We start from the raw sequence: 144179 nt of genomic DNA on the forward strand, positions 1-144179 counted from the left end.
GGCCGCGCTCAGTTGGTAACCTTCGTCCCTGTTCACAAGATTCTTGTGGACCCGTATTTCTATCGATTCTTTAATGACGCTGTCCCAATAGCTCCCGGCTCGGCACAGGACCCTGGTGTTCTCGAAATCAAAAGTGTGGTTTTCTTTGATGCTATGTTCAGCTATAGCAGATTTCTCTATCTGTCCAAGTCGGACATGCCTGGTGTGTTCCTCGCACCTTTTCGAGATGCAGCACTGCGTTTGTCCAATGTACTGTACATCACATTCGCAGGCAATGCTGTATATACCAGGTGTGTTGAGTTTGAGTGGGTCTTTAGCTGAGCCCAGCAGCTCTTTCGTCTTTGGCGGTGGTCGGAAGACGGTATTTATGTTTGATTTTCTCAGTAGCCTCCCGATTTTGGCTGATATGGGCCCCAAATATGGAAGAAAGGCGAGTCTCTTGTTAACTTCTTCCTCTTCCTGAAATTTGTCAGCCTGTCTCCTCCTGAAGGCCCTACCAATCTGTGTTCCACTGTACCCGTTTTTCCAAAATACCTCTCTTAGGTGGTGTAATTTGTCTGAGAGGCTTTCTTTGTCACAAATGACGCGCACCATACAGTATGTACCAAGGTACTGACTGGCGTTGCACCGGATGGTGGCAGCTGATTGCATGGAGGTACAGGTCTGTGTGCGTCTTCTTTCTATATACTGAATGGCCCAGCGTGCCATCCGCTTTCTTCCTGATCAGTATATCCAGGAATGGAATACAGCCATTCTCTTCTACTTCCATCGTGTAGGTGATATTCTCATGTACGCCGTTTAGGTGGTCCATAAACTCCTCCAGTGCCTGCCTGCCATGCTGCCAAATCACGAAAGTGTCATCCACATAGCGGAAGAAGTGCCTGGGTTTACAGTGTGCAGTTTGTAGTGCCACCTCCTCAAAGCGATCCATATAAAGATTCGTGGTCCCTGGAGCAAAGGGAGATCCCATGGCCACTCCATCCACTTGTTCATAATGCTCTCCATTGCACTTGAAGTAGGTGGTCGTAAGTGCATATTCAAAGAGCTTCACTGTTTCAGGCTCGAAGTGCTGATTAAGGAGTGCCAAGGTGTTGTGTAGAGGTACTTTCTTGAACAAGGAGGTGATGTCGAAGCTCACGAGTAGGTCATCTCTCTGTATTCGGATGTCCTTCAGTATTCTTACGAAATCTGCAGAGTTTTTCACGCGATGACTGCAGTGTCCCACCAGTGGTTTTAATAGTGTCGCCAGGTATTTGGCCAGAATGTGCGAGTTGATAGCGTCCAGAATTGGCCGTAGAGGCACCCCATCTTTGTGAATCTTGGGCAATCCATACAGGTGCGGTGTCGTTGGCGCTCTGGGATACAGCCGTTTCTGCACTGCCTCTGGTAGATCTGAGTCCTTCAGTAACGCCACGGTTTTCCTGGTCATCGTTGATGTAGGGTCCTTGTTGAGTTTCCTGTAGGCTGGGTCTTGCAACAGAGAGCAGATTTTCTGTAGGTAGTCGACTGTGCGAATCAGCACCGTCACATTTCCCTTGTCTGCTGGGGGGACCATGATATCAGCATCATCCCTCAGTGTGCGGATAGCCTCTCGCTCCGGCGCAGTAATGTTGGCTTTCGGGAGTCGTGACTTGTCGATGATCCTGCAGGTCTCCCTTCGGATCTGCTCATCTTCCTCCTTGGGTAGGCCCTGGATTGCTTCCTCTACACTGCTGATGATATCCCATTTCGGTATGGTCCTTGGTACAGAGGCAAAGTTCAACCCTTTCGTGAGGACAGAAGTTATGGCTGCATCTAGCACCTTATCTGTCAAATTTACAATAGCTCTAGTGCTATTAGTCACCTTCTGGGTCGACTGAGCTCCAGAGAGTCTGTCGAATTTGTCGATCTGTTTTTCGGCAACATGCCGTTTCTGCACCTCACTGTCGGTGTGAGAGCTGCAGTCAACCCACTCCCAAGTGTGTGCCGGTAATGCTTCTGCCATTCTCAGGTGACATGCGATCAGGATGTGTGCATTCTTGTCCAGTTCTTGCCATGTGTAGTGAATGCATTCCCTGACAATGACCATTCCTGCTCGCCGTAAAATACGTTCGGTTTTCTTCATTTTCACAGGATGTCTTAATTCCGCAAATCGTGGCAAAATGTTCTTGTCTCGGCAACGTTGGAGGAAAGCCAATGAGCTGAGCAATTTGGCTTTCCTATTGCGTTCTTTCTGCAGCAGCTTTAAGCTGCAGAGCATCTCCTCCCCGTAGAGGTGTCGTAAATGTGAATGTATGCTTTCCCAGCGTATACAGCTGGCGAAGAGCTCTCGGATTGGTAGGGCCTTCAAGGGGAGACAGGCTGACAAATTTCAGGAAGAGGAACACGAGGAAGTTAACAAGAGACTCGTCTTTCTTCCATATTTGGGGCCCATATCAGCCAAAATCGGAAGGCTACTGAGAAAATCAAACATAAATACCATCTTCCGACCACCGCCGAAGATGAAAGAGCTGCTGGGCTCAGCTAAAGACCCACTCAAACTCAACACACCTGATATATAGAGCATTGCCTGTGAATGTGGTGTACAGTACATTAGACAAACGCAGTGCTGCATCTCGAAAAGGTGCGAGGAACACACCAGGCATATCCAACTTGGACAGATAGAGAAATCTGCTGTAGCTGAACATAGCATCAAAGAAAACCACACCTTTGATTTCGAGAAGACCAGGGTGCTGTGCAGAGCCGGGAGCTATTGGGACAGCGTCATTAAAGAATCAATAGAAATACGGGTCCATGAGAATCCTGAGAACAGGGACGAAGGTTATCAACTGAGCGCGACCTGGAATCCAGCATTAGCCGCAATATGCCAGGAACGCACCAAGAACCGTCCAGCTCACGAGATGCGACCGGAATGCTCTGACGGAGACACGAATGGCGCACCCGCTTCCCCCTCCACCCCGTCCGCCAGCTCCTCTGGATCCAGCCGACCGCGGCCAGGTGGCGGGGGGCACGCCGCAGGTATAAAGGGACCGGCATCTGCAAAGCCTTGGCACTTCACCAGAAGATGACGAGTATGTCACTCGTCGAAACGTCGCAGTTTGAGGACACCACCACCCGGCTGGAAGCCCGAGAACTCTTCGCCAGCTGTCTGTCTTATAATGTAATTCAGCAATGGCTGGGCATTTGTCTCAGTCACGACTTCTTCAAATGTAACAGCTTGAGCACCTATATAAGCATTCAACTAGATCACCTTGAAACTTTGTATTTGAGTTAGTAGTATACAATCTTCACTTTAATTCTGCCTTTAAAACAATCTTATTGTGTACCAACCTAGCATTTATCGCAGATATGGCTTTAAACATTTCCTCCATTTTCCTGGTTCTTACTGGCATATGATTAAAGTGATATTCACTTTAAAACCAGTGTTCTCCAACTAATTACTGTCATGACAGTGGAGATAACTTCCTTAAAAAAAGAAGATATTCTGAGCACAAAATTAATTTACATTTTAACTTCTCCACAAGAATAAATTCGACTTCAACACTGCACATGAAAGTTCACTGCTTGGTTCACACCATCGTGATGGTGATGGGAAACCAGATCACAGTCCTTGATCAATTGTGCTGCTATTGGTAGTTGGACAGTTAACATTATTCTGCTAGTTGTTGCATCATAGTTATGGACCAGATGAAACAGCAGTAGCCCTTTGTGGTCTTGGCCACCAATCTTCCAAGTCATAGACATTAATAATTATTGTGTGTCACAATTGTTGTTGATTAATTTTGGTAGTGTTCAAAGACAAACTATTTCTTCTCAAATTACTTTACCTGTAGTGCTTATAATTACTTGTGGACTTTGTCATAATATTTGGCTGTTGACTCAGTGGTCAACAATAACAGCAATAATTTCCAGTAAACCTTTAAGGAAAAAATAACAAATCTTTAATAGTTCTATTTCCGGCTTATAATTTTTTTATTTGTCAAGTTCATTCAGTTCCAAGCAGTAATTGTTCTGGGTCCTTTTATTAGGGTATCAGATTGTGACATTTCTCAATTTTGCAGGATAATTTGTTCATGATCTGTAGTTACTGTCATATTCATGACAGTGGATAATATGACAGTGGATACTAAAAAGCTCTGCATTAGAAGCTGGAAGTATAGAACTCAGCATAACAAGCAATGGCATAAGTAAATATGACATTTCTCCAATTCATGTGATGTATATTCTTGCAATATTACACATTTCCCTTTGTGACAGACACTACTTTCTCAAAGAGCATTATAATAATAAGTTGACTCTCAGTCTCAACATAAACATCAAGTTGAGAGATTGAAATACAACCACAGAATAAACAGTTTTTGACAGATCTCTCTGTACATCTTTCATTCACTGTGCCACCTTTAGTAGTGTCAGGGTGTGCTCTTTACTTGGCAGCACACTCTGCTTCTACAAGCTGGGATGTTGAAACATGGAACAAATGCAATGTGCACCAGGTACCACAACTTGTGATAACAGTGCAGTCGCTATTCCACATTGAAGATACAATGACAAAAACTTCCAAACAATTTTTGATTCCAAACTATTTGAATAAGAAATGGTTCCAACTATCGCAATCATCATTCGTCAGCTAGATAGATGCTGGGTAACATATCAATCGACCGGAGTGATATGTTACACCACACTGGAAAGTGTGTCCCACTGAGACATAAGGCTGGAGGTTATTTGGAGATTAAAGGGGAAAACCTTCAGGCACTGTTGATGATTATATGTAAATTTTAGGTGGAAGGGGAAGGAAGAGAAGGGAAGGGAAGGGAAGGGACTAGTGACGTCAGCTACATCGGGACAGAATCAGCGGCAACAAGTAAAAATGTGTGCCGGACCAGTATTCGAACCCAGGATCTCCTACTTACTAGGCAAGGGCGATTATCTAATACACAACCCGGACACAGTATTTATTGCAACTACGCGGATTATCTTGGTACGCCTCTCAGCCGACACATACTTCCACATAGCACTACTTATCCGCAGTCCCTGTCCCTTTCCTTCGTGCTTGCTACTCTGAGATTCCCGCAGGAGGTCAGACATATTTGTGCATCTACATTAAAGAGGGTGGATTCATTGCCCATTGAGGCAAATCAGTTATATGAATAAGTGGTGTCTCTTCTTTCAGACATGTCCGAAAAAATAGACATATAACTGTTGAAAATGTTTCAGAGATTTCATGACTTGAGGAAAATTGAACTTTAGTGTAGAAACTGAGGCAACATAGTTCATTTTATAAAGTAATGTTTTAAACTTGGAACTGTACATTTGTATATGGTATTGACAACCAACATATCCATGAATGTGACTGTTAAATAATACTGTAGAAGTATCTCAATGGATAAACTAAGAACTTAAATAATTTACTTTCTGAAAATAATTATTAAAGATAATTATTACTCTGGAGAGAAGAATATTTGTGTCCAATATTGTAAACTAATAGGCTGTAGGACAGAGCATTGTGAAGTGACATGAGCCTAACTATGGCAGATACCTAAAAAATGTAGAGCAGGAAATGTTTACTGTGTAAGGGAAACTCTTAAGATATCTACAGATAAAAGAAAAAGCACTTTCAATATTGGTTAGTGTAAATGTAGTTGTAGATATAGTTAAATTCATTGCACCTGAGGAGATAAATTGCTTTCTGCCAAAATAACCTAAAATCTGACTGAAAAGTAGCCTAATGGTATGGCATATGAACAAGAAGTTGCCTTGTGTGTCTCTTCTACAAAGACTATTTTAGTCAAATGTAAACTTCATAATACAACCACTGATTTGAATGTTTTTACATTTTTTGGGTAACATTATATTCTATATGGATTGAAAGAAGACAAAACAGAACCTAAGGAAAAGAGTAATCAGTTTTGTTGCTTGAGATTACTTCTTCTAAATAGTTTCAGCTCTGTGCACCTATTTATTTTACAGTATACAAAGTTTGGTAATTAAAATTAATTATTCTGGCAGCAGCATGAAAAAGAAAGGAAGATTAGCGATTAACACTCTTTCAATCATGTTGTTAGAGATGGAGCCCTAGGATACAGAAGATAATTAGCCATGTCCCTCTCAAACAAACCATCCCAGCATTTGCATCATCAATCTAGGCACACCACAAACAATGTAAATCTGTATGGTAGGACGTTGATTTGAACCATGCTCCTCCCAAATGCAAATCCAGTGTTTCAACCACTAAGCCACCTTTCTCGGTGGCAGGAAAGGGGGAACAACTATCCGTCATCATCATTACCAGTAAATCTGCATACTAAGAAGTATCTCAAAAAACAATATGGTATGAAAAAAATCTATGGGAAACCACAGAAAACCAACACTTGGATTAATGGATGGGGATTTTAACAACCTGAATGAAAGTCTAGCAAAATAACTGTGGTACCACTTCAAAGGATGTGAATGACAAAGTGTGTTATTTCATATGCACATATCACAAAGCAGTTCTTGGAAATAATACGCTCAGAAGAAACTATAGAAAAACTGTACTAACCAGTTTTCAAGAAATTACTTTAGGGCAGGAAAATGATAAACATTACTGGCTCCAAATTATTGTTACACCACAGTTAGCCATTGAAGGTATCCTCCAGGTTGTGGAGAAGACACAGGGCTCAGGAAATTCCCCAGGCAGTAGAACAAAAAAAATTCTTATTTTTAGAGTTAATCTTAAATACTGAAAGGCTTCTAAAGATAATAAAGAAGGGACTAATATTATAGGGGAAAATATCTTTCATGTGGATTTGATGGAAATGTGGGGGCACTTGACCAGACCATTAGATCAAAATGGAATGTAGAGAGTATAGAAAGAGCTTGGAGACAGCACCTCAGTTGATGAAACAATATCACCAGCCAGATGGTTAGATTCGCATTCCTGGAGGGTATAATGCTCACCACATCTCTGGCATTCAATAAGTCGCATATGCTTCATGGTTGATGTCAATGTTGGGAACTTCAGGGAGGTCAATCTTTGTTGGCTGGGTATTGGTTTGGTGAACACAAAGTTGCTGAACTGGGAACTTGGTTTTTAATTGTCCTGGGACCAAAAACTGTGCACAAAGCAAAGTGGCATTGGTTTCTAATTGTTGTGAGGCTAGTGCAAGATATGCTCCTTATGCTGTCCTAAAAGAAATGATTCCGTCAACCCACACCACAGAGTCACCTTTGCAGAATGAAGTGGTACTGGTTGATGTGCATGTGGATGTGGATTTTCCCTTGCCCATATTCTGCAGTTCCGTGTATTGATGTGTTCTTGGAGATGGAAATAGGCTTCATCTGTCCACAGAATGTTCCAAGGCCATTCATTGTCCATTTCCATGTGAGCAAGAAATCCAGAGTGAACATATGTCTTGCTGCTGGTCAGCAGGAAGCAACCCCTGAACATGGGTTATTACGTATGGGTAACAATGCAGGCTGTTTCGTAGGATTTTTATGCACCATGCTCATAAGCAAGTCCAGCTCTTGGGCAATTCTCCATGCACTGCTTGTTCGTACGCCACTACTTGACCCTTCCTGCAATGCTGCAGCCACATCTGCAGTAGATGTCGGATCAACTGCTTTTCTCCTCTTCCACATTGCATTTCAAAAGAACCTATATTTTTGAGTTTTGTAATCATTGTCTCCATAAGTTTAGCAGACATCAGACCAAAGCCTTTTTTCAAACCATTGAGTGTCTGGAACTTGTGCATGGCTACTACTGCACAGTCACTGTTCTTGTAAGAGAGCCCTCCCTACCAGCAGAGCATGATCCTTCATGGAGAGAGTCCTGTTGGGAATCTCGGATGCACACTGAGAAGCAGCAGTGCGCTGCGCATCTGTTGGTGTACATATTCTTATGCTTACAGCACCATCAATTTGGTCAAATTTTCGTTAATTTTTGTTTTTGTTCCATTATGTTTCACCCTGCACCAACAATATGCTTTTCAAATCTGATGTCATTCTACGCAGTGGTTCTCGTTCCCCAGTGTTTTGAAACTGGAACCTCAATTATGGCCAACCTGTGTATATACTTAATTCTCCTTTGCAAAAGTATTATCAAAAGACTAATAATTGATGATACAGGCTGTCATTTAATTCCGAACTCTGTAGCCAGGACATGCAATGCAGCTTTTCAGCATACATGTTTGGGACATGCCCCACATCATGGATGCACAATAACCAGGTCTTTAGCACCCATACTAAAATATTTCAGGTGCTTATTGTTATAAAATTAACAATAAATAAAGTTAAAAGAGTTCATCCTCTGTTGTCACCCAGGTACGTGTGCTAGAGGTACCTCTACTGTTACTCTGCGTGTCCCAGAAATCAGTTTGTTGTGGGATGTCTCCTCCCTCTTCTTCATTAGACTAAGTAATGGTTCCTAGGCCTTACTTAGGATGTAATCTCTATCACAGCTGATCAACAGTCCTGTGATGGTACATACTTTGACAGTATGCACCACAATGATTTGCAAATTCTACAGCTACCTGCAGCGTCCGAAGAGCATAAGTCTGGAGCTAACATCTGGGCTGCCATTAATGCCTGGAGAATGGTTTTGGTGTGACAGCGTTATTCTCTTCGTGCGTAGAAGTGAATGACTGAACACTGCTGGTGAATAAAGAGATCACAAAAGGCAGCTCGGCAAGCACCGAGAAGCTGCTGACATCATCGGCTGCGCTGTCAGCCACCAAGTAGTTTTCTCTTGCGGTCAGTTTAGTATGCTGGCTCATGTGCAGGCAAGCAGCCACTGACAGTCATGTGTGGGGGGGGTGCTGCTGTTTTGAGCTCAAAGGGTAGTGGGTGTTATGAATAGCTGCTGTTGTACAGAATACTAAGCATATGTTGTTTACATACAGCACACCTCCCTTGATAGTATTTGACCAAATTTGTTATTTATTGTGGGGCTGCTGTATTCATATTTGTACTGTATACCTTGTCACCGCGCCCTCCAGTTGTGCTTGCTTCCATGTGCTGTTTATTCAGGACATGGGGCAGTAACCTTTAGTGGAGTCAAGTGCCAATTGGTGGTGGTATGAGCTTTGGGTGTTATTGTGACACTAGAGCTTGACTAGCTTTTCTGCTTAAGAGTTAATTTTTGACTGATTCTAGTTAATTAGACTTTCACTTGAGAATTTTGGTATGCACATTAAGTGCCATTCAATTAATAATTGAAGCTTGACCAGCATTTGGCTCAGTGGGCTAAACCTTGTCTTGATTTATGAGTACTGTAAATGATGAGCCTGTGCCTTGTGTAATCTCATAAGTGACCGTTGACTTTTTTTGTGAATAGCGTCACTGCTACATTTTAGATTACAAGGGTGGTTACACCCATACTGTGGAACAATTGTGAGTATAATTGGAACTGGAATCACACCCTCTTTAAGTGGGAATGTCTATTAGTGATATAAAGATAATTTTAAAATGTGTACATGTCTCTCAACCCAGCACCACTGTTTCCCAATGACCAGTTCCACTACATGTTCCCTTACTCAAATCTTGATAGATTCTTTAATGACACAGCCCAGAAGTTAGATGTCTATGTCAGAATGTCTGTATGGTCATAATTCAGTCTGTATAATTCTGAGAGGCAAGGTTCTGCGACTATTGACTTGTTAGGCTGCTGCAATGTGGTGTGCCATTGGTGTTCTCGGCAACGATCTTTGACAGTATGCACCACCTGACCTATATATATCTTGACACATTGGCAGGGTATATGACAGACCTCAAGTTTCCATAATCTGAGATCATCTTTGACAGTATTAAGCTGGTGGACAGAAGACTGTCTTCACTCGGTGATTCCACAGAATTTGTTCTATATTCGTAGACAATGCACCACAAAAGGGAATAAATGCCATCACCACATCCTCCTTTTGTTTCTGCCTGTTGGACAGTGGGTGTAGGACATTTGGTTCACCAAATTTGCCACTCTGTGTAGTCCTCCTTCCAGAACACTGTCCCAGATGTTGAATTTCTTGGTCGAGACTTTCACTGCTAGTGATGGTGTGAGCTGTATGTACCAATGTTTTGAGCACCTCATTCCTCTGCATCAGGTGGTGACACCTCTTTGCAGACAGGTAATGGTCGGTGTGTGTCTTCTTCCAACACATACTGTGGCCCAATATGCTGTCTGCTCTTCTTTTTACAAGGACATCCAGAAGCGGGAGCACTCTATGCACTTCAGCTTCCACAATAAAACTGATGTTCTGTTTGAGGAAGTCATTCAGCTTGTCTCCTCAATGAGGCCATATAACAAAGGTGACAGTAACATACCGAAAAAAGTGGATTTCCTTTGGGCTGATTCCAGGGCTCCCTCTTCAGAATATTCCATGCTCATGTAGGCAACAACTGGCAAAAGCCGACTCCCCATGACTATCCCTTCTGTCTCTTCAATAGTAGCCACCATTGAAAGGATAGTACGTCAATTTTTACATCAAGACATGCCTAAAATGTAACAAGTCCCTAAAACAGACATGTGCACGCATGTCCACCCACGCACCCACACTACAACAAGGTTTACAATTAGCTCTAAGACTTGCATGGAGGAATTCCTTGGAAAGATCCAAAATAGCACAACAGATAAATGTGGTGCCTGATCACTGGATAGAAAAAAAAGATAAAAGGATGAGCTATACACTCTGTCACAGATGAAAACCTTAGACTGGAGTCAATACATACACAATACTTTAGAAGTTTTACTGCACTTGCCTTATCATGAGCTAAAAATAAAGGACATGACACTGTATGAATTTGTCTGCTCTGCATCTTGTCCAAATATGAAATGTACTCAGTTAAAATGTGGCGCACAGCGATTTGCATACTGCAGGAATGAGATGGGAAGATCTGCCTGTGGGGATAAGGGCAGTGTCCTGTTCAGTGGCAGGTCAGGTAAATCATTTCATTTTAGTGGCTGGTATGAGACTTGCCACAGCCAAACGGTTGGCTTATTGTCCCTCAGAGTCAGTCAGTCAGTCCTCCTCCCTAAGTTGCATGTGTGTCTGACTCAGGAGTGAGGTAGGCTATTGGCAAAGGAACATTGTGCCACAGTGTTTCCTGCAGGTCTCATTGGGTGCTTCACCTACTTTCTCTTCAGAGTCCCATGTGCCTGGATACACAGCAGAAAAATACAAGTTGAATACAGCAGACATTACAAATTTAAAAATGTATTCACGCATGAGGATATTGCCGTACAAATATTTGACCACCACAAATGAGAGATATCAATAATAGCGACCCAGTACTGAAAAATTATTAAGAACGCTTCAAGCAAACAAGGCACCAGACACTGATGGATTTGTTACATTTTACATTGAATGCACTGCAGAATTACTTCCTTTCCTAGCTTATATATGTCAGGATTCTCTTGTGCAGCAAACAGTCCCACAAGACTGGAAAGGGAACAGCATATTACAAAATGGGTAAAAGATTGGAGAGAGAGAGAGAGAGAGAGAGAGAGAGAGAGAGAGAGAGAGAGAGAGAATTTCAGACCAATATTATTTATGTAAAGCTGTTGTTTTATCTTTGAGCATATTCTAAGTTCAAACACTGGTGTTTTTGGAGGAAAACAGGTTTCTCTCAATCAGCACAGATTCAGAAAAAAATGCTTGAGTGCAAAACAGCTTGCTTTATTCATACACAACATCTTGCAAACAGTAGATGCAGGTGAACTGGTAGATTTCATCTTCCTAGATTTATGATAAATGTTCGATACTGTACCACATTTTCAACTACTAACCAAGATAAGATCATATGAAGTATCTCTGCAAATATGTTATTGACTTGATGAACATTTGGCTAATAGATCCAGTACGTTATTCTGCATGGCCAGTGTACCTTAGAAATGGGGGGAAAAACATTATTTTGCCCCAAAAAAGTATGAAAGGACCTATAATGTTCGTAATATACATAAATGATTTACCGTATAGGATTGGCAGCACTATAAGATTGTTTGTTGTTGATTCTGTTCTCTAGAGGAAAGTACTGCCATTGGACAATTGTAAGAAAATGGGGAAATACTTGTACACAGGTCCCAGTTGTAATGAATGGCAGTTCTCTGGGAATGTAGATAATTTTAAGATAACCTCTATAATGAAGAGAAAGAATCCAACAGTGTCCAATCACAATATTAATGGCGAACATTTCCAGCATGTCACATTGTATAAGCATTTATGAATAACGCTATGAAGTGGGATTGTTATTTAAAATCATTATTAGGTAAGACGAGTGGAAGACATAGATTTGTTAGAAGGGTTCTGTGAAAATGCAGTATGCCTGTAAAGGAGATCATAAAAAATTTTTCAGTGCAATCAATTTCAGAGTATTTTTCTAGTTTTTGGAGTCCTTATCATGTAGGCATGACAACAGACATCTAATTAATACAGATAAGTGCTGCTAGGATTGTAAAACATCAGTATAGTCCATATGTAAGTTTAACAGAAATGCCTGGGGAAGTTTAATGGGAATCCTTGGAAGACAGACAATGTAGCTCTCACAACACTCTGTTGATTAATGGAAAATCTCATATAAAGATATGAAACAAATACTAACAAAGAGATAGAGGGGCTGGCCAGTACTTACCTCAGCTCAGTACAGCCGATAGACAACACAAAACAGAACAGAAAATTTACATTCCTAGCTTTTGAAACTTCGTTCCTTCATCAGGGAGGAGAGAGGGGAAAGGTTGCTTCATAACATGGGTTGTGAGTAACTAAATCCACTTTCCCTTCTTCCCTTTCTTCCCCTCTCTCCTCCCTGATGATGGAACGAAGTTCCGAAAGCTAGGAATGTAAATTTTATGTTCTGTTTTGTGTTATCTATCGGCTGTACTGAGCTGAGGTAAGTACTGGACAACACTCTGCTGGGCAAATTTAGGCAACCTGTATTCAAAAAAGACTGTACAGCCATTACACTGCCACCATTGTATACCTCGCATAGGGATACTGATTTTAAGACAGAGAGATTAGGGCACATGCAACAAAGATAGGTTATGGTTCAACATGGAGATGGAATAGGAAAGAAAAAGGATAAAATTGGTATGATGTATACTCACAAAGGAGATGGAATAGGAAAGAAAAGGATAAAATTGGTATGATGTATACTCACAGTCTCACATTGTATAATGGGTTGTGGAGTATTCATGTCAAAGTAGAAGTGTTTTCTGTACCTTCTGCTTGGTATGTCTGTAGGACACTAATAAAACTGCAGCAGATAAACTTTTTGCTTTCAAGACCTCATCTGCTCATTATCTTCAGGATCATTTGCAATTATACATTAAATACTATGTATTCATTGGGGAAGGCAAATCCTGATGACACAGTCAAATTAAAGATGGTATGCACACCTTCTCAAAATTTATCAAAGCTGAAATAATTCTGGACCTCTTTAGGACTCAGGGTAAAGATCCAATGCAAACTTTAAAATCAGTCACACGCATATCTAAAAGGCAGGCCTTCGCACATATCTCAGAAAGTCTCATTGCTTGCAATCAATGAACACACACACACACACACACACACACACACACACACACCAAAAGATTTACATGACCCCAGTTCCCAGAACTCCTGAAGACTGACGTTGACTGTGGATATGGTATCACAGACACAGTCCCTTTGACTGTTCAGAGACATCACTAAACCTGCGCAAAGATGTAAACAACCATACATGAGCAGTGCCTATTAGACGGAGGGGTCTGACAGCCGATCAGTTCCAGTCATTCCACCAGGAATGAGGTACAACAGCTCATGTCGTCTGTAGTTCAACCACGCCTAGGCACTCAGTACCGCAGTTTGATCGCATCCACATTGTTACTTTGTGCCAGGAAGGGCTCTCAACAAGGGAAGTGTCCAGGCATCTCGGAGTGAACCAAAGCAATGTTGTTCAGATGACATGCCTCGCTCAGGCCACCCTAGGACTACTACTGCAGTGGATGACTACTACCTATGGATTATGGCTCGGAGGAACCCTGACAGCAATGCCACCATGTTGAATAATGCTTTTCGTGCAGCCACAGGACGCCATGTTATGACTCAAAGTGTGCACAATAGGCTGCATGATGCGCAACTTCACTCTCAATGTCCATGGCGAGGTCCACCTTTGCAACCACAACACCATGTAGTGTGGTACAGATGGGCCCAACAACATGCCAAATCGACCGCTCAGGATTGGCATCACTTTCTCTTCACCAATGAGTGTCGCACACGCCTTCAACCAGACAATTGTCGGAGGTGTGTTTGGAGGCAACCCACTCAGGCTGAATACCTTAGACACACTGTCCAGTGAGTGCAGCAAGGTGGAGGTTCCCTGCTTTTTTAGGGTGGCATTATGTGGGGCCGACGTATGCTGCTGGTGGTCATGGAAGGTGCCGTAACAGTTGTACGATACGTTACTGCCATCCTCCGACCGATACTGCAATCATATCGGCAGCATGTTGGAGAGGCATTTGTCTTCATGGACGACAATTTGCGCTCCCATCGTGCACATCTTGTGAATGACTTCCTTCAGGATAACGACATTGCTCGACTAGAGTGGCTAGCATATTCTCCAGATATGAACCCTATCAAACAAGCCTGGGATAGATTGAAAAGGGCTATTTATGGACGACGTGACCGACCAACCTCTCTGGGGGATCTACGTTGAATTGCCATTGAGGAGTGGGACAATCTGGACCAACAGTGCCTTGATGATCTTGTGGGTAGTATGCCGTTACAATTATAGGCATGCATCAATGCAAGAGGATGTGTTACTGAGCATTAGAGGTACCAGTGTGTACAGCAATCTGGACTACCACCTCTGAAGGTCTTGCTTTGTGGTGGTACAACATCCAATGTGTGGTTTTCATGAGCAATAAAAAAGGGCAGAAATGATGTTTATGTTCATTTCTATTCCAATTTTCTGTACATGTTCTGAACCAAGGTGATGCAAAACTTTTTTTGGTGTGTGTAGTACACAGGTGTCTGTGGTGTGGATATTATTTTACAGGCTTGCCGCACCACAAGGATTCCCCACCTGATATTAAGTGGCAGCTCACCATCTTCAACGCATAAGCCTGGTACAGGGCTGGTTCTAAAGGCTCCGGCGGCTAGCCTAAATTCCTTGAGGTGGACTGTGTCCCATATTTTTAAATAGGAGTCTTTCAGACCTGTAAACCATGCACCCATAATCCAGCTGAGATTGCACAAATCTCTGTAAAACTGGAGAGGACACACTTGGTCTGCACCCCGCGAACTACACCCAACATAAAAACTAAACTAAACTCCGCCTGAACAGGCCATGAATGCCCAACAATATCGACTGGCCACTGTGTCATCCTCAGCCCACAGATATCACTGAAGCTGATATGGAGGGGCATGTGGTCAGCACACCGCTCTCCAGGCTGTAGTTCAGTTTACGAGACTGGAGTCGCTACTTCTCCATCAAGTAGCTCCTCAGTTTGCCTCACAAGGGCTGCGTGCACCCTGCTTGACAACAGTGTTCAGCAGACTGCCTGGTCACACATCCAAGTGCTAGCCAAATCTGGCAGCACTAAACTTTGGTGATCTGATGGATATTTAATGTTTTCAGAGACTGTTTTCATGTCCATAAGGCATAGCAACCAGGTGACCTTAAAATCAAATACGAGGCTCAGTAACCCCTCCCCCCCCCCTCCACACACACACACACACACACACACACACACACACACACACACACACACACACACACAGAGAGAGAGAGAGAGAGAGAGAGAGATCTGTCAGTTGAAAAACTAAAACCTTTTTTCCTCCAACCATTCTTCCTGCCTTCTAATTGTCAGTTGCAGGTGATGAGTAGTTGCTGCAATGGAGAAGGAACAAGAGAAACTTTGGACGGGACTTTTTATTGTCACTGTTACAGTGTTAATAGCATGGCCACAATCACGGTTGAAACACTGCCTTGAAGGACACCATCCTCCTGTTCAGATTTGTCAGAGGACAGCTGACTCAATATTTCCAATAATGTGGGGTGATGAAGGAGACATAAAGAAGGGAAAATAACCTTGAGAGCCTCATTCATGGAGTGATCTGAGGATATTATGCCTACAAATAGTGTCAAATTCCTTCTCTCTGTCAAATATACCTATTGTATGAAAGCGTGTTGCATAGTTGCTTCTGGAAATCATATTACAAAAGTGGAGTGATACTTTAATTTGGCAAAAGTTGTAGAACTTTAATTTCAAATTTTCTGTTGTTTGAGTGAAGTCTAGAGTAATACTTTATTCAAAGCTACAGCTGAAAACATACCAGATTGTTTTTCGTCTGCATCTATGTAGTATTTTTATACAGTTCTATTGCTCCCATTAGATTTTGTCACAAAAGTTACCTGTTTCTGTGTAAAGATATAACACATATTAGCTTATTTCAACCACACAATAGTTTTATTATTAACAAACTGCATAGTAATAAGGTTCTGAATCTTGAAAGGCCTTGCAGCTTTAAAATGTAAATGAACGGTGGGATCATGGTTTTGAATCATCACTACATCAGCATTTCATCTATTGAATGGCTTCCACACAATATTGTTAATACGAAAACATGTTACAGAATCAGAGTAATTTCACCAAGACCTTCTCATGATTTGTTTCTGCTCTTTTACTTAAAAATCTGCCACATTCATTCTTACTGGGCTACAATTCACACACAGTCCATTTAACTGCAGTTTGCCCTACCAAATGACACATTAGACTGGCCTAAACACTTAAATACATTTAATGCATTATGCCCCCATTCATTTACACATTTTCCCATGTTCAGACACTGGCTTCACATTGGAACACAGCCTGTACAATTTTATTTCCTTTTGCTGAGTCTAGTTTACTGCCTTTCAAAGCTGACCTTTTCAACAACAAATTGTTCAGTTTGATGAGGGTTATTAGTGCATTGTCACTCATATGGGAATGACAAAGTGGATCAAAAAGCACAATGTCACACTAACCACACACTGAGGTTCTTGTGCTACACAATAACAAAGATTTGATGCCTGTGTTACATCTATGTATAAATGTGTGAACTATTATATCCCCAAAAGTTGGTAGAACCCCTAAATAAAATGGGGGGGGGGGGGGGGGCGTTCATGTACAAGACACCATTCAGTAGCATAAAAACTGAGTATGGTGTTATCTTTAACGCATGCATGCATTTACTGACAATCACAATCGTCTTATCCCTAACTAAGTTGTGTTGTGTGTATTTAACGCCAATATTTCACAAAGCTTAAAATTAGTCTCACTGACAAATACATAAAATTTTTATGTCATAGGTGTCACATGTTTTCCACTTACTTTTCACTTCCTGATCTAAATTTGCCACCCTGATGCACAGGACAGTTTTGTAGCATAGAAAGATTGCTATTCTAAGCTCCATAAGCACTACCATCCTGCCCAATGTTTACCAAGTTGTATAAGAAAGCAAAGCATGTTGACTGTTGCAGAACCTGGTAATAAATGTAAAGATATATCCAAAGTACTAGAATCTGTCTTTGTAACATCAGATCAACATTAATAGGATATCTGCCGTGTCACTATTTAACTCTATATGCTGGAATCAAGTACACCATGAATCTGATTTCTGTATTTTAACATTCTATTGAAGGTATCCTACATTTCACATTGATACAATTTTAAAAGTGAAGACACTGCAAGCTCATCTATTACCATAACCTTTTTTCAGAACACACAAAACCATTTGATAAGAACATTATGGAGGAAATATGCATCCTCTTATGTAGTAAAATATATTAATTCAAGAAAAGGAATATTTTGTTACATTTAATTAAGTAAATCTGTTACCACAATTATTCTTATAGAAAGAAAACTTTCACTTGGGAGAGTGTGCACACTGAAGTGCACTTCACTCTGAGGCTAAAGTCAAGTGCACAACCAGAACTATTGACCAAATATTTGCCTTTCACCAGCATATCTCCAACAATTGAGAATGTCTCAAAGACTGATGCAAAGCCTCAATCTGACACTATCTCATACTTTCCAAACTACACACAGTGTCTTCGGCACATCTTGCTGGCTGACCAGTCATTGGAGGAAGGGTTACCAGACAATGGCACAGCCTTAATGCTAGTTCCAGAATGAAGCTTGCACTATGTAGCAAGGTGCACATTGAAATAAACCTTGTTGGCCTTAAAATTGTGGGCTGGACTAAGAATCAAATGCAGATATTCATCTGTGATGACAACGTTGCACCTTCATAGTTTGCTAAAGTTTTAATCTGTCACACAACTCTGGTAACAAACTGGTTTGATGTGCCTTCTGAAATTTTCCCGGCGTATATCTTCTTCTAATAACTTCTGGGTATGCAGCCGGATCCCATCGACATTCTGCCACAATATTGCGCGAGATTCGGCATAAATACCGCGATTGCACAGTAGTTGTGTACTCACCTGATGATGGCCAGACGTCTCTGGGCCGAAATATTGTGGCAGAATGTCGATGGGATCCAGCTGCATACCAGGAAATTATTAGAAGAACAAACTGGTTGTTAGCAGCAGCAAAGTAGGGCGAATAGTACTTGATTTTTTTCTTTTAGTACATTTCTTCTTGGAAAGCTAATGAAGAAATAAAGAAAAGACTACTGAGACCAGGTGATGAAATGGGGACATAACTGAAGAATATGTACAAAAGTATTAATAACACAATATTTAAGTGATTTCAACTTTTTTAATTGTCATGCATGAATATACAAAACATTAATGGAAAACTGAACAGATGCATCATGATTGAAGCGTTAAATCTACATTAAACATGTAGCAACTTATTGACAAACAGTCACAATTACAGTTGTTTACCATCTTACAAATAAAACATTGTTTTAGTGACCTTATTACAACTCTCTTTCATTGATGTTTAGCACTACTATCTCTGCACAATAAAACTATCAAGAACTGAAGTTTCACTATCACATGAAGAAGAAGGAGGAGGAGGAGGAGGAGGAGGAGGAGGAGGAGGAGGAAAATGAAAATATGCTACATAACATTAACAAACAAGACTACCTACATTGTTCGGCACTGAGATTCATTGTGAAGCATACATATACCAAGGAATAAACAAATATGATTATAATTTACTTTCAAACATTTTGTGTATACAAACTATTTTCATTCCTGATACAAGAACCACATCCTCAGTCCGATGTATGTAGCTGTAATACAAATTGCAAAAGAATGTTAGCATGCTTCAAGATCCCAGTACAGTACTGAGTGTCAATAATAAATGTACACAGTAGTATCCTTAAATCATTAAAATTTCAATGTAGGGAAGAATAACATTACAGAATACACCACGGAGCCATGATTTGAGAGAGAATTCACCAGTTTACAAAATTATAATGTAGCCAACCTGGATGTCTACCTGAATACAGAAGTATATCTAAAAACAAAGATGCTGTAACTTACCAAACAAAAGCGTTGGTATGTTGATAGAGACAATAACAAATACAAACACACACACACACACACACACACAAATTTCAAGCTTTCGCAACCTGCAACATGTGTGAAAGCACCCACGTGATTTACCAACTGACCTGCCTACACTGTGAAGCTTTCTATGTGGGAATGACCAGCAACAAACTGTCCATTCGCATGACCGGACACAGGCAGACCAGACAGTGTTTGTTGGTAATGAGGATCACCCTGTGGCTAAACATGCCTTGGTGCATGGCCAGCACATCTTGGCACAGTGTTACACCGTCCGGGTTATCTGGATACTTCCCACTGACAACAACCTATCAGAACTCCAGAGATGGGAACTTGCCCTTCAATATATCCTCTCTTCCCGTTACCAGGCCTCAATCTCCGCTAATTTCAAGTTGCCGCCGCTCATACCTCACCTGTCATTCAACAACATCTTTGCCTCTGTACTTCCGCCTCAACCGACAACTCTGCCCAAACTCTTTGCCTTTACATATGTCTGCTTGTGTCTGCATATGTGCGGATGGATATGTGTATGTGTGCGAGTGTATACCTGTCCCTTTTTCCCCCTAAGGTAGGTCTTTCCACTCCCGGGATTGGAATGACTCCTTACCCTCTCCCTTAAAACCCACATCCTTTCGTCTTTCTCTCTCCTTGCCTCTTTCCTGATGAAGCAACCGTGGGTTGTGAAAGCTTGAAATTTGTGTGTTTGTTATTGTCTCTATCAACATACCAACGCTTTCGTTTGGTAAGTTACAGCATCTTTGTTTTTAGATATATTTTTCCCACATGGAATGTTTCCCTCTGTTATATGAATACAGAAGTACTTTTATGAAATTGATTCTAATAGTTATTTCCCCCATAATCTGCAATTTGGAAATTTGTGGTAAGGTCTTCGGTCCCTAAGCTTACACACTTACACGAAGTTTCTCTATAACAGGATTCCAAGCAGAGTTTAGCTGATAACCGCTATCACGATTTATGAGAGTCTAGTTGTCAGACAATCTTATTTCCACAGATTCATTGACAATCGAGCTCCAAAAGTTTGATGTATGGACCAAAATTTTTGTGTCGTCATAATTCATGGAGTGGTCTGTGGAAATACAATGTTTGGCAATTGCAGACTTGGTGGGTTGGAGAAGGCGAGTATGGTGTTGGTGTTCCACAATGCGCTCATGCACAGTTTGTGTTGTTTGCCCTATGTATGATTTGCCGCATTCATACGGAATCTTGTAAACACCTGATTTACGCAGGCCAAGGTCGTCTTTAAAGGATCCCACCAGTGATGAAATTTTGAAAGGAGGCCGAAAGATGATTCTCACTTAATACTTTCTCAATATTCTGCCTATCTGTGAAGAAATATTCCCAATAAATGGTAGATAAGCAGTCGACCTGAAGGCTTCTTCCTCTTCCTTGTTCCGTCATTTTTTTTGTAGGTCTGCCTAGTTGAAAAGCCATTCTTCAGAAATACTTTTTTCAGGTGTTCCAGTTGTGCTTGAAGACTGTCGGCATCAGAGATGGTATGGGCACGGTGGACTAAGGTTTTGAGAACGCCCATTGTTTGTGCTGGATGGTGGCAACTAGTAGCTTGCAGATACAGGTCTGTATGAGTGGGCTTTCTGTACACCGAGTGACCAAGTGTGCCATCACTCTTACGTCACACCAAGATGTCTAAAAATGGCAAGCAACCGTAATTCTCCATCTCCATGGTAAACGTTATGTTTTCATGTATGGAGTTCATGTGATGTAAAAATTCTTGGAGACAGTCCAAACCATGAGGCCACACTACAAAAGTGTCGTCAACGCATTGCCAAAATACTGTCGGTTTAAAAGTGGTGGAGTGAGTGCTCTCTCCTCAAAATCTTCCATAAAAAGATTGGCCACCAAGGGAGACAGAGGACTCCCCATGGTGACACCGTCAGACTGTTAAATATAAAATATGTAGAGGAGAGAGAGTGCTCAAACAACGCTGTAATGTCTGCACCAAACGGATTTCCAATGAGGTGTAGTGAGTCAACAAGAGGCACCTTTGTGAAAAGAGAAACCTCATCAAGACTGACCAATAAGTTGTTACTTTGCAGCTGTAGTGACTGAAGTCAGCTAATAAAATCACTAAAATTCTTTATTTGATGTGCACACTTGCCTATCACTGGTTTCAGCAAAGATGCCAAAAATTTTGCTAGGTTGTAAGTGGCTGCTCCAATGTTACTCACAATTGGACGTAATGGCACATTTTCCTTGTGGATCTTAGGCAGTCCATAGAGCCTAGGTGGAACTGAACTGTTTGGTTTCAGTCTCTTGATGACCTCCTTTGGTAGAGAACTACTTGATAAAAAGTTCTGTTGTTTTTCGCACCTTGGAGGTTTAGACCCTGGACAGTTGATTGTTGCTGGCAGCCCAGAAGGCTACGGAGCTTGGACCAAGCCTGCGATGAAAAGGCATACGACTCCACGTAGGAAACATAGCGCTCCCAGGATTCCTTTTTAGTCTACTTAATAAAGTAACAAGCCTTAGCATGGAGACACTTAAAAGCGAGGAGTTTGGTCCGTGAAGGGTGTCGCTTAAATCACTGCAGTGCCTGTCGGAGGTCCTGGACAGCGACATCCTTGGTCCACCAGGGTACCAGTCAACGACGAGGGGATCTGTGGATGGGGGGACAGTAGTGCCAGCAGCATGAAGAACAGTGGCAGAGACGCCCTGCAGGACTACATCAATGGAATTCAAGAGGGAAGTGTCAAAGTGCACAGCAGATGTACATAAAGGCCAATTGGCCCTGCGGAATACCCAATGTAGGGGCATGTCTACCTGGTGGCAGCAGGGGAATGCTAGAATCACTGGAAAGTGGTCGCTGTCACAAAGGTCATCATGGGATGACCAATGTAGGGTAGCCACAAGGGCAGGGGAGGTGATTGTGAGATTGACAGCAGAGAAGGTGATGTGCAGCAGCAACATGTACGCTGCATATTTTCGTGTTACAAAGGTATAAATTCGAATTCCACCAAACACCGCATGTTACTTTCCAAGGCATTGAAATCGAAATTGCGACGCGCTTTGTAAGCCAGTCATACCTCATGTCATGTGATCTCGCCAGCTGATGACAGCATAGGACATGTGATGTAGTCAGCCAATAGCAAGATCACTCTTAAGTAGCACGAACACACAAATAAGAAAAGTTGATGGTTTAAATTAATATACATAGTGTTGCTACAAGAAAAACAGAGGTTTCACATATAATTGTAGTCTCGAAGATTAATAAGCTGCAAGAGAAGCTAAGCTTCCACATATAATGTTGATATTTTTTGCACGTGTTACACTTTAAGATACACTCCTGGAAATTGAAATAAGAACACCGTGAATTCATTGTCCCAGGAAGGGGAAACTTTATTGACACATTCCTGGGGTCAGATACATCACATGATCACACTGACAGAACCACAGGCACATAGACACAGGCAACAGAGCATGCACAATGTAGGCACTAGTACAGTGTATATCCACCTTTCACAGCAATGCAGGCTGCTATTCTCCCATGGAGACGATCGTAGAGATGCTGGATGTAGTCCTGTGGAACGGCTTGCCATGCCATTTCCACCTGGCGCCTCAGTTGGACCAGCGTTCGTGCTGGACGTGCAGACCGCGTGAGACGACGCTTCATCCAGTCCCAAACATGCTCAATGGGGGACAGATCCGGAGATCTTGCTGGCCAGGGTAGTTGACGTACACCTTCTAGAGCACGTTGGGTGGCACGGGATACATGCGGACGTGCATTGTCCTGTTGGAACAGTAAGTTCCCTTGCCGGTCTAGGAATGGTAGAACGATGGGTTCGATGACGGTTTGGATGTACCGTGCTCTCTTCAGTGTCCCCTCGACGATCACCAGTGGTGTACGGCCAGTGTAGGAGATCGCTCCCCACACCATGATGCCGGGTGTTGGCCCTGTGTGCCTCGGTCGTATGCAGTCCTGATTGTGGCGCTCACCTGCACGGCGCCAAACACGCATACGACCATCATTGGCACCAAGGCAGAAGCGACTCTCATCGCTGAAGACGACACGTCTCCATTTGTCCCTCCATTCACGCCTGTCGCAACACCACTTGAGGCGGGCTGCACGATGTTGGGGCGTGAGCGGAAGACGGCCTAACGGTGTGCGGGACCGTAGCCCAGCTTCATGGGACGGTTGCGAATGGTCCTCGCCGATACCCCAGGAGCAACAGTGTCCCTAATTTGCTGGGAAGTGGCGGTGCGGTCTCCTACGGCACTGCGTAGGATCCTACGGTCTTGGCGTGCATCCGTGCGTCGCTGCGGTCTGGTCCCAGGTCGACGGACACGTGCACCTTCCACCGACCACTGGCGACAACATCGATGTACTGTGGAGACCTCACGCCCCACGTGTTGAGCAATTCGGCGGTACGTCCACCCGGCCTCCCGCATGCCCACTATACGCCCTCGCTCAAAGTCCGTCAACTGCACATACGGTTCACGTCCACGCTGTCGCGGCATGCTACCAGTGTTAAAGACTGCGATGGAGCTCCGTATGCCATGGCAAACTGGCTGACACTGACGGCGGCGGTGCACAAATGCTGCGCAGCTAGCACCATTCGACGGCCAACACCGCGGTTCCTGGTGTGTCCGCTGTGCCGTGCGTGTGATCATTGCTTGTACAGCCCTCTCGCAGTGTCCGGAGCAAGTATGGTGGGTCTGACACACCGGTGTCAATGTGTTCTTTTTTCCGTTTCCAGGAGTGTATATCACACAATTTTTAATAATGACGATAATGTCTGATCTTCTGGGCTCAAAATTATTCTAGATGGTCGTCCTCAAAGAGTTGATTTTTAATTGAGAGTCAAACGCTCTGTGATTTAAGAAATTCATCATACATTCTCACATATAGTTGATCTTGTGTAGAAGGAAATTTACTTTGAAAGTATCGCTTTTCAAACCATCATCCGCAATGTTTTTCCATGATCTGTTAGAAACTGATTTGTTTCAGCAGTTACCAGAGAGCGCCAGATAACAGGCGCCATCGCTCTTGCGCAGCTATGATGATACAGGAAGCCCGTATGTTCGTATGTGTAAAACATTAAAAGATCTTGCACTATGTCACAAAAGAAACAAGACATCATAGGACACTTCAAGTTCATCGGGATTTCGTGAACCATACTAAAATGCATGATTGGGTTTAAAGTGCACATTCGTATGTCCAGATTCGGATGTAAATTTTCTTGAGTACCAGTACTGTATTACTTCATGTTTGGTTCTTTATTATGGCATAATGCCATGTAAGCTAGAAGATGGAAAACGTGCACTTGAAATGCAGTGAACAGTTGAAACTAGCCAACAGTGTGAAATTAAACACTTTGTTTCAATTAAATTGACTGCTTCAGCGCAAAAGATTAATAAAAGCCAAATCTCTTTAACAAAGGGACAAAAATAATTTCATTGTTCTGCAAGGTGATTAATGCTTGACTGTTAGAAAGGTGGAAATAAAACCTGAAAATAATAACATATTTTAGCCTTTCGTAATTATGCGAACGTATTTTAATTCATTTGATAGCTCCCGGTCACAGAAATCCATTTTGTTTTCATTTGGTATGAGAGTAATAAATGAAGAGGAAACAGCAAAATCACTAAACCTAAAAACATGTCACGTAGAGACTACCCACCTCCCCACCACAACTCAGACTGCTCTATGCATCAGCCCCGGATCTACGATATTTCCAAACCGGGGCAATACTAGATAGTGGTGCCCAGCCACACATCCGTAGCCAGAAGCGGGAGAAGGTACTACCCATACGCGACTCAACTGCGCATGCACAAGAGCCTGCCCACAACTGCTCAAACGAATCTACTGACAACAGCTGTCACGTCATCGGAGGCAATTTGACGTTATGAATCATTGCATAGTCTTTCTAAAGCCTTTGACACACTTTGCTGTTGGCAGACGCTTGTATGAGCACTATGTTTTGTTGTTGTATATGGCAGATTTCCTTTGTGACTCAAGTTTTATTTTCGTTTTTTCTTCCTCTTGTTGATGTTTTATTGCTGAAGTACTATCCTGCAGATGCAGGATACAGTAATATCCTTTGTTGGAGTATTGGTTCTTACCAGTCAAAATCACTAAAATTTAACTGAAAACTAAAACAATGAAACATTCCTGGAATTCTAAAAAATTCGCAGGTATTTCCCGGATCACCCGGGTCATATACACCTGTTTTCTCCCTTGTAAGTTGTGCAGTCCGATGAATGAGGGGAGTGGTGGTCAGCACAATTGACACACATAAATGGTGGAACATAGGAGCTTCCCTCATGGTGTGGGTGGCCACAGTTACCACACAAAGGGTCCACAGTACAGCGGGAAGACATATGCCCAAAATACAAGCACCACATAGGTGGAGGGACGTACAGCTTCACGTCATATCTGTAGCACATAACCTTGACCTCCTCTGGGAGGGTATCTCCCTCAAAAGCCAGAATGAAGGCGCCAGTATCGATACAGTTGTCTTTGCGACACTTCTGCACACATGAAACAAAATGAACGCCACATCACTCCAGATTAGCCCGGAGTTCCACATCAGTTTGCATGATGAGGTTCCTATGAAAAATCATCCCTGGGCCATTTTCAGAGACTGGTGCGGGGCAATAAACACTGGGATATCGCCAAGATGATCAAAGGCATGAAAAGCTGTCGGTTAGGTGGCAGAAGCAGCTTTGATCAACAGGGAGCCCGACCGCATCTTACTAAGGGACTCCACTTTGCCGAACTTGTCCTCAATATTCTTCACAAAAAAACAATGGCTTTGTGGTGGTGAATGTATTCCCATCCCTCATAGGACAGATGAGGTAATAGGGAAAGTGTTTTACCCGAAGACAGCAAGCCTGACCCTCCTCCCAGGGTGTAGCGAGGGAAGAGAAGGTTGGCAGGTCATAAGAAACAACATTCAATGATCCTTCACCATTCGACAACACGACAATTTGAGAATGGCCAGATTTTTGCAGCTTGATATGTTTCATGTGCCAAGCATCTGCCCTGATACCGCCCACTCCAACCACGAGCTCTCCCCATGGGCACCATCCATACACAGCAAGGCCCATCTGGCACGGCGGCCATTGCTGGGAGTTCCGATGCTCCATGAAGATGATAAGCAAACACTCCTTGGCATACACGGGGAGGGATCAGCTCAGGTATCAGTAGTGTGATCCCTGTGTTGTCAGAGGGCGCAGCCATATGGGTACATAACAGCCCCACCACATGGACTCGCTACACATGCTGGTGACCTAGCAGGATGGAAGGGGACTACAGTGGGGAAGGGATAGGAGAAGGAAGGAGGGGAGAGGAGTCCACACCACAGATGCTATGGAGGGAGTTCTTCCTCAGATGGCTCACGCTAAAAACAGGAAATTTTGAAGTAGAGGTCAAACCTCAAGCAGGCAAAAGGAACAAAATTGCAACCAAAACAGGAAATCAGATGGATAGCCAGGTTGCCATAAATCAGAACACAGAGAGGGAAAGGAGGGGGCAACGGGGTAGGAGCGAGGAGGAGTGGGGAGGGCAGGGTGAAGGAAATGCAGCCAGGGAAGGAAGCATTGGCTCCAATAGGTTGGGGCCCCTGTGCTTCACACATAAACTCATGAAAGAACCATGGGACCCAGGGGGGAGGGGGAATCTAAGGTTAGTTTGCATGTCGAGGGATTTGGTAAATAATGGTGAGACAAGGTTAAAGATCAGGAAATTCTGAAAAGTTACCTGGGGGTTATTTGGGGACAGTGGGGGTGGATCACTGTTGGATGGAGGAGTGAACTGAGTCAGGCAGGGTTCAATACTGGTCTTTGGTTAAGTCTGCTTGATAGGGTTGGTGGTGAAAACGTGTTTCCATTACAGGGACCAGGAGGAGGTGAGAAGGTCTGCAGATTGAATTTGGGGGTGGGGCAAAAGGTGAGGCTTTCTGAAAGGACTGATACTTCTGCGGGGCTAAAGCTTTTGGAGGAAAGGTTCATGGCTGTGTTTCGGGTCTGTTTAGGTTCTGAATTCTGTGTGGTGGTGAGATTGTTTTGGAGGATGGAGTAAATGTAGTAGGTGTGCAAGACAGGGTTTGTCAGCTGTGGGGGACATGGGGGAAGTTTGGATGTGGTTGTAGAGGTATAGTGCAAGCTGGAAGTGAGCAGGTTGGAGAGTTTTTTTGGGTGGCATTGTGCATGTTGCTATAGTTCCTGGAGGGCAAGAATTTCAATGTGCGTTATGGGATCCAGGAATTTGGGATTGCATAGCAGGAGAATTTTACAGATGGAAGCGAGGTACTGCAAGGAGGTTTGGGCCCGATTGCTATGGTTTTGCAGGACTATGTTGGTGAGGGCTAAGGATGGCCGCATCTGAACAGATGGAGGTCATTGTGGAAGGAAGGGGGGCAGCTGGAGATGGGTTATTTGATGGTATGGCCATTTGGGGGGGGGGGGGGGGGGGGGATTCCATAAGGCAAGCAACAACGCAGCAACAGTATGTGGGACTGGGTTACGGCTAGGGACAAGGAACCTTTTTGTATTGACGCAGATGGAAGAAGCAAGGATCCATGGTAGTGGAAAAAATGCATAAAAATACATAAATATAGAATTACATCTGAAAAAATTAGCAAAAATACACTCAAATGTGTGGGAAAATTCACGAAAAGGGTGAAATAAGCGGAACGAGAAGAAATCTGAGGAATAGGCTGATCCTACCAACCCCTTCCCACCTCCCATTCCTTCCCCTCTCTATTCGAGTTCGGATCTACTAATTTCCCCTAATCTAGTAACATCTGCTGTCCCCCTTCTTCACACTTATCCACCCACAGACCTGTAACTCACATTTGTCTCCCTTATCCATTTGACCCTTTTCGTGATTTTTCCCATGTCTTGAGTGTATGCCTGCAAATTTTTTCGGATGTAAGTTTATGTTATTTAGGTATTTTTACGTATTTTTTCCATCACCATGTATCCTTGCTCCTTCCATCTGCATAATACAGAAAAGTTTCCTTACCCCTAACCAGAACTCAGTCCCACATACTTTTCCTGCATTGTTTCTGGCTCGTGGAGTCATCCCCAAGTGGCCTTACCATCAAATAACCCTTCTCCGGCTGCCAACCTTCCTTCCACAATGACCTCCAATCCTTAGCCTTCACCAACATAGTCCTGCAAAACCACATCAATCAGGCCCAAACGTCCTTACAATACCACCCATAAAATTCTCCTGCTGCGCAATCTCAAATTCCTGGATCCCACAACACACACAAACTCTTGCCATCCAGGAACCAGAGCAACGTGCACAACACTACCTGAAAAAACTCTCCCTGAACACTTCCTACTCCCACCTTAAACCCCCACTGCCCGCCACCTCTACAACAACATCCAAACCTCCCCCACGTCCACCCATAGCTGACATACCATGTTTTGCAGACCTACTACACTTACCCCACCCTCCAATACTCACTCTCACCATCACACAGAACCCACAACCTAAGCAAACCAAAAACACAGTCATGAAGCTTTCCTCCAAAAGCCTTAGCCCCACACAAGTATCTTTCCTTTCCAAAGGCCTCACCTTTTGCCACAACCCCCAATTCTATCATGCAGGACTTGTTAAAGACCTTCTCTTCTTTTCCCGGTCGCGACAATGGAAACACATTTTCACCACCAACCCTACCAATCAGACCCAACCAAAGACTAATAGTGAATCCTGCCTAACTCAGTTCACTCCTCCTTCCAACCGTAATCCAGTCCCACTGCCCCCCAAATCATGCCCTGTTAACTTCCCAGAATTTCTAAACCTTGAACCTTGTCTCACCATTATTCCCCAAATCCCTCAACATGCAAATTAAACTTACATCCGCACACAGATCCGCAATCCATCAGCTAATAACTGACAAAGGCTCCACACCTGTTGTTTTTAACTGCAAGGATTACCTGGCAGGACTCTGCCAGCTGTCAGATTCGTCCACCTAAAAATCCTGGGACAGTGACCCCATTCCGGAAATCCAGCAGGATCTCGAATTTCTCCTCAAATCCTTAGGCCCATCCCAGAACCTCTCCCCAGTGTCCCTCTCTCCCCTCACCCCTACCACTGCCCGCACTCCTACCTTCTACATGCTTCCTGAAGTCCATAAACCCAACCACCCAGGACATCCCATTGTGGCCAGTTACTGTGCCCTCATTGAGATAATCTCTGCTCTCATAGACTAACACCTTCAGTCTATTACCCACAACCTACTCTCCTATATAAAAGGTAACAACTGACTTTCCGCAGTTCCTGTTCCTTTACCACACAGTGTGCTGCTCATCGCTATTGATGCCATCTCCTTTTACACATTCCTAATGTCCACAGTCTTACTGCTATTGAACACTACCTTTGCCCACGTCAAACAGATTCCAAACCAACCATCTCCTGCCTCCTAGTCGCCATGACCAACTATATCCTGACTCAAAATTACTTCTCCTTTGGAGGCATTACCTGCGTACAAATCCGGGGTACGGCTATGGGCACCTGCATGACACCATCCTATGCCAACCTATGGTTCAGATTCACTGATGATCTGGATCGAGGGTGAGGACACCCTTTCCACATTACTCCAGAACCTCAACACCATCTCCCTATTCGCTTCACCTGGTCCTAGTCAACCTATCGAGCCACATTCCTCAATGCAGACTTCCACCTCAAAGATGGCTACTATATCAGTACCCTTGTCTATATCAAACCTACCAACTGCCAGCAATACTTACACTACGAAAGCTGCTGCCCATTCCATACCAAAAAGTCCCTTCCATACAGCCTAGCCACCCGTGGCCTCGCATCTGTAGTGACGAGCGGTCTCTCTCAAAATACGCTAAGGGTCTCACTGAGGTCTTTACAGATTGTAACTACCCTCCCAACCTTGTGCAAAAACAGATCTCCTGTGCCTTATCTATCCAGCCACCCAACACCTCCAAAAGTCCACTGTCTGGTCACAGAGGAGCATTCTCCTTATGACGCAGTACCACCCAGAACTGGAGCAACTGAATTACGTTCTCCGCCAGGGTTTTGACTATCTCTCATCATGACCTGAAATGAGGAATTTCCGCCCCACTTCCCTTCCCACCCCTCCCACAGTGGTATTCACCACCCAAAGAACCTACAATATCTTCATTCACCCCTACGCAACCCCTGCTCCCAATCCCTTGCCTCATGGCAAGACCTGTCTCATACATCCTCCACCACATACAACTCCACTCCGATTACTAACATCACCTACCTCATCAAAGGCGGGGCTACCTGTGAAACCAGTCATGTGGTCTACAACCTAAGCTGCAAACACTGTGCTGCACTCTACCTGGACATGGCAATCAACAAGCTGACTGTCTGCTTGAATGGCAAACTGAGGCCAAGAAGCAACTGGACCACTCTGTTGCTGAGCATGTTCTCCATTTCAATGACTGCTTCACAGCCTGTGCCATCTGGATCCATCCCACCAACACCAGCTTTTCTGAATTGTACAGATGAGAACTCTCCCTGCAATGTAACCTACATTCCCGTAACCATCCTCGCCTCAACCTTTGTCAGTCAGTGTTGTTACCCATTTAGTCCCTTCCCTGTTCCCATTCCAGCATTACATGGCCCTCTGTTCCATCAACACACCTAGTCTTCCCCCCCCACCCACTCTCCGTCTAACCTCCCGAATGCACTTAGCTTGCCTACTCTCACTTTACTGTGCCCCATCCCTACCCTGCTATTCCTACCCTCCCTGCCCCAGTCCCCCAACCTCCTCCTTACCCCACGAGGTTGCCTCTCTCATAATGCACTACTGCTCACAGTCTGGCTCCAGCTGCCAGACTTTCATCATGTATGTGTGAGTGGTCTAGAAACTCTCTTCGGGCTTGCTGCCAGATCCTAAAATCAACTTGACTCGATATTTCGGCGATCCAACTGTTCGCCATCTTCAGGAAAATGCTGCTGCTGATGATTCCCACTGAGACTATCTCAGTGGGACTCATCAGCATCAACAGCATTTTCCTGAATATGGCGAACAGTTGGATTGCCGAAATATCGAGTCAAGTTGATTTTAGGATCCGGCAGCAAACCCGAAGCCGCGGAAGCCTATGTAATCATGTGAGAGTGGTGCTTGCGAGAGAGAGAGAGAGAGAGAGAGAGAGAGAGAGAGAGAGAGAGAGAGAGAGAGAGAGAGAGAGAGAGTGTGTGTGTGTGTGTGTGTGTGTGTGTGTGTGTGTGTGTGTGTGTGCGCGGGTGCGTGTGCGCGTGCGTGCGCGTGCGCGCGCGCATGCACGCACCAACTTTTTTATTGTGCCTTTCTGCGACTCAGCACTCTGCCATAAGGTGAACAGCAACTATCCCTTTCATTATATTGTTACATTTCATCCTGGATTTTCCACTGTTTAAATGATAATAATGCATTCAAATATAATGCTTCTATTTCAAGTATTTGAAATTGGCCTAAGGCCAAAATTGTACAATCTTACATCAGATAAAGAAACTGTCAGTTGAAGGCATCACAAAATGATTTAAAAAATTCAGCACAGATGTGGATCCTGTCGAAATGAAGATTATGGATAGCAAAGACTACACTCAAACAGAGGAGTTGTTGAGTCGCAGACAGGCACAATGAGAAATACTGCTAATAAATTTAAACTTTTGGATGAAGTAGTCCTTCTGAAGTAGAAAAACATACACACACACACACACACACACACACACACACACACACACACACACACACACACACACACACACACACACACACACACAGAGAGAGAGAGAGAGAGAGAGAGAGAGAGAGAGAGAGAGAGAGAGAGAGAGAGAGAGAGAGTAATTGGAGAGGATATCACACCATTCCATTCATGTACACAACATTTGCACGGGTTATAAATTTATGGGACACCTGAATTGCAGTAATCCAATTCTGAGATGAGTCTGCTTAAAACAAAAGTGTAATGTGTGATTCATAGGTAACTGTGTGTGCAGACAACTACAAAACTTCGTTTTAAATGTAGTGATATGTGTGCTATTAACAGATATCAGAGATGACACAGGCCTTAAAGACAGAATGGGCACACCAGATTTAACATGTGGTGTTGGATGCTTCTGCACAGAAACTGGGATACGGCAGCAAGATCATGATAAATAACTCAAGTGACAACAACACTCTGGATCCAAAATTTCATCTACCAAGAAAAATGATGCTCAGAGAACTCATAACAACAAATACTCACCACCTCAGCAATATCAATCCAGTCCAGCATACTAACAAAAGCATCATTTTTAGAAGGCTGCTTTGCCCAGTTCCAGTACACAATAGATTTGAAGGCATGTGTCACATGCGCTGTCCTTTCCGTACTTTCTGTTAAGGGTTGCTTCTGTTCTTGCATAACAATACCTGAGTACTGTTTTGGTAGTTCAAGTTTATCACCAACAAGAGGTCTGCCTCTGAAGGATGCCCTAAGTACTGAAAAATCACAATTTCTCATAAAAATATCAAGCATAGGAGATTATATAAAACATTCTGTATTTAAGCCTGTAAAATAAATGATCAAGTTTCATCTAGAAATCTAACACATAACAAGCAAATGCATACTTAACATTCAGTATCTCGAATTAAATAATTTTGTGATTAACAGATCATAGTGGTGAACTCACTGTTGCTGGTGAGCAATCAGCTATGTACAAAGCTGTCAACAAAGCAAACATGTCGCACTTGAGAAGGAAGTAAGATTGACAGAGCTGGAACCTACAACTCAATTTTCTGAATAGTCAATCACAAAGTTATTTTCATCAAAGCACAGTAAATCATCGATTGTAAATAAAAAATATATTTATGGCAAATGGAATACAAAGAGGTAACATGATATTGGTGAACTACACACTCTCCACCTACATTGACTTGTAAAGTAGAGGCAAATAATGCAGCCTTTCTGTACAACTTAAGAAGGAAACAAAGTGTCACCGAGGAGCTCATTTTTTCCACTATTTTTTTAAGGGGCTCCAGAAAGGCTCAAAATCATGAAATGTTCACGTTTTACGTTTTTGCATTTTAAAAATTTTCAGACTTTCCCATTTCTATTGATAATATAATTTATTCAGTTCAGAAGATAACCCACTGTGATGCTGTTTAACTGCTGTCAAATGTTGTACTCATGAATCTACATGTTCATCGTGTACATTTTGGAGATGTGAGAGGAAATAAGTTACAAAATAAGTGTGATAGTTTGATATATATTGCTCACACGATTGTCTTGAGTTTCAGGTTTATTTACTCTTTTGCGATACTGAAATTATTCATGGTGAATTCTGTTCATTGAAGTCTCTGTTTTATTGAAAGATAATCAGGGGAGACTACAAATCCTCTGAAGGCTTTCAAAGAAAGGAGAAGTGTTGGGAAGCAAAGATTAGGTGTTGTTACCATAAACTATAAAGACAGTAACTAAGTATGTGAACTTAACCTTGCTGGTATACCTGCCCACTGCAATGAAAGTGAGAAAGAAAGTACTCTGTAGAGGAAGCTTGGTTCAGTTAGTGAAAAGTATGAATGTTTTATGGGCAAATTGGATGTGAATTAAATATCTGGTATGTCATTTCTCAACAGGATTTTTGCAAACTGTGTAATATGTATTCAGTGTAATAAAGTCCGTCTGGAACACTCTATAAAAAATCAAATAGGACTTGCCAGTGAAATGGAACCGAGGTGTGGTAAGTGTTCATACATGTGTTGCAGTAACTCCAAATGAAGAAAATGGTAGGAAAATCTATGAACACAACGTCAGATTTGTATATGCCTTGCATGCAATTGGTATGTGGCCTAATGAATCTTCCAAATCCCCCAACCAAGTTTACAAACTATAACACATATGTAGCATCTAAAGTAGAAGATCTTTGTATAGAATCTATGAAGAAAGCTGTGAAAGTGTCAGTAATAGAAAACAGTGGTAACAGAGACTTGACTGCAGCATTTGGTGATACCTGGCATAAACGCGGACACACATCTTTTCATGGTGTATGATCTGCCACCAGCATGTATACAGGGAAAGTTTTAGATGTAGCAGTAATACCTAAATTTTGTAGGGGCCCACTAAAAAAATAAAGATACCCATGAAAATAACTGTACAGCTAACTATAGTGGCAGCAGCGCAGGAATGGAAGTGGCTGGCGGTGTTAGTATATTTCAATATTACGTTGCATGTGATGAAGTGCAATTACCTTGGTGATGGTAATACTAAAAGTTTCAAACATATTCAAGAATTGAAGACATAGGGTGGTGGTGGTGATGTAGTGCAGAAATATGAGTGTACTCGACACATACAGAAACGAGTGTTGACCTCACAGTAGTCTCGTTGAATGCAAATTGAAAAACTTCATCTTTCTCATTTTTGAAATACAGAACAAATGGATGCACTGTTGCCTTGTCATTGACCCAGTGGTACCTTTGTATTTCATCCTGAACCACAAATATAAAGTTTCCTGCAAAATCATCTAGGACTATGCATTCAGTTTCATAAAGTTGTGTGTCACAACACGCACTAAAACTTAGATCAAATGACAAAACCCACCCTCATGAATAAAACGTAAAACTAAATCAGCCAATGAGGCGTTGTCAGAGACAATGAGTGACAACGAGTCCGGTAACCCAAGATTTCGTCGCTGGGCAGTCAAAGTGGGATAGTGTACCAGAATATGGGTCAATTACAACTGGGCGCCGCACCAACACTGAGGTGGGTCATCACAGGGCAAGAAGTAACGGTGGGTCGCCCAAGCGTTGCCAATGCGGAGCCGGCATAGGACTACTGATTCCCTGCGAGAGGCCCGCATGGAAGGCTTCCACACATTCATAGTCTCCTTAATGACACACAGTTTGTTGTGCGTACTATTACGCCATTCCATCTTCCAAAGCCGAAAAACCCTGCGGCATAAGTCAGAATGCAGGTCAGGTTCAGAGATGTCCATCTCCAGAAGCGGTTTCCTTGTAGCCTAGCCTGTTTGGCTAGCCTATCGGCAAGTTTGTTGCCTGGGATGCCGACGTGTCCTGGGGTCCACACAAACACCACTGAACGACAGAACCGGTCCAGGGCATAGATGCCGTTAGTGTAAACCACTTCATGGCTTCAGTACATGTCAAGAATCGAGAGGAAGTGACTGCAGAGAGCGCCAGGAATAGCTGAGTCCTTAGGGTCATGCAAAAGGTCCAGACGAATCTACGGCCTAGGTATACACCATGGAGGTGTATGCGGACAGACCTGGATAGGTGGTGGTAAAGGGAAGGACTCCAGTTGAGACAGACGGGATCACATGCGAAGCACAGTCATTAGCCCTGAGCTGGGCCACCGATGCGGGAGATTAACTGCCGCGGGTGGAAAAAGGAGACGGTAAATCGAATGCTCAGGATAACAACAAATGTGTGCAATGTAACTGATGAGCAGTTGTGCACATTGGATCTGCAATGGAGGGACTTCGACCTCCATCAGGACACTGGTCACCGAACTCGTTCTAAAAGCTCCCGTCGCTAAGCGAACGCCGCAGTGGTGCACTGGGTCGAGTACACGCAACGCTGAGGGTGCCGCCGAACCATAAATCAGACTCCCATAGCCAAGGTGGGATTGAACAAGGGGGTTTGCACAGCTGCAGCAGAGTAGAGCGATCTGCACCCCAGTTGGTGTTGCTCAGGCAGCGGAGGGCACTGAAGTGCTGCCAGCACTTCCACATAAGCTGATGAAGGTGAGGTAGCCAATTCAATCGACGGAAGTGCATGACACATGACTTAGTGACCGAAATCTGGAAGCAGTGGGTGAGAGCCCATGTCAGTACATTGTGGATGGCTCCCTGTAGGCGCCGCTCAGCAATACCAGTACTGCTGGAGCAGTAAGAAATGCAGAAGTCGTCTGCACACAGAGAGGGCAAGACGGACGGCCCTACTACTGCTGCTAGACCGTTAATGGCCACTAAAAGTAGCACTCAATACGGAGCCCTGTGGGACTCCATTCTCCTGGATATAGGGGGAACTATGGGAGGCACCAACTTGGTCACAGGAAGTACGGAGCGACAGGAAATTCTGGATAAAAATCGGGAGCTGGCTCCGGAGACCCCACTTATACAATGTGGCAAGGATGTGATGTCACCAGATCGTGTCGTATGCTTCATGTAAGTAAAAAAGGACGGCAACCAGATGTTGGCATCTGGAAAGGGCTGTTCGGATAACCGACTCTAGGGACACAAGAGTATCAGTGGTAGAGTGACCTGGCAGAAGCCGCCCTGACATGGAGCCAGTAGGCCATATGACTCCAGGACCCAACCCAACTGCCGACATACCATACTTTCCAGCAGCTTGCAAAGAACGTTGGTGAGGCTGATGGGCCGATAGTTATCCACATCAAGCAAGTTTTTTCCGGGTCTGAGCACTGGAGCGATGGCACTCTCCCACCATTGCGACGGAAAGATGCCATTGCACCAGATCCGGTTGAAGATGACGAGGAGATGGCACTTGTAGTCAGACAAGAGACATTTAATCATCTGACTGTGTATCCGATCTGGCTCAGGAGCTGTGTCGGGGCAATGTGCAAGTGCGCTGAGGAACTACCTCTCCATAAATGGGGTGTTATAGGGTTCACTGTGGCGTATAGTTAATGAAATGACTTTCCTTTCCATCCATCATTTGAGGGTGTGAACGGCTGGGGGGTAGTTCTCCGACACAGAGGCTCGAGCAGAGTGCTCAGCAATGTGCTCGGCAATCACGCTTGTGTCTGTATATAGCACACCATTGATGGTGATGCCAGGGACACCTGTTGGAGTCTGATACCCAGAATGACGTCTAATCTTTGTCCAGACTTGGGAAGGTGATGCATGGCACCCAATGATTGACACATACCTCTCCCAACACTCCTGTTTCTTCGTTTTATAAGCTGGTGTACACGAGCACGGAGCCGCTTAAAAGCTATACGGTGCTCTACGGAAGGGTCTTGCTTATGTCGCTGTAGAGCTCGCTGACACTCTGTAATTGCCTCAGTTGCTTCCGGTGACCACCAAGGGACTGTCTTTCGCCGGGGGCACCCTAAAGGGCGAGGGATTGCAATTTCTGCCACAGAAACGATTGTGGTAGTCACCTGCTCAACCATCACATTAATGTTACCATGTGAGGGAGAGTCAATGGTGACAGCAGAGGTGAAAGATTCCCAGTCCGCTTTGTTTAAAGCCCATCTGGGCAGGCACCCGTGGGCCTGACACCGGGGCAGTGACAAAAAGATGGGAAAGTGGTCACTACCAAACAGCTGATGTGCTCTCCTCTGGATAGATGGGAGAAGTCCTGGGCTGCAAATTGACAAATCAATGGCTGAGTAAGTATCTCAAGCCACATTGCAATGTGTGGCGGCCCCAGTATTTAAGAGGCAGAGGTCGAACTGAGACAGTAAAGTTTCGACATCTCTACCTCGGCCAGTAAGAACGGTGTCACCCCACAAGGGGTTACGGGTGTTAGAATCTCCCAAAAGTAAGAAAGGTTTAGGGAGTTGATCAATCAGTGCAGCTAATACATTCAGGGGTATTGCACCATCTGGAGGAAGATATACATTGCAGACAGTTACTTCCAGTGTCGTGCGTATTCTGACAGCCACAGGTTCAAGAGGGGTTTGAAAGTGCACAGTTTCACTACGGACTGAGTTTAGGACATAAACACAAACTCCATCTGACACTCTATAGTTGCTACGGTTCCTGTAATATCCCTTATAGCCACGGAGGGCGGGGTCCTCATTGCCGGGAACCAGGTTTCATAGAGGGCAATGCAGAAAGCAGGTGTAAAGCTTAACAGTTGCCGTAGCTCAGTCAGGCGGTGGAAAAAACTGAACCAATTCCAATGGAGGATGAGCTCATCGTGAGACTGGGAAGGCATGGAACATTCAGTGAGGCAATTTACACCTCAGGGTCACCTGCTGCCACTGACGTTTTGTCTGAGCAGCCTGTATCCATTGTGTCTGAGGGTCCGGCTAGATCTAGATCCTCAGCGGACACCAGGAGTTCCACATTCTCAGACACAGAGCTTGTAGGCAGCACTGGTGTGGGTGGCACCACAAGTTCCTTGTTCTTAGGGCTCTTCTTTTTCTATTTCTTGCACTGTTCCTTGGGTTTCCCTGGTTGGGAGGACTTCACTGAATCAGTCTCCGGGAGTGAGGATGAGCGTGAAGCCCTACGACCAGCCGCTTTTGGGCTCTTCAGCCGCTGGCAGGCGTCGCCTTCCAATCAGCGGAAAACTGGGAAGAGAGTGACCCAAGGGACCCCTTTTTGGCGAGAGGAGCCAAAGAAGACTTACGCTTCTCCAGCTGGGAAGTGGGCATTGGTGTCCCCGGGCATATGAGGTGGTCATAGCCACAGGATGTGGGTGCTCAAATTTCCTCTTAGCCTCAGTGTAGGTCAGTCAGTCCAGCATCTTATATTCCATGATTTTCCTCTCTGTAAAATCCTACAGTCTGGCAAGCAAGGTGAATGATGCTCTCCACAGTTGCCACAGATGGGCGACGGGGCACATGGAGTACTGGGATGCGATGGACATCCACAATCTCGACAGGTGGGGCTGAAAGTACAGCGGGAAGACATATGGCTGAACTTCCAGCACTTAAAGCACCACATAGGGGGGAGGGATACATAGCTTGACGTCACAGCAGTAGACCATCACCTTGACTTTGTCGGGCAATGTGCCACCCACGAAGGCCATGGTGAAGGCACCGGTGGCAACCTGGTTATCCCTTGGACCCCGATGGATGCACTGGATGAAATTAACACCGCACCGCTCTAAATTGGCGTGCAACTCGTCGTCAGACTGCAAAAGAAGGTCCCTGTGGAATATAATACCCTGGACCATATTTAAGCTCTTATGAGGCATGATGGTAACAGAAACATCCCTCAACTTGCCACAAGCTAGTAGTGCCCACAACTGGGCAGAAGACACTGTTTTTATCAAAACTGACCCAGATCTCATTTTGGACAAGCCCTCCACCTCCCTAAACTTGTCCTCCAAAGGCTCCACAAAAAACCGAGGCTTCATCGTCATGGAAGATTCCCCATCAACTCTCGTACATACGAGATACGGGGGCGGATAAGCTGCCATCCTTAGCCTGGCGTTCCTCCCTTGGTATGGCCAGGGAGGGGAACTACTTGGGGTCATATTTCTTAGCATTAAAGTTATATTTTGCCCGCTTAGAGACTGCTGGCAGCGGACCACCAGCAAGACATGACGTATTACGCTTCATGGTGTGTCATCCGCCCTCATGCCACCCACTCTGACCAGGGGTCCTCCCCATGGGCACCACCCAGCAGCACCAAAGGCCACCTGACAGGATGGCCATTACCGGGAGTCCCAATGCCCCAAGGTGACGGGCATTTACTCCTTGGCATACGTGGGGAGTTAATGGCGCAGGTATCAGCAGAGCGATCCCTGTGTTGTCAGCAGAGTAATCCCCTTGTTGTCAGGGGACTACAACCAACAGGGTACATGGCGGCCCCACAACAATGGACTGGCTACCTTGGTGGATATGAGGTGCAAAGAAGTCCATGGTCATCACTGGCACAGAAAGTGACACTGTATAGTGCATGATGGAAAATGCACCCAGGAAGGTGTTCTTGTCCAAGAGATGGAGAATGGGTGGGAGTGCAATGCAACGACGAGGAAGTGGGCTGAAGATCTCAATGCACGATGGACACGATGTACCATGTAATCCACCCTTCACCAACTGGCTCGCTCTTTGTGAAAATTTTGAAAAATGGTCAAACCCTACAGGGGACCATCACATAAAGGCTGAAACGTGTGGACCCCTTTTAGTCACCTCTTACGACAGGCAGGAATACCTTGGGCCTATTCTAACCTCCGGACCTGCAGGGGGGCTACCTGGGCATGTTGTTCTGTTTTTACCATCTTCAAAAACCTACTGGAGCTTTTCAATTGTTTCTCACTTATACATATTCCTTTCTTCTTTCCTAAAACTGGTAGAATGCCATGCTCCTTCGCTAAAGTTCAGGTAAGTCTAACTAAACGATCAGAGAAGTTGAACTCATGAGTCAGGATGCAAACTTAAAATTTTAGCTTTTTCTTCTTTATGTGTCACTGAACACTTACTTTCTACTTTCTCAATTAAGCTGTAATACTCAGTGTGAGACAATTCTGGAGATAGGTTTTCTTCTTTTTTTATATAACTGCTCTTGGTATCTGCTTTATTAAAGCATGGTTCTAGGTCTTTGTAAATTTGTCTGAAATTCGTTGTACCTTGCTTTCAGTAGCTGATTTTCTTTTTCTGCTACTCAATTTTATTACTTTCAAAGCAGGAGATACTTCTAAATTACAACAAGCAAGATTCAATTTGCTAATAGCTTCCTCATTAGGTATATAAACATCATTAAAAAGGTTACACGATTCTAGTTCTGGATTCAAGATAAAAATTTTTGAGTAAATTTAGGCACAGGGAATTTCCAGGTATCACATTAAATTACACTTGGGCAGCAGCTGGAGCATACAGACTTAAAACTGGCCAAAATTGGGTCTCATTCGGATATCCAGAATCACACACTAACATAGTTAGTGAGGTAAATATAGGTATGGCTGGGGAAATGCCCGCTGACTATATAATAACTCTGAACTGCTTCGACAAGCCTTACAACATAATAATTGGAAGTAGGGAGCAGTGGGAGAAAACAGTTCAACACCATTTGGTTCACCGATGGGTTGAAAACAGATCAAGGCGTTGGGGCAGGATTATACGGGGTTCAGCCAAGACTGGAGAGCAGCATCTCTCTAGGGAAACTGGCCTCTGTATTCCAAGCTGAAATTACTGCAATCAGGGCATGTGTGGAGGAGAATATGAGTAGGTGCTACAATGACCGTAGCATCTACATCTATTCAGACAGCCCTGAAATCATTGGCAGCTCCTGCAACAAGACCTCAAATTGTTGCAGATTGCCACAGGGCTCTGGTGGAGCTAGGGGGAAGCAATTGGGTGTACCTAGTGTGGGTCCCTGGCCACTCAGGGGTCTGTGGCAATGAACAAGACGATAGATTGGCTAGGAGGGGGGCAACAATACCATTTATTGGACCGGAACCTGTCTTGACAATCACCAAGGCTATTATCAAATTAGAACTACGGAACTGGCTTAGGAATCAGCATGTATGATATTGGACCAAGGTCCATAAACTAAAACATGGTAAGGTTATGATGCCCGAGCCATGTTTTAAAAGAAGCTCTGTAATCCTGGGATTGAACAGGAATGAGATCAAACTCATGACTGGACAGATGACTGGCCATGGGAACTTCAAAAAACACCTACACACAATGGGTATAATGGAAGAGGACCCTAAATGTAGGATCTGTGATGAGGGTGAAGACACTGCATCACACCTAATCTTTGAATGCATGGCATTGGAGAGTAAAAGATACAGAATCTTCGGGACGACTAGACCTGAAGAAATTGTGTCTAACAAAAAACTGGTAGAGGGACTCCTTGCACTATTTAAGGGCACTGGTTGGCTTTACTAGATATACAGGGAGCGATACCACACAATAAACCTAGTTTCAGTGCGGGCAGTGGCGGGTTAGACCTAAGCTGTTTTAGCTGTCCTGTTGAAATCAATCAATCAATCAATCAATCAATCAATCCTCATTAGGTATATAAACATCATTAAAAAGGTTACACAATTCTAGTTCTGGATTCACGATAAAAAATTTTGAGTAAATTTATGCACAGGGAATTTGCAGGTATCACATTAAATTTCACTCGGGAAGCTGTTTTACTTGCACTAATAAAGGGCAAGTGTTCAAAATGTTCAAATATGCGTGAAATCTTATGGGACTTAACTGCTAAGGTTATCAGTCCCTAAGCTTACACACTACTTAACCTAAATTATCCTAAGGACAAACACACACACACCCATGCCCGAGGGAGGACTTGAACCTCCACCGAGACCAGCCGCACAAGGACAAGTGTTCAAATTTTATTTCCCTCAAACCTTTAATAACTGGCTTTTTATGAACCATGAGTGGATCAGAGCATTTTTTCCAAAAATGTGGCTGTACTTCAGAACATATTTTTTCTCTTGATAAAAACTGATGATATAGAAGAACTTACTCGTAATGTAAACAAAGTTTGTCTATATTCATCAAACTCAATAATATTTTTTGTGTTTTTTTAAACTGAACCATAAACTGTTTTGTGACACACACTTCACATACTATCTATCCATTACAGTACTGTTCATCCATTTTATTGCATTCCTATCAGTCTTTCAAATTTATTATTAATTTTTAAAATTCTTTTAGTTAGTTAGAAATCACACAACAAAAGCACATAAAATATTCTACACTCTCCGTGAAGTATTTACATCCACTCTAACAGAGGTTTCTGAACAGACTGACTACAACAATGCCACACCCAGCAAATGTAGTGGGGGTACAAGTTTATGTACAGACGTCACTGACGACTGGGCTCCTGTGCACACTTGTTACTCTATCCACTGAGCTCCTTTACACACTTGTCTTGAGGACTTAACTTGTACACAAAACTTTAGCCTTCTCAACAATACAGAAATTTCACATGTTTATCATTTTACTTTTATGATTTTGAACTTTTAATAATGTGTCACTTAACTGAGAATAAAGCAAGATGTAAACGAGCAGCATTTTTAACATAGAACTAAAGCAGAATCCCCTTTTGTTTAATATTTTATTATTAAAATAAATAATACTAACTAAATATAGGGTCTACTCACCAAGCCGCAGCATAACACACATAAAAGAAGGTTGTTAATATAGGGTTTACTCACAAAGCAGCAGCATAACACACATAAAAGAAGGTTGGTAACACATAAGGTAGGAAACAGACGACAGTTTGAACAAGACATACAACAACAAAGACTGACAAGAGGGTTACATAAGAAGGAATGATGACCACATGGGCTAATATAACAATGAAAACAACCAACTGATGACAAAATAATTTAATCGGATAGGCTAAAAAACTACTCACCAAGTGGTGGCAGGGAACACACATAAAAGAAGGTTGTTTGAGAGATGTGAAACTGTCATGCTGGGAAGCGCCACTGCTTTCAGTTGCAGGTATTCGAGTCATTTGCAAAAACTGCACGCTGCATCCACATCCATCCCCTTCTGACAGTAGTGTACGGTTCCATAGGGTAATAGTTAGCACACTAGCCTTTGAACCCAGTGAGCCGAGTTTGAGTCTCGGTCAAACCTTGCAATGTGTTTTGCGATCGTGTCCGAAAATGAGGCCAAGCTGGTGTATGCTGAATTTTAGGTAGGACATGTAATAAAAATTATTATTAGCAGTCAGGAAAAGTCGGGACGGAAGGGGATAAAAGCAAATGCAGTGTGCAGTTCCCACAAATATCTGCAACTGTGCTGCATGTGTGTCAAAGCTTACATCGTCAGCAGTGGCACTTTCCAGCATGATAGGCCCCGCATTGAGTAGCCGTGCGTGTCCCACAGGCGGACGCGCATCTGCTAATTCGGCGATCTCTCCTGGGACACAGGGAACCTTCTTTTACATGTATTCTGCCGCTGCTCAGTGAGCAGATTTTTTTATCTACCCAATTAAATTATTTTGTCAAAAATTTATTGTTTTCATTGTTGTAACTAAATATTGGGTGATAGTGTCAAATAAATACAAGTTACAACTAAACTTTATTACAATGAAACAATAAACCAATTAAATAGGCAACAATCATAGAATCAACTTTCAAGTGCTTTGCTAATTTTATCTTAACAATCATCTCCACTACAGTTAATTACTGGCAATAGAAGTGAATCTTTGTTTTACTATATATACGGTAAAATATACAAACACGAACTACAACTAAATTGAATGTTACATAAAATGAAGATGACATATCCCTTACAGTATGCAAAATAGACAGAAACATGAGTGGAGCAGAAACACATGTAATGGAAATCAGTATTCACAACAGCTTTTGCTATTTTTCTAGCAAAATGACGTACATCCGCACAAACACCCACACGCACACTCCTCTGGTCACAGTAAGACAAATTATTCAAAGCAATTGCCTGGGGTGACAGAGGTGGGGAGAGAGTAGGGAAGAACGCGAGAGGCAGGCAGGAGGTAGTGGGATACTGTGAGCCATGTCTCAACAGATGAATCAGTGGCTGCCAAACCTAACGAAAGGGTTCACAGAGTAGAGCATATTAGAAATAAAAAGAGAAGGAAAAAGGGGGGGGGGGGGAGATGAAGAGAAAGTGAGAGGTTTAAAAAGGGGGGAATTAGATAGGGAGAGGGGGGAGAGGCAGGGTGAGGGGGGGTTGGTTGGTTGGTTGGTTTGTTTGGGGTATAAAGGGAACAAACCATAGGGTCATCATCAGTCCCTTTTTCCTGACATAAGCAAAGCTCAAGGTGCAAAATCACCCAAAATGAAAACGAATAGAATGAACAAAAAACGGAGAAAACACACACCACAAGGAAAAGTAGAAGAAGGTATTAAAACCATAGAGCATATGGTCTGGGTTGGCTGATCACAATAATAAGAGAGGATGAGCCAGCCACTCTGCAACACGTTAAAATGTCAACCCCAAAAAGACAAGGTGAGATGAATACACAGGGAACAGACGACCACCAACACAAACAAATGCAAAGGAAGTGCGACAGAGTTAATATGGGGAGAGGGTGGTGACCTCAGAGAGAAGGCTAAATGTTCACCCTTAGATGGTACGATAAAAACCCGCATCACGAATAAAACATAAAACTAAATCTGCTGTTGAGGCATTGTCACCCAACACCGAAGGTAGGGTGCTGGGATGGTTAAAAGTCTGCCACAGAGCGACTAAAAGTGGGCAGTCGAGCAAGATGTGGATGACAGTCATATGTGAGCCACAGTGACACGGAGTTGGGATCTCATGACGGAGGAGGTAGCCATGTGCTAGCCGCATACGGCCAATGTGGAGCTTACACACATTCGTTGTCTCCTTAAGGGCACGCAGTTTGTTGTGCGTACTGTGATTATGCCATTCCATCTTCCAAAGCTGAAAAACCTTGTGGCGTATTAATGATCGCAGGGCAGCTACATGCATTCCTATCTCCAGAAGCAGTTTCCATGTAGCCTGTCGGCAAGTTCATTTCCTGGGATTCCGACGTGTCCTGGGGTACACACAAACACCACGGAACGACTGGACTGTTCCAGGGCATAGATGGACTACTGGATGGTCACTACCAAAGGATGGCAGGGGTAGCACTGGTCAGCTTGTAGGCTGCTCAAGGAGTCAGTACAGAGAAGGAACGACTCGCCTGGACATGAGCGGATGCACTGCACTCTGCAGTGGAAACACTGCACTCATCCGGCAAGAAGTGCTGTTCAATATGTCCTCCATGAACATACACAAAGCCAACATGACCATCAGCCATCAAGCCGTCAGTGTAAACCACTTCATGACTTCAGTACATGTCAAGAATCGAGAGGAAGTGACAGCAGAGAGCTGCAGGGTTAACTATGAGTCCTTAAGACCATGTGGTGGGTCCAGGTGAAGTTTCGGCCTAGGTGTACGCCATGGAGGTGTATGCGAATGGACCTTGAGTATCGGTGGTAAAGGCAAGAACTACACTTCAGACAGAAGAGACTGGACACAAACCACAATCTTAAGCCCTGACCTGGGCTTCTGATGCGGGAGGTGAACCGCTGCGGATGGGAAAAGGAGACAGTAATTAGGATGCTCAGGAGAACTATGAATGTGTGCAACATAACTGGCGAGCAGTTGTGCACACCTAACCTTCAACGGAGGGACTCCGGCCTCCACCAGGATGCTGGGTACTGGACTCGCCCTAAAAGCTCCTGTTGCCAGTAAAACGCCGTAGTGGTGCACTGTGTCGAGCAAACGCAATGCTGAGGGCACCGTCAAACCACAACCAGACTCCCATAGTCAAGGTAGTATTGAACAAGGACTCTGTAGACCTGCAGCTGCGTAGAGCGATCTGCACCTCGTTGGTGTTGCTCAGGCAGCGGAGGGCATTGAGGTACTGCCAGCACTTCCACTTCAGCTGACGAATATGAGGAAGCCACATCAATTGGGCATCGAAAACCAGTCCTAAGAATCTATACGTCTCCACTACAGTGAGTGTATCATTAAGGTAACGTTCTGGTTCCGGATGAATGGTACGATGCCGACAGAAGCACATGACACACGACTTAGTGACCGAAAACTGGAAGCCGTGGGCAAGAGCCCATGACTGCGCATTGTGGATGGCTCCCTGTAGGTGCCGCTCAGCAACACCAGTACTGGTGGAGCAGTAAGAAATGCAGAAGTCGTCTGCATACAGAGAGGGGGAGATGGACGGCCCTTCAAATGCGTTTTTCTCTAAATGACTTTTTTTATCACGCGGTATGCTAACTTCAAATCTACAGAACTGATTGGCATGATTCTTTGTTTCCGATGAAGCTACCTAAATTGTCTAGGAGTTGTACCACTTTTACCCCTGATCCATCAACTATAAATATTACTACTTGGCCGATGAAGTCAAAAAATCGATGAAAAAACCCTTTTTTTTCCAAATGGCCACCATTCTGTTTCCTACGGATCCAAATAAGTAAGGTACAGCTCCTATAGAATCTTATATACTTCGCTAATATCAACTCAATTTTGATTTCAGACGAGCCAGCTGACCTGTAACATACCGCAAATGGACATCTACATTGAATTTTGTTTCATTCCGACAGCACTTCCGCCTTTGCTCTTCGACTTTTTCGGTCGAAAAAATTCCAGTTTGTAGCGGAAATATAAATAAAAATTTTGACTAAATTTGTCATTGATATCTACAAAACATCCCGAGAAAAAAATTCTCAAAGAACATGCTTTTTTCGGGCCAAAGACATCTGGGGCAATGGCACTGGGGGAGTGAAAGGAAGATGGGAAAGTGGTCACTACTACATAAGTCATTGTGGGCTCTCCAGTGGACAGATGGGAGAAGTTCTGGGATGCAGAGGGATAAATCAAGTGCCATGAGCCATGAGCCATGAGCCACACTGAAATGTGTGGGGGCACCCAGTATTTAAGAGGCAGAGGTCGAGTTGAGACAGGAAAGTTTTGACACCTCTACTGCGGCCAGTAAGCACAGTTCCACCTCACAAGTGGTTATGGGCGTTAAAATCTCCCAAAAGTAGGAAAGATCTAGGTAGTTGATGAATCAGTGCAGCCAATGCGTCCAGGAGTACTGCACCATCTGGAGAAAGATATAAGTTTCAGACAGTTATTTCTTGTGTCATCCTTATCCTGACAGCCACAGCTTCAAGAGGGGTTTGAAGGGGCACAGGTTTACTGCATACTGAGTTCAGGACAGACACAAACTCCATCTGACACTCTATTATAGTCACTACAGTCCTTGTAATTTCCCCTATAGCTGTGGAGGACAGGGGTCCGCATTGCCAGGAACCAGGTTTCCTGGAGGGTAACACAAAAAGCAAGTGTAAAGCTTAACAGTTGCCATAGCTCAGCCAGGTGGTGGAAAAAGCCGCACCCATTCCACCGGAGGATGACGTTACAGTGAGGCTGGGAAGGTATGAAGAATGCAAGGAGGCAGGTTAAGCCTCAGGGTCACCTTCTGCCACTGATTGAGTATTTGTATCCATTCCTATTGTGGATGAGGCATCAGTAAGATCCAGATCCTCGGGGGATGCTGTGATCTCCACCTCATCAACAGGTGCAGAATTGGTAGGGAGTGATGGTGTTGGGACCACCAGGGGGTCCTTTTCCTTCGTAGACTTCGTTTCTTTGCCCTCTCGCTTCTCTTTAGGGGCTTGCTGGGAGGAGTTATCCGAAGTAGCTTCAGGCACGGAGGAAGACCGTGAAGCTCTTTGTCCAGCAGCTTTTGGCTCCTTTAGCCACTGGCGAGTGTCCGCTGTGGCATTAGTGTAGACCTTGGGAGAGAGAGTCTCAAGGGTCAAGGGACTCCTTCCGTACGAGAGGAGCCAGAGGCGGCTGTTGTTTTTGCGGCTGGGGGGGGGGGGGGGGGGGGGGTTCCGACGTCCAATGTGTTTGGGGGGCCTTGCTCTCGAAGTAGGACTTCGGGAGCAACGGAAGAAGATTTTCCCCCTACCACCAAAGGGGCGGTTGTATCCTGGAGGCCCGGACGGCCCACTGTTTGTGGCACAGAGTGGTATGACTGGTACTTGTGATGGCGATTGTAATGTAGCTGCAGTGTATGTGGACGTCAACCAAACGGGGTGTAATCGTTAAAATTTATGTTCAGCTTCTTGGTAAGTCAATCGGTCCAAGGTATTGTACTCCATGATTTTCCACTCCTTTTGGAGTACTGCGTACTGTGCAGTCTCGCGAGTAGGGGGAGTGCTGCTCTCCGCAGTTGATACAAGTGGCAGGAGGTGCACAGGGAGTATCTGGATGCATTGAACGTCCACAGTCTCGACGTGTGGCGTTGGAAGAGCAGCGGAAAGACATGTGCCCAAATTTCCAGCACTTAAAGCACCGCATAGGGGGCGGGACACATGGTTTAACATCACAGGGATAAACCATCACCTTGATCTTTTCTGGCAATGAATCACCCTCAAAGGCCAAGACAAAGGCAACCCTGTTGTCTTTGGGTCCCCTGTAAAGGTGCCGCCGTTCTAGATTGGCTCTGAGCTCATCATCAGACTGCAAGAGGAGGTCTCGATGGAAAATAATCCGCTGAACCATGTTGAGCTTTCATGGACAGTGACGGAAACAGGAATATCACCCAGCTGGTCACAAGCAAGTAGCACCCGGGATTGGTCTGGGGATGCTGTCTGAATCAAGACTGCACCGTTTTTCATCTTGGACAGCGTTGTCACTCCCCAAACTTATCTGCAAGATATTCAACAAAAAACTGAGGCTTCATGGGTAGAAAGGTGTCTTCTGCTACAGACTAAATACCTAGGTGAATATGACTCGTCTTTCTGTAGCCCTAAGTTCCTCCCATGGTGTAGTGAGGGAGGGCAACGATTTAGGGTCATATCTGTCAGCATAGTACTTGATCTTGCCCTTCTAAGAGACTGCTGGCGCCATATGGTCACCAGCAAGAGATGACTTAGTCCGCTTCATTGCGGATCATCCGCCCTGATGCCACCCACTCTGATCAGGGGCTCTCCCCACGGGCACTAACTAGCCACAGCAAAGGAAGAAGCAGACAATGGAAGAAGATGACACACCCCGGAACATGTCCTCGCCCAAATAGCTGAATTGCAGGTGGACATGCAAAGCCGTGACAAGAGGTTCAGGAGATCAAATCTAAGGGCACTACGGATAACTCATGCTGCATGTAAGGCATCCTACCCCCCATGGCTGCACTTCTGTAGAATTTGGAAAGTGGCAGATCAAACCATAAAATGGGACCTGAACTTATAGGGCCGAAAAGTGGGAGACTCCTTTTAGTCACCTCTTACGACAGGCAGGGATACCTTAGGGCCTATTCTAACTCCCAGACCTGCGGGGAGGGGGGAGGGAGAGACCACGCATAGAGGGGCAGTGGAGGGAGGAGAAGTGGTAGGAGAGGGCAGTACACAATGTAGATGGGGACAGAGCGATGTGGACAGAAAAAACAAAGGTAAAGGTAAGATGAGGCAGTCCAAAACAGAAACAGCCCACAGAGCGAAGCAGCTGTTGAAGACATTTCTGTTATGGAGTGCAACAGGTTCGGGAACTGAATGGTTAATTTTACAGTTTGCACATTTTAGCAGTGGCCATTCACGTACAGAATACTGTACAGTAATTACATTACAGTTGATACATAACATGGCTGCTTTCACAAATGCCAACCTTTTATTGGGTACATAATGACTGACTGGATTGAACAAGACGGGTCTCGCACGTAGGCCAACCACAAGGTAATGACCCACGGCGTGCAGCATAGAGAGTAAGACCGGAATAGGGATGGACAAGGATATTCTGTAGGTTTGGTACGCGACGGAACATTACTTTGGGCGATGTGGGTACAATATCCCCCCTCCCCTTGATGCATGACAAGAGGTAATTGAAGCTCTGGTGAAGGATGTGGTTGAGCTTTCCTGGGTCAGGATGACAATGAATATTCAGAGGAGTGCTGGTTGTTAGCTGATTAACATATTTACTGATGTCAGAGGAGGAGGTGGCACAAGAGAATGTATATTGGAGAGTTGGATAGGATATTGTCATAAAGGTTCTGGTAAGGTTATTGATATATTTAAACAACTTCTGCTTTCCATTGCAGATGCAGCATCCACAGAGGGTGAGGCTGTAGGAAAAAAGACTTTTTGACATGGACAGAGTGACAGCTGTCAATGTGGTGACACAGTTGCTGGTTGGTGTGCTTGATATGAACAGATGTATTTGTGGAGCCATCTGAGAGTTGGAAATTGACAAATCATCTAGGAAGGTGGCTCGTTGAGTGAAGAGAACTGGATGAAGTGAATTTGGAAGTAGGTGTTTAGGTTATGGACAAAAGGAGAAAGGCTGTCCACAGCATGATCATGTCATCAATGAATCTGAATCACACCAGTTAAACCATGTAAATGACTATTTCCTTAATTCGTTCTCTGCAGTGGAAACAATTCTTTTCCATGCCCCCCCCCCCCCCCCCCCCCCCCCCCCCAATCAAAACTCCCAATACACCAATAGAAGCTTGTTAGCTTGTTTGAAACAGTTCTACAGTTCCAACCTCCCACCTCCCTCCAAATGTGATCATCTTCCCCCACCACCCAGTCAGCCCTTGGTAATTTTTAATGAATTCTTCATTTCGAACCTGGCCTCATCTTTGTTTCCTAAATCCCTTACTTACAAAGACGGAGAGAAACAAAATAAGAGTTAGATCATTTGGGACAAGTCCGTCAGTGTAATAAAACGAAGGACACAAGCAGCTGCTAGAGCGTCATCAGCTAAAAGTTCCTGTAAGGTAGATGGCAGACACAGGACAACACGAGAGTGAATAAAATGGAGACAGGGCAATAAAACATGGCGCACCATCAATGGATGACCACAGGGGTCACCAGACAACCGGTAGCGGTGGCTAAATCGGCAATGCCCAACTGCAACCTGGCCAGAATGACCTCCTCTCGCCGGGAAGGGCGTGAGGAGGTCGTCCAAGCCGTCGGGAATGGTTTGATGACCCTAAGTTTATTTTCATGGAGAGAGGTCCAAGTTTCATGCCACAATGATGAAACGTGCCGACAAAGAACTCCACTAACATCAGCTGATGGGACACAAAAGGAAGCTGTCCAAGGCAAGAGGACAGCAGCCTTGGCCGCAGCATCAGTAGCTTCGTTCCCAGTCACACCAACGTGGCCAGTAATCCACAAAAAAAAGGACATGAGTGCCGGTATCAGCTAGCGACTGAAGGGACTGCTGAATTTGTTGCACGAGAGGGTGGTCCAAATATGGGTCACAGAGACTCTGAATGGCACTCAAAGAATCAGAGCAGATGGCATAGGGAGAATGACGATGGCGGCGGATATACTGAACAGCCTGATAGAGAGCAAAAAGCTCAGCTGTAAAGCTTGAACACTGGTCAAGGAGCCGGTACTGAAAGGTATCATCTCCAATGACAAAGGTACATCCGACGCGTGTAAATAAAGACGTTATTAGCGAACCTCGAACGAAGTTCGACAAACCCGGAGCGGTATATCGAATCTGCGGTCCTCTCCTTTGGGAGCGAGCTGAGTTCAAGGTGAACGCGAACCTGAGTCTGGAGCCAAGGTGGCGTCGGGCTCTCACCCACTCGAAAAGTCTTAGGGCGGGTAAAATCAAGTTGCTGAAGCAGGCAACAAAAGCAAACGCCAGGAGGTAACAGGGCAGAGACATACAGCCCATATTGGCGGTCGAGAGAGTCGTCAAAGAAGGAGAAATATGACTGGTGGTCGGGCATTGACATCAGTCGGCAGGCGTACCGACAAAGCAACATATCGCATCGGTAGTTTAGCGGTAATTCAACGGCTTTGGCATACAGACACTCAACAGGGCTGGTGTAGAATGCTCCAGTCACAAGATGTAACCCCCGATGGTGGATAGAGTTTAGACAGCATAAGATGGACGGCCGGGCAGAAGAGTAGACAAAGCTCCCATAATCCAGCTTTAATCGGACAATGGACCGATATAAGCGAAGCAGGAGCATTCGATCTGCTCCCCATGACGTACTGCTGAGAACACGGAGAATATTTAGGGAATGGGTACAACGAGCAGCCAAGTAAGACACATGTGGAGACCAGCAAAGTTTCCTGTCAAATGTAAGACCTAAAAATTTTGTTGTCTCCACGAATGGGAGAGCAACGGGACTGAGCTGCTAGGAAGGTGGAAGAAACTGTTTGTAGTGCCAGAAGTTCATATAGATCGTTTTCTCACCAGAAAAAAGGAAACGGTTGGCGACACTTCATGAATATAGATGGTCAAGACAACGCTGAAGACAGCACTCCAGGAGACATGTTCTCTGAGCGCTGCAGTAGATCGTAAAGCCGTCCACGAAAAGGGAGCCTGAAACGTCAGCTGGAAGGCAATCCATTATTGGATTGATAGCTATGGCAAAAAGGGCCACGCTCAAAACGGAGCACTGGGGCACCCCATTCTCCTGGCGAAAGGCATCTGACAAAACAGAACCCACACATACCCTGAACATTCGATCCATTAAAAATGCATTAATAAAAAGAGGGAGGCGACCGCGAAGGCCCCAAGAGTGCATGGTGCAGAGAATGCCCGCCAAGGTAACTAGGCAGTCAACAGCAGAGCAGCGCCTACGAGAGACACATTGAACATTGGTAAGGAGGTGTCGAGATTCAAGGAGCCAAACCAATCGAGAAGTTACCATGCACTCCATCACCTTGCAGATGCAGCTGGTAAGGGAGATGGGGCGATAACTGGAAGGAAGTTGTTTGTCCTTTCCTGGTTTGGGTATGGGAACAACAATTGCTTCACGCCAGTGTGTGGCAACATGACCTTCAGTCCAGATGCGATTATAGGCGTGAAGAAGAAAGCCTTTACCTGCATGAGGAAGGTTCTTCAGCATCTGAATATGGATACCATCGGGCCCGGAGCAGAGGATCAGGACCGGGCAGTTGCACTTTCAAGTTCCCACACGGTGAAGGTGGCATTGTAACTTTCACGATTCAAAGACTGGAAAGAAGGTGGCTGGGCCTCCTCCGCTTGTTTTCGGGGGAGGAAGGCAGAGTAGTAATGGGCAGAGCTCGAAACCTCCGCGAAAAAGTGGCCGAAGGCATTTGAGACATCCTCAGGATCCACAAGGACTTCATTCGCTAGTCAGGCCAGAGATTGGGGAGTGGACCTTGGTGCCAGATAACCGGTGCAGGCCACCCCAGACAACCGAAGAAGGAGTAAAACTGTTGAATGAGCTGGTGATAGCCACCCAGCAAGCCTTTTTGCTTTCTTTGATAACACGACGACATTGTGCATGGAGCTGTTTGTAACTGATACAGTTCGCCATCGTAGGGTGGCGTTGGAAGGTGCGTTAAGCACGTCGCCGAGCACGAATAGTGTCGCTGCATGCCGTAGTCCACCAGGGGACTGGGACTCGACGGGGAGAAGAGGAAGCACAAGGGATGGAATATTCAGCAGCAGTGAGAATAACTTCCGTGAGGTATGCGACCTGACTATTGCAGCCGGAGAAGGCTTGATCATGGAAGGTTGCCAGGGATGTGAAAAGCCCCCAGTCAGCTTTGGAGATGTTCCAGCTAGTGGAACGTGGAGAAGGGGTGTGATGCAGTAGATGGATTACGCAGGGGATTTGCTCGAGTATGTGTGCAGACAGAGCATACCACTCGAACTGATGTGTAAGTTGGATAGTGGATAATGAGAGGTTCAAGTGGGAATAGGTATGCGTTGCGTCCAAAAGGAAGGTAGGTGCACTGGTATTTAAGCAGACTAGATTGAGGTGGTTGAAAAGGTCTGCCAAGAGGGAGCCTCTCGGGCAGGATGCTGGAGAGTCCCAAAGGGGATGGTGGGCATTAGTCTCCAATCAACAAAAATGGTGTAGGAAGCTGAGCAATCAGTTGTATCATGTCTGCCCTAGTAAAGGCAGACAATGATGGAGTGTAAACAGTACAAATGGAAAATGTGAAAGTGGGGTGAGTAATTCGGACGGTAACTGCCTGCAGATTCGTGTGCAATGTGATTGGATTGTAGTAGACATCATCCCGAACCAGCAACATGACCCCTCCATGGGCCGGAATACCTGCCACAGGGGGTAGGTCAAAATGCACGGAGGTATAGTGTGCCGGGTCAATACGATCGCTTGGGCGTAACTTCGTTTCTTGGACACCTACACAATAAGCGGGCAGTGCATTCGAAGGAGCAATTTTGGTTCCTCTCGGTTGGACCGAATGCCGCAAATATTCCATTGAAGAAGTGCCATTAAGAAAACGAAGAGAGAAAGAAGAAACAAGAAATGGTCACCTTGATGGCCGCTGAGGGCCTGGCTTCGAGGGAGCACTGCTGCTGCAATCGATAGGTGGTGAGTCATGGTCCATCAACTCAACAGTTGCGTCTGCCACCTTCCTGAGCTGGTCAGGAGGGGCAGCTTCCTCCGCCGGTGAAAGACCAGATGCTCGGCTACCAGTGGTGCAGCCTGGCGAAACTGAAGATGGCCGGGGCAGCAACCGCTGGGTGGTGCAGGAGAAGAATGCACCTTGACGGAGATGGAGAACTCTTTTTACTATGAGCCTTCTTTGAATAATTACGTTTTGTCGAAGGAACAGTTGATGGCTGTGAAGTTCGGGTACGCAAGAAATCTTCGCGTGTCTGTTCTTTTTTGAAGGTCCGAGCATCTGATTTAGAGGTCCTCGTCTTAGCAGTAGCAGATGATGATGATGATTGAGCCTTAGGGTTGGTGAGAGGAAGTGGAGACGTTGATTGGGCGATCTTAGCACTAGTCGATCTGACGACCGAATCGTTAAATGTCATATTGCATATCTGTGTAGCGACCTCCCTGGTAGGCCGAGGAGAAGCGAGAACGGTACTGTATTTCCCTGCCGGAAGCACAGTGGGCTTTCTGCTATTGAATAACTTGTGAGCAGCCAAGGTCGACACCTTCTCTTTCACTCGAATTTCCTGTATACTGTTCTCATCTTTGTAGACGGGGCAGTCACGAGAGGAGGCAGCGTGGTCACCCATACAGTTGACGCAACGAGGGGACAGATGTGGACAGTCACCCTCATGGGCGTCCCTGCCACAGGTAACGCATTTAGCCGCACTTGAACAAGACTGCGGGGTATGGTTAAACCGCTGACATTGGTAACACCTTGTAGGGCTGGGTACATACGGCCGAACAGAAATGATATCATAACCCGCTTTAATTCGTGAAGGCAATTGCACATTGTCCAATGTCAGGAATATGGTTCGGGTCGATATGAGGTCCTTGTCGACCCTTTTCATGACCCGATGGACGGCCGTCACTCCCTGATCAGAGAGGAAAGACAGAATCTCATCATCAGTTAGTCCGTCGAGTGACCTGGTATACACCATGCCACACGACGAATTCAAGGTGTGGTGGACCTCCACCCGTACAGGGGATGTGTGTCAGAGAGTGGCTCGGAGTAATTTTTGGGCCTGGAAGGCACACTCTGTCTCCAACAGCAAGGTACCGTTGCACAACCGAGTACAAGATTTCTCTGGTCCTGCAATCGCATCTACACCCTTCTGAATGACAAAAGGGTTAACCGTTGAGAAATCGTGACCATCAGATCATGTGACAACAAGAAACTTCGGTGCTGGTGGTAGAATTTTCGGAACAGTTGTTTCATCTAGCTTTCTTTTTTGGGCGGAAGACAGGGAAGAAGAAGAAGAAGAAGAAGAAGAAGAAGAAGAAAAATCCATTGCGGATGAATCCCCCACGATTGCCAGCGTCTCCGATGATGCGCTCCTTCTTGTGGGGGGCCTTTCAGAGGGCACTCCTGCCTTAGGTGATTGTCCACACCTCAGGTCACACCTTCCGAGAAACAGACGGAGGGACCAATTGGCACGTTCGGAAGGTAACAGCTCAGGCAATCACCCTCCCTGGGCCTGGCCTTTACCAGGGGGTATGTGTGTGCCTTACTTGTCCACCCAGGGTGGGGAATTACGCGTTACCCCGTCATCAGCTACACGTGCGAACGTGTGGGCCGGCCTTCAGACACGCACAGGGAGGAAAGAAGAGAGGAAAGAGAGATAGGGATAGAAGAAAGAATCTTAAACACCGAAGCTGAGAATAAGACACGGAAAAGAAGACCAGGAGAAGAGGGCAAGGAGAAAGAGGCAGAGATAGAAGTAAGGGCATGAAAGCAAGGAGAAGAGTGAACATAGGGAAAGACCAATAGAGGAAGAAAGCGTGAGGATGGAGAAAAACAAAGGAAACAGGATCCTGGAGTCTTCAAATGTCAATCTCCGGACGAAGGCTCGATACATTACTCCCAAGAAGAGGGAGTGTGAAGGGGAGGTAAAAGGGGGGGAGGAGGAGGATTGGGGACAAGGAGGGAGGAGGGATGGGGGAAGGAGGGGGGGGGGTAGGGTAGCCCGGAAAGGAAGGAGAACTGCACTAGCCATGCTCGCCACGCATGTATCCACAAGAGAGTTGTGGAACCCCTGGGGGCCAATGAATCAGACATTACTTCTTTGAAACACACAGCTATCCATAACCTGAAAACTAATCTGCATCTTACCCTTCCCGCAGACAATGGCTTCACCACAGTGGTCACGAATCTTAGTGACTGCATAGCTGAGGGTATCTGCCAACTCTACATCTCTGCATACAAACCTTATGATTCCATCCCAGAAGTAGAACATGAGCTCCAACTGCTCCTCAAGGCCTTAAGTCCTTCCCAGCACCTGAATCCATCTTCTTTCTCATACCAACCCCCACACTCCTATCTTTTACCTGCTCCTCAAACCCGATCCCACAGGTTGTCCCATTCTACTTGGGTTAAACACTCCCACAAATAAACTTCTGCCTTTTCTGATCAACACCTCCCAAATTTGTCAGTATCCTCCCTTCATACATTCAAGTCACTGCTCACTTCCTTCACCACTTTTCCACAATTCCTGTTCCATTACCACCAGACTCCTCATTGGTCACTGTGGATGTGATCATTTGTACAGCAACATCTCCTATGCCTGTGGACACCTTCCCTAACATCCTCCCAAGACTAAACCAACCACTTCTTTCCTAATCCTCATAGCCAACCACATCCTGACCCACAATTATTCCACTTTCGAAGCCCGAAACTATAAAAAAAAATCTTTGGTACTACCAAGAATACTCAAATGGCACAGTCCTATGCCAGCTTATTTATGGAACACATGGAATAATCCTTCCCAACCAGTCAACTCCCAAAACTCCTTGCCTGTGTCAGATTCACTCGTGAAATTTTCATAACCTGGAGTGACAATAAGGACATCCTTTGTTCATTCTTCCATAACCTCAACACCTACACCTTATCAATTTAACGACACACCTTCCTGTAGGTGAGTCGGAGTAAGATGATTCCTGACAGCTGGCAGTGCAGTTGCCAGCTTTCAGCAGTGAAGTGCAAACTGCCGCAGGCGAATATAATAGCCATCTATAGGGCTCCAGCAACACTGAGGCATTGGCATAGAGATGTTTAGAAAATAGGCTGCAGCAGACATGTGGAGCCGCAATGCCCAGCCCACTGCATCTGTCAGGGGTCATCTTACGATGACTTGACTAGAGGCATCTTTAGTGAAGACATTGATTTTCACTTCTCAGATAGTACCAGAAATACGTCTGTTGATGTCAAGTGCACCAACCACCAACAGTACCTCCATTCTGACAACTGTCACCCGTTCCATGTCAAAAAGTCTCTTCCTCACAGCCTTGCCACCCAAGAATATTGCACCTGCAGTGGAAAGCAGTAGTTGTTGAAATATACTGATAACCGTACCAGAGCCTTTACTGACAGACAATATCCTGTCCAGCTCATCCAAAAACACATCTCCCATACCAAACCAGTTAACAAGCAACCAACCAGCATTCCTCTGATCACTCAGTATCACCATAGCTTTGAAAAGTTCTACCACATTCTTCAGCAGGACTTCAATTACATCTCATCGTGCCCGAAGATGATGGATATCTTATCACCACCCAAAGTTGTGTTCTGCCACGCACTCAACCTACAGAATATCCCCTGTTTCCAACAACTTCCCCCTTTCTCTCAAATCTCCCTGGCGCCATCTTTCTTTCCTCCCCCATTTTCTTTTCTCTATCTCTCTTATATACTGCACCCTGTGAACCCTTTTGTCTTGTTGCGCAGCTGCTGAACCATGTCAAAAGACCTGCCTTGCACTATCTTGCTACTGCCTTCTATACCCCCTTCCCACCTTCATCAAACTAGGCAACTGCTTTTGATAATAATAACTCTTCCACATCATGGGAATGTGTATTTGGTTGTCTGTCTGGCTGCGTGTGTAAATGTGTATACTTTTTCTGGAAGTAACACAAGAGCTTGATAGGTAGTGTGAATCTTTTTTTCCTGTTACATGTGTCTATGCTCCACACATCAGACCATTGTAGGTGGGTGAATAACTTTGCCTTATTTTATGTATTGTTTCATCCTGCAATTTCCATTAATGTTGTTCCTTACATTATTTATGTTAATTGTTACATGGTACTGTTAACTACTTTTTTTTTAAATGGTAAACTGCAGAGTGCCTATATAGTACTCTATAACTTTCTTTTAACTTCAGTTTTTTGAATCAGCCTGCAAACCAGGTGAAACTTTGATACAACTGACAATGCAAATTGCAGCAAAATAAAATTTGTTTCAGTATGTTTCCACTGGAATACCACCATGAAATTTGGCCCTCACATTATGAAATAGTGTATGTAACACTTTCTTTCCAAAGGGAAAGATATTCTAATTTTGATTATTAAGAATTTTAAAAAGTTTGGTTTGTTAAAATTTAGCATGTTCATAAATACACTCCTGGAAATGGAAAAAAGAACACATTGACACCGGTGTGTCAGACCCACCATACTTGCTCCGGACACTGCGAGAGGGCTGTACAAGCAATGATCACATGCGCGGCACAGCGGACACACCAGGAACCGCGGTGTTGGCCGTCGAATGGCGCTAGCTGTGCAGCATTTGTGCACCGCCGCCGTCAGTGTCAGCCAGTTTGCCGTGGCATACGGAGCTCCATCGCAGTCTTTAACACTGGTAGTATGCCGCGACAGCGTGGACGTGAACCGTATGTGCAGTTGACGGACTTTGAGCGAGGGCGTATAGTGGGCATGCGGGGGGCCGGGTGGACGTACCGCCGAATTGCTCAACACGTGGGGCGTGAGGTCTCCACAGTACATCGATGTTGTCGCCAGTGGTCGGCGGAAGGTGCACGTGCCCGTCAACCTGGGACCGGACCGCAGCGACGCACGGATGCACGCCAAGACCGTAGGATCCTACGCAGTGCCGTAGGGGACCGCACCGCCACTTCCCAGCAAATTAGGGACACTGTTGCTCCTGGGGTATTGGCGAGGACCATTCGCAACCGTCTCCATGAAGCTGGGCTACGGTCCCGCACACCGTTAGGCCGTCTTCCGCTCACGCCCCAACATCGTGCAGCCCGCCTCCAGTTGTGTCGCGACAGGCGTGAATGGAGGGACGAATGGAGACGTGTCGTCTTCAGCGATGAGAGTCGCTTCTGCCTTGGTGCCAATGATGGTCGTATGCGTGTTTGGCGCCGTGTAAGTGAGCGCCACAATCAGGACTGCATACGACACAGGGCCAACACCCGGCATCATGGTGTGGGGAGCGATCTCCTACACTGGCCGTACACCACTGGTGATCGTCGAGGGGACACTGAATAGTGCACGGTACATCCAAACCGTCATCGAACCCATCGTTCTACCATTCCTAGACCGGCAAGGGAACTTGCTGTTCCAACAGGACAATGCACGTCCGCATGTATCCCGTGCCACCCAACGTGCTCTAGAAGGTGTAAGTCAACTACCCTGGCCAGCAAGATCTCCGGATCTGTCCCCCATTGAGCATGTTTGGGACTGGATGAAGCGTTGTCTCACGCGGTCTGCACATCCAGCACGAACGCTGGTCCAACTGAGGCGCCAGGTGGAAATGGCATGGCAAGCCGTTCCACAGGACTACATCCAGCATCTCTACGATCGTCTCCATGGGAGAATAGCAGCCTGCATTGCTGCGAAAGGTGGATATACACTGTACTAGTGCCGACATTGTGCATGCTCTGTTGCCTGTGTCTATGTGCCTGTGGTTCTGTCAGTGTGATCATGTGATGTATCTGACCCCAGGAATGTGTCAATAAAGTTTCCCCTTCCTGGGACAATGAATTCACGGTGTTCTTATTTCAATTTCCAGGAGTGTATATTGAAGCAGTGCATATTTTTAAAGTTAATAAGAAACTGAAAAAAATTGTGTATATTTTAATATTTAAGTCAAATAGTTTTTGAGATATGGTAATTTCTTGGTTTCAAAGTTGCCTAATTTTATGAACATTAAAAATTAATATCTCAAAAACAAAATGACCAAAAAATCTTTAATTTCGTATTAGTAGGCAGGAGGAATAAAATGACAAAAAATTTGACAATTCTAAAACATCAAGGTTCAAACTTATTATTTTACTTGTTGATTTCGTAGGGAATGACCCCTATAATTTGTTAAAATATATGGACTCTGGGACATAATTTCAGTTGACACTTATGCTCATGTTAAACAGATATCTACTGTGGTCATATCTGAAGGCTGGCTGTGACACCAATGGTAGGAGCTTGTAGAAGAACTGTGGCTCAGGCTCAAAAGAAAAGTTGACCTTGCACTGGATAGATATTCACCTAGGAGAACAGGAGGGAGGAGATCAGTGTGTAGCGACCAGAGACAAGCACAAGCTCGAATTAGGGAAGGAGAGAGAAGGAAATTGGCCACGCCCTTTCAAACCATCCTGTCATTTGCCTGAAGCAATTTAGGCACACCTAAATTAGGATGCTGGACGCGGGTTTGAACTGTCGTTGTCCTGAATGCAGGTCCAGTGTGCCAACCCCTGTGCCACCTCAGTTGGTAACAGTTCATTATAGCTTCCTTCCAGTCACTCATTGACTCGTCTGGTGTGCCAATTGAAGATAGCAAAATGAAAGCTGAAGTTTTCAAAGCCGCCTTTAAGAAATCATTCATGCAGAAGAATCATGCAAACATATTGTTGTTTTACCGTTGCACAGAGTCCCACGTGGGCAACATAGTAATAAGCATCCCTGGCATAGAGAAACAATTGATACAGTTGAAAACAAATAAGTCTCAAGGTCCGGATGGAAGCACAATTTGGTTTTACAAAGAGTACTCTATGGCACTGACCGCTTACTTAGCTTGCATTTATTGCAAATCTCTTGTCCAGCACAAAGTGCCAAGCGACTGGAAAAAGAGCAGGTGACTCGTGTATGTCAGAAGGGCAAACAAAAGGACCCATAACATTACAGATTAATATCCTTAACATTGGTTTACTGCAGAATTCTTGAACATATTCTCAATTCGAATATAATACATTTTCTACAGACCGAAAAGCTCACGTCAACAAATCAGCACCATTTTAAAAAGCACCGCTCTTGTGAAACTCAGCTTGTTCTTTTCTCATGATATACTGCATACTATGGATGAAGCATAAGAAGATTGTGGTAGGGAAAAAGAATTTTAGGAAAGTGTGGTTCAAACGTAAAGGAGATGACTTATAGAATGCTGATGCAACTTATTTTTAAGTATTGCTTGAGTGTTTTGGATCGGTAACAGGTCAGGTTGAAGGAAGACACTGAATTGTTTCAGAGGCGGGATTTGTTACCGGTACATTCGACAACACGCAAGTGTTGCAGATGTGCTCCAGAAACTCTTATGAAAATCCGTGGAGAGAAGGTGACATTCTTTTCAAGGAACAGTGTTGAGAAAATTTAAAGATTCGCTATTTGAAGCTGACTACAGTACAATCCAGGGTGTCTACATGGACAAGGAAAAATAATTCCCGGATTTCACGGTTGAAAATACACTTTCTCCCAGGTGAAAATACACTTTTTCCGTGTTAAGTGACAATACACTTTTTCTCGGCACTTATCAATCCCTTTATGGTTTATGGTTTTATACACCGGCGTAGAATTTCCCGGCACTTTAGAAAATGAAACTCAGGGGGAAAAAAAACGTTTTGGATAGATCTTTGATGTGCAGCAACATATACACTGCATATTTCCGTGTTACGAAGGTATAAATTCGAATTCCGCCAAACACCACATGTTACTTTCCGAAGCATTAAAATCGAGATTGCGACGCGCTTTTGTAAGCCAGTCACAGCTCATGTCACCTGATCTCGCCAGCTGATGGCAGCATTTGACACGTGATGTAGTCAGCCAATAGCAAGATCACTCTTAAGTAGCGCACACACACAAATAAGAAAAATTAATGACTTAAATTAGTGTACAATTGTTGCTACAAGAAAAGCAAAGCTATCACATATAATATTGGTCTCTAAGATTAATAAGCTGCAAGAGTAGCTAAGCTTCCACATATATTGTTGATCTTTTTTGCGCGTCATACATCACATAAATGTGCCAGTAAACTTTTTTAATAACGACGTAAATGTCTGACCTTCTGGGCTCGAAATTCTTCATATGGTCGTCCCCAAAGAGATGATTTTTAAATGACAGTCAAACGCTCTGTGATTTAAGAAATTCGTCGTACACTCTCTCACATAGTTTATCTTACATAAAAGGAAATTTATTTTGAAAGTAACGATTTTCAAAGCAATATTTGCAACATTTTTCCGTGACCTATTTGAAAGTTACGTTTCAGAAGTTGCCAGAGAGCGCCAGATAACAAGCGTCACTGCACTTGCGCAGATATGATGACACAGGAAGCCCGCATGTTCGTACGTGTGAAACATTAAAAGATCTTGCATTAAAACGAATCTAATGTAAAAAACTGTCACGTCACGCTCATTGGAGGCAATTTGTTGTTAAGAAGCACTGCACAGTCTTCCTAAAGCCTTTGACACACTTTGCTGTTGGCAGACGCTTCTATGAGCACCGTGTTTTGTTGTTGTATATGGCTCATTTTCTTTGCGACTTAAGTTTTATTTTCGTTTTTTTTCTCTCGTTCATGTTTTGTTGCTGCAGTATTATTCTACAGAAGCGGGATACAGTAAATTTTTTTGTTAAGAGTATTGGTTCTTATCAGTAAAAATCACAAAAATTTAACTGAAAACTAAAACAAAGAAAAATTCCCGGAACTCAAAAAGATTCCTGGGTTTTTCCCAGTTTTGTCCCGGATGAAAAAATTCCCGGGTTTTTCCCGGATCTCCCGGGTCATAGACACCCTGCAATCCTACTGCTGCCAACGTGTGTATCACACAAGGACCATGATGACAAGAAACAAGAAATTAAGACTCACACAGAGGCACATAGACAGTCATTTTCCCTAGCCTTATCTGCGAGTGGAACGTGAAAGGAAATGACTAATAGTGTTACAGGGTACACTCTGCCACACACAGTGTGGTGGCTTGTGTAGTATGTCCGTAGATGTAGAAAGAATGGTACATTCTTGTTGCGCATTTGTGGTTGGTAAGCTTGACTATTCCAAGGAACATATAAAGAATTTCAACAATGTATGGCATACACTTCATTGTCGACAGCTGTCTGATCTAGTTAAGCCCGATCCACACGCAACGATCTGTCTGCGCAGACATCGACGCAGATGTCTGTACATGCAAAAGATTGCTGCAAATGTGGTGTGTTCACACGACACAAACCCCAATCTACTACTCGCCCGCCATCTGTCGGTGTAGAAAAAGCGACTACGCTTTAATTCAGTTATTCTGAAATATAGAAATGGAGCAAGTTCTGTTGTGGTCTGTGTTCGCAACTTGTGTTGCAAAAAACATTCAGACCAACCGCAGGAAACAGAGAAAGCGGTAAAAATGGTGTAGACAGTGGCTGCTAAAGCGAAAGCAGTGTTCTCACGTAAATTTACTGCGAGAGTTGCAGGGCGAACCTAATGACTGGCGAAATTATTTGCGGATGGATGTCGAAACTTATAATTATCTCTTAAAGCTTGTAACCCCTCATATTATGAGAAAAAATACTTGTATGAGAAGAGCAATTTCTCCTCATGAACGGCTGGCGGTAACATTAAGATTCCTAGCAACAGGAAGGAGCTACAAGGATTTGGAATTTTCAACTGCAATATCAAAACAAGCGTTGAGTGAAATAATACCCAACACATGTGAAGCTATTTACGCTGTCCTGAAGGATGAGTCCATGAAGGCAAATCAAGTAAATTAAGTCTGCCAAGTCACAGATGATATTTTTGGTGTTGTAGACGTGTTTGAAACATATTATTAGAGATTATATACCTACATGGCCAATGAGCTATGGTTTACATTGTTTCTGAGTAGGCATTTTCAGTTCGCTACTGTGTAGAAGCAACCCGTTACAAACTTTTGTTACAGGATACAAAACTCCACTCTGAATTCTAGACAGAGTTCGCAACAAATTTTTTTTTTTTTTTAATTACTGTTTCTCTGTTTGCCGAGGCGTCAATTGCCCGCAATTTTTCAATTAGAGCATTGTATGCTGCTGTCTTTTTGTCTCGGTCACTATATTCTTTACTTTTAATCTTACACAAACATGAGTGGTTTCTATATATTTCAATGAATTCACTTACAAACTCTCGAGAACACTGACGAGTATCAGCCATTTTAATGCCCTGTGCGTACAAATACTGAGCAAACAGCTGTTTCGCGCCAGATTTGCGGCGATCTCCTGTCCACACGCTCCAACTTGTCTGCGCAGATGTGGTTTGAACCCACAGATTTGAGAGGTTTCGCTCAAACCTCCAACTCCAACTTCCAGGTTTGCACACACCTCAGGTTGGTGCAAATCTTCTGTCCACACGCAACAATCTGTCTGTGCAGATGTGATGTGCGCAGACAGACCGTTGTGTGTGGACGGGCCTTAAGTGTGTTGACTGCGACTGAAAATGGAGAAAACTGTTTTGTGCTGTTACTGAACATTTTCATTTGAAGATTTTGACTGTCGCACAAATCAAAACAGAATTGGATGAAGTTCATGTGGCCTTTGCACCATCATTGAAGACCATTTACTTTTGGATTAATGACTTTAAACAAGGTTGGACAAGCACCTAAGACTAAGGGTGCTCTGGCTGTCCAATTGAGGTCATCACAAAGGAATCCATTGACAAAATCCAGGGTATTATAAGCAAAGTCCACATAATAAAATTTCATGATGTTGCTGGGCCTGTCGGCATCTCAACTGAGTGAGTGCAAATATCTTGCATGTAGAATTAGTTTTGGAGAAACTGTCCGAGGTGTGTGCCCCGATTGCTCACAGTCGACCAAAAGCGTATTGGGCAAAACATTTCACCACACTGTCTGGCAGTGTTTGATTGCAGACTGACAGACTTTTTGCGCCAGTTTGTGGCTTTTGATGAAACCTGGATCCATCATTATGCAACAGAGTCAAAGTGGTGGTCAAAACAATGGACAAAGGTTGGTGAAAGTGCACTGAAGAAGGCAATGACCATTTTGACAGCTGGTAAAGTGATGGCCACTGTTTTTTGGGATTCCCAAGGAATAACCCTCATAGAGTACTTGGAAAAAGGCAGAACCATAACTGCACCCTTTTCTGCTTAATTGTTGGATCGTGTGAAACTTGTGTTGGCTGAAAAAAGACCGAGGTTGGCACACACAGGATAATGCACCACCTCACACATCAGTGACAACAATGGCGAAAATGCGTGACTTGGGCTTTGAATTGGTTCCTCATCGACCCTGTTTACGAGACTCAGACGTAGTCCCCCTCTTCCCTATGATACCTTGGCTTCTGGGAAGAAATTTAAATCAAATGAGAGAGTGATAGTTGCAGTCAAAGAGTATTTTGCAGAGTCTGACAGAATGTATTTTTCCGATGGCATAAAAAAGCTGGAGGATTACTGGACCAAGTGTATATCTATCAAAGGAGACTTATGTCGAGAAGTAAGGTGATTTGTTTACAAAACATTTTTATTGATTTTTAGCAGATTTATCAATAACTCTCATACATCATACATTTCTTAAACAAAAGAATTCTACCCAATAGCTGAAAAAAAAGCACAGGTCACACCCGTCTACAAGTGGGTAGCACAAGTGATTCAGGAAACTGCCATTTACTATCTTTCACATGCAGCCACTGTTGGAGCCTAAAACACGTTCAGAGCACAAAAGTAAGCAAGCATCCTGAACACAATTATATCCTCTATGCCAACCAGTGTATATTGCAAAAACAATTATCATGCGAAACTCAATATGTGCTTTTCTCACATGACATCTGGAAAGCCATGGATCAAGGCAGCCGGGTAGATGCAGTATTTCTTTACATCTGATAAGCATTTACTCGATATCACAACAACGCTTATAGTGGAAAGTATGATTGTACGGGGGTATCGAGTGAACTTGTGGATGGATTGGAATTAATAGCAGGACACAGCAGGCATACCCCAGAAATGTGTGCTGACAATATTAATAGAAACCTCAGACTTTTCACACAGATGAGCTATCTATAAAAGCCATGCAAATATTCAATCAAATCTGGATTTCAATGCGGCAGAAAGAATGGAAACTTGCTTAAATTTTCAGAAATATGAAACTGTGCACTTCAAAAAAAAAAAAAAAAAAAAAAAAAAAACATATTACCCTATGGCTACAACATCGACAATTCACAATTGGAATCAGCCAACTTGTATGAATACTTGGGTGTAACAATTCATAGGGGTATGAAATGGATTGATTATACAGACCCATTCATAGGTAAAGCAGCTGGTAGGCTTCGGTTCACTGGTAGGACGCTAAGAAAATGCTATCAATCAAATAAGGAGATTGCTTACAAATCACTTGTGCGACACATCCTAGAATATTGCTCTTAAGTGTGTGGAGCCCATATTAAATAATTAAATTGGACTAATGGGCAACACAAATGTATGCTTAAAAAAGAGGCAACACAAATGGTTAAAGGTTTGTCTGACCAATGGGAAGTGTCACAGACGCGCTGAAAGACCTGAACAAGTAGACACTCGAAGATAGACAAAAACTGTCCCATGAAACTTTACTAACAAAGTTTCAAGAATTAGGTAGGAGTGAGGAATCTAGGAATATGTTTCAACCACCACATAGATAGTAAAACATAATTAAACTAATTGCAACACTAACAAAGGCATCTATGCAGTCATTCTTCCCATGCTCCATATGTGAATGGAACCGGAAGAAATTCTAATAAGTGGTAAAATTGAAGTAACTTTGTCATGTACATTACAATATTTTGCAGAATATAAATGTATTTGCAAGAACTGAGCATATATAAATTTAATATATTGTGCATTAATACTCAGAGAAATCTATTACTGTTCAATTATTCTACTGATAATAAACCATAGTAAACTGTAACAACTGCAATGTATGTATAAATAACACTGCAGGGTGACTAAAAATGGAATGACAACACGAACATAGTCATAGGAAAACACCAGGCTTAGATACAATGCAAAATTTTTAAGGAAATACATTTTTCCTCATGAGAATTGGCTTACAAAACACTGTTTGACTGATTCTTTAACACATCTGTCACACGGGCAAAGGTGGACACAGGACAGGTTCATGCGAGACGCTGTCTGACCACTAGGGGCCAAACATTCCACTAGGCATAACACAGTATATAATGCTGTACTGAGCATTAATTAGCATTTCTTGATTGGGTTGACACCAGTTTACAGAAAATCAGCCACATCATCTTCAACATCTTTGTAACTTTACACGCCATTGAAAAATACACTGCATTACACAGAACGGAGTGGGTGCCTGAAACGCCAGCGGCAGAAAGTACAGGAGAGGCACTGTGAACCACACAACTGTAGTGTTCAAATTTGCGAGTCCAGGAAGAATCAGGCAACATTATCTTCAGTAATTTATAGCTAGCTCAAATTATCTGGACCTTCCACCATTTTATCCCATTAAATTACATTGTAACAGATTCTACAGTAGTGACGATTAGACAGCGCTGTACTTTTGGTGAAAATATGTTTCTAAAATTTTGAAATGTGACCATCAAAAGAGATACCTCCTGTATGTTGCAATAATTTGTAAAGCCTAATATACACTGCTCTACAACAATTACGAACGAGCTAGTCAGTGAAAACGAATGAAAGTGCAGGAGCTTGTGCCACAGGTCACCCAATTGTACACAGAAAGTTGAATGGCATCTGCCCTCATCAGGGCAGCAAAACTATAGAGGCAAATGGGGCTGGCCCCACAATATGAAGCAGTTGAAGGAATGAGAAAAGACTGTGTGTGTGTGTGTGTGTGTGTGTGTGTGTGTGTGTGTGTGTAAACTGGTAAGCAGTCCTTCAGTACAACATTGCCTGGAGCAAACATCTGGACAATTTCACATGCGAAAGAATCATCAGGAATCTGAAAGGAGGACAAAGTGTGATGAATGTAACCCAGAAGTTTCGTGTTACTCACAAACTCATTTCATGTGCACAAGAAGCATTCCAAACCATGGGTAATGCCACCCGAGGGAGAGGAGGTGGTTGACCGTGGTCAACTACAGCTGCAGATGATCACTACAGCATGCAACAGGCACACTGAAAGCCATGTCAAACAGTGGGTACAATTGCAACCACATTTAATGAGACTGCAAGGCATGCAATGTCATGCTCCACAGTGGCACAGCTACTACAGGGAGACAGTTTCCTCACCTGATGTCCAGTATGTAGTGTTCTACGAACACCCACACATCGGCACTACCTTTTGCGATGGAGCCAAGAGCACGAAGACTGGGGTCGCAAGTTCTTCTTGGATGGCATCTGATTCAGTATCAGTATTGACTCTTAATGTAACCTAATATGGCAAGAGGTGGGAACACTTAATATGCCCAGGAACATTGTCCAACATGGGGTTGGGTTGGGTTGTTTGTGAGAAGAGAGCAAACTGCGAGGTCATCAGTCTCGTCGGATCAGGGAAGGACGGGGAAGGAAGTCGGCTGTGCCCTTTCAGAGGAACCATCCCGGCATTTGCCTGGAGCGATTTAGGGAAATCACAGAAAACCTAAATCAGGATGGCCGGACACGGGATTGAACCATCGTCCTCCCGAATGCGAGTCCAGTGTTGTCCAACATGACTTGTTTTGGTGGTCAAGAGGTTATGGTGTGGGGAAGCATAATGCTGCACGAGCATACTGACCTCCAAATCTTTGAATGTGGTGTACTCGCTGGTCAATGGTATTGTGACACTGCACTCCTCCCCTTGTGCGCTTTTTCAGGGGTGCATTTGCATTCGGTCCTGACCTCATTTTTATGGACAACAATGCATGACCACATTGAAATGAACAGGTGGAGAAGCTCTTGGAACAAGAGGATATTTGGCAAGTGGACTGGCCTGGCCATTCCCCCATTTAAAATTTGCGTTGGGACATACTGCAGTATGCTCACATGCACCAACGACCAACCAGCAGTTGTCAACCAGTGCTGGTGGAAGAACAACTCCTTACCAAAACTATGGCCACCATTGCAGAGCATGCACTGCTGTCTGTGGTGTTCACGCACCTTATTAAAAACCATGTCCTGCCTTTTGTAATGTCCTTGGGACCATCATAAAAGCAGTGATTTCAAAGTAATTGAATAAAAGTGCCATGTCTGTTCCTCTCACTGCATATTTCTTTCAGGTACCTTCTTACTACACCTAGAAATTCATTCTAGGTATGGTCCAAGTTTTATCAAGCTATGTTACTTGCCAGTGACGCATTATGCAAAATTTACTTTTGTCCTTCAGTTCTGCACACCAGTGTAGATGTGCTCATAAGAGTTATGTTGAAATCGTTTACTTTTTCTTTTGGGTAAATTAATGGAGGACACACTAATATGACAGAATCTACTTCCAAAAATCATTCAGTCACCAATTATGACCACAATGCAAGGATCACTTTTAAGTATTAGGGTTCAAGATATCTCTCCGATATCCATTTCTCAGAAAGATGTAGAATTCTATGCCAATGGCCTACATCTGAACAAGGTCTCCCCACATCCCTCTTCAATTTTGTTGAAAATTTTACAGGATGTATGCATGTATGAGTATTATATAATGTAATGTGGATGGATATGTGTGTGTGTGTGTGTGTGTGTGTGTGTGTGTGTGTGTGTGTGTGTGTGCGCGCGAGTGTATACCCGTCCTTTTTTCCCCCTAAGGTAAGTCTTTCCGCTCCCAGGATTGGAATGACTCCTTACTCTCTCCTTTAAAACCCACATCCTTTCGTCTTTCCCTCTCCTTCCCTCTTTCCTGACGAAGCAACCGTTGGTTGCGAAAGCTAGAATTTTGTGTGTATATTTGTGTTTGTTTGTGTGTCTATCGACGGGCCAGTGCTTTCGTTTGGTAAGTCACATCATCTTTGTTTTTAGATATATTTTTCCCAAGTGGAATGTTTCCCTCTATTATATTCATATGTAATTACAGTTTGATAAGTAGTATGGCAGAGCCACTAGCTACGCCCTTGTAAATACCAGGTTTTCCATATCAGAATGGATATGAATAACTCACCAAGTTTGCATTACTGTTCCTCTGAGTACAGCAGGTTTATCGCAATTTGCTGTCAAAGTAGCTCATAAATCTTGTCATGACAAATTTGGTTCTTGTTTTGACATACCATATCTTATGACAATGACTTTCTGATGCTGGTTTTAAACTCGTTTTCAGCCAACCCCTTGTCATAAGCCTGTGCAAGTGGCATCCTGATTACTCAAATAATTACTGAATTATCAAAGACTGAAGTCAATTCAAAAAAATTAATTATCAGTTTTGTCTGATTTTCAAAAGGCTATATCTCACAAGGGTCCCATAAGAGTTGACTTTTCTTTGCTCCATTGAAAAGATATTTTGTTTCATGAGAACAAGTTTGTTTTATTCATGAGCCAAACCAGTTCAAAGACAATAAAGAAGTTAAAAAACTGCTTTGACTGCTATTATGAACATAGAATGAATGGACTTTTTGAATGCTGTAGGCACATTTGAAAAATTATGTAAAAATCTGTTAAATTTGTTATTGGTTATCTTTGATTTTCTTAAAATAAAAATTAATTTACTAAGACTTAAAGTTTCAGAAATGTTTATCTGTTCATTTAGATTATTTCTGTGTTATTTTGGAATTCATCACAACGCTTTTCACCATCTACGAACATGCTAGCTTTTTACATGAATGTATTCGCATTTTTACATTTAAATATCAAAAACGAAATCAAGTGCAAGTTGAAATCAAACAGTAACTTCATGGATCTTGAAGGCAACATATCAATACAGTGTAGCATAGATTTTGCAGATAATTCTGCATGTCACCTTCTTTCTGAGACACCAAACTCCTGCATAATTCCTTTTATATAGTCCAACTCTGAGATGGCAATGCCAAAATCTGCACTTTTTCTAACTGCTTTGACAATTGCATCATTGCTTTCAGTTCTTTAATCAACAGCCAATGATCTAAGCATTTAGTACAGGCCTTACTTGTACTGGGTGTTTGAAAATCTTTTGGATCAAAGCCCCCAGCAGCAACGGAAATAAGGAAGCCTCCGATTCCACCCGTCTGCTTTGACCCACATGTTACAAATACGGTGGAAACGACCATCCACTACGATTCCAATATGCCCCTATGACGTCATTACGTAAACATGACAACAGGAAAATACATCGAAAAACCAACACACACACACATTCCACAAAAAACCAAACCAAACTAATGGGACAAGCGTGGGAAATTGGGGGTTTTTGGGTGGGGACAAACTAAATACAAACAAATTTAGACACACACCACCAAACCAAACCACACAAAACGACAATACAGAACTCCCCAAATTCCACTAAACTCAATATCCTCTGGAATTGGACACTTCCCTTGACCTGTATAGCTCAACAGCAGTTCCCGATGCCAGAACACCCAAAGCCACAACCACACATTGGAATCGAAAACTTCCCTTCAACTACATACCTACAAACCAACACACGATACCAAATCACCAATACCACAAACCACACAACTCAAAACCACCCCACCAGCCACAACAACACATAACAAATACACTTAAAAAAAGAAATCTCAATCACACACTGCAACACAACAAAAGCTGCAACAAAATAGATCTTCCACAACTAACTCAAAAACCCCCACCCCTCCTCACAAACACTACCAACAACTAAACACCCCCCCTCCCTGAAGCCGCACCCACCCACCCAAACCACCCTAACTAACCACATTCAGCCTGTACATCTTACTAATAGCCCTTAAAACAAACCCGAAAAAAACAACAGCCCTTAGGGATGCTCTTCCGCCAACAGCACTCATCTAAATGAGACCGAAGGTTAGAAGAGCGCCTCTTCCCCCTTCCAAGAACTGACTTAACGGCCCCCCACATCCCCTCTATGGTATTCATACAAGCCCCAGTCTCATAATTTTTAAACTCTAAACTGGTTCACTACTAAATGATTGTACCCCCTCTCACCCAACCCCCTATTAGAAGAAAAAGCATCAGAAACTACAGCAGAACCCAGTTCTATAGGCTCCTCAATTAACCCCACTAATTCCCCCTTAGTCCGCCCCTCCACAACACTAAAAACACATTCCGAACACCCACCCCCCAATACAACAGCCCCCCCCCCCCCACACCCGGACACCAACCACAGACTTACCCCTCCCATACTTCCTTTTCCCAAACTGTGACTCGTCCACATCTACCACTACCCCAGGCCCACCCAACTTACCCCTGTAGTTAATGAACTAACACATTTCACGACAAAACGAAAACCAGTCAAGCATGCTCCTCTCACTCACACCAGTCTCATGCGCACAAAAACTGTGAGAGAATTCATAACAAAAGTAGTACGTCAACAATGCATCTCGAGCATGCCCAACCTAGACTTCTCGAGCCAGGAACCACGAAGTATGGAGCGCCGTAGATTACCACCGCCACATATAACAGTCCCTAGTCCAAGACACCGCAACTTTTGCCAATTTCTTGTCATGACCACAAAAAGCACACTTCACAACCGCTGCCAACAAACCAAACAGCTGCAGAAATTTAATCAACTCCATCGGACTTGTCCCCATCTCAGCATGCAAACGCACACTGTTAATTTTATCAGTCATATCCATACCTAACAAGAGCAGCAACAATTTACTCAAATTAACACACGACCTACATCGAACAGGACTACAATAACTTTCACACAACAAACACTAAATTGTTAACTCACTGAAAACAATTCCTCTCCACACACAGGCAAAACCAGAACCACCCTGAACAAGCAGTAACACCAAACTGAACCCAACACACCGCACAACACAAAACCCCTAAACACACCACCAGAGGGCACAACGAACAGCAAAACACATTGACACCTACTAACACGCCACACTCACAAACCAAACTCCGCGCCGTCGTGACGTCACACACTGCAACAGTCTTACGTCACGGGTCAAAGCCGATGGGTGGGACCGGACACTTCAGTCAACTCGCAGCAACTATGTTATGTGCAATTGCTTCTTGAGTTTCACTTGCTTTCTTTTTGCATAACCTCTGGCATCCCTCATTGACATCCACTGAAATTCCACTAGAGAGATCCCAATTGCAGCTAGGCTTGTGCTGACTGGTTCTGGTTGATGTAGTTCCTCTGCCTCATCTCTTGTGTAGCTGACTTCTGTTGCAAAAGCTTTCTTTTTACTGCAAAGTGTTTTCAAAATATATTTTTAACTTTGTTCTTTGTGGTAGCTTTCAAATGATCAGCTGATTCCAACGTAACAACCCATAAGCCCTTTTTCACAGAATGGTTCTTTAGGTGACGTGCAGAATTATCTGTAACACCGATGTTACACTACATTGAAATGTTGCCTTGAACATTCATCAAGTTACCGTGTAATTCTAACTCCCACTTTACAATGGTACAAAGAACAATCAAATCCAAGAAGATCCTTTTGAGCTACAGTCTTTTGAAAATCAGACAAAAATTATGACTTTTAAAACCGACATTAATTTTCAATGACTCAATAATTATTTGAGTAATCAAGATGCCACTTGCAAGCTTTATGATGTACTGGCTGATTGCAAATGAAAAAAAGCAGAATCAGAAAGTCATTCTATTATAAGATAAAAGCTGCCAAAATGTGATCTAAATTTATGAGCTATTTTGACAGGAAGGTGTGATAAATCTGATGTATACCAGGCACATTTTCAGCAACTAGGCTGTTATACCTACAATACTGAGCAGAACCACTAAGTTTCAGTGTAGGAGTCCCTTTGGACCCTGGTCAACGGTAAATCAAACTTTATTTATTCATATCTGTCACAACTCGAAAAAACTGGCCTGGCTAGTGGCCCTACCATACTACTTATCAGACTGCACAGCTTTATGCAAAACCTATGTACATCCTCAAAAAATTTCATAAAAAAATGCAGAAGATCGAGTGGGAACCCTTAGGCCACTCGACAGGAAATGACCCAATTTTGTTTTTAGAAGATGTCAAACTCGAAACCTTGACAAAACAAAGTGGTTTTGGAGCACACTTTCTACCTGTCTATAGCTTGCCTGTGATCACCCTAGTAACCAATTGGTGATTTTAAATTCAGTTTCTTGGATCTAGGTATTTTTGCACACCAGAATAGTAGTTAAGAATGCAGTAAAATTTTGTTGGAATTGACAGGGATGAAGTTGAGTGGTACACAGCCCCCGAGTACGCAACGATGGTGTAACCAGTGTCACCACTTGGAAGATAAGAAGTACAAACACACAAGAAGCTCATTACCTCAGCTTGTGCACGACAGAACATCAGGAACATCAGATTCAACACTCAGACAACACTGCACAGCATAAAGGAATGCTCATAATCCCTAAAGTTAAAGATTAGGCCAGCAAAGAATGCTTAAAAGCTAAGAAATGTGAGCACATTCCATCAACCATATGAGGAATCACATTCCTGACTGCTGTAAAGCCCTTGCCTTCCGTCCAGTCACTCTGAGTTAGGTCAATCCACCAGCATCAATGATATCAATGGAGCGTCAGCTCTACTCTTTGCAAGGATGGCCTACTGAGTACAATAACAAGCCTACAGCCACCGTCAGCTTGGAGTACACTGCTAAAAGTCCACAGCCGTCTGGCTGTGAAAGGAACTTCAACCCTGCCTATCACACCTGTGACTACCCTAATATGAGGGTCAGGCCATTGTTCCATGGATGAAGAACCGATCTGCCTGTCTGCAAGCTGTTCAACTTGGAATCAGCGTAGCTGAGCCGCAACTCTGGCAGTATGAGTATGGCCTTACCAGCTGTATGCTGACACTACCTCTTAGGCTGTCCTTTGTGTCACTGGTGGGTATTCCATCCACACGCCATCTTGGCAACTGACAATAATGACGTGCAGATTTCTTGGCCTGAGCCTAAAAGCAGTTTAAGTCATGAGAGCACTGAGGCTCCAACATTCGTCCAGAGCTATGACAGGCTGTTGCGTCGCACTGGCCGCCATATCCTCCTGCTATGTGGCCATAGCACTGACTTAAGGCAATCCCAGGGCCTGCAGCAGCAGATTTATCATCAAGTGCTGATGTGTATCCTGCATCTTTGTGCAATGTGGGCTCAGCACACCCGGTGCTAGGCAGCACTAGAAAGAAGACAGTGATTGTAAAACTCTTAGAAATAAATGTCTGCAAACTGAATGTTGTCTCATTAACACCACAGCACATGACAAGACACCTCCATCCACAATCCTACACCAATGTAAAAGGCTGCATCTGGCAGGCTTACAGTATATGTAACAGAAAACATAGGAAAATGTTTAAGAATTTTAACAAGATCAGGTACGGATAGTTGAAGCAGCTGAAAACAGCTGGCTTTAGAACTGCATTAGAGGTGACCTGGATGAAACAGGAGCAGCTACTGAGTGCAAAAATCTGGACTTTTTGGAGATTCTATGGTGTAATGACCAATCTGCTGAGTGTCCTCCTTCAGATCGATACAAAATCTCATACTGGTGTTCCAGTAGTTGCCATAAGATGGAGATATCATTACCATGGCCTACACTCATGCAGAAAACATAAGACAGTCCACCATACAAAGGCAAATCCCTGTGGTTACTAGAGTAAGGAGACACACGAATAGGAAATTAAATTATCAGAGATTCCCATAAAATTGATGTCATTTGTCTGTCTGAACACCATATAACAAAAACAATTGAAAATCTTAATGCAAGTTCTTATAAATTAGTTACCTATTCATGTGCATCCAATATGAATACAGTAGTTGCCACATTCATAACAAAAAGGAATACAAATGCAACAATTTTGAAATCAGTAAAGTCTGTGTAGATCAAGATATAGAAGAATGTGCAATACTTGTTATTGTTACAAGATACAAGTCCCCACTGCATAATTGAGAAATATTGCAAAAAATGGATGGGCTGTTGAGTTGTCTGTCAGACAGAAAATCTAGACAAGAAGAGAATAGCAGCTTTTGTGATATGGTGCTACAGAAGAATGGTGAAGATTAGATGGGCAGATCACGTAACTAATGAGGAGGTACTGAATAGAACTGGGGAAAAGAGAAGTTTGCGGGACAACCTGACTAGAAGAAGGGATAGTTAGCTAGGACACATTCTAAGCCATCAAGGTTCAAATGGCTCTGAGCACTATGGGACTCAACTGCTGTGGTCATAAGTCCCCTAGAACTTAGAACTACTTAAACCTAAGTAACCTAAGGACATCACACACATCCATGCCCGAGGCAGGATTCGAACCTGCGACCGTAGCGGTCGTGCGGTTCCGGACTGTAGCGCCTTTAACCGCTCGGCCACTCCGACCGGCCTAAGCCATCAAGGGATCATCAGTTTAGTATTGAAGGAAAGCGTGTGTGTGTGGAGGGGGCGGGGAGGGGCGGTAAAAATCGTAGAGAAAGACCAAGAGATGAACACAGTATGCAGACTCGGAAGGATGTACGTTGCAGTAGTTACTCGGAGATGAAGATGCTTTCACAGGATAGATTAGCATGGAGAGCTGCATCAAACCAATCTCTGGACTGAAGACTACAACAACAACAGGGCACAATTAAGCAAAACTAATTATTAAACATTCCGGAAAATAACATATGTTCCAAGTAATAAACCAAGTACCATTTTCATTTGCATCCGTTTTTACATATGGTTCAAAATACTTCGATACGTTTGCTGTTCCATTTTTTGCAATGTAGCATGGAATATACTGCACTTTGTTGTCTGACTTCATTATGTCACTACTAAAATTTATGTGAAAAGCCATATTAACATACACAAACCTACACCTAGCAACTCAATTACAACCACCACGCTCGTCACATAACTTTACCGCTTTAATTCAAAAACCTGTATCCCAAACCACAAAGATATGTTTGTGTCTCAAGAGAATTAAACTCTTTGTATACTAAAGACGGTAAGTATTGCACGAAATTTCTGATTACGTGTGAAGGGTTGATTATTATACGCGTAAGACTACTATGTCAGAACCTCTGAATTACACTATGTAATATGAGACAAACTAAACAACCTTTGACCATTGTAAATATTTTGCTTGTTGCACACCTAAATAGGTGACATACATTCACTGACCTCAATTGCAAAATTATGTAGTTGTTTTTTCAGCAGCCATTTGATTATTGCACTAGATATATATATTAAGCTGCTGACCGGTACTCTAATTGCTAATCATCCTTATATGTACACCGTTAAAGAGCTCCCCAAACACAACGAACTGTCTGCATAGATAACTGCGCAGGTAACTGTGCAAGAATAAATCCCCACAAATTTCATACATTAACACTATAGAGTTTGAGTCTACTTCTGCCCCCCCCCCCCCCCCCCACCTTCAAGTTGCCACACTGGGAAAATATCAAAATATCCCACAATGAATTTCAAATGGTGGCTTTCACACAAGCCGTCAATGGACCGTCGCGTCCCGCCACTTCACGTCACTGTCAAGGCTTCTCGGGAGGAATGTTCTGACGGTGTCGTCGCCACCTAACATCGGAAATTAACTATTTTCGCACCGTTCACTCGTGTTATCGTAGTGTGTTTGTGTTTTTGTACCTTCTTAGTCTTTATTGTATTAGTTTGCTCTGTTTTCGAGACAAATCGCAAATGTTCCATGACGAATTGAATATTTTTTTCCATTGAGTGCATAACCGAGCTCAGATATCTGAAAGCGAAAAATTAATTAGATTTTACAGCAACAGAATAGAACTGTCGTCTACACTGTGTATAAATAAGAATAAAAGTTGATGAAGCAATTTTCATTAAATAACTTATTCACGTCAAGAGCTTATTTCTAATGAAGGAGAAAAATAAATTGCTTATGACGTATTTAGTCATGTAAGGGAAAAACACGATGGATAAGGTAAACAAGTTTTGCTTAGTCCCCTACAAAAAATTTTTGGGGTGTTTGTGTGTATTAGAGATGGGAAAACTGGTTCATCTTTTGGAACTAGCTCACTGGTTGCCGTTCCTTTTTCAGAACCCTTCGGTTTTACTCATTCACCTTTCCTGTTCCTATCTAATTGTGCACACTACATGGAATTTAGATAAATTTCCTGAGAAAAGATCAGGTACACATAATTATTATTTCTACGTGATCAGTTCATTGATTACCCTTTGTAGGAAGGTTGTTAACTTCCATTTCCTCAGCTAAATGAATCCTTGGAAAGTATCATATTAGCTGGCTGACTTAGGCCAGTGACTACAAGGCAGTAAAGAGAGGTCAGAGTAGGCTGACCAGAAGAACAGATTACTAATCTGTTTACAACTAGTGTGGACCACCACAGCCATCATTCACTTTCAAGGCAAGATCACAATCGTAGCAAGTACAGTGTCTTCATTTTCCGTTCGTGTACAGAAAATAAGTTACACTCGTGTCTGCAATACAGAATAACTGAAAATAAACTGCCATCTGCCAATCCAACATTAAGTTTTCTTTTATAATTTGCAAGTATGTTAATCAGCTATACAGCAAAGTGCCATACTGTCTGTGTGGGAAGTGAAGATTTACTTGGAAATATCAAGACTTCTGACCTGAGATCAGAAAAATTGCATACCAAAATTAGAAGCTTTGTATCTAAAACAGGGACAAATGCACACAAGGCCGTAGAAACTTCCTAAGTGAAAAGAAACAAGACTTTTTTCAAAACCGTCATGGCATAGCATACATCATTGCTATGAAGATTTTGGACACCTGAAGAAGATAACCAGTTTCTGATCACTCACCAGTTGAAATGGGCACCAAGGTTCATGCATGGAATCAGATGTTCGAAAAAGAGAGCTTCGGAGTGAGGACACACAGACATTAATAGAGGAGGGCAAAATGAATATAAAATTCGAAAATTCATTAAATATGTGTTAATGTATTTAAAACATAAGTTTTTTCACACAAACATATTGGAAGATAAAGGGAAATTTAATTTCATCGCCCGTGCAATGCTAATAGTTTTATGTGTATTTCAGAGAGCCGCCGAGTGAGATCACAGGTATTTTCTTCATCTGCTAAAAGAACTTATTTAAGAGGAAATAGTGTCAAATTTAAATATCCTTTGTTTTGTATACTTGCTGTAGTGTCCATTCTCGTCACACAACTGAATATTAGCGTCCCAGTAGCGCTTGTTCTTGAAAAAACTTGTTCTTTAGCTGAAATCCCTATAATCGCACAGACCCGAAAATTTACGTGAGATAAACACAAATAATTCTATTCAAGTTTTCTTCATAATGCAAAATTCGTTTAAAAAGGACTGCTACTAGTTTCATCAATGGCTATTGACGCAATAAAAGTGTAATTAAACATTTCTAAATCGTATTTAACTAACACATTTCATATTGTTTACTAGTTAGATAGACGTGATCTGGGCCCTACTAGTTAGATAGACGTGATCTGGGCCCTACTAGTTAGATAGACGCGATCTAGGCCTAAATTTTACGAGTTACAACCGTTTAAAAACCTTACCAAACACGACTGATAACGTAAATTGTCTAAAAACAAATTAATTACAAGTTCATTCATCTGTCATAGTATCTCTAAATCAGTAAAAAAAAAAAAAAAAACAACCACCGCACATAAAACCTTTGTGTCATTTTTTTGTTTACACACAACCAATCTCGCGTCCTCGACAAATTTAAAACATTCCTTAATCTTAATTATTCTTTCGAAACTGAGCATGAGTGAGAAATGTGGGAGCTGTTATAGGGTAGTGAGTAGAGGGATTTGTTGCCAATCTTGTAGGAAATATTTTCACTTGGGGGGGGGGGGGGGGATGCAGTGGGGAGAATGTTGGGAGAACAGAAGAAGCTCTCTTCTGGAACTGCAGAGTATGCAGTAGGAACATTTTTATTGGGGAACAGGAAAGGAAAATTTGTGTCCTTCAGGCACAGCTGGAGGAAGCAAGGAAGAAACTCATAAGTATCAAAGGAGACAGAGGGGGAGGAGGGTGGTTGGTAACTAGCAGCTGGTAAGAGGATAGGAAGAAAGAGAACTCGATCTGACAGTTTTATCATCAACACAAAAAATAGGTATCTACCACTGCCAGAGTTAAGTGGAGAAGAGCCTCAGGTAGAACGAGGAGCAGGAAATGTGAAGCACATTTCAACCGAGGCCAAGAAGCCTAGGAATGGACAAAGTGTTAGGAAGAAGAAACTGCTGCTGCTAGGTAGTAGCCATGGGCGAGGTGTAGCCCTCACAGGAATGTTTAGGATTAGTGTACAGGCCACCAGTGTCTTCAAGACAAATGCAGGACTAACTCATGTGATAGAGGACCTAGGGTCTTTATGTAAGGACTTTACAAAAGAGGACCATGTAGTGATAGTGGGTGGGGCGGGAAACAGTCTGGACAGGGATGGGGCATATGACATAGGTGGTGACCTGGACAAGATAGCTTCCCTGACTCATAGCATCAATGTACACTTTGCTGAGCTGTTCTGGCGTCATGATCGACCGCACCTTAATGGAGCTGTGAGGCGAATCAACTTGGGGTTAGGGATGGCTCTGAGGACAGCCAACTTTACTCATGTTTCTCTGGTGCCCATCGGGACTATCAACAAATGGGGTTTCACTAGGCATGGCCTAAGCCTAAACAGGACTGGGGAGGGAAGATTGGTACAGCTGATTCATGAAAGAATAGGGGCTGGATCTCGAGCCCACATGGTCAGATACCAGTAGTCATAGTTAGGAAAAGTAGGTCTTTTTTAGGATAAATCCAGACAACAGGTTCCCCTGCCTAAAGAGTATCTCCAGCACTTTAAAAAAACTTAAACAATAACTCACAAGACCATTGAAAAGAGGAACATGGGGCATTTCACAGACTTAACAATCCTCTATCAAACATGCAACCAATAAAAAATAAAATACAACTATTAGAACTTGAGCTCCAATCTTTGAACTGCACAGTAGTTTTTATTACTGAGCACTGGTGAAGAGAGACAGAAATCCAACATGTAGTATTATCACTGTATGAAAAGGCAAACTCTTATTGCAAAATTACTTCAAGGGGAGGAGGATCATGCATTTATAGCAGAAAAGGAACACAGTTCAAATCAAGACATGATCTCAGTACCGTAAGTGAAGAGAAACACTTTGAAATATCAGCTATTGAATTAACAGGGCTTGAAATCACCAAGAAATTAATCATTTTGTGTGTGTATATATCTGCCAGTGGTAGTGTGGACACTTTTTTCAATAAGTTAACAGAAGTTCTAGATAAAGTCTCAAATACAAAAGTCAACATAATTCTGTGTGGGGACATTAACCACAACACTAACATCATAAATGAATCCAGCAGCACCTACACAAACATCCCTCAAAGTTTTGGCATGTCCCTATTGGTCAATAGTGCAACAAGGGTTACCAAAACGACTTCATCAGTAATTGACCATATGGCCACAAATATGGACAGGGAAAAATGTGATGTAGCTGTAAAAGATCGCGGACTATCAGATCATCTCTGTCAAATAACAACAGTAAAGTCAGGCATCGAATCATTCCCTAAACTATGAGCCTATAAATGACATCTATCAGAAATCAAAATAAAAGATTTTTCAAAAGAACTAGAAAAACAAAGCTTGGATGAAGTGTATAAGGAAACCAATGTGAAAATGAAATTCTCTAAAATCTCTGCATTGTTTAAATTCAACTTTGGAAAGGCATTTACAAAAGTATGCATGTCTGTATCAAGTCCTCCAAAACATTTAAACACATCAGTTCCATGAAAAAGATTTGCAATGATCCCGAATTCTTAAATTTCTATCGTAGATACAAAAAGATCTATAGGAAGGTGCTGGTTGCTGCAAAAAAGTCATTTAATGACAAAATAATATATAATGCAGAGAATAAAAGCAAAGCATCCTGGGATGTTATAAAAAAGGAAATGGGGAGAGGCAAACAAACGCATAATAACTTACTGCTAAAGGAGGGGAATAAAGTAATAAATGATCCACAGCACTTAGCAAACTATGCAAACGAGCAATTTTCAAGTATTGCAGATAAGTTACAGCAAAAATTCCCCAAAAGAAACTTAACACCTGTAAATAATGATGCACTAAATTCAATGATGTTACTGCTAACCACAGAGAATGAAGTCAATTACAGATTAATGGATTACCTGAATAAATACAACCTTTTAAGCGAATCACAGTTTGGTTTCCGAAATGGTAAAAATACAGAGTCAGCCATAGTAGAATTCACAACAGTTGTAGTTGATGCTCTTGATTAAGATGAGTGTGCCACAGGCATATTTTTGGATCTTTCTAAGGCGTTTGATACAGTCGACCACAAGATTCTATTAAATAAATTAGAAGCATTAGGAATAAGAGGCGTAGCTAACAACTGGTTTCGATCATACCTATCAGATAGGGTACAAAGAGTAGAGGAAACACATACTTCATAAAAGTTCTAAACACTTAGTAAAACACTTACTAGAAAAAAATACATTAATATATGGGTTCTGTGAAGTAGCATATTAGGACTAATAGTGTTCCTAATATGCATCAATGACTTTCCCAGTAGTGTCACTCATAGTGAAAAAATCCTCTTCGCTGATCCCCAGCAATATTATAGTCACTGAGAAAACAAGAGAAAGCAAATGAAACTCTCAAGGAAGTTTATGATTGGTCAATAAGTAATAAAGTGACATTGAAGATAAAGAAAACTAATGCCATGAATTTCAGTTTGAAGAGGAAAAATGACCATGTCAAATTAAACATAGATCCCACCTCTATAGACTGTGTAAGAAATTCAAAATTTATAGGAATGAATATTGATTCTTAGTTGAAGTGGTGTAAACACACAAAGGTACTTGCAAACCGAAAGTCATCAGCATGTTATGCCCTTAGAATGCTATCATCAGTGTCTTTTAGTTACATATTATTCATATGTACACTCAATTCTTAACTATGGAATTCTTTTTTGGGGAACAAATGCACAAAACATGAACACCATTTTCAAACTCCAGAAAAGAGCCATAAGAATATTAACCAAAAATACTAGTCGAGCTCATTGCAAAGATCTGTTCAGAACACTGGGGATTTTAACTGCTCCATGTGAATACATTTACCAGTCAGTTGTACACATCAAAAATAACATTGGCAATTACTGCACAAACAGCTCTGTCCATGACCATGCAACAAGAGATAGACTCAACTTACATTTAGCAACAAAAAATAAACATAAAACTCAAAACAGCATTTCTACCAAGGAATAAAACTGTACAATTAATTCCCAAAAGAGATGAAATAAATTGCCAAAATACACTTATTTAAAAATGCAGCTAAAAATACTTGTTATGCATTACATTTTGTACATTGAAGGATTACTTAACTAAAAAAGATTAGGGATTTGATAAAAATGTTATAGAAATAAATATTAATAATAATGTGAGTGTGTCAGTAGTGAGTGAAGTGTTATGAGACAATGTGAGTATAGTGTGTGCAGTGTCTGATAGTGAGATATGAGCGAACAATGTGGCATTACATTATTTAATAAGTTATTTGTAAATGAAGTAATGTATACCAGGAGTAAATCTAATGATTGTTTCTAACTCAAAGTCTGTAAATATATGTGTAAAAGAATTAGCATATTGTAAATTGATCTAGATTTGTAAATACTTTGACATGTCCTATATCCTTGTAAAAAAGATATCTACAGATGAATAAAGCTACTACTACTGCTGCTACTAGTCATTTAACTTACTATGTAGAAGGACAGAAAACGCTTGTCCATGAATCTCACACTGGCTAGATAAATCTTGAGTTTCTTTTACAATATAATAAAATATGACCGCTTTTAGAGTTGTGTGCGTATTGACTAAAAACTTTTTGGGAAAAGATCTCTTGTTTCTACCTTTCTGGTAGAAGATGTATGAAATAATTATATTGATAGTTATTATAAATAACTGCAAACTCTCTTCTCAAAGAAGCATCACATGAACTATTTTTCCATGCTCCAAGGGGATCCATCATGCAAAGTGGTGGGCAAAAGCTGTATATGTATTGAAAAAGTTTCTATTTCATGATGAAATCAGAACATCAATATTGATACCCCACATGTAGTTTTCGAAATACTGAAAAATCGTTTGCCCTTTCTGTCTCCTGTTCTGTCTTCTTAATCTTCTAAACCAAAAATGCAATTGGTCAATACACAAAATCGTTAAGCAGAACCAATAGACGAAAATTTATAAAGACTCAAGTAGAAATCGATCACACCACAAAAATTATCTCTAATGTGACTGGACAGTTCCTTTGTAATGAAGTAATAGTATCCTGAAACAGATTTGATTTGAGTGATAAGTTTCTTAAAGACAAATTCTTCACAATGACATGAAAATGAAGATGTCATCAACACTCTGCATCTAAATTAAATATTGTAAATTATCTGGCTCAAAAAGGTGCCAAGACCAGAGGTGAATGCAATAATTTTTTTAAGAAAATGGAGCACAGAAGCTATATTTATTTCATATTGTGTCTGAGTATTCCATTAAAGTTCCAAGGCAATAAAAGAATTTATGCAAGATTAAGTATGTTAAATATAAAATGTGCTTTTCTCATCACATTTGCCTCACATGGTAAGCTTATAAACTGTCTTATTAATGTTAATACAACAATATGATGATAATAATTAAGCTGAAAGTGAAAAAAAGTTTTTTTAAAGGTTCATTTACAGAAAAACTTTTGAGAAAAAATTACGTACATTTTAAGTCATTCTACGAGTTTTTAAATGGAGAGGCAACATTTCCCCTTTTCACACTGAGCCGAAATAATGCACAATTTTTTTGTGCAAAAAAACCAAACTGGGGTTACGAAAACGAAAAAACAAAATCTGAAACATTAGAGCCTCCATAAGAGTCATTTTATTTTTGGAAGAAATACAATGTTCACAATTTTCATGTAACTTTTTTACACTACAATTTTTTTTTTAAATATTAAAAGTTATCTTAAAAACTACTCATAAAACCGAGTAAATGAAATTTGATCTAAGAATAAAGAAAACGATGGTCGCTCATTTAATTTGGTCAAATAAAAAACTACTTGCTTTGTCATAAATATGTGTTCTTAAGTTGATCAAAACAATGAAGAGATAAGCAAAGTTGTCTTCGTGTTGCCTGAAACAAATGTTTGTATTACATACAATTTAATGTTTATGTAATTATAATAAGTTGAGCTGGAACAAGCGACTACACAAAGAAGACGAAACCAGCGAAGTGAGATCAAGGTGAGAACAAAGAATGGAGGAACTAAACTAGGTGAAGTGAACTGTGAACTTGCAGGAAAGAGACCAACCTTGACCACACTGAATTGTGAATGACTGTTCTGGGATTGAGACTGGCCCAAAGGAAATGGACATTTACCGTCCATGCCTAGAAACGAGGCTACCAAAGTCCATGGTGAACAAACGTTCCTTAGATGTCATTCCTCAGTCCCTTCATTCATTTAAGTGGAGCATTCCTTTGGATCAATTTGATCACAAATGACCCACCTCCAGCTAATATTGTGAAATTTTGCTTTACTTCTCAGCACTTTAGCAAACAAAATTGATCAAGATTATACACTATGAAGTTTGCTTTGAACATCAATCAACTTTATCATTCAGTAAGGAGGAGTGGGGAGTTCTGGGATTAAGCCCCCCTCCCACCCAAGAAAATATGAAATGATATACATGTTTTCCTACAATATGATAATATTATAGGTAGAAAACAAGGGTTAACAATACCTCAGCTTCAGCATTTGAGGAAGTGACTTGTAGTCTGCTATAATATGCCAATAACAGACTGATCTCTGCACAAAATAGAATCTCCGATAACTGGTGTGGTTGTATGTTGTGACTGGTTAATAGTAAATAGAGTTTTTAAAGCCTGTTTATTTAAACAATATGCTCCATTACAGAGTAAAATTACCTGCTTTCAGTTTTATTTTAGTAACACATATCAATTGAACATCAATGGCGAATTAAATACAAAGTTTACAAGCTAGATCTCAGCATATTACAGTACCCATAAATCAACATTAATGAATACAGTTACAATGCATATTACAGAGGCAGTGGACACATTGCCGACCATGCACTGACCAGAAAATATTCTATTTTGTTTCATACATGATTGTCTATGCTACTGGTTGTTAAATTGTCAACATGATACTGTTATAAAACCAGTGTCATTGAAACTAGTATAATGGAATATTGATTTTGAGAGGTAAGACAATGTAGTGCAAAACAAAAAATGGAAACATTTTGAGCTACTTCTCCAAAACACCATGACTAGAAGAAAGTGTGCTCTTACACTGGAAAAATGGATGATCCACCATAGTTGCTGTCACTGCTGTTTTCGAACAGTAGAAGTATTACTACTGATTCAAAATCGCCTATGTCTGGTGCTGAACCAAAAATTTGGGCTTTCATTGATACATCAAGTTCTGACAATCCGCCACCAGACTGTAAGTACAGGATAATTGATTGTATGCTATCAAATAAAGTTGATGACCACATGAAGCTACATCATTTGCAAAATCTTTTTGTGTCTGACACAACTTACAAATTCCTCTCAAGTTTGCGAAGTGATCAAAATCGTAAGTTCAACCTGATTTGGATGGAGAAACATTTTTGATTAATGTACTCTCCAAAATAGGATTGTATCTTCCGTAAGTACTGTGCATTTTTCGTTAGTACAAGTTTGGGCAAAGGTAGTCACCGAAGTGGTAGAGCCCTGATAACTTCCAAGTTTTCTAAGTAGAAGCATGCCCTTGCATATGTCAACATCCTTGTGAGCGATGCTTACCATAAGGTTGCTGTAATCGATTATGACAGTTTTGTTCACGCAATGATGAACAAGACAAATGATATAAAACATTGCCTGGACCAAGGCTTGGTGGAGCAGATGGCAAGAAGTAGAAAACGAATAGGCTTTATCATCTAAATGGTGATTATCTATGGCCATTTAGGAGATTGCAGTAAGGGGACACATGCACTTCAGGACTACTGAAGCCCACACATGACAATAACGTGTGTTTTTTCGTGTCATTGTGCCAAAGATGAGGAAAACCTAAGAACAAGTTTGGAAGAAACTGGTAATTGCGACAAGTAAACTAGTGCTCCAGTCCTTTTTTCGTGTCATTGTGCCAAAGATGAGGAAAACCTAAGAACAAGTTTGGAAGAAACTGGTAATTGCGATAAGTAGACTAGTGCTCCAGTCCTTACACAGATCATCAATTTTCAGTAACCAACTCCTGGGAAGGATTGCTCAGCACATTAATGATACCGAAGGTTTCATGTATCTTGTGGATGAAACTGCTGACATTGCTGGAATAGAGCAAGTCTCTTTTTGCCCCCTTTAAACTTGCCTGGATCTCAATCTTCGTGAAGAATTCCTGCACTTTGTTTCACTGCTTGTTGTCACTGGCAATGGATTAGCTGGATCTATAATTGAAAACTTGGTAAAATTTGATCTTGATGTGTCATTTTTACAAGCACCAGGCTATAATTGTGCTGCATCCACTTCAGGGAATGCCCATGAGGCTCATGCATTAATACAACACGATTACCCTTTAGCTGTATATTCTCATTATACAGCTCATACTTTCAGTTTGGTAGTCACCGACACATACGTCATTCAATTTATCAGGAATTCTATAGGAAGACTGGAAATGGCACGCAATTTCTTTGGGAAACCAAAATCTAGCCAAATATTAAATAATGCTCTTGGCTCACCATCCAATGTTCGCTTCATGAGTTTGAAACTTACCAGACTCATTATATGGATTGAGCATTTTTGCAGTGCACAAGACATCAAGGAAAGACATGGTTGTGTTGTTTCAATTCTGGGAAAGATTCAAAAATTTTACAAGACCATACCCCATGATACTATGATTCTGTTTGCAGCCATTACCAAGGGGTACTTTATGATTTACTCGGCTATAAATTCTGAACTGTTTGTGCTGTATGAGTCCATCTGTTGTCAACTTCAGCGCCAATACATGTATTTTGCACTGTTAGTCAACATTGTCAGGGACCTCAAAAGAAAACTGCTGGTAATGAGAGAAAATGTTGATGATATGTTGAGCTTGTTTTTCTTTAGAAGCCAAGGAATTAGTTTCAGCCAATAGAGCTGCAATCAAGCAACCACACATTTCTACCAAGCAAGAACATTGTGCAAGTGTCTGTGTTCATACCTGTTCTGGACGCCTTCATTAGTTCATTGCAGGACTGGTTCCTGACACTGCGAATTTTTTTAACAGCTTTAATTGTCTTCTACCATGAAAAACTGAAGACATACGTATGATTGATGGAGTTACGAAACTACATACATTTTATGCTTCAGATCAGTTTGTCACCGATTTAACAGATTTAATGGCTGAGTTGAGACTCTTTCAGCAATGTGTGAGTTTATTGGAGTCGTTGCTTCAAAACACAATGGAAGCTTTGTCTGCCTGTGACCATCAGATCTGTCCTAATGTGTTTCGATTTCTACAGTTACTGACAACTCTACCAGTGACAATGGTCACAAATGAGTGCAGTTTCTACACCTCAGAGAATCAAGACTACCTAAGGAATAGAATTAGCAAAATATATCTGAACAGGCTTACAATGATGGCGATTCATTGAGAAGAAAGTATTGGTGTCCAAACTATGATAAGTGATATGGAAATACAAAGCGTCCACTGTCTTCCTTTTGTATTTTAAATTTCTGGTAAAGGTTTTAATTATTTGTTGTCTTTATGTGTATTACAAAAGCAGACACAATCATATTTTATACACTTCAAAGTAAATTAACATGGGCCTAGACTACAAAAATTGGCAATTAAGAGAACCAAAGCAGAAAGTTCTCTTAGCAACTCTATTGTGTTTTATTAGAACTATTCAAACTTGATTTCATGACATTTCGATCAGTATACAAGAATTACAGCAAGCTCTGCAACATGTATTGACAATATTGTAAGTAGTTATAATTATTATGTAAAAGAAAAGTTTCTTCTAGATTTAGGAATATCAGACCATAAAGCACTATTTGTATCACTACCGAAGCAAAATTCAGTCTGCACAACAAAAAGATGTAGGAATTTCAGTCAAGAAAATGTGGAAGTATTTTGCAAAAAACTAAGCCAAACCAAGTGGACAGTCAGCAAACACACTTCCACAAGTGACAATTACAATAACTTTTTAACTGAATTCTTGGGTATATTCAATGAATGCTTCCCTTATGTAACAGTGAGGACCAGGTCCCAAAAAAGTAGATCCTGGGTAACAAAAGGAATTAGAGTGTCTAGTACTACTAAGAGGAAACTGCATATGGAGGCAAAAGTAAATCAAAGCCCTCAATTTCTTAAGTATGTAAGCACATACAAAAAAACATTTGACAAAATAGTTAAACTAGCAAAACGTACTGCAAATAACGACTTCATTTCAAATGCAAAAAACAAATCAAAAGCTGTTTGGTCTGTTATAAGAAGTGAAGTTGGCAGTGAGGCAGAGAGAAAATGCCCTTCTAAAATAGTGATAAATGGTAGAGCTGTTACAGAACCCAGTGCCATTTGTGAATCATTCAATGACTTTTTCATAAACTGTAACAAATTTGGTGACTGTTCACCACCAAATACAAAGCCCAATATGACAGATAGCAATTGCACATGTTTTAAGTTTTCTCGTGTTTCCATCTCAGATGTCATCAAAATCATAATGTCCCTAAAAAATTCAAAATCTGCGGGGTGGGATGAGGTCCCCACTGAAATAATAAAAATAGTCCGTCACAGTATTGCATATCCACTCTCTTTCATAATCAACCAATCATTTGATGAGGGATGTTTCCCAGATCGATTAAAATATGCAGAAGTTCGGCCCATACACAAAAAAGGCAAACAAGATGAATTGGGCAACTATAGGCCAATCTCACTGTTACCAATTTTCTCAAAAATATTTGAAAGAGCTGCATGTGATCAGATTGAAAATCACAATTCATCTAACAGCATTATCTTAGGCAATCAATATGGTTTCAGAAAAGGCCGCAGCACAATCCATGCAATAAATGAATTAGTCACAAAAGTCAGCAGATGTCTTGATGATAGAATGTGTGTGTCAGGCATCTTTTGTGACCTGTCCAAAGCCTTCGACACAGTAAATCATGACCTGCTTCTCCAAAAATTGGCACGCTATGGTTTTCAAGGCAAATCTCTTAGCTGGATGTCATCATACTTGGCAAACAGAAAACAAAGAGTACTTATTAACATCAACGGCAAGAAATATCTCTCTGGCTGGAAAAACACTCAATTAGGTGTTCCACAAGGCTCAATATTAGGGCCACTGCTTTTTCTATATTATATTAATGATATGCCATGTCAGGTCCAGTCTGATACTATCCTCTATGCAGATGACTCAACAGCCGTAGTCTGTTGTAAAAATGAGGTAGACCTAATTCGTCATATTGAACAAACACTTGGGGAAGTGGAGGCATGGGTCAAAAACAATAACTTAACATTAAACTTTACAAAAACAGAAATTGTTCATTTTACCACAAAACAATCTGCACAGTCTATAAGTGAAATAAGGTATATGGACAAAAAATTAGAGACTGCAGACTGTGTCAAATTCCTTGGCGTGTTAGTCAATAAAAACCTGTTATGGAGTCGCCATGTGGACAACATACTAGGTCGACTGAATAGCCTTGTATATATTATGAATATCTTGTATAGTATTACTGATTTAGCTGTAAGAAAAACTGTATATAATGCATATTTTGTTTCAGTCATTAGGTATAGTATAATTTTCTGGGGGTCTGAAAAAACAAATTTACTTAGAGCTTTTAGACTACAAAAAAGAATCATCCGGGCAATGGTGGGAGCAAAACCAAAGCAACACTGCAAACCTTTATTTGTAAAACTGGATCTAATGAGCATTCCAAGCATATACATCTATGAAACTCTCACTTTCACGAAAAGAAACCCAGAACTTTTTGAGGGCAACTTCTTCTTGCATCAATATGATACAAGACATAGAACGAGCTACATGTTACCTACCCACCGTTTAAAATCATATGAAAAAACCCCATACTATATGGGCATGAAATTTGTAAATAAAATATGGAAAGATATGGATGACCCAAATGTAAAAGGCACCAAAAGAGACCTGGAAAAATATCTGAAAGATAAATGTTACTATAGTGTAGAAGATTTCATGAATGGTAACAATGCATTATAATTGTAATTAAAATACCTCTTTGAAGATGTTACACCATGTATATTATTAGTTTGTTGTATTTTTAGTATTGTTATATATAGTGTAAAAACTGACAAGTCACCTATGTCACAATCTTTGATTGTATAAGGCATGTTATGTGATAATAAAAATTGAATTGAATTGAATTGAATTGAATTGAATGTACTTCTAATCTTAGTAAATCGTTTTTGTAATGTCATTAGTGTTATAATCAAACCAATGAAAACTAATGATACACTTCATTTTTTAGTTTTGGACAATAAATTTGTACAGATCAGCAAAATTAATTTTCAATCTGAGCTATTGTGAAATGAGAGGCCTAGCCAAACAATTTTGTTTAGCCCCAAAACAATATTGTTATCATTCTTAGTTCCTCAGTTCTGATACTATATGCTGACTTTTGTATCATAGATGTCATGTCATAGCCTCATTTCCACTGTTTGGTACTGGGCTTAAACAAATTGTTGTGACTTGACATGACATGATGTCCAGTGTGAATACACCCTGATGTGATGGTGACATGATGTGACATGACAGTCCATTGACATCTGGTGTGAATCAGCATTATTTCATTTGGGACACTTTAAAAGCCTTGTGCACAATGAAACAGTTTGTCAAACTTTACTATATTTGATAAATATTTGACTGTGTAAAATGCTGTTTGACGTTTCCCAAACATAGAACGTGTTTGACATGTTACCCAGAAATTTTGATTGATGGACAGTGTGACAAGATGGTGAACATTGTTTGTGTTGATGTTTCGCTGCACATATGTATAGTGGAAAATAGTTTTATTACAATTTATCTAACTCTGTCATGAGTTTCCACAGCTGTGGCAATTAAGATCAAGGATAAAAACAAAATAGCATTGGCAGTTACCAAAATGTAGCTATGGACGATGTGGGCTAAATGTTCCGACATTGTGGTATTTTAATGAAATGTCATTAAAGGACCAAGTAAAAGAGAATAAATTTTTGCATACATATGTCTTCCTTTTCAGTGTCAAGGCGAAGTAGCTCTAAATAAGTTATTAAAAGTTTCACTGTCCATTCACATAAAGTTAATGTTCTGAGTGTACATTTCCTTTAACAGGCTTTTGTGTGTACATTTCTCCCTCATTTTAAACGATACCCTGGACGAGTGTCTTGTTTCCTTCTTCCTCTTTAAACACAATGTAATAAGTTGGGCAGGTCATTCACATACACTATAAATGAGAAAGGTCCCAGTACAGATCCTTGTTGGGCTCCATACTTCATCTTGAGGAAGTAAGATTTGTTATTTGAATTTTAAACTACCATTTGGTTTCTGTTTGTCAAATATGTTTTCAGCAATAATAGTTTTACATACGTTATTCCATATTTTTCAACTTTTTTAATAAAAATGCTATGTGGCACAGAGTCAGATATCTTGGGCAAATCTACTGAAGATACATAGGTGTGTTTCCTATTTTCAAACCATGTAATATTCATAAAACCACTTCCTGATCTGCCTTTATAGTTGATAGCCCACTTTGGAATCCATTATTGGACCCTATTTAGGAGGTTGTAAGACTAAAAACATCGTTTAATTGGACTTTCTTTGATGTTTCAATAATGTTGGATATTGTAGGTACTATTGCAACGGGTCTGTAATTTTGGGATGAATTTCTGCCTCCTATTTTGAATATGGGCATGAAAATTGTCAGTTTAAGGCAGTCCGGAAATGTTCCTTCTGTAAACATTCGATTGATTAGGCAATACAGTGGATTGCATATAGTGTTGATTATTTTCTTTATGAGAAAAACCATAGATTTCCTCAGTTCTGGATTTGCTCTATGATTTGACTACATTCAGTATATCCTTAGGATAAATTCCATCCATTTTCTGGCAAGTGTGCAGCCGACTCTAAATTTCTTTCATCTGTTATAGCTAATTCCCTAGAATTTATGAAATTATTATTTAGTTCATCTGCACTTCAGGGGACAGGTAAATTTTTTGCAATTAACCCTGTTTCTGTTTTAATTATTTTCCATGCTGCTTTACATTTGTTACTGGCCTGAGGAATATAGTTGTCATTTGCTTTTTTCTTTGCAGAGATGATATCTTTTCTGTACAGCTTTTTTTTAAATTTGGCATATGAATGTCTATACTCATTATTCGAGCAAGATTTGTTATACTAAATTTTTAAAAGAATTCTTAAGTTATTTAAGTAAGGTGAATACCAGTCAGTTATATTACTTTTCTGTTTTCTCCTTGCATTTAGTCTATTGTGTTGATGAGGGGGCAATATTCATTAAAGACAGTGGTAATGGTATGATAGAAATAATCAAATGCATCACTTAAAGATTCTCCATGACAGTATTACACCAATCGATAGTCAAACGTTTTGTGTGAGATTTGTTACATTTGGTGGATTTATCTGCCTCATTGTCCAGGGTTCTATTGGTCAAGCATGTTTTTTTTAACCCCATTGATTTTAGGAAAATTCTATCATGATCAGAGAGCATTAGTTTAACATCACTACATCATCTTTGCCAATATCAGATATTACATTATCTAGACAGGCGTTCTGCCTGGTAGGGATATAGTTAAGGCAATTGTAGCTCTATGACTTAAAGGTATCTAGTAGTAATCCACTTTTAGAATTTTGCACCATCACATATATATTAATGTCACCAAATATTAAAATTTTATGATTCTTATATCTAAGTAAGAACATTAAGAGATTATCTACACGTTGGACAATAACTTTGGCACCAATTTTGGGGACACAGTACAAATATACTACAACAATCTTGCTTTTGAGGAAGTGAATGGCAGCAATTTCAATTTCTCTTTCACGCACTAAATCCTTGAGATCTATAACCTTAACAGTATGTTTCAGATCACTTTTCATTAGTATTAGTACTGCTCCATTTTCCATAACTGATCTAAAATAGCCAGTTAAAAATTGAAAACCAACAGGAGTATACATCTTGGATTCATGTTCTTTAAGCCAGTGCTCATTTAAGCACAGAATATCACAGTGCAAGTCTTCTAAAATCAGTTCAAGTTCATGCAGTTTATTTCTCACTGACTGTATGTGTATATGAAAGAAGGACACCTGATCACAGTCTTCTTTTGATTGTAGCACAGATTTCTCATAATCTAACTTTGTAGTTAATGGTGGTGGTTGAAGGTTAATAAGGCCTAGACCAAGACTTGTAAGAATAAGACTTGGTCATCACTGCAAGATTTCCTGCTGGAGACATTCATGTTCAAGACTGTGATTTGTTTTCTGCAATTTTAACTTATCACTTACAACTGGCATAAAGTTAATTTACCAGAGTAATTAATGTGCTGTCCACATTTTGTGTAATAGTCCCTTTTAAAAGTGCTTATATTTATTGCTGTCACATTATTAAACTGATCACAGACTTGGTTGCATCTAATATTAATTTTTGATACTTCTTTGCTTACACATGAAGCTCCAGTCAAGTCATGTCGATGTGGTATGTTCACTATGATGCTATTTGTATGTATGAGTCTAGCCAGTGTTCTCTTCAGGGCAGAGGTTGCATCAGATGCTTGTTTTTTGCTAACATCGTTTGATCCTCCAATTACAGCAAAAAATGTCTAGTAGACCATTCAGCAAAGTCAGTTTTACCCATGACATTACTCATAGAGATTCCAGGTTTCGTAAATCCCTTTACTTTAAGCTTGGTTGAGTCATTCAACACTGAACTTAATATATTGGACATACCACGACCGTGGCTGTCAGAAAGAATCCTTATTTTGTGTTTGCTTACAGACTTTGACACACGACTTTTGAAATTCAAAGAATTGTATTCTCCATTTTCGTTTGTTTTGCAGTAGTTTCCATTGTCATTTGACGCCTTTGATTCGTTGTTTTCAGATTTAGTTGACGCTTCAAATGTATTTTTAAAGGATTAATGTTTCTTTCATAGGCTTTGATATTCTTTGCACGTGTTCTTTTCCTTGAAACTGAGTCCCAAGGCATAACATCGTTGCACGTTTGAACAGCTATTTCACTGTTAAGAATACCCTTGTTATACCTGATATTACAATCAGCAGCACTAACCTGTTCCTTTAGTATCGCGTTCTCTAACTAGAGATTTTTAATATGCTCGTGTAACACTGAAATAATTTTTACAAGGTTCATTTCTTGCAGGGCATCTCGATGTGAATCACTTCTACAGGCATTTTCATCCCATCATGTTATTCAGACATACTTGTTTACCATTTGTAATCTACGCAGCTATGGCACTTCCACTTAGTGTTTTCATCTGGAAGATGTCCGCCTCCTTAGCTGGCTGGTAGCGTGCTTGCCTCCCATGCAATGGGCTCAGGTTCGGTTCCCGGCCGGATTGGAGATTTTCTCCGCTCCTTGTCATTGGCCACAGGTCGCTCAATGTGACGCTGACTGAAATAAGACTTGCACTTAGCGGTCGAACCCGACTGGGACATCCAGCCCAACAATGTCAAACGACCATTTCGTTATCTGGAAGATGATTTTCCGACACTTCAGTGCAACCAAAATAACACCATTTGTCGCAAGAATCGAACAGAACTCCGTTACACACTACCCTGTTACATTTAACACACTTAATATCAAGTAAAACACGACTTTTTTTTGTCGAAATGAAACTGACACTACCTCTCTAGCCGACGCCATCTTGTGAGAATGATGTTGAAGGCGTAGTGGAGGACACCTGGCCACTATTGCACTGCATATCAGGATACTGCTCACACCAAGTGCTGAAAAAAAAAAAAAACTCACTGAGAGTATTGCAAAGTATTTCTCATTTCGGATGAAGTGAAGCAGGATGATCATTTGATAATGGTCAAGAATCGAGGAGGCTTGGCTTATCCTAAAGAAGATGTAGTAGCATATATAACTTATGTTTATTTAACTTTTCAAAAAATTATAAAAGAACATGAAATTTTGTTTCAGCAAGAGGCAAATGAAAGATGTGTACTTTTGAAGGTCCTGTAATATTGCCAGTGATTTTTTTCAGTGGAGTTCAATGTAAAAACAGACATATTCTAGACTCTTATCAGATGCGCCATACTACTCCATTGCGTAAATATCGTGTTAAATAATTATGCTAAGAGAAGAAATGGTGCAACTATGAAGTAAAATATAAATGTTTTTAAAAGAAAAAAAATTGTAAATAAACTGTCCTTTAATTTTTTGTTGACATGTAAAACAGTGCTTTTTGGAAATCATATTATGAAGTGAAATAAAAAGTTCCTTTATATTTTATTCCGTTTCTTTCTCCCCCCCCCCCTCTCCGTCTCTCTCTGTGCTTGTGTGTGTTTGGGTGGGGGGGGGGGGTGTTCTGTCTGTCCCTCTGTGTATGAAAATTACGTGTAACAGAGTTTCTCTATTACTTTAGATTGTCATGAATGTGTGTTTCCTTACTCATTGATGATATTACATGAATCAGTAGATTCAGTAATACTTGCATTAAGTTGTGTGCTGCTGCTTTAAATGTGTGTTCGTATGAAACAAAATTTTGCTGGCTAGCTTTTGAGCCAATTCGATAATTTTCCAGTGACAGAAAATGAACATGGGATGCACCTGCTATATTTTACAATTAGTGATTCACATATGCGCTTGTTTTCCATTAAAAGGTGTTAACGTTTTACTCTGATTACATATGAGCACGTTTTAACCCTCTAACCGGAACATCTTTTACTCGGCGGTAAGATGGAACATCGGTCTGCTAGACCGCTAGGACATTTAAAGTGTATTTTTCTCTATTTTTATGACTTTTCCGCACTTCTACGTTGCTTCTCTCTCTCTTTAAGGTGTAATTAAACATAATAATAGGTTTTTGAACCATAATATTTGTTAAAATACCAGTAAATTCAAGTTTATTACTAGGAAAAACTTTAATTTGCAGTGTTTTGTTGTTTACACATTACTCCTTTAGAAATACTTTTTTTTTACATTATTATAGTTACAACACAAAGAAAATGAATACTAAAATGTAATGCAAAGAAAAAATTTAACTTTTATTTTTAATTGCACAAGTCTTGCACACTTTTCGTGAACACTCCAAGCACGTTGGTTCTTCGCAAGAAATACACTTGTAGGCAGTTTTCCTCTTTTTTTGATATGGACAAAATCGACAGGTTTTTCTTTTACCAAGTGTGTCCGTCGGACACTCATCAACTCGAACAACAAATTTATTCCGTTGGCTAACGATTTGCTTTTCTTTTGCTGCCTCTTCTTCTAAAGATGAAATAATACTTTGTAGCTCTTGAGGCAGATTGGAGATTGCCAGTCGGGATTTTACGAAATCGTAGACCAAATATAGAGAAACTCTTTTCAGGAAATCAAAACGTGATACGGTTTTCTTCTCTCCAAAAAGTCCATAAAGTATACTTGCGTTTGATCCAGCCATGGCCACCATGTGGTAAAAAATAGCCAACGGCCACCTTCTTGTTTTGCGATTAGTAGAATAAACACTGCACTTCATATCTAGCGTGTCTATTCCACTTTTTGTGGCGTTATAAAAAGATATGATTTCAGGTTTATCATTTGAAACGTCAGTGTAATTGGAATGATGCATTGACGAAAGAAGTAGGACTGCCTTATTCCTTTTTGGGACATAAGAAAGCAGAGTCATTTCTTTCGTAAAGCCATAAAGGCTGGACCCAATTTCACGATCGCTTCTTGCTTGAAATTCTGCTGGTATCTGGGGTCTGTTTCTTTTTAGTGTCCCAACTAATGTCAAATTGTGAGCTAGTAGCTCCTGGGCAAGTTCCACAGAACAAAACCAATTGTCGCAACTAATATTTCTGTTTGTGCCATACAGCCCTTTAGATAGGCGGATTACAGACTGCGTGGGAATGCTCTTTTTCTTTTCTGCTGTAGAAAGTGTGGCTCCATCACAGCCTTTGCCGGAGTAGATGTAGGCATTGTAAATATATGCATTGTGTGCATCTGCCAGACCCATGACCTTAATGCCATATTTAGCCGGTTTATTCGGCATATATATACGAAATTTAACCCTCCCTCTGAAAGGCACCAAAGTTTCATCAACTGTCAAATGCGCTCCAGGGCTATAAATTTGTTGGCAGTTCCAAATAAACTTATTAAATATGTCTGTAATGGCAGCAGCTGGGTCATATTTTTCCCTCTGTTCCCTCGTGCTCGAGTCATCGAATCTAAATGCCCTAAGCAATATTCCTAATCGCTTTTCTGTTATTATTGATCGAAAAATTGGCCTCCCCAAGACCGAAGTGGAAAACAGCGAGGTCATAGGCTCCCTCGCAGATTTGAATATGCTGCAAAGAACTGTGACTCCAATCACAGCGTTCACTTCCTGCACAGTAGTGTCTCTGTAAGCTACACTTTCTTTTAGTTCAATAACAGAACGAATTTTGGCCAACTTTTCATTAGTATGCTTTACAATCGTCTCAATCATGTCGTCAGTAAACAAAAGGCGCCACACTTCACCTGGGAGTGGGTTTTTCCCCACGGTAAGAGCAGGCCCTTGTATCTTTGATAGCCGTACCTTTATTATATTGGATGCTGCTGTTCGCGTCTTAGAGCGAACAGGAGTTGATGACCATGTGAAACACTTGTTTCTTCCGTAGTAAGAAACTGGAAGACGACTCTCATCTAGAGTGTCATCAGAACGCGTAGATGAGCTAGCAACATCAGCAGGCTTCTGTGGAGTGATTAGTCTGCTTCCACCAGAAGTTATGTCAGACTGTGGTTGCTCTCCAGTTTCTTCGCGAACTGCGGTATTTTCGACTTCAAATATTTCTCGAATAGTTTCATCATCGCGATCATCATCATTGGGAGAGTCATCGTCATTATCTGTTTCATTGCGAGGATCTTGGATAGTAAGGTCCTCATCTGGAATGCATGATTCATCTGAATCCACTTCCGAGTCTGATTCTTCAAGGTAATTTTGAGAGCGTGCAAGGGCTACAATTCTTTTCGACCGATTTGAAACATATTTCGGACCTTCCATTGTAAACCTGCAAGGAAAAAGGGAAAAATGAGTTTTAACGAAATTTAATGGGGATAATTCTATCGCTGTAATAAGTTTGCGCGGTAAATTGGAGAATGTGTGTGAAAAACGGAAAGAGGAAAAATTAAAACGTTAAATACGAGTTGTTACACTTTTTTCTCGTTCTTCTATGAACACAAAAGTATTAAGCATCGTGTGGTGGCAAAAATTTCAATCAAATAGATGAAATGTTGCTACACAGAAAACAGAAGAGTTCAAAGAGTGGAACATCGGTCATACAGACCGACAAATGCGTGATACTTTTAGGAACACCGGTCTGGGAGACCGGCAAAAATTTGACACTTTTAGGAACACCCGGTCTGTCAGACCGGGAGGGGAATGCATTTTTTCGGAACACGGTCTCACAGACCGACAATACGTAACAAAAATTCTACTTACTTGAAAACAATGCATGCGCCGACAATACGTTGTTGGCCAGCTGCGGTTCGGGACCCGACTGAAGATTACTGGGCTTCTCCCCACCCTCACGAACAATGCAGCGCCGTTAGCATTGTTAATGTCAACTATGGCGGTATCTCAGACCGATGTTCCGTTCAAAGGGTTAACATAAAACACGCGCAGAGTTGGATCTCTAATTGTAATATAAAAAGGCACAAATTACCATTTATGTATTGCCAGTCTATGAGCCTATGCTAAAATTACGAAGTTTCACCTCAATAAAGTCGAAATATTGCGAGTATGAGATTTATTTGCAGTTATAATAGGCATTAGTGAAGGAAATTACGACCATGTTTATTTTACGTTAGGTGAAATGACAATTTACATTTACGCTACAAGAAGCACGTGCGTTTGTTCGTTGTTGGACAGTCCGTGTTGTAGGGTCTGCCAAAGTGCCGATATTGTGAGTCCTGCTGGGGGACGTCACGACACACGCTGTGGGAGTGTGAGGCTTTGTTTCTAGGTGGTGTTGGTTGTTTCCGGTCTCGCACCGTGCTTGCATGGTTTTTGGCGGCAAAGAAAATTATTTTGAAAGTGTCAACATTGGCATCTGACGGCTTGTGCCGCTTTATTTATGTTGTTTTGTGCTAGTGTGTGATTTTTGGTTATGGAACCTACCATCGCTGAATTAAACGCTATTTATAAACTAGCTGTTGAAATGTGAGTATTAGGGTGGATAACATACAGTTCTGCTTTGAAATTGTTTGGGATGTAATGAAGAGCTCGTAAGTAAATCGAAAATTTACAGCTTTTTCATCAAGTACATGCTGCTGTTAAAGGATCAATATTACGTAATTTATGTAACCGGTACGCCTGAGCGGTACCCAGTATACATTTAAAATTTTGTAGAAAACTGACAGTACACTAGAATCTCTCTTGAAGTCTGAGTCGTTTCTTTTCTTCATTAGAAATGTGGAGCTGAAGTCTATCTGCAAAACTTTGGCGCCTGGGGGAAGGCTGTGCACTGCACTAGATCGTGTAAGTTATGTTTATAACACTGCTTTTTAATGTTTTTGTAAATTTTACGTCATTGATCGTGTTCTGCCCTCAGAATTTACAAGACACATGAAAACTCGTAGAATTATTTGCAAGAAAGCTGTCTTGGGACAAGTCTTGTACTACGGTGACAGATGGTGCACTGTACGTAGCTGGATTCAACATACTTCGTGTCTTGTATGAAACAAGAACTCGATAACGAATTAATTATACTCAGTTTTGGCGATTAGGAAGCAATTTGTGTAGAAAGTATGAAATGTTATGATGGGAAGGTTGTTGATGGTTGCGAAGCAGTGTATGTTTTACACAGCGCCACAGTGTCAATCGTCAGATCAAGGGCTCTATGAAAGAACTGGAAGTAACATATAGTGACTTATCTAGTCTTTGGGCGGTACAGTGGTTTAATGGAGACGTTTCTCAACGCATTCTTCGCAATTCAGAAGGGAGTCACCCAGTTTGTGAAAATTAAAGGCTAGACAGCGATCACTGAATGACAATAAACGGATAGCGGACATAGCATTTCCAGCTGACATACCGCGACATTCAAATATGTTACTTTAAAGACAGTCTATTAAAAGGCAATTTGGGACAGAAAACTTAATTTTTTTCAAATGGGGAAAGTGTCCCATACATGATAAAAGATGTCACACCTATATCACAATAGTTATGTCACATTTTGTGATATGTCAGTTGAAACTGGTAACTTAGTGAAAAATGGGAAAGCGAAGAAGTGATAGGTGTAAGAAATACACAAGTGAGTGAATTGGGTCTTGGAAAGAAGTTGCATTTCATTTATTCTTAACTGCAGTAAACGTGAAGTTCATGCATTATAATTAATCATGCCAATACTAAGATAAGTAGAATCTTAATATACAAGATACAAATAAAAAACAGAGTGCCCACAAACAAACATGCAAGATGTCAAATACGAACTAATGACAATATGTATAATTAGAGGTCATTGAGGCAATAGGAACATTTTAATATAAGCCCATTCTTCAGTGTGATTTTAAATTTTGAACCTTCAAGGTGACTTGCTAATTTATTACCAAAGAGTGCTCCTTTCACTTATGAGCTGTTTAAAGTATGGGCAAATTTTTTTTCTTTTTCTAAGACAATCGTGCTTCTGTCTAGTTTGGTATTCGTATATTTGACTGTCGACAAGACCGTATTTTTGGTCCTTTTGCACCATAATAATGATTCAGTAAATGTAGAGTGCGTATAATGCAGGCAATCTGTGGCCAGTAAACAATTCTTTATGTGATCTTCTTGTATCCACCTCAGGAATCTATGTTATTGCTCTTTTTGCTGCAAGAAAAGCTCTATTTGTGTAACTGTGACCATCTTTCAAGTATGTGACCGAGTGAGGTGGTACAATGGTTAGCACACTGGGCTGACAATTGGGGGGGGGGGGGGGGTTGAAACCTGCGTCCAGCCATCCAGATTTAGGTTCCATGATTTTCCTAAACTGCTTCAGGCAAGAGCCGGTATGGTTCCTTTGAGAGGGCATGGCTGACTTCCTTCCCCATCCTTCCGTAGCTTGATGGTACTGATGACCTCACTGTTTGGTCCCCTTCCCCAAATCAAACAATCTTAAAGCGCATGTGCCTAAATAATGGAAAAGTCTTCCTAGCAGACAGATCCCACTCAACATCCTTGAGCATATGTTACCGATATTCTTGTTCCAAGTAAAACTTTTATCAAAAAACATTCCTAAAAACTTTTAAAAATCATTGCTATTAAAATTTATGCTGTTATTTTCATTTTATAAGGATGAAACATTATTTCCTGTGTCAAAGTTAAGTAGGCTAGTTCAGGTCATTTTAAAATTTATTTCTATGAAGAAATCATATGCAACATCAGCAGAATTGGTGATGACAGTGTTTAATTCTAAGTAGTTACTTGCCCAGCACACCCCAGACATTTTGTCAACGTATATACTGATGGATACATTTCCATCTGAAGGGAAATTGTTAACATAGTAAGTGTGCAGATGATGACCAAGGTGGGAGCATTGAGAAGCTCCTGAACCGACACAGCTGTTACTGTATTGCACAAGCCTTATATTACCGCCATTAAAGTGAATTTCAATGCACTGAGTTCAGTTTTGAAGGAAGAAGTGGATAAGTCTTAATATCCACTCCATGGACATAATAATCAATTAGTTCATCAAAGGCCTTCGATAAGCCAACCAGTCAAGCTATATACACAAACTTCCCGTTAGCGGATACTGCGCTCCAATCGACATGAAAGCCATATTGGAAGTTACCCTTGAATTCTCTAGAGGTAAAATGCTCATCTAATTTAAGAATGAAAAAATTTTCAATTTAGTGAAGACAGATGTAAGTGATACTGGCCTATAATTTTGAACATTAGTTCTGGGTTCCTTTTTATAAAGAGGTTTCACTATGGTGAACTTATGTAAGTGTGGAATATACCACATACAAAGATGAACTAAGTAAGGTGAGTCAAAAGAGGAGACCATTCAAGTTTACATTTTTTTGAGAGCTTTAGAGAAAAGTTGCCCCAGCCTGATGAGGATTTATTATTGTGTGTCAGTGACCTCAATTACATTTTCAGTAGTAATAGTAAGTGACATACCCATATCAATATACAAAAGTCTGGGTCTTCATTTATAGTAGGTCTATGCATAGTGCATAGTGGCCTCCCCATGAACCATGGACCTTGCCGTTGGTGGGGAGGCTTGCGTGCCTCAACGATACAGATAGCCATACTGTAGGTGCAACCACAACGGAGGGGTATCTGTTGAGAGGCCATACAAATGTATGGTTCCTGAAGAGGGGCAGCAGTCTTTTCAGTAGTTGCAGGGGCAACAGTCTGGATGCTTGACTGATCTGGCCCTGTAACACTAACCAAAATGGCCTTGGTGTTGTGGTACTGCGAACACCGGAAAGCCAGGGGAAACTACAGCTGTAATTTTCCCCGAGGGCATGCAGCTTTACTGTATGACTAAATGATGATGGCGTCCTCTTGGGTAAAATATTCCGGAGGCAAAATAGTCTCCCATTCGGATCTGCGGGTGGGGACTACTCAAGAGGATATCGTTATCAGGAGAAAGAAAACTGGTGTTCTACGGGTTGGAGCATGGAATGTCAGATCCCTCAATCAGGCAGGTAGGTTAGAAAATATAAAAAGGGAAATGGATAGGTTAAAGTTAGATATAATGGGAATTAGTGAAGTTCGGTGGCAGGAGGAACAAGACTTTTGGTCAGGTGAATACAGGGTTATAAATACAAAATCAAATAGGGGTAATCCAGGAGTAGGTTTAATAATGAATAGGAAAATAGAATTACGGGTAAGCTACTACAAACAGCATAGTGAACGCATTATTGTGGCCAAGATAGACACGAAGCCCAAACCTACTACAATAGTACAAGTTTATATGCCAACTAGCTCTGTAGATGATGAAGAAATTGATGAAATGTATGATGAGATAAAAGAAATTACTGAGATAGTGAAAGGAGACGAAAATTTAATAGTCATGGGTGACTGGAATTCGACAGTAGGAAAAGTAAGAGAAGGTGAATATGGATTGGGGCTAAGAAATGAAAGAGGAAGCCGCCTGGTAAAATTTTGCACAGAGCATAACTTAACCATAGCTAACACTTGGTTCAAGAATCATGAAAGGAGGTTATATACATGGAAGAACCCTGGAGATACTAAAAGGTATCAGATAAATTATATAATGGTAAGACAGAGATTTAGGAACCAGATTTTAAATTGTAAGACATTTCCAGGGGCAGACGTGGACTCTGACCGCAATCCATTGGTTATGAACTGTAGATTAAAACTGAAGAAACTGCAAAAAGTTGGGAATTTAAGGAGATGGGACCTGGATAGACTGAAAGAACCAGAGTTTGTACAGAATTTCAGGGAGAGCATAAGGGAACAATTGACAGGAATGGGGGGAAAGAAATACAGTAGAAGAAGAATGGGTAGCTTTGAGGACTGGAATAGTGAAGGCAGCAGACGATCGGGTAGATAAAAAGACGAGGGCTAGTAGAAATCCGTGGGTAGCAGAAGAGATACTGAATTTAACTGATGAAAGGAGGAAATACAAAAATGCAGTAAGTGAAGCAGGCAAAAAGGAATACAAAGGTCTCAAAAATCTCACAAGGGGTAAGATAGATACTGCCTACAGGAAAATTAAAGAGACCTTTGGAGAAAAGAGAACCACTTGCATGAATATCAGATGGAAACCCAGTTCTAAGCAAAGAAGGGAAAGCAGAAAGGTGGAAGGAGTAGATAGAGGGTCTATACAGGGGCGATGTTCTTGAGGACAGTATTATGGAAATGGAAGAGGATGTAGATGAAGATGAAATGGGAGATATGATACTGCGTGAAGTGTTTGACAGAGCACTGAAAGACCTAAGTTGAAACAAGCCCCCGGGAGTAGACAACATTCCATTAGAACTACTGACAGCCTTGGGAGAGCCAGTCCTGACAAAACTCTACCATCTGGTGAGCAAGATGTATGAGACAGGCGGGATTCCCTCTGACTTCAAGAAGAATATAATAATTCCAATCCCATAGAAAGCAGGTGTTGACAGATGTGAAAATTACCGAACTATCAGTCACAGCTGCAAAATACTAACGCGAATTCTTTATAGATGAATGGAAAAACTGGGAGAAGCCGACCTCGAGGAAGATCAGTTTGGATTCCGTAGAAATGTTGGAACACGTGAGGCAATACTGACCCTACGACTTATCTTAGAATAAAGATTAAGGAAAGGCAAACCTACGTTTCTAGCATTTGTAGACTAAGGGAAAGCTTTTGACAATGTTGACTGGAATACTCTCTTTCAAATTCTGAAGGTGGCAGGGGTAAAATACAGGGAGCGAAAGGCTATTTACAATTTGTACAGAAATCAGATGTAAGTTATAAGAGTCGAGGGACATGAAAGGGAAGCAGTGGTTGGGAAGGGAGTGAGACAGGGTTGTAGCCTATCCCCGATGCTATTCAATCTGTATATAGAGCAAGCAGTAAAGGACACAAAAGAAAAGTTTGGAGTAGGTATTAAAATCCGTGGAGAAGAAATAAAAACTTTGAGGTTCGCCGATGACATTGTAATTCTGTCAGAGACAACAAAGGACTTGGAACAGCAGTTGAATGGAATGGACAGTGTCTTGAAAGGAGTGTTTAAGATGAACGTCAACAAAAGCAAAACGAGGATAATGGAATGTAGTCGAATTAAATCGGGTGATGCTGAGGGAATTAGATTAGGAAATGAGACACTTAAAGTAGTAAAGGAGTTTTGCTATTTGGGGAGCAAAATAACTGTTGATGGTCAAAGTAGAGAGGATATAAAATGTAGACTGGCAATGGCAAGGAAAGCGTTTCTGAAGAAGAGAAATTTGTTAACATTGAGTATTGATTTAAGTGTGAGGAAGTCATTTCTGAACGTATTTGTATGGAGTGTAGCCATGTATGGAAGTGAAACATGGACGATAAATACTTTGGACAAAAAGAGAATAGAAGCTTTTGAAATGTGGTTCTACAGAAGAATGCTGAAGATTAGATGGGTAGATCACATAACTAATGATGAGATATTGAATAGAATTGGGGAGAAGAGGAGTTTGTGGCACAACTTGACTAGAAGAAGGGATCGGTTGGTAGGACATGTTCTGAGGCATCAAGGGATCACCAATTTAGTACTGGAGGGCAGCGTGGAGGGTAAAAATCGTAGAGGGAGACCAAGAGATGAATACACTAAGCAGATTCAGAAGGATGTGGGCTGCATTAGGTACCGGGAGATGAAGAAGCTTGCACAGGATAGAGTAGCATGGAGAGCTGCCTCAAACCAGTCTCAGGACTGAAGACCGCAACAACAACATGCATAGTGGGGTCATTTTTCACCAAATTAACAAATAAATAATTAAATATGTCTCTTATAATATTGGAGACATCAATGAGCCCATCAATTATAATTAAACATTTCCCGTATACCTGCTGAAAGTCTCGTGGCATCTTAACATTATTTATGAACACTCAGGAACTCTTAGACACGTTGTATGCTGATGCAGTCAGATTGTGTACATTCAATTTTTCCTCTTTTTACATCTTGCAAAATAGTTATTTATACATTTTGTTACTAACTTGTACAATACATTTCCAGAGGCCGTACATGTTATGCATGCTTCATAATCACATACATTTCAGTAGTGCTGGCATAACACAATCAACCAAACAATAGTGGGGCAACACAGAAACTCGTGATACACATGCCGTACCAGTATGAGAATGCTGAGTATCCCAGCAACAATCTGTAGCGGTAGAAGTTTTGGGTCTTGGTTGTAGGTAAGATGGGTGGTTAGATCATTGGCAGACTACATCTACATCTATATCTGTCCTCTGCTAACCGCCATGATGTTCACGGCAGAGGGCACGTCCCATTCTACCAGGTATTGTGGTTTCTTCCTATTCCATTCTTTTATGGAGTGTGGCAGTAATGATTGTTTGAATGCCTCTGTGCTTGCAGTAATTATTCTAATCTTATACTCACAATCCCTTTGTGAGTGATTCGTAGGGGGTTGTGATAAATCCCTAGGGTAATCATTTAAAGCCAGTTCATGAAACTTTGTAAATAGACTTTCTTGGGATAGTTTATGTGTGTCTACAAGAGTGTGCCAATTCAGCTCCTTCACTATCTGCCCATCTCTATATACGTTCAATGTCCCCTGTTAGTCCTGTCTTGTTTGGGTCCCTCACACTTGAGCAATATTCTGGAAGCAGTCCCACAAGTGATTTGTAAGCAATCTCTTTTGTAGACTGATCGCACTTCCCCAATGTTCCACCAATAAAACGAAATCCACCACCTGCTTTACCCATGACTGAACCTATGTGATCATTCCATTTCATATCCCAACAAAGTGTTACACAGGTATTTGTATGAGTTGGCAGATTCCAACAGTGATGCATTGATATTATAGTCGTAGGATATGACATTTTTTTCATTTTTGTAAAGTTCATAATTTTACATTTCTGAACATTTAGAACAAGTTGCCAATCGCTGTATCATATTGAAAACATATCCAGATCTGAGTGGACATTTATGCAGCTTCACTCTGGTAGTACTTCATTCTAAAGCGTGGTTATAATTAAAGTTAAACTTTCAAACCACTGTAGAAATAACATCACTGATCATAATGACATCAAATTGCAATGGAATATTAATGGGAAAGGGGGGAAAACATGTGGAAGAAGAAAAATAAATAGTTACAAAACGTAGCAATAGATGGTGCTGTAAGCATCATAATTTAATAGTGGTCGACTACAAATGACAAACGAATTGTACAACAATGCCTAAGGTGTATGTTTGACATAGAACAAACTGTAATACTCAATGTGCATGGGTGTACAGGTGTGATACTGTTAGTTGTGTAAGCCCATCCACCACAGCAAGGTCATATCACATCGGATAGGAAAAATCAATTTTTAATTGCCCTGAGTCCAAAAACTGCATAAAAAGCATAATTCACATCGGTTTTTAATTGTCTTGAGGTCAGAAACCATATCAAAAGCATCAAACACTTGGGATTTAGTTGTCCTGAGTCCAAATACTGCATAAAAAGCATCGGTCAAAATCAAATCGGATTATTAATTTCTGAGTAACTGGTGCAAAATACATTCTACATGTTGCCCACTGTTTTTGCAACGAGTTGAAATCGAGAAACAGCATGTTCCACAACTGAATGAAGTGTTTCTGGGGTCACATTCAGAATGTGTTGCGCAATGCATGCCTTCAATGCAACTAAGTTTGCAATCAGAACACTGAAGACATCATCTTTCAGATAGTCTCACAGCCAGAAGTCACACGGATTAAGATCAGGTGATCGAGACGGCCAGGCTGTAGGGAAATAGTGGCATTTCTGAAGTGGCGCTTCAGCAGCTGCTTAACTGGATTTGCAATGTGCAGAGGTGTGCCATCTTGCATAATAATGATCCCATCCACGCTGTTGGAAAGCTGGAATGACGTTGTTTTGCAAAAGACACTCATAGCACTTACCAGTGACTGTACAGGTAACAGAACTGGAAGCACCTTCCTCTTTGAAAAAAATGTGGCCCTATGATAAATGACGCCATAAACCAGCACCACAAAGTGACCTTTTCAGGATGAAGTGGTACTGGTTGATTTGCATGTGCATTTTCCATTGCCCATATTCAACAATTCTGGGTACTGACATATCCTGTCAGGTGGAAGTGGGCTTCGCCTGTCCACAAAATCTTCCAGGGCCAATCATTGTCCACTTCTATGTGAGCAAGAAATTCTAAAGCAAAGGTCTCTCTAGCTGTCAGGTCAACATGAAGCCTCTCATGCACATGAATAATTTTGAATGGATAGCAAAGAAAGACGTTTCGTAGGATTTTACGCACTGTGCTCATGGCTATGACCAACGTTCGGGCAATTCTCTATGCAATAAACGTTCACACACAACCACTCGTCTCCTCCTGCATTTCTGTGGCCACTGCTTCCACCAACTTCGAACCAATTCGTTTCTTCTCTCTACTAGGTTGTACATCAAAAGAACCCGTCTTTTTGAATTTTCTAATCATTTTCTCCTGACCCGTGTCAGTCATTGGACTAACACTTTTTTTCAAACCCTTCTGTGTCCAGACCTTCTGCAGAGCGACATGTGCACTGTCGTCATTCTTGTAATACAGCTTTACAAGCAGAGAGGGGTCTTGCATTGAGACAGTCATGGCGAACGTCGCAGATGCGGAAAAAGGAAAAGTTGTGTACCCGGCATGTTTATACCCACTTCAGTGGGTCGTGTGCATGACAGGTGTTTTCATTTACCTATTCTGACGCATACAGTGCCATCAATTGATCAATTGCCCCACTGTTTTTTTCTTCTTCTCTCATACGTTTTCCCTTTTCTCCAATAATATTCTGTTGCAATTTGACGTCATTCTGACCAGTGGTGTTATTTCTACAGCATTTTGAAAGTTTAACTTTAATTATAATCATTCTGTAGGCAACTGCATTATCTGCAAAAAGCCTGATTTTACTATTAATATTGTCTGCTATGTCATTAATATACAACGTGGATGTTCTGGAAAACTGCAGATACATGTCGAGGGCTTGTTTTATTAGATTCACCAGATCAATAACAACAAAATAAATGGAAATCTTGCTTTACTTTAACCTCATACAGTTTTACGATGCCTTCATATTAGCGAAGTTGCTAAATTTCAGGCAAATTATTTTATTAGTCGTAACTCTGTAACTAAACATTTGGGGACCTATGTTTATATGAACTTTTTTTCTTTAGTTTTACTTGTAGAATAACATATTATAATATTTGTGTATCTTCATGTATCACCCTTTATATCTGTCTGCTTGGTTTAGTTGTCCTTTGTACTTTTGTAACGATTGTTGCCACAGCCATGTCATGGTGACTGACAACCAGTTTTGATGTGGACATTGTCAAAGAGGTCAGGTCTGTATGTTGCCATTGGATGCAATATATTTCCATCATGAGTGGGATTCCAAACTCTCTGTTCTAAGTAGTTTTCAGAGAAGGCATTCAGTAAAGTTTCGCAGGCTGTCTTAACAAGTCCACAGTTAACGAAACTAATTTTCCCAATTAATTGTTGGTTGATTAAAGTCTCCACTAATGACTACATTATGATTGGAGAACTTACATTGGAGTGGACTGAAATTTTCTGTCAGGAGATCAGCCTGGTGGACGATAGAAGGATCTAATTATCATTTTATGCCTACCCCTGATACTGAGTCTTGCCCAAACAGTCTCACATGCAGCTTCAATTTCTATCTCAGTCAATCTGAGTTTCTTGTCTACTGTGACAAATACCCTACCTGCATTTCCCATTTGCCTATCCTTTCAATGTTCACTTAAATTTTCCCCCAGAATCTCACAGCTATCAATTTCAGGTCTCAACCAACTTTCTGTACCTAGTATTATGTGAGCTTCACTGCTTTTCACAAGTATTTCAAAATCTGGCACTTTGTTGCAAATGCTTCAGCAGTTTACCATTTGGATTTTAATACTCTCACCCATGGGAGGTATTTCTTTCAATCTTCCATTATTAGATCTGTGTGTCCTATAGCTATCGTTATCTGTATTGGATGAAGTCACCTAATCTAAGAAACCCTTGTCTACACCCCACACGCAGTCAGCTACCTGAGTAGCAGCTTCTGATGTGAAGTGCACACCGACCTACTTAGGGGGACCCTACAGTTCTCAACCCTGTGGCACAAGTCCAGGAAGTTGCAGCCTAGCTTGTCACAGAACCTTCAATGTGTTAGGTTCATTCCTTCCACGCGACTCAGAACCAAAGTGCCACAATCGGTTCTGGGGAAAGTGCTGCAAATTGTGATCTTTGTTGAAACTCCACATGCAAGACTGGTCTTCTGAACCTTCTCTGGATTTTCTCCACCTGGGGACTGGGTGTTTTTGTAGTCCTAATCATTTCATCATCATTCATGAAAATGGCAGGATTGGACTGTGTAAAGAGAATTTGTATGGGTGCTGATAACTGCACAGTTAAGTGCCTCACATGAGGATCAACCTTCTCTGCCAGACGCTGGAATGAACTAAGAATGACCACAGAGCCTAGACACTGCCCAGGGGGCTCATGATTCTTTCATGAGTCTGTACGTGGCGCACATGGGGCCCAGAGCTATTGCAGTCCATGCTTCTTTCAGTGGCTGCATTTCCTTCACCATGCCTCTCCCTTGCCCCCTCCTTTCCCCCTTTCGGTGTTCTAATTTATGTAAATCTGGCTATCCATCTATTTCCCTGTATTCGTTGCTATTTTGTTCCTCTTGCCTGCTGTCTTCCATCCTTTTTGGCATTTTGCCCCCTCCCTCCCCCCCCCCCCCCCCCCCCAGTTTGAATTCCACTTCTAAATTTTCTGTTTTCAGTGTGAGCCATTTAGGGAAGAACTTCCTTCCTAGTGTCTTATGGTGTTGGTTTCTCTCCTCCCCTTCCTTCTCCTCATCCTTCCCTGTCATAGCCCCTTCCACCCCACTAGATCTTCAACCCCTGCTGCCAGTCCATGTGGTGGGGCTGTTAGGTACCCACCTGACTAAGCCTCCTGACAACACAGGGATCACACTTTCTGATCTGTTGTCTCTCCACATGTGCCAAGGATTGGTGGCTTGTCATCCTGGAGCATCGGAACTCTCGACAACAGTTATCATGCCAGGCAGCCCATGTTGCGGCTGGGTGTTGTCCATGGGAGAGCCTCGGATCGGAGTGGGTGGTATCAGGGTGGATGCTTGGTGCATGAAGTGTTCAACCTGCAGAAATCTGGCCATTCTCAAAAGGCTGTCGCTCTTAGTCGTAAATGTTCATTGATTGCTGCTTTATATGACCCTGCAGTCTTCCCTTCCTTGGCTGCACCCTGATAGGAAAGCCAGGTTCACCATCTTGGGACGAAACACTCCCCCACTAGCTGGTCTATACTAAGATGGACAAGAGCACATTTACTGCCACGAAGTTGTTGTTTTTTGTGGAGAATATTGATGACAAGTTTGGTGGTATCTCGGTAAGATGTGACTGGGCTCCCAGTTGATCAAAGTTGCTTCTGCTGCCCAATCTGCAGCTCTTTTCTTACTTTTGATTGGCTTGGTGATGTCCCAGCATCTATTACCCCTCAGCAGTCCAGGGAGTGATTTTTCATCAGGATCTCGTCTTGCAAACTGATGTGAGAAACTCCGGGCTAATCTAGAGTAACGCATAGTTCACTTTGTTCAGCATGTACAGAAGGGCCATAAAGACAACAGCAATGATACTCTTGCCTTTATTCTGTCCTTCAAGGCAGATACCCTCCCAGAGAAGGTGAAGGTCATATGTTACCGATGTTTGTGAAGCTGTACTCTCGCCACCCATGAGGTGCGTTTGGTGCTTGCGTTTTGGGCAGGTGACTTTGGACACCCATTCCATGAGGGAAGCCCCTGTGTTCCACCACCTGTGTGTGTAAATTGTTGTGACAGTCATTCTCCACACTCACCATATTGCCCAACTTACAGAGAGGCAACGAACTCCAAGAGTACAAATCCCTGGATTGCCCATCTTATGCTGAGGCTTGCTGAAAGTATGACTGATTCCTGTGTCTTTTTCTTCAACTTTTGCCTCTGTTACATCCGTTCCTCCTCCCTCTTGCTTACTCCAGCACTGTCCCCCTCTCCTCTCCCCTCCCCCTCCCTCCTCCCCCTCCCCCTCCCTGCAGTTCCCATGCCCTCCCTTTCAGGTGCTGCTCCCCCACCTCAGTCGCTGCCAGGACCCCATGTTGGGCATTCCATAGGGCCCTTTGGCCTTCACTTATGTCAGATTGGATTGATGTGGTCATGCAAGACATCTTTAATATTAATCCTTCATGCCGCTGGTACTGCTATCCCCATATTCGCAGGTCCTCCTTGTTGTCAACCAGTACCATATTGTTGTCAACCAGTACCATCGTGGACCAAGGATGTCACAGTCGCTATCCAGGACTGCTGACAGGACTGCAGCTATTTAAACGACGCACTTCACAGATCAACCTCATCACTTTTAAGTGTCTCCATGCAAAGACCCGCTACCTTGTTAAGCAGAGTAAAACGGAATGCTGTGAGTACTGTTTTTCCTCCCTGGGGATGTACACCTCTTAATCGCATGTTTGGTCCAAGCTCTGTAGCCTTCTGTTCTGCCAGTGACAGTCAGCTGTCCGGGGACTTATCCTACAGCATGCTCTGTGTAATGATCCATTGGTCCTTGCAGAACACCCCATGACACACTTCGCGACACCATCGACATCTTTTTCCTATCCTGCTACCTTTTGCCAGCAGAAATGACGAGTTGAAGAAATCCCTTCTGTTTCAATCCCCACCAAGCTGAAGCTTATAATGAACCCTTCCCTGAAAGGGAATTTGTGCAGGCTCTTACCTCTTCATATGACGTGACCCCAGGCTGGGATTCCATCTACAACCAGATGATCCAACACTTGGATGTTACCAGAAGCTACATCCACTCAGGGCCTTCAACCACATTTGGCTCACAGGTCTTCGTGAGAAAGCATAGTTATCCCCATCCTTAAGCCCAGGAAGAACCCAACATCTTCGTACAGGTACCGACTGATTAGCCTGATAAACATGTTTTGTAAACTGCTCGAGAGGATGGTTAGCTTCCGATTATGTGGGGTACTCAAAATCTCGGGACCTTTTATTCCCGAATCAGTGTGGGGAAGGAATATCTAAAACTGACCATTTACTCACTTTCGAAACACCAATCCGACAGGCTTTTTACTAACCTCCGACACATTGTCGTGGTAGTCTTTCACCTACACAAGGCATACAACACCACTTGGCACTATCACATTTTAGTTATCCTCCATGACTGGTGCTTGTGCAGCCCCCTTCCAGATTTTATTTGTGAGTTTTTATCACACTGGTTCATCCGGGTTCTGGTTGACACTTCACTCAGCACCCCTTGGACCCAGGAGAATGGTATCCCAAAGGGATCATGTCAAGTGTCACACCCTATCTCATTGCTGTCAATGGGCTTGTACCTTCTGTTAGGCCTCTTCGTCGACGATTTTTGCATCTGATGCCCCTCCCACTCAGTAGTTTTACAACAGGGTGTATACGACCTGGGACAACCGGGAGATCTGAGAAAAACCCTGGAATTTTTTCGTCCAGGAGAAAACCGGGAAAAACCCGGGATTTTTTTTTAGAATTCCAGGAATTTTTCATTATTTTAGTTTTCAGTTAAATTTTTGTACTTTTGACTGGTAAGGACCGATACTCTGCCAAAGGATATTACTGTATCCCCATACTGCAGACTAATACTTCAACAATAAAACATACACCAGAGAAAAAAAAGAAAATAAATTGCAAAGGAAATGCGCCATATACAACAATGACACACAGTGCTCATGCAAGTGTGTGCCAACATAAAAATGGGTCAACGGCTTTAGGAAGACCATGCAATGCTTCATAACAATAAATTGCCTTTGATGAGCGAGAAGTCAGTTGTTTACATTAGATTCGTTTTAGCAGTTACGAGCGGGCTCATGCGCATGCGCAATTGAGTCGCATTTGAGTAGTAGATTCTCCCGCTTCTGGCTACAGGAATGTGGATGTTGGCTGTGCAAGTGGTCACAGCAAGCAGCTAGATGCTACTGGGAAAAGATGGCGCCAAATTCATATTCTTGAGGGAAAAACTTGTTTCACAAAGTGCCTAGCATCCAGCGCACGTTGGTCTGTCGATTATTCATATTATTTTGAAACGAATCCTTGTAGGTTTTTGAACATTTTTGAACACATTTTAAGTTGATTTCCAAATGAATCATAAGTTGATTATTGAATGCGTGCGTAGTGTACGTGATGTCTGTCAAAAGAATCCTCGTCACATCTAGAAATAAACTTTCTGCAGACAAAAGGGGACGCCAATTGCTGTCTGATTATGTGGTTGATTGGGTTTGCAAATGTTCAGCGTTGTTATAATTACTAGCGAAATCCATAGATTCAGATTGCCAGAGTGGAAATAAATGACTAACAGGAACAACAGGTGACAAAGATTACGTATTATCTTGTCAGTGTATCGAAGAAAATGAAATTTTGACAGATAATTTTTGGACAGATTGCTACACTAGTAAGGACCAGTTGTAGAGTCCCCGGCTAGTAGCTGCTTAAGTTCTATTCTGGAAGTAACGCGGAAAACGTGTACGAATATGTAACAACGCCTAACCAGAGAATAATGTCTGCTTGTGTCTGTATGTGTGGATGGATATGTGCATGTGTGCGAGTGTATACCTGTCCTTTTTTCCCACTAAGGTAAGTCTTTCCGCTCCCGGGATTGGAATGACTCCTTACCCTCTCCCTTAAAACCCACTTCCTTTCGTCTTCCCCTCTCCTTCCCTCTTTCCTGATGAGGCAACAGTTTGTTGCGAAAGCTTGAATTTTGTGTGTATGTTTGTGTTTGTTTGTGTGTCTATCGACCTGCCAGCGCTTTTGTTAGGTAAGTCACCTTATCTTTGTTTTTATATATAATTTTTCCCACGTGGAATATTTCCTTCCATTAAATTTAATTGTGACATATATTTAGTTAACACTATCACCCAATATTCATTTAGTTTATTTGTTTTTAATAATCCAGTATTAAACAATAGGTGCTTTCACTTTTGTTCTGTGGTAATAAAAATGCACATATACGTTTAGGTTTATTGTCAATAAAGAAGTACATTATTGCTCGGTGTGGCATTGTTGTTGTCAGTCTGTTCGGAAACCTCTGCTAGAGTGGATGTACATACTTTGAGAGTGTAGAATGTGTTATGTGCTTTGTTCTGTGTGTAATTTGTAATTAATTTTGAGAGATTAACTGGAATGCAATAACGTGGATGAACAGTGCTCTGTTGGACAGATAGCAAGTGAAGTGTGTCACAAAACAGTTTACGGTTCAGTTTCAAAAAACTTGAAAAATTCTATGACTATGATGAAGTTAGACAAACTTTGTTTAAATTTCAAGCAAGTCCTTCTGTAACATCAGTGTGTGTGTATCATGACAGAAATATATTCTAAAGTGCTGTGATCCAATTAAAGTTCACAAAAAGCCTATTACTAAAGGTTTGAGGGAAATAAAACTTGAACATTTGCCCTTGTTATGTGAGAGTGAAACAGCTTCCCAATCAAACGTAATGTGATTCCTGGAAATTCCTTGTGCCTAAATTGTTACTCGAAAATATTTGTTGTGAATCCAGAACCTTGATCACGTAACCTTGTTAAAATGGTGGTTTGCAGAGGTTGTGAGAATAAGTTTGGAAAACAATGATGTTTTTGTGCATTTTTACCACCCTGCTGGCCCAAGAACATCATTCAAGAAATCTACTAGTGACAAAGGTTGGATACCAATGAAAAATGTTTTAAGGAAACTTTCAGTGCTTGAACTTACCACAGCAACTGAGAGGTTGTATTCTATATCACAGAAGCTGTCTGAAGAAATAAGTGTTCTTAACATTCACCACCAGGTTTAGGAATAGTCGCAGCTCGAAGGATGTTAATTGAAAATATTTATTTTAAGTATGTCAAAATAATATAAATGTTAATTTCAGTGATGGTCTCACTTTTTGTATATAATTCAGTACCTTACTTCAATAATAATTGATTATATCCCACCAATATCACACATGAATAGGTAACAGCCATAAGATCAGTTGTAGAGTAATGTGAATTATCTCCTCAGTTTCAAAAATTCATATCTTTGTTCACAGTCAGATATCAAATTTGAAATTTTTTACAGTACGTTGCTGTCATATAGGTGTACAAACTGTGCAAAAATCATTTTTATATTCAGTCCCACCTGAGATAACTAACCCCAAACTTTACAAATTAAGGAAACATTTGTAAGTGTTTTTACTCAACATGTGGCTAGTAGTGCATGATATCTAACTATAGGAAAAAATATACTCTCATAAATAACTCCTTTTTTTGTTATTTTTGGGCCTAAAAAGTGGATTTTTGAAAATTTGGATACCAAACTTTGGAGGTAATTTTGACTGGTTATTTTTGACTTTAGAGTATTTTGTGTACTAGACAATGTTGGAGAGGACACTTTTCTAAAAACAATCATGTCAATTGCAATTTTGTAACTTAACCCAGTGAAGAGATATTCATATTTTTGCTAACGTCTCTAAACTAAAACATCGTTGCATGCTTACAAACGAAAATGGCCACCATTCAGTAAAGACGAAAGGAAATATTTTTTAAAAACTGTTTTGAACTTCTCAATTAACGGGTAATCACATATAAAAAATTAAAATATTTAAAAATGGTCAAGCAACCAACTTAATTTTTATTAGACCACTTCATTTGGATTGACCCAGTGTTTCTCTTGGCAAATGATTATACACTGAAACCCACACTGTCTTCTCTGTACCTGCTGTTATTATATCCTGCTGTTTGATCTTTACTGAAAACGTATGCAGTTTAGTTGGTCTCATCTCCAATCATTTAAATTTTTCGAAGTTCACCAGAGAAAATATTCACTCAGCAACATGCATTGACAACATTGTAACAGATTACTACTTCGATAATGTACATAAATTCTGCCTAGACTTGGGACTCCCTGATCAGTCAGCCTTATTTATCTCATTGCCAAAAATTGATAAACATAAGAAAAACATATATCAGAAGAAGTTTCAATAAAACAAATATTGAAATATTGTATGAGAAAGTAAGTAAAGTCAAGTGGTGTTTTGGGAATGCTGATTCAACAAATGAAAACTTTAGTACATTCTTAAACATTTTTCTTGAAGTATTTAATGAAACTTTCACGCCAAGATCATATTGCAACAAAACATCAAGTAAGATGAGGTGAATCACACCAGGAATAAAAATATCGAGTGAGAGGAAAAGGAAGCTACACAATCAACTGAAGTACAACAAAGATCCTGATTTTGTAAAATATGTTAGAAACTATAAAACTATTTTCAAAAAAGTTGTGAAAGCTTCAAAACAAATGGCAAATAACAAATTTATTCTAGGGCAGAAAAATAAAACAAGAGCAATATGGTCTCTAGTTAAGTCTGAATTAGGTGTCCGAAATTATAAACAAGGCATTTCAGAAATCAAACTTGAGGAAAAAATCGGTTGTAAATCCAGCTCAAATATCGGAGTGCTTCAATGAGTTTTTGATAAATGTTGCAAAATCTGATTTAGACACAGCAAATTATGAGCAGAAAGTAAATAGTTTTGGGTTCAAAAATAATACCAGTGAATGTCTCAAAAAATTCAACACAGTCTCAGCAAAATTTGTTGAAAATGTCATACTCTCCTCAAAAGACAAAAACTCTGCTGGCTTGGATGGGATACCCACCAAAATAATTAAAAAAGCTTACAACATAGTAGATCATCCTCTCTCATAATAAACAAATCCTTTGAAGAAGGTTATTTCCCTGATCTCTCGAAATACGCAGAAGTAAAACTGTTGTTTAAAAAAGGTTCAAAATATGAAATGGGAAATTATCGCCCCATCTCTATACTCCCTGTCATATCAAAAATATTTGAAAAAATTTCTGCTTTACAGATACAAAGCTTCATCACACAGAATGATATCATTTCATATAACCAATTTGGCTTCCAACAAGGCAAAAAGACAGTAGATGCAATAAATGAGTTTATTGAAAAAAAATTACTTCATCACTAGATAGGAAAGCTAAGGTTGCAGGAATATTCAGTGATCTTACAAAAACATTCGACTCCGTAAACCATGCCCTGGGGCTTTTCAAACTCAACAGGTATGGAATAAGGGATATTGCTTTGAAATGGTTTGAATCATATCTCTTGGAGAGGAAACAAAGGGTAGTAATCACATCAAATAGAGCAGATCACTTCTCCGAGTGGAAAACTGGGTGTGTCACAAGGTGTTCCTCAACACTCAATCCTTGGACCCGTTTTATTCCTGTTCTATGTAAATGACTTGCCCCTCAGTATAAATACTAATTTAACTTTGTTTGCAGATGATACTTCTGCCCTAATTAAAAATGAAAGCTCTGACAATGTACCACAGAGTATCATGAATACGTTAAGTAACCTGGAAATATGGTTCAGTCAAAATGGCTGAAGGCTAAACATTTCAAAAACCTACATGATGAGTTTTAAAACCAAACATTCAAAAACTGAAGAAGTCTGTGTCACTCACAAAAGTCAAAAAATGGAAGAAACTGACTCATTCACGTTCCTGGGAATAAACTTAGACAGAACTTTGAGTTGGAATTCTCATATAGAATATGTAGCAAATAAATTAAACAGCCTTCATTTACAATGGAAATTTTAGCCTGTGCCACTGATATGGGCACCAGGAAAATAGCATATTATGGCTATTTTGAATTGGTTATTCGATATAGCATAATTTTTTGGGAAAACTCGGGAAATGTTTCACGAAATTTAAAGTTGCAAAAAAAGAATCATTCGCAACATGTGCTCTGCACAGCTAAGGGCATCATGTCGACCATTATTTAAAGACCTAAAAATATTTACTGTCCCCTCTTTATCCATCTTTGAGGTGGTTCTTTTCCTACACAGCAGAGCTGATCTATTAAAAAAAAAAAATCATTTTGAATCCTCATGTGACACAAGTCATAAAGAGAACCTTATGCTCACCTCCCATCGCTTGAAACTACGTGCTCAGATTCCTCAGTATGTAGCCATGAAAATTCACAACACTATAAAAGGGTGTCACATAATGAATGTGAAGATAAATATTTTAAAAAGTAAGTTACATGATATTCTGATACAACGATGCTACTAATCTGTGGAAGATTTCATGAAGGACAAATGGTACTTTGAGCTGGACCCCTAAAATGGAATAAAAATTTATGATAGTTATAGTAGATGTAAATACTGTAAGTTTGATAAATTTCAAGTAAGTAAACTCTCCACAAAGTACTATTGTAAGTGTGACAAAATTTTAAATAAGCAAATTGTAACCTTGACATGTCTCCTGTACATCAGACATATGTTCTGAAATTGTGTATGTTACGAGATGAATAAAACACATTTCACAATGAACCATTGTCTCAGTTGCAACTGTTTCCCCAGTTGAAACAGTCCCACTGAATTCCACTGTGCATTGCAAAAGATTAGTCTTAGCATGATATTTGTCGAGGAAATCTAGCCCGATAATCTCTGAATAACTTTCGCCTATGCATGGTAACACCTCCGTGCGTTTGCTTAACTGTTTTCCCAACTGAAAACTCCAGTATTGCTATAGTCAATTGTGACCTCCCCTCTTTGGCTTTCTCTTTCTTTTCTTCTCTCTCTCCTCCTCTTCCTTCTACCTTTTTCCTTTGTCATACTACAATATATCTCACGTTTTCAACACAGAGAGGGAGAAAGGGGGGAGGTCATATCTGGTGGCCCACGTTGGGCGCCAGATGTGACCTCCCCTCTCTTTCTTTTCTTCTCTCTTTTCTTTTGTGTTTTCTCTCCTCTCGCACCTCTCTCCTTTCTTCTTCTTTTCTCCTCTTCCTTCTTCCTTCGTCGTACCGCTGCTATATCACAGGATAGTTAGTTTTCTGGCGTGCGTGTGTGTGTGTGTGTGTGTGTGTGTGTGTGTGTGTGTGTGTGTGTGTGTGTGTGTTGGTCACTAATGACTGAAATGGTTTTTTCTGTAATTCTATCACCATCTGTTTATGGGTTGCTAAGCAATGTAGCAACTAGCTGACTATTCTGTGATTAATATCTGTCGTATTCAAACAGTAAAATCAACTCACATTTGCTTTAAGCAGCAAGAATGCTTACTATCCCTTCCGATAATTCTTTGATAATTATTATTAAGTTAATGTTAATAAATCGTGGTCAGTGTCACTTAATCCTTCACGCAACTATAAGGCGCGATAGCCTACCGCGTATCACAAACTTCTCGTCGATAGTCCAACGCCTGCGTGCAATTTGTTTGTAACAAAGTTTGGCTGTCATTCTGTAGAATATTTTCTAAACCAACTCCGGGTTGTCAATTATCTATTCTTCGTCCATCCATGAAAAAAAATTACAGAGGACCCACACTCGATTACGACTTGTCCGCACACTCAAGCATCTCGGAAGGTATCATCCTTCTCAAAGAGAAAAAATATCAAGCATAACGCAGCATTGTGATCTGCTATGTCAAAACAAATTTATATCTATCTCATAAAGACTTATTACCTATTGATCCTAAAACATATTGTACTTAATTAAATTCTTTACTCCATAAATAACTAATAAAATTTAGAAATGATTAAAATTTATACTTTGTCAATCATTCACCAAAGATTTCACAACAAAAAAATCTTGACTTGAGATGACGTCATGGGTTACTACCTGTTTTGACTCTCTTACTCTCGCGTGACACAAGGTCTATCCGACTGTAATGTACATTCCCACAAAATTATCTCTTAAAGATTTTGAGGGCTACACGGACGATTGCCCGTGTAATGCTACACAATAATTCCACCCTATTATTGTCAACCCTACGTAACCTGTACTATGGTGGCCCCAGTCTTCCCCTGCGGGTCCGGGGTTTAGAATACGCCCAATGTAGTCCTGTCTGTAGTAAGAGGTGACTAAAAGGAGTTTCACATGTTTTGGCCTTTATGTGTTCGTCCCCTGTAGGGTTTGACGTCCATTTTTCAAAATTTTCCTTAAGAGTGAGCCAATTGGCGAAGGGCGCCTTACATGGTGCATAGTGTCCATCGTGTGCTGAGACCTATTGCATCCTTCGTCGACGTGGATCTGCACTTCTGCTCATTCTCCAATTGTTGGGTGAGGTCACCCTCCTGGGTGCATATTTTTCCATCAACTGTGCAGTATCGTTTTCTATGCTGAGGATGATAATGGACTTGTTTGCTTGGTTGCACCTGATATCCAGCACGGTAGCCAGTCCGTTGTGGTGGGGCTGCCATGTACCCTGTTGGTTGTAGCCCCCTAACCACACAGGGATCACTCTGCTGATGGCTGCGCCCTTAACTCCCCACGTATGCCAATGGGTAGACTTTCATCCCCCTGGGGCATCAGGACTCCCTGGGAGGGCCCCTGGTCGGAGTGGGTGGCATCAGGGTGGATGACACGCGATGAAGTGTAGTACATCCACCTTGCTGGTGGTCAAACATCAGCAGTCTCTAAGCATTCACGGGCTCAATTCAGTGCACAGAAGTATGACCCCAAATCGTTCCACTCCCTGGCCACACCATGAGAGGAAAGTCAGGCTAAGGATGGCATTGGCTCTTATTTGCCTCGGTACCTTCTGTGTTCGAGAGCTGATGGGGAATCTTTCATGACGATGAAGCATCAGTTTTTTGTTGAGCATTTAGAGGACAAGTTTCGGGAGGCGGACGGTTTGTCCAAAATGCACTCTGGGTCAGTCTTGATCAAAACAACATCCTCTGCCCAGTCAGGGGTGTTGCTCGCAAGCTGAGGTATGTTTCTGTAACCATCACACCCCATAACATCTTAAATATGGCCCAGGTTGTCATATTTCACAGGGACCTTCTTTTACAGTGCAATTTAGAACGGCGAGGTATGCATTTCGTTCGGCGTGTCCATCTGGGTCCAAGGGGTAATCAGGTTACCACCGACGCTTTCATCTTGGCCTTCGAGGATGATACATTACCCGAGAAGATCAAGGTGATGTTCTACCGCTGTGATGTAAAACCCTATACCCCTCCCCCAATTAAATGTTGGAATTTCGGTCATATTTCTTCCCACTGTACTTCCAATGTCACATGTCGAGATTGCGGACGCCCTTCATATCCCAATACTTAATGTGCCCTGCCTCCTGTAATGGATCTGGGAGATGTTTTTTTTTTTTTACCGTATTTGTCGATACTGAATTGAAAATGTTTTCTTATATTTTTGTCAGAATTTATTATAATTTGTCTTATTATATGTTAATTTACTTCTGTTTTTGAGAGTAAAAGCATATTGATTACTATTAGAAAATGTATCGAAGAATAGCAAAGAAACTGATTGTGTAAAATATCTTTGACGTTGGAGTAGTCTTTAACTATAGTCAGTCCGAGTCGGAAGCTAACTCTTGGTGTGTGTTGACGGAAGAACAATGTGAAGGTCGCAGTCATAAATAATTTTGAATTGTGTTTACTATTATTTTTGTATTATCTAAAAAGAAGAAACTACATTGGAAGAAACTGTATTTGAAACACCAAAATGAGAGAAACACGCTGAACCACGTCATTTTCTGCAGCCGACAACGATGCATTGTGGAATCATACTTAGACAACTGAAGCCAAGACTTATATTAGCTTGCAAACGTCTAATGGAAAAGGTACTGTCACGAAATATGGCAAATTTAAGTTTATAAAAAAAATAGTGACCATATTTTCAACTTGTGTAATAGCCGGGATGCCATATTTCAACTGGGGACTGTAGCCGGGATATTGTGTTCACGAGATCTTCAACAGTGCTACGAGGAAGAAAATTTTTGTGTGTTAATACCAGTTTCTTCAGAATGTGTGTTAGTGTTTGTGTTCATCGGGAAGTAAAAGTTTTGGAGAAGAAATGTTTCGGCAATCGACAGAAGAAAATACTTCAAGAATTTTGGTCAACAATCACATGGATGGAAAACGTGGTTTTGCAAAAGTAGAAGTGTGTTCCAGATAAGTCACGAAACCCTCGTATTTTGGTAAAACAATATTTTTATCTTGTTTTATATTGTGTGTAAATTTTTGTTCTTCACAATGACTTATGAGATTTTCGGGGTCAACAGAAGCGTCCGATCTTACCCGTCGGCTTTGACCCGTGACGTAAGCGTGTTGTGGTGTGTGACGTCATTACGGCGCGGAGTTTGATTTGCGATTGTGGCGTGTTTGTAGATGTCTTGTTTTTGTTTGTCGTGCTCTCTGGTGGTGTGTTCATGGTTTTCGTTTGTTTCGTTTGTTTCGGTCAGTTTTCTGTTGCTCAGGTGTTGGATTTGAAGCGGAATTTCTATTAGTGAGTTAATGGTTAATTTAATGCTCATTGCTGTACGTGCGTGTGTGCATTTGTGTGTGATTGTGGTGGCCAATCTAGTTTGTGGAGCTGGAACTTTTTTGAGGTAAGTTCCGTTTTTTTTTTGGTTATTTATGTATGTTTTGTGTATTGGGTATAGGTTGGAAACATCCGGTATAGGTTGGAAACATCCGATCTCACGCGTCGGCTTTGACCCGTGACGTAAGGGACCTACACATTGATCTGTAGCGTAGCCCTGAATACGAGGTTAGGTTGGGAGTTTTTTTTTGGAATGCGGCCGCGGCAGCGGCCGCCTATGATTCGAAAATATTGATTTGACACTAATGAACATGTATACGTAATATGAAGCAATTTGATGAACATATTGATCTGTAGCGTAGCCCACTTGAGGTTAGGTTGGGAGTTTTTTTTTTGGAATGCGGCCGCGGTAGCGGCCGCCTATGATTCGAAAATATTGATTTGACACTAATGAACATGTATACGTAATATGAAGCAATTTGATGAACATATTGATCTGTAGCGTAGCCCACTTGAGGTTAGGTTGGGAGTTTTTTTTTTGGAATGCGGCCGCGGCAGCGGCCGCTTATTATTCGAAAATATTGATTTGACACTAATGAAGCCTGTGGGGGGATGGGGGGGCACTGCAGACTCCCCCCACCGCATAACGACACATGATGATCAAATTTTGAAAAAAAATGAAAAATTTTTTCCGTACCTGCTAAACTGCATAAGTGCCGATGTATGTAGGTGTAAGGGAAGCTTTCGTTTCTTAGTTTTCTATTGGGGGATGTGATCGGTAGGTTCTGTTGAGCTATATAGGTTAAGGGAAGTGTCCGATTATGGATAGGAATGTGTTTTTTGGTATTTGGTCAGTTTTGTGATGTTGATTTATTTCGTTGTTTTGCGTGGTTTTGAATGGCGGTCGGTGGCTACATTTCTGTATATTTAGTTTCTCCGCACCCAAAAACCCCTAATTTCCCACGCTTGTCCCGTTACAGTCATTAGGCTTTTTGTGAAACTTGTGTATTTCAGTGTTTACAATACGTATGCGATGTTTTTATATCCGCCATATTGGAATTGTTTATAGTCGTTTCCGCGGTATTTGTGACGTCATGGGTCAAAGCCGACGGGTAAGATCGGACGCTTCTGTATTTCCGATTTTCGAGAGTATTGTGCCTAAAGTAGAAAGTAGTAATTTAATAGACTTCAGGACAGGTCAAATGAAAGAGAAAGAACCGATCAATTTGATTTAAAAAGTTTTCTTGTAAATTTCACGAAAGAAATTAAACAATCAGTTGACGACAATAAGACATACTGGGATGAAAAAATTGATAACATTTTGTTGCAAGTCCAAGCAGTCAATACCCAAGTGGGTGAGCTTTCGAACAGAGGTGGCAGTGTTGAGGAAAAAATTGAATCTGTGGAAGCAAAAGTAAATGAAATTGATGTTAAATTGAGCGGTGAAATTAATAATGTAAAAAATGAGTTACTGGTAGATAGGGAAAGAAATTTAATTGATTTTAATGAGATAAAAGGGGAAATTAAAAATTTGGATGAGAATACAAAAGTTTTAGTTAAAAATGTACAACAAGAAACTGACAATCGTTTGGTTACTCTAGAAGAAAAAGTAGAATGCAATGATTTGGAAAACAAAAAATCTGTCAAAGAACTTAGCGAAAAAATTGAAAGTTTTGACATTGAATTTCAAAGCAAAAATTACAATGTCAACACGTGTAATCTTATATCTAATATTCCAGTGAAGCACTTTTCGGTAGATGGACCCTTACATCCCGTTGATTTTATGCAGTATTGTAAGGATTGTTTCTTACCTCACTCACCAGATGAAATAAAAATTAAATTTGTGAAAAAATTCTTGGAAGGGGAAGCTTTGACTTGGGCAAACCAGATTGTAACTTTGGGGATGACCTTTTCAGAATTTGAATCAAAATTTTTGGAAAAATTTTGGGATGATCTTAAACAAACTAGAATCAAAAGTGAATTTTTGAATGGGCGAAACTATAGGGAATCAGATGGGAACATGAAACAATTTTGCAAAAATGAACTTCAAAAACTTATTCATTTAACAAAACCTTTGGATGACTTGATCAAAATTGATACCTTAAAGAGAAGATTGCCATCAGCAATGCAGTTGAGTTTAGTTCATTGTCCTGATAGTAATGTAGAGCAGTTTCTCAATTATATTGAAAAGTTGGATAGGGTAGCAACAAGAACACACAGTGGGTTTACTCAGAAAGGTAATGGTCAAAATTGGGGAAATGACAACTTTCAAAAAAGGGAACAAAACAATTATCATGGCATCAGTCAAAATTCAGGGGGATATAACAATTTTGTAAAGAAGGACCATAATTTTTATCCAAAACAAGAACAACATTTTCGCGTTAATAATCAACAAAATAGAGAACACTTTAGGGATCAAAATCACAGAAATTTTGATAGAGGTCAGTACAATAGAAACTACGAACAATCAGGTAATGGATGGCATAGGAATGGGATCAGAAATGTTGATCAGAGACATTGGCAGAACCATAATCGGCAGTTCAAACAGGAACCGGAAATAAAAAACGAGTAGATGCCCCCTTGAAGGTCCGCAAGGTTGAGGCAGAAGGTGAGCATGATGAAAGGACCAATGGATGTGACTATCATAAACCTAAACAGGTCAGTTCCAAACCTAAGCTATCACATGAGGTCATTAGTTGTTACTTATTGAAGAAATTTCAAGAGGAAAATAATATTGATAAAGATAAAATTTTCAGTACACAAGAACATACAGTAGATAAAAGTAATTGTGATTCTTTAATTTAACAGAGTTTTACACTTGGGCAGAAAAGAAAAACACTTTGTCGGATGATGTAATTTGTAGTAGTTCAGAGATGTGTGTGAATGAAAGAGAGAATGCATGCTGTGAGAATGAAAATGTTGGTGAAAGGGATCTGGTAACTTTAGAAAGGGGAAATAATATTTTGGGGAATAATTTGAATGTGTATGACCTGAATATGTGTAATGATAATGATGTTGTTGATAAAGTTGATAATGATGGTAATGGTATTGATGATGATGTTGAGGAAAGGTATTTCATTAGTTTAAATAGGGAGTTGGGTATACACATGGTTGAAAATGGATTAAATAGTGAGAATATTATAGAAATTCCCAGGGATGTTACCAGGATGAATAATACTCGCAATCTGGGTGTATGTAAAAGTGTGAATTTAGATGTTGCTGGTAAAGAATCTGACTACACAAATAACGATGACACATGTATAACTTCTTACCTAAGTGAAACTTTTATAGATACTAATGATACACACACATTTCTTATGAATATATGGCTGAACAGTGAAACTATTTCTTTTGACAAGAACTTTAGAAAGATGCTTATTAATGTATGTGAAACTGTATGTCCTGAGTGGTGGAAAAAGATGGGATATTTTATTTTTGAAAAGCTGAAGGATAAGTACTTCAATAGTATACAATGTGATTTGGATAAAAATTCTTGGCTATTTGAGATAATAGAGAGTACTAATGACAATTTTGTATCTTGTGCAAATTTTATAACTGTGACAAATAATACATATAATGGTATACCATATGATTCTGATATGTATAGGTTTGGGGAAATTGAAAGTGATTTATTACATGAGGATACAGGTTCTGAGAAAAGTGATCAATTTTGCAGTCCTTATATAAAAGTTCAAATTGGGTCATGGATTGGTAAATGTTTAATCGATACAGGAAGTGAGATCTCGGGAATATCTGAAAGGTTAAGTAAGAAATTGAAAGTGGGAAAAAATTATGTTGAAATGCCAGTTGTTGGGGTAAAGATAAAAGGTGCTACTGGGAAGAGCAGTAAATTGGTAAAAAGCCAGGCTTTAGTGACATTTTTAATTGAAGGCAAGTTGTTTACACATGGATGTTTTGTAATTCAGGAATTTAATGAGGATTTTCTTTTGGGTATGAATTGGATAGTAAAAGTAAATACAGCATTTGATTGGGTTGGAAGAAAACTTTTGATAGAAACTAGTGAAAAGGAATACATTCAGACTAATTTTGTGAACACACTTGGTGATTAGAGTAATGGAAATTTTGACAGTATTAATTTACTAAAAGAAAATAGATTGGAGAATATTGAAATTTATAGATTTGATACTGATGAAGTTGAATTTGGGAATTCAGTGAATTTGAAAATTTCAGAAACACAAAATTTATCTGGAGAGCAAAAACAACAGTTAGAAAATCTGCTGTGGGAATACAGTGATGTTTTTAGTGACATACCTGGTAGGGTAAAGGGTTACCAGTGTGAGCTTCAGGTAAAACCTCATGAACCATTTTTCATAAAACCATACACTATTGCAATATCAAAAAGACCTGCTGTTGAGAAAGAGCTGAAAAAGATGGAAGGATGTAATATAATAGAAAGGAGTATCAGTGCATATAATAATCCTCTAGTAGTAGTTTCGAAAAAAGATGGTGGAGTAAGATTGGTTTTGGACTCTAGACACTTAAACAAAATTTTGTTCAGACAGACAGACCATCCTGAAAATATTGATGAGTTACTCTATAAATTTACAGATATAAAATATATGTCAAGTTTGGATCTAACTTCGGGTTTTCATCAAGTACCACTTTCGGTTAATTCTAGAAAATATATTGCTTTCTTGTACAATGGTAAAAGTTACCAATATTGTGTTGTGCCATTTGGGTTAAATTCTTGATAATCTATGTAGATGACATTTTGGTTACAGGGAAAAATTGGGAGGAACATTTTTTGATTTTGAAGTCAGTTTGTGAAAAACTTAGAAAAGGGGGGATGACATTGAAATTAGAGAAATGTAAATTTGCAGTTTCTGAATTAAAATTTTTGGGTCATGTTGTCACAGACAAGGGAATTTTGGCAGATCCAGAAAAAATTAAAGCAATTTCAGAAATTCCTATTCCTAAGACTAAAAAACAATTAAAGTCGTTCTTTGGGTTATGCGGTTATTACCGAAAACATATAAGTGATTAGAGTCTGAATGCACCATGTTTAAGTCAGTTATTTAAGAAAAACACTGTTTGGGTTTGGGATAAAAGTTGTCAGGAAGAGTTTGATAAAATTAAGCAAGAGTTGAGGAAGCAACACTTATTACACAGACCTGATTTTAATTTACCATTTTGTTTGAACACTGATAGCAGTAATTATGGGCTTGGAGCAGCGTTATTTCAAGAAAGAGTAGAGAATGGAGTTAAGATACATTGTACCATAGCATTTGCAAGCAGAATGTTGCTAAAGCATGAGAAAAATTATACAGTCACAGAGAAGGAACTTTTGGCAATTCATTGGGCTTTTACAAAATTTAGAATTTACCTTATTGGACATAAAACCATAGTATTTTCGGATCACAAAGCTTTGAGTTACTTACAAGAGTGCAAATTATACCACAGTAGATTGACCAGATGGGCAATTTTTCTGCAACAGTTTGACTTTGAAATCAAACACATAAAAGGTTCTGAGAATGTAGTAGCTGATTCACTTTCAAGGTTACCAATTGGGGGAGAGAAGGAGATTTTTGAACAAGAGGAGGAAAAGCAATTTAAAATTAGATACTTGAAAGGGGTGGAAAATGAGAAAACAATTAGAGATATGTGTAACAAAATTAGAAAAAATCAAAATTTGGATCAGAGTTGGAAATTAATCAAAGAATGTTTAGGCAAGAAGGGGTATGAGAAACTTGATAAATTTTACAAATTACATAAGGGGATTTTATTTCGGATAACAGATGTAGATTCTGATAATTGGAAACTGTGTTGGCCAGAGGCAGATGCTGAAAAGCTGATCATTTACATACATGAAAGTTTTGGTCATTGTGGGATACAGAAGTGCATTCAAAAGATACAAGAAAATGTTTATTTTTACAATATTGGAAAGAAGGTAAGAAAAGAATTGGCAACCTGTGACAAATGTCAGAGAGTTAAAGTGAGCAATCAAAGACGTGGTGGAGAGATGCAAAACATTATTCCGGAAAAACCTTTAGATCTTATCGCAGTGGACTTATATGGAATGTTACCAAAGAGTAAAGGTGGTCACTGTTACATATTTGTTATGGTAGATGTATTTTCAAAATTAATTAAACTATATCCAGTGAAAAAAGCTACTAGCCATGAAATTATAATAAAAATTGAAAGAGATTATTTCGCACAGGTGGGTAAACCAAAAGCTATATTATCAGATAATGGTTCACAGTTCACCTCAAAAATTTGGAAAAAGTTTATTGAAAGATCAAAATTGAAGCATATACTTATATCTGTTTATTCTCCGTCGACCAATCCTGCAGAAAGATATATGAGGGAAATTGGGAGACTTTATAGAACCTATTGTAGCCATAAACATCCAACTTGGTTTGAGCACATTCGAAATTTTGAAGATATTATGAATAGCCTACAACATAGTTCCACAGGATTTTCATCATATGAGATTATGTTTAATATTAGACCTCCAAATCTTATATCAGAACTTATTGAATTTCCTAAATGTACACCTTTAACTATGCAAGAGAGAGAAGATATTGTCAGGGAAACTATGAGGAAACAAGGGGAAAAGAGGAATAAAAGACATAACAATAGGGTAAGATTAACCACTTTTAAAATTGGGGATCTTGTTCTGGTCAAATCTCATGAAAAATCAAAAATGTTAACTTCAGAAATTAAAAAATTCTTTGATATCTATATTGGGCCTTTTGAAGTCATAGAAAATCCACACCCTAATGCTTATCGTTTGGTGTATCCTAAGTCAAAGAAATTATTTGGTCTTAGGAATGTTGTCTCTTTAAAACTGTATAAACAGAAATCATAATTTCAAAATTTAAATAATCTATTATCATCTAAAACAAAAGTCCTCCACTGGAATATGCTTGTTAGAACAAAACTACCTGTACAACCAAGTATGTATATTTGCATGTATAAATTAATAATTTGAAGTCACATGTTAATTGAAACTGATGAAAAAACACTGATGTAACAAAGAATGAGAGAAAGATTTATTTTTACTTTTTTTACAAAAAAAAGTCTCCCTAGTGAGCATTTCCGAATTTTTCTAATTTTGGAAGCTAAGTCTTCCCTGTGGGTGAAGGCATGCATGTGAGGACATGCATGCAAAGGTATAAGTTTCAAAACCAATTTTAGATAAAGCCTCATGATATATGAGCAGTTTATTGTTGTTTATACTGATGTTGTGGGGAGCAAAAGTACTCTTCACAAGAATGTGACTTGTAGTAATATGGTAGTAGAGAGGAAAGTGTACATAAATAATTGCAAAAAATTTAGATAATACTGATGTATCTTTAGCTGTACTAAAAAAAAAGAAAATCATATGCAAAAAAAATACAAAAACAAAAAAAACCATGACTAATAAAAAAAAATATAAAAAATTTTAAAAAATCAGAATTTAAAAAAAATATATATATATATAAAAGGCAAATATATATAAAAAAAACCACTACACTATATATGTTCATGAGCCAGCTGGCACAGTGTGGCCAAAGAAGTGGTTGTAGATATCTTATTCTAGGAAATGAGTTTTACCTTTCTATTATTTTCAATCTGTATGCTGTATGTTAGAATATTTCTCATGTATGTTTTATACCATGTATACTTGTCATGTCAAATAATTTCTTTACTTGAATTTTTTTGTGTATGGGATTGATGGGGAAGTATCATTGCAACAACAGCCAGTAACAAGTCCACAGATTCAAAGAGTCCAAATTTGGAAGAGGTTATCAGACTGCATGATTAGTGTACTAATTGTGTAATACAGATCCATCACTGAGTGTGGTCGGGATTTTGTTGTATATCTCCATAACAACAAAAGCCCTGGGGAGCAGTTGTAATGGATCTGGGAGATGTTATTTTTTTTTTACCGTATTTGTCGATACTGAATTGAAAATGTTTTCTTATATTTTTGTCAGAATTTATTATAATTTGTCTTATTATATGTTAATTTACTTCTGTTTTTGAGAGTAAAAGCATATTGATTACTATTAGAAAATGTATCGAAGAATAGCAAAGAAACTGATTGTGTAAAATATCTTTGACGTTGGAGTAGTCTTTAACTATAGTCAGTCCGAGTCGGAAGCTAACTCTTGGTGTGTGTTGACGGAAGAACAATGTGAAGGTCGCAGTCATAAATAATTTTGAATTATGTTTACTATTATTTTTGTATTATCTAAAAAGAAGAAACTACATTGGAAGAAACTGTATTTGAAACACCAAAATGAGAGAAACACGCTGAACCACGTCATTTTCTGCAGCCGACAACGATGCATTGTGGAATCATACTTAGACAACTGAAGCCAAGACTTATATTTGCTTGCAAACGTCTAATGGAAAAGGTACTGTCACGAAATATGGCAAATTTAAGTTTATAAAAAAATAGTGACCATATTTTCAACTTGTGTAATAGCCGGGATGCCATATTTCACTCCCATCTGTGTCAGCTGTGGAACACACCATTAGCCTTGCTAGCCAGACTGCAGGATTCTCCAGAAAGAAGGGAAAATCATAGAGCACAAGACCCTGGACTGACTGACCTACACTGAGGCTAAGAGGAAATTTGAACGTCTACATCCTGTATACGACATCATCTTACGCCGCTGCTACAACAGTCCTAGCCCCATCAGCTCCGCCAACCCCAGTCACCTCTCAGAGCCAGAAAACTACATCTGCCCCCTTGATGGTGGGGGAGCACTTCCCTCCCTGTTGCTCCTGCACCACCAACTTCAGGAGCAATCCCCTCCCCCAAACACCCTCCCTACCTCACTCACTCCCCAGGTTTCTGATAGGGGGAAAGATGACACCCACCTGTGGCTCAAGAGCCCAAAAGCAGCTGGTCGCAGGGCTTCATGCTCATCCTCCATCCCGGGGACTGAATCAGTGAAGTCCTCCCAGTCAGGGAAACCAAAGGAACAGCGAGAGAAATCCAAAAAGAAGGTCCCCAAGACCAAGGGAATTGTGGTGGCACCCACACCACTGCTACCTCCAAGCCCTGTGTCTGCGGATGAGGTGGAAAGTCTGGCGTCTGCTGAGGACCTAGATCTCGCTGGACCCTCATACAAAATGGATATAGACTGCTCAGGCAAAAAGTCGGTGACAGCAGGTGACGCTGAGGTGTAAACTGCCTCATTGAATGTTCCATGCCTTCCCAGTCTCACGATGACATCATCCTCCAGTGGAATTGTGGCTGTTTTTTCCACCGCCTGGCTGAGCTATGGCAACTGTTTTTACACCTGCTTTCTGCATTGCCCTCCAGGAAATCTGGTTCCTGGTAATGCAGACCCCTGCCCTCCACTGCTATAAGGGATGCTACATGAACCGTAGTGACTATAATAGTGTCAGGTGGAGTTTGTGTTTTCTCCTAAACTCAGTCTGCAGTGAACCTGTGCCCCTTCAAACCCCTCTTGAAGCTGTGGCTGTCAGAATAAGGATGACGCAGGAAATAACTGTCTGCAATGTATATCTTCCTCCAGATGGTACAGTACCACTGAATGTATTAGTTGCACTGATTGATCAACTCCCTGAACCTTTCCTACTTCTGGGAGATTTTAATGCCCATAACCCCTTGTGGGGTGGTACCTTGCTTACTGACTGAGACAGAGATGTCGAAACTTTACTGTGCAATTCGACCTCTGCCTCTTAAATACTGGGGCCACCACACATTTCAGTGTGCCTCGAGGTAGTTACTCGGCCATTGATTTATCAATTTGCAGCCCAGAACTTATCCCATCTACCCACTGGAGAGCAAATGATGACCTGTGTGGTAGTGACCACTTCCCCATCTTCCTGTCACTGCCTCAGCAACAAGCCCATGCACACCTGCCCAGATGGGGTTTAAACAAGGCAGACTCGAAAACTTTCACCTCTGCTGTAACCTTTGAATCTCCCCCACACGGGAACATCAATGTAATGGTTGAGCAGGTGACTAGAACAATCGTTTCTGTGGCAGAAAGTACGATCCCTCGCACTTTAGGGTGCCCCCAGCAAAAGGCAGTCCTTTGGTGGTCGCTGGAAGTCACTGAACCAATTAAGGAGTACAGCGGCATAAGCGTCACCCTTTCCTAGAGCACCTCATAGCCTTTAAATGGATCTGTGCTCATGTTTGCCAACTTATCAAACGACGGAAGGACGGGTGTTGGGAGAGATATGTCTCGACCATTGGGTGCTATATGTCACCTTCCCACGTCTGGGCAAAGATCAAACGTGTTTTCGCGCACCAGACCCCAACAGGTGTTCCCGGCGTTAACATAAATGGCGTGTTATCTACCAACGCAAATGCGATAGCCGAGCACTTTGCTTAGCACTATGCTCGAGCTTCTGCGTTGGAGAATTACCCCGCGGCCTTTCACACTCTCAAACGGCGGCTGGAAGCGAAAGTCCTCTTGTTTACTACATACCCCATTTACAGAGTGGGAGCTCATCAGTGCCTTTGCACATTGCCCTGATACGGCTCCTGGACCAGAGTGGATCCACAGTCAGCTGGTTAAAAATCTCTCATATGACTACAAGCGACATCTCTTAGTCATCTTCAACTGGATCTGGTGCAATGGCGGCTTTCCATCAGAATGGCGGGAGAGCACCGTGATTCCTGTGCTCAAACCCAGTAAAAACCCTCTTTATGTGGATAGTTATTGGCCCATCAGCCTCTCCAATGTTCTCTGTAAGCTGCTGGAACATATGGTGTGTCGGCATTTGGGTTGGGTCCTGGAGTCACATGGCCTATTGGCTCCATGCCAGGGTGGTTTCTGCCAGGGTCGCTCTACCATTGATAATCTAGTTTCCCTCAAGTCTGCCATCCGAACAGCCTTTTCCAGACGCTAACATTTGGTTGCCATCTTTTTTGTTTTATGAAAAGCTTTTGACACAACCTGGTGACATCATATCCTTGCTGAATTATACGAGTGGGGTCTCCGAGGCCCACTCCCGATTTTTATCCAGAATTTCCTGTCGCTTTGTACTTTCCATGTCCAAGTTGGTGCCGCCCATAGTTCCCCCTGTATTAGGAGAACGGGTTCCTGCAGGACTCTGTATTGAATGTCTCTCTCTCAATTTTTAGTAGCCATTAATGGCCTAACAGCAGCTGTAGGGCCATCCATCTCACCTTCTCTGTATGTAGACGACTTTTGCATTCTGTACTGCTCCACCAGTACTGATGTTGCTGAGTGGTGCCTACAGGGAGCCATCCACAAGGTGCAGTCATGGGCTCTAGCCCAAGGTTTCCAATTTTCGGCCGCAAAGTCATGTGTTATGCACTCTGTTGGTGTCATACTGTTCATGTAGAACCAGAACTTTACCTTAACGACGATCCACTCACTGTAGTGGAGACGTATCGATTCTTAGGACTGGTTTTCGAAGTCCAATTGACTTGGCTTCCTCTCCTTCGTCAGCTTAAGTGGAAGTGCTGGCAGTACCTCAGTACCCTCCACTGCCTGAGCAACACCAACTGGGGTGCAGATCGCTCTACACTGCTGCAGCTCTACAGAGCTCTTTTTCAATCCTGCCTTGACTATGGAGTGTGGTTTATGGTTCAGCAGCACCCTCAGCGTTGCGTTTACTTGACCCAGTGCACCACTGTGGCGTGGCGTAAAGACAGGAGCTTTTAGGATGAGTCTGGTGACTTGTGGAAGCCAGAGTGCCTCCATTGCAGGTTAGCACATGTTTGTAGTTCTTCTGCGCATCCGTCTCCTTTTTCCACCCACATCAGCGGCCCAGGTCAGGGCTTCCAATTGCAGTTTGTATCTGAAGCCGTCTTTGTGATCTGGAGTCCTCGTCTTTACCACCTACACTTAAGGTTCATTCACGTACATCTAGGCCGCAGCTTTGCCTGGACCTTTCACATGGCCCTAAGGACTCAGTTAACCCCGCAGCTCTCCGCTGCCATACCTGTCAATTCTTGACAAGTACCGAGGCCATGAATTGGTTTGCACTGATGGCTCAATGGCTGATGCTCACGTCGGCTTCGCATATGTCCATGGAGGATATATTGAACAGCATTCCTTTCCTGATGGCTGCAGTGTTTTCACTGCTGAGCTGGTGGCTATATCTCATGCTCTTGAGCACATCTGTTCATGCCTTGGTTAGGTGTTTCTTCTGTGTACTGACTCCTTGAGCAGCCTACAAGATCTCGACCAGTGCTACCCTCGTCATCCTTTGATGGCGACCATCCAGGAGTCCATGTATGCCCTGGAACTGTCGAGTCGATCAGTGGTGTATGTGTGGACCCCAGGTCATGTTGGAATCCCAGGCAATGAACATGCCGACAGGCTGGCCAAACAGGCTACGCAGAAACCGCTTCTGGAGATGGTCATCTCTGAACCTGACCTGCGTTCTGACTTACGCCATAGGGTTTTTTGGCTTTGGGAGATGGAATGGCATAACAGTATGCACAACAAACTGTGTGTCATTAAGGAGACTACGAATGTGTGGAAGTCTTCGATGTGGGCTTCTCACAGGACCTCAGTTGTCCTCTGCTGGCTCTGCATTGGCCACACTTGGTCGACCCACAGTTACCTCCTGCGCCATGAAGGCCCGCCTCAGTGTCGGTGCAGTGCCCGGTTTTGCCCCTTATTCTAGTGCTCTGTCCCATTTTGACTGCCCAGCGATGAAATCTTGGGTTTCCAGACTCGTTGCTGCTCATTTTAACTGACAACGCATCATTGGCTGATTTACTTTTACGTTTTATTCGTGAGGGTGGGTTTTATCATTTGACCTAAGTTTTAGCTCATTTCCTTTGTCCCTCTGTGTCCTCCACCCTAGAGTTTTTGGGGTGGAGGTTTTAATGTGTTGCAGCTTGGCTGGTTTCTCCTTTTTATTCTCGTGGTCGGCCAGCCACTGTAATCTGCTGTTTTGTTTTACTCTCTTCTGTTTATAGCATCTCTGTTGTTTTCTTGTCCTCTTTTGATCCTTTCAGTGTTCATTGCCTTTCCTTCGACCTTGTGGTTTTTCCTTTCTTTCCTTTTTGTGTTATATGTCTCTTTTGTTTTATTCTCACACTTGGGGCATTTTTTTATTAGGAAAAAGGGACCGATAACCTCGTAGTTTGGTCACTTCCCCCTCTCTTAAACCAACCAACCAGTCTCACGATTGCGTAGTCTTCCAGTGGAATTGTGGTGGTTTTTTCCATCACCTGGCTGACCTATGGCAACTGTTGAGCTTTACACCTGATTTCTGCATTGCCCTCCAGGAAACCTTGTTCCTCGCAATGCGGATCCCTGCCCTCCACTGCTATAAGGGTTGCTACAGGAACCGTAGTGACTATAATAGTGTCAGGTGGAGTTTGAGTTATGTCCTAAACTCAGTCTGTAGTGAACCTCTGCCCCTTCAAACCCCTCTTGAAGCTGTGGCTGTCAGAATAAGGATGACACAGGAAATAACTGTCTGCAATGTATATCTTCCTCCAGATGGTGCAGTACCCCTGAACGTATTGGCTGCACTGGTTGGTCAGCTCTCTAAACCTTTCTTACTTTCGGGAGATTTTAATGCACATAACCTCTTAAGGGGTGGCCATGCTTACTGGCCGAGGTAGGGAGTTCGAAAATTTACTGTCACAACTCGAACTCTGCCTCATAAATACAGGTGCCCCCACACATTTCATTGTGGCACATGGCACATATTCGGCCATTGATCTCTCGGTTTGCAGCCCTGGCCTTCTCCCATTTATCCACTGTAGAGCACATGATGACCTGTGTGGTAGTGACCACTTCCCCATCTTCCTGTCACTCCCCCCCCCCAGCATCATGCCCATGAACTCCTACCCAGATGGGCTTTGAACAAGGCAGACTGGGAAGCCTTCACCTCTGCTGTCACCACTGAATCTCCCTCACATGGTGCCATTGATGTTGTCATTGAGCAGGTCACCGCAACGATCGTTTCCGCGGTGGAAAACACGATCCCTCGTTCTTTAGGGTGACCCTGGTGAAAGACTGTCCCCTGGTGGTCGCCAGAAGTCGCTGAGGCAATTAGAGCGTTGGCGAGCTCTACAGCGATATAAGCGGCACCGTTCCCCAGAGCACCTAATAGTCTTTAAGCGGCTTCGTGCCCGCATTTGCCAGCCTATAGAACAGTGGAAACAGGAGTGTTGGCAGAGGTATGTGTCGACCATTGGGTGCCATACATCCCCTTCTCAAGTCTGGACGAAGATCAGGTGTCTTTTTTGGGTACCAGACCCCAACAGATGTCCCTGGCATTAACGTCAACAGCGTGTTATCTACCAACACAAATGCGATTGCCGATCACTTTACTGACCAGTATGCTCGAGCCTCTGCGTCGGAGAACTACCCCCGAGCGTTTCGCATCCTCAAATGGCAGATGGAAAGGAAAGTCCTCTCGTTCACTAGACACTACAGTGAACCCTATAATGCCCCATTTACAGAGTGGGAGCTCCTCAGCGCCCTTGGACATTGCCCTGACACAGCTCCTGGGCCGGATCGGATCCAGAGTCAGATGATTAAACATCTCCCATCTGACTACAAGCAATATCTCCTCATCACCTTCAATCGGATCTGGTGTGAGGTGCGATGGTGTCTTTCCATCGCAATGGTGGGAGAGTACCATCATTTTGGTGCTCAATCTCGGTCAAAACCCGCTTGATGTGGATAGCTATGGGCCCATCAGCCTTTCCAACTTTCTTTGTAAGCTGCTGGAACGTACGGTGTGTCAGTGTTTGGGTTGCGTCCTAGAGTCACTTGGCCTACTGGCTCCATGCCAGGATGGCTTCCACGAGGGTCGCTCTACCACTGATAATCTTGTGTCCATTGAGTCTGCCATCCGAACAGCCTTTTCCAGATGCCACCATCTGGTTGCTGTCTTTTTTGACTTAAGTAAAGCATATGATACGACCTGGTGACATCATATCCTTGCCACATTGTATTAGTGAGGTCTCCAGGACCTGCTCCCGAATTTTAATCCAAAATTTCCTGTCACGCTGTACGTTCCGTGTGCAAGTTGGTGCCTCCCGTAGTTCTTCCCCTGTATTCAGAAGAATGGGGTCCTACAGGGCTCTGTATTTGTGTCTCTATTTTTAGTAGCCATTAATGTCTAGAAGCGGCTGTAGTGCCGTCGATCTCACCTTCTCTGTTTGCAGATAACTTCTGCATTTTGTATTGCTCCTCTAGTATGGGTGTTGCTTAGCAGCACCTGCAGGGAGCCATTCACAAGGCGCAGTCTTAGGCTCTAGCCCATGGCTTCAAGTTATCAGTCGCGAAGTCGTGTGTCGTGCAATTCTGGGGGCGTCACACCGTTCATCCAAAGCCAACGCTTTACCTGTAGTGGAGACATATCGATTGTTAGGACTGGTTTTCAATGCCCGATTGACTTGGCTACCTCACCTACGTCAGCTTACGCAGAAGTGCTGGCAGAACCTCAATGCCTTCCGCTGCCTGAGCAACACCAACTGGGGTGCAGATCACTCTACGCCGCTGCAGCTCTACGGAGCCCTTGTCCAATCCCTCTTTCACAATGGAGTCTGATTTATTGCGGCAACCTCAGCATTGCGTTTACTCGACCCAGTGCACCACTGTGGGGTTTGCCTAGCGACAGGAGCTTTTAGAATGAGTATGGTGACCTGTGTCCCGTTGGAGGCCTGAGTCCCTCAATTGAAGGTTAGGCGTGTCCAACCGCTTGCCAGTTACATTGGACATGTTCATAGGTCTCCTGCGTATCCAAATTACCATTTCCTTTTTCCCAACCAAGCCGGTTCATCTCCCGCATCGGTGGCGCAGGTCAGGGCTTACGACTGCTGCAATTCGTGTCCAGTCCCTTCTGTCTGAACTGGAGTCCTTCCCGTTACCACCTCTCCTCCAGGTCCATTCACGGACACCTCCATGGTGTACACATAGGTCGCAGATTCTTCTGGACCTTTCGCATGGCCCTAAGGATTCTGTTAACCCTGCGGCTCTCCGCTATCACTTTCTCTTGATTCTCAACATGTACCGCAGCCATGAAATGGTTTACACCGATGGCTCAACGGCTGATGGTAACGTAGGTTTTGCGTGTGTTCATGGAGGATGTATTGAACAGCACTCCTTGCTAGATGGCTGCAGTTTTTTCACTGCGGAGTTGGCTGCCATATCTCTTGCTGTTCAGCATGTCCGCTCATGCCCTGGCGAGTCGTTTCTCCTGTGTACTGACTCCTTGAGCAGTCTACATGCTATTGACCAGAGCTACCCTCACTATCCTTTGGTAGGGTCCATTCAGGGGTCCATCGTTCAGTGGTGTTAGTGTGCACCCCAGGACACATCGGAATCCCCGGCAACGAACTTGCCGACAGACTGGCCAAGCAGGCTATGCGGAAACTGCTTCTTGAGATGGGGACCTCCGAAACTGACCTGTGTTCTGTCTTACGCTACAGGGTTTTTCAGCTTTGGGAGACGGAATTGCATAACAGTACACACAACAAACTGCGTGTCATTAAGGAGACTATGAATGTATGGAAGTCTTCAATGCAGGTCACTCACAGGGAATCAGTTGCCCTCTGCCGACTCTGCATTGGCCATATGTGGCTAGCGCATGGTTACCTCCTCCGTCATGCGGACACACATCCATGTTGCTGTGGCTCATAAATGACGGCCATCCACCTCTTGCTGAACTGCCCACCTTTAGCCACTCTGCGGCAGACTTTTAACTTTCCCAGCACCCTACCTTCGGTGTTAGGCGACAATGCCTTACCTTCGGTGTTAGGCGACAATGCCTTACCTTCGGTGTTAGGCGACAATGCCTCAACAGCAGCTTTAATTTTATGCTTTATTTGTGATGGTGGGTTTTATCATTTGATCCAAGTTTTAGCGGATGTCCTTTGTTCTTCTGTGTCCTCCACCCTAGTGCTTTTAGGGTGGAGGTTGTAATGTGTCGCAGAGTGGCTAGCCTCTCCTTTTTATTCTCATGGTCAGCCAGCCATGGTAATCTGCTCTCTTGTTTTGATCTCTTCATGTTTCTTGCGTCTCTCTGAGGTTTTCTTGTCCAAGTTTGTCCATTTTAGTGTTTATTGCCCTTCTGTCATTCTTGTGGTTTTCTCCTTTCTCCCAGCTGTGTTTTGTATGACTCGATTATTTTACTCCCACCCTTGTGGATTTACTTTAATCAGAATGAGGGACCGATGACCTACCAGTTTCCCCTCCCTCTTTTAAAATAACCAACAAATCCTCTTTCCCATGAGGTCCAGACTGATAAAGGACACATTTGCACCTGTGTCTACCAAAAAGTCTCTCTTTCCTGCCACCCACTAAGCCCACTAAACTACATTCCATCTATGCACTAACTTGTGCCGTGTTATGGTCAGTCGTGATTGCCTTCCAACGGCTGAAGCAATTCCGTTTTCGTTCAAAGCTTGCTTCCCTTGCCAGTGCTTTCTACTCTTCCTGCCTCTACACTCAAATACCCGGTGACTCCCAACATACATGTGATGGTCCATTCTGTTTTGTGGCCATGCCCACCTCATTTACAAGTGTTGCGATCTTAAGAGCTGACCCTAAGTCCTCTGGGTTCTCTGTCTGTACGGTCTGTGATGTTTCAGTAGATGCACCACGCAAAAAGCATCCACCGCTCCATTTTCTGCCTCCTGTAACAGTACCCAATTAGCTTCTGCATTCTTCGTCTGTACATATGTCTTTGCGTTTAGCTTACAGATTCTATCAGAGAATGCTTCCACAGATTCTTTGTGCTGCATCAGCAATGTACTTAATTTCCCCCGAAAAAATCACACACTGTTCTGCTTTTGGTACTGCTGGCACAATCCTGCAGCCCACTTCTGGAATGTATGTGATTTACTCAGTGCCTCGTGGTAGACAACATATGCTTTGGTGTTCTCTGTCAAACGTATATTAGCAACATACAGGGTTACTTCATCTGACCCCCCCCCCCCCCATGTGCATCCTTAACGAAAACTGTCACGTCCTCCATTGCCTTGTCTGAGAAGGGATTAATCAGTGCCCCACTGCTGGGTCATACAGAACAGAAGGCACTCTCAATCCAGACTTACTTTCCCAAGACTCTGATCACAACTGATCATGACTCTCCTTACAAGCCTTTGACCCATGATTAAGTTAAAAATTTTTCCCCTTTATGCTCTCAAACTGTATCTGGGGTTGTAGCACTTGTTTCCATTATTTTGCTTATTCTACTTCCACTTCAATGCAATCTTTTTTTCTTTTTTTAACAAGGCAAAATGTTAACTCCCATTCAACTCTACACAAAAAAATGTAAACAAAAATTATTTCCTCCAGCGAGTCATTGCTCATCTACACTCATAATTACTAGACAGATGACCAGTATGTCTACATGCTGAACAACCAGCGGCTACAGCTCTGGTACATGGCAACTCGTGCCCCAACAAATTGCAAAATAGGCACCTTACTGGTACTGTTATCCCATCCACCATTACCTCTAAACAAAGATAAGTCCACAGGTTCCTGTGCCTTCACAAAAGTAACTCTAAACATCTTGAACCTTAGCTCACACAACTAACTCTGACAAAAGAGCAAACATAAAAAATAATGTAAATAGAACTTAGACTAACTACACCAAATTGTGCTGAGCTGGTACATACATCAAGTGCCATTGCTTCACTCACCACTCACAAAAAGCAACTCTCTCACCAAAATGTAGTATTGGACATGGACATACACATTCTGACACAAAATATTGTGTTGGAAAGCAAAACGACTGCTTTCTGACACCAAATTATTACAACCCCTGAGCTAAGGGAGAGAGGGATGATTCATGCCAAAATGTGCAGAGAAACACAGGCAAGTGAGTCATTAATTTTATTACATCGAAGATACACAGTGGGCCTTCTGCTGAACTTGGCGATGACATTGCGCATCGTGTGTGCATTAACACCAACGTGAATGTCTGAATCTGCAACATCAGCATCCGTTTGCTCAGACTTGCGGATGTAGCGATCCACTCATGCCACGGCTAAGTGGCCGCCGCTTGCATTAACTGTGCCCATGGCCCAGAACACGGCTGACTGCTCCCTCAATCACAACTTGTGTACCCCATATAGAGCGCTGAAGGGAAGTAGCTG

General features: G+C 41.8%; 1 protein-coding gene across 1 annotated transcript; it reads right to left on the minus strand.

Annotated features, from left to right (window-relative positions):
• Positions 1–18662: 18662 nt before the first annotated feature.
• Positions 18663–77825, minus strand: LOC126479488 (uncharacterized). The gene is made up of 3 exons (XM_050103789.1): positions 77599–77825; positions 32662–32894; positions 18663–19163 (listed from the first exon to the last, which is right to left on the minus strand). Exons 1-3 carry the CDS (start codon positions 77741–77743, stop codon positions 19146–19148), a joined length of 396 nt encoding a protein of 131 aa, XP_049959746.1. The 5' UTR covers positions 77744–77825; the 3' UTR covers positions 18663–19145.
• Between the last annotated feature and the right edge of the window lie 66354 nt (positions 77826–144179).

Source organism: Schistocerca serialis, chromosome 1 (genome assembly GCF_023864345.2).
Source record: "Schistocerca serialis cubense isolate TAMUIC-IGC-003099 chromosome 1, iqSchSeri2.2, whole genome shotgun sequence".
Taxonomy (NCBI): Eukaryota; Metazoa; Arthropoda; class Insecta; order Orthoptera; family Acrididae; genus Schistocerca; species Schistocerca serialis.

Coding starts and splice junctions, on each gene's coding strand:
- LOC126479488 (XM_050103789.1), bottom strand. CDS start 77,743: ATGGCTTTTCACATAAATTTTAGTAGTGACATAATGAAGTCAGACAAC. Junction 32,895..77,598: donor AACGGATGCAAATGAAAATG/GTACTTGGTTTA, acceptor GTGATTTTTCAG/TACTTAGGGCATCCTTCAGA.